This window comes from Aythya ferina (genome assembly GCF_964211825.1).
Source record: "Aythya ferina genome assembly, chromosome: 20".
NCBI lineage: Eukaryota > Metazoa > Chordata > Aves > Anseriformes > Anatidae > Aythya > Aythya ferina.
The window spans coordinates 527,869-672,047 of NC_140318.1; the positions used below are offsets into that span (position 1 = coordinate 527,869).

The following is a 144,179-nucleotide window of genomic DNA, read 5'->3' on the forward strand; positions in this document are numbered from 1 at the left end:
TGCAGAAGGCAAGACCTGCCTCACAGCAGCTCCAGCTGGAGATCGGGTTGGCAAACCATCCCTGGCAAGGCACCTCGGGCATTGGCCAGGGAAGTCCTGGTGAAACAGCAGGGGAAATCAAAGATGAAAGCCCTTCCTTGCTCTGACCATGGATTGTGCTATGGTATGTGTGTCTGTCAGCGCACACTGTCTCCTGTGTGCTTGCAACCTAAATAATGCCCTTTTCTTATGCACTTACCCAGGCTTTTAGTGGCCTTTATCTTTTAATTCTACCTGAAGCTCGTAAGTGCTTGGGTAAATAAAATATTTTCTACCTGGAAAAACTGTGGATGTTTCTTATCAGCATAAAATTATAGCTTATTTCTGAATTTGATAAGGTTAGCCACCTCTATTGCCCTTTGTAGACAAATCTTATTTTGTGAAAGATTTTGGGGTTTATTACACTCATTAAAAAGATAAATATAATATTTTAATTGTTACACACTAATTGCTATAGATACAGAGCACTGCATTATAAACACATTACATTACTCATTTGCAGAGTTATTTTACTCCAATATTTCATTGTAACCTAGTAAATCTACATAGTGTGAAATCAAGTGAAAACAGACCCATATAATAATCCACAAACCTCTGGTAGTAAAATAGGATTTTTCTGTAACTCATGCATTTCTAGTTCAGACATATTTTTTTTATTCAGTGTTCTCTTTAGGAATGTGTTTCACAGAGAGACAGTCTTCAAGCAACACAAGCCCATAAAATATGCATCAACAAAAAGTTAGCAAATGTTTTATAATGTCACACAACTAGTTGCGATAAGAAATGAACAGAGGCTGTGCTGTGCCCTCCGGGGTGCAATGGAAAGGCTTGCCTCGCTATGATGTAGCTTACCCAAGTGACTCCAAAGTACGCAGTGCATTAACATTACCTCAAAACAGCTGTTCAAATGCTGTAGGACATGCAGCGGACCTCTGACCTGCAGGTGAAGATGGAATGAATGCAAATCATAATTTCCCAATTATTTTGGGGTGAAATGTGACACTGGAGTTAGTGCTCACCAATCAGGTTAACAAGTTAGCTGAAACTTTATCTTTCTGTACTTGAATTACTGGGAAATCGTCTTGCTGCCCTGATGGAAGAGATACAGACCATCACCCCTTTACAGAAGGGCTGCAGGAGCCGACTGCCACTCCCTGGCACTGCAGCATCCCCTGGGCACTGTTGGGGTGCTGCTATCCTGTGCGAGCCTGAGGCCCTGACCATCCTCGCCTTCAGGACCAGCTGCAGCCCAGTGCTGCAACTGCACAGCATCGCGTTGTTCTGCCTCGCACACATGAAACTGGGCCAGCATGGCCATGCATCTCTGTCTTGGAGGCTCCAAAGAAGTCCTTATTGCTGGGCATTTACCTACAGACAGCAAGGGCAGCTTGTTGCAGAGCAAAGAGCAAGCAAGCAGTCCAGGAGCTCTCTGCATCTCTGGCACCTCCATGCTAGCCACAAGGTTGCAGGAAGACCTGGAGGCTGCTGCCAGGAGCATGGCTGCAAGGGGCAGGGGGAGCAGAAGGCCAAGAGACCCCCTGCCCTGCACCACAGCACATGGATGGGGCCATGCCATGCCAATGAGGACCGTAGCATCCACAGAGCAAACGCCTCTTCCTCCTGATAAATGCACAATAATTTGAGCATCCCGTTAAAGCTATAATGGTGTTCTGGGTGAAGGCTGATGCTTCTTTGAGTTTAACAGCTCATGGTAAATATGGTATATGTTGTCAGGGTAAGATTTATCCTTCCCTTTCATTCTACCAGCTGTCAAATGTGTTTGATTTTTTCTTAGGCTTTGAGTGTAGCAGGAATTTAGCCAATAAGTACAACTGATGATGATTTTCACTTCAGTCTCAAGCATCTGCCATTCATAATGAAGCCTGATTAAAAATGTAAGAAGATTATTTTTAGTTTCAGAATGTGGCAGAGCCTCACTGTAAAACATGGTGCAAGGCATGAATAATTAATTACAAAAAATTCAAGGTATATCAAGTACCATAAAGCAAGCGAGTGAATGCTCCCACAGTGCTGCCTTGGCTGTGACGTACCCTGTGTGCAGAGCACAGTGAAGCAGGCATGCCTTCTGTGCAACTGCCAACTCTTCCTTTTCCATTGAAATCTTTGCTTTTCTTTGTTGGTCTTTCTGGTTCTGAGTCTCAAATTTGTTACTCCCCGCCCTGTGAACAACTCCAGTATGGTTTAATGCCTGGTAATCACTCAGGAAGCAATGGAGGAAATGCAAGAGCAGCTCTCCAGGTGGTGGCAGGAGCAGACAGGATTGCTGAAATTCAGTTTTTCTTCCTTCAGGGTGGCTCAGTGGCTCAATGTATGTAGAGGGGCCTCCCCTTGGTACTGAACAGGGCCCATGGCAGTGCCGGGTCCCCAGAGTCTCCCTGCAGCTCCAGTGAGAGCTGCAGTCATAGCCACCTCATATAAGGGCTGAACCCACTGCTGCAGCCTGCCCACCTCCTTTGCTGTTCTCCCGGAGAAACATTAAAAAGAGCTTTGGGTAGAAACTGCAGCCAGTGGAGACTGCAGGGCTGAGCATTGACCCGAGTGCTGCTCACGCAGCAAGGTGGCAGGAGGCACTGGGATGGGCATGGGACTGTGGCACGGCTGCCATCCCCAGCTCTGGCACTGGTGGCTGCCCTGACTGTCACGCTGCTCACTCCTGAGTATTTAGTGTATGCAGATGCAATCAGTGAGGATTCGTTGTGTTAGAGATTCGCTTACTTTTAGTAACTTTATAAAACTACCCCTGGTCTCTTGGAAGAAATTGAAATTGACAGGCCTGAATTGTCTGATAATAAATTTATCAAGATGTTAATGATCATCAGCTTCTCTGTGTACTACTTGGCAAAATCACTACAGGTCTTCCTATTAGCTGGAACTGCTACCCATTTAGGACTTGCTTTGAAATTTTATCTTTCCATCTTGTTTTCTGTTTCCTCTTTTTTTTTTTTTTTTTTTTTTTTTTTTTTTTCCAGAGACCTCATCTGTTTGCCAGCATTCTCTGATCAACATCTCTCATGTGTTTCCTATTAAGGCTATGATGTGTCTAGCCATTTTACTTCTTCTGCCCTTTTAAGTGGTGTCAGTCTTTTTGCTTTGCTACTAGTTGCCTTTTATCTCTGCAGTCTCCAATTCTCAGCGCACATCATTACCTAGCTCTTGAACTATCTTTTTCTTACTCGCTGTGACAAATCTCAGAGGCCTGTGGCAAGCCCTTGCCAGGGTGTAGCTAACAGTGCCTGGCCAGCCCTCAGGAGAAGTGGTCTTCTGCGAGTAACCAGAAACTCCCTGCTTATGGGACCTCAGTTCTGGCCATGGGTGTCCGCTAGGTGTCTTTTGTGTTGGGCATCATCTGAGCACAAGTTACTCTGTCAAACTCAAGCAGATCTCTGCTGGAACTAAAGCACAGTAGCCTTGATTCCTACTGACCCCGAGCCCAGGATGGCAGCTGGGTTCACACCTGATGCTATCCATCTGTTCCCCAAATGGCAGCATGCTGGGCTCCTCTTTACCACATTGCAGGGCAAAGCACATGGCTGGCTGCAGAACCCAAGCCACAGCTGAAGGATGGTGCTGCCACTTCAAAGCTCTTGCTTAAAACAGGAGAAAAAATAATTGATTATTGTCCAGAATTTATCAGGGTATTCCTTATGGCTTTGTGTGCTATCTTTGAGTGTGAAAACTTTTTTGAGGTCTCTATTTTGGCTATCCTCTTTGCTTTTGTGATTATTTTCTTCCAGGCTCTTCTCTTTCTATTTTCCTGCAGCTTGTACTGTGTATGGTCACCTTAATGTCCAACATATTTATCTAAACTTCATGCTGTATTTAATCCAGAAGTGGGTGTCACTAATGATCCACAAAAAGCACCACAGAGCACCATGTAACCTCAATTTGTAACTCACTGTGGATAATGTTATCCTACGCTGTTACTAAGAACAGCTTCCAAATACAGCTTCCCACAACCTGGGCTCCAGGGCCTCCCTTATCTTCAGAGCAGGTAAGCTTTTCATCACAGCTGGTGCAGCCCTTCTGATGGCATTAGGCTCTGATACTCCCAGAGACCATCCTTCAGAGCTAATCCAGGTGCAACAGATGCTATCTGGTACCTGTGCAGACAAAATTATTAAAGGTCTCATTTGTGGTCAGTGAACATATGTTACCCAGCCCACTGTCTCTGCAAGTTCTTGGGGCATGCCAGAGATGTCTGACACTGGCAACCCCGGTTTGCAAAGAAATGCTAGACTTGCTAGCTGGGAAATTCAGGGGGACTGGCAGGTAGCACACAGCATTAAAGCAGGCGAGAGGCAGAACACATTGCTGCTTCTGGGGCTGCTGGTGCTGCAAATGAGAACACCTTCAGCACTGGCAGAAGGCTCAAAATCCTGACTGAGCTAGCAGAGCGGTTCTTCCCATACCCCTCATATCAGGCACTGTGAGGCAGGATGACCAGCTGCACCCATATGCATGTGCCCCATGCTGTCCCCTCTTGTGCACGAGTGCATGTCCCCTCCACCCACCCCATTGACTTCCTCTGTTTTGTTCAATAATTTGCTGCTGGGGGCCAATGGCAACGACCAGTGGCCAAACAAGACAATGAAATTTGCTGCAGCCCATGTCCGAGTAAACCTCAGGACTGGAAGAAACCAAACCTCTACTTCTCTCTGTGCCCAGTTTTTCCTATGAAAAACATGAGAAAATGAAAAATCCCCCTGTGAAAGCTTCTATAAAATAAAAAGAGTCAGATTCCATCTGATCTAGATGACTGGATTGTAAAGTCTTATTTTAATCTACTCTGGTCTGTTTAATAGCAAAGGCCCTGGATAGCACTTATTAGAATTACTCAGAATTCAATGAAAAGATTATTTTTCAATTCAAAAAGAAATAAATATTCATTTGGGGTGATTTCAGTATACAAACATTAATTTTTCTTACACCAGATTATGAATTAAAAAGACATTTTTAAATCTAAATGTAACAACAGTAAAGGTTTTAGAAGTTTTAGAAGTTTTTCTAAAGGAAATCATAAAAATCCAACCAGAAGTGACATTTTCCATAACAAAATTAGTTTCAATAACAATTTATTTTGAAAAAAATAATCAATTCTGGCATTATGCATTTCTAGTAGCTCTGTTACAAATATGGTTTCCAATTAGAGAATTCGAAGAGAAACCATTTTGTAAACAAGTCCCTTTCTGTGCTTGTGATTGTGCCCCACTGACAACAGCCAGCCCTTTCTGCAGCATCTGGGAAGCCCTGTGCAGATGGCAGCTGATAGAGATCCTCCTGCCCTTCCCACTAGGGAGGCACATGCTTCTGATTCCCATGCTCAGAGCTCATTACTGCTGCTGCCGCTGCTATTTGGAAGTTGCAAGAGAGCCTGCAGGGTAGCTGCCTGGCAATGGTGAAAAGCTCACAGAACTTTGGGTTGGTAACTAGATTTGCATGTTCCACTTTGGAAGCAAGGCCTTTCCCCTCCTTCTGTAACATGGTAATTCTGCCTCTGTAAATTTGTCACCACTGAGACTGTCACCACTTACCTTCACAGCAGCTCTGGGCCACGCTGCACCCAGGGGAGCCATTGCAGCAGTGTTAGGACTTGTAACACTCAGCAATACCCATCTGCTTCTACATGGCCTGGGGAGGGCCTTTTCCAGTGCTTCTGCCCCCTACATAGTGATGTGCAGCAGGACAAGCCTGCACACTCCACAGCTTAGGTCCTATAATGCCATGGTCACCCCATTCAGCAGTGCTTTGAAAAACTGAAAGCCTTTTGGTGGCTGAGGATCCTGAAGTAGTGCACAATGACACCTTCCAGTCTGTGGTTGTACAGGCATTCCCGTCCCCACAACAATACAATTTCACCTGGCCCTTCTCGTTAGCTTGCCAAATTTGTGCTTGAAAGATTGACAGTGAGCAAAGCAGTAACTGGAGTAAAAGTACAAAGCTGCTTTTGTCCTATCTGGAAAGAATCTATCCATTCCTCAATAAGTTAAACAAAACAAAACAAAACAAAACAAAATCACAAAGCTTTATATTTTTGTAAGAATAAGAGTAAGTGAAGCAGAAGATAGCAGGCAGTCTCTTTGCACAGATCTGTTCTTGGTGGGCAAGAGCTCTTGGCTTCACCATGCACCTGCGCATGCAAAGCCTCTGGCATTTATCACAAAATGCCACAGGAAGGGGGTGCACGGTGACACCAGCAACGCTGAGAAATCACAAGACAGTCCTCATTTTTCAAGTGCAAAGTGAGTGATAATTGTTTAAGAATTCAGCCCTGCACACTGAACCAGAAAGGTGTTCCAGCTTGGTTTTCCAGGGGGTATGAAAAGGATTTCCTGCAGTGTGGTTCATTCAACTCACTTTTCATAAGCTGGTTTTCAGCAACATCATCCAAAAGCCATTAGTTTCATTGTATGTATCATGCAGGGTTATTTAGTAGGTCAGAAGGAAAATTTAAATGGACAGGTGCTTTAAATTACAAGACGGTGGAGGTGGTTAATAAAAAAAATACTAGAAAACATTGGTAACCTTATTTCAGGCTTGAAGTGGGTTCTGTAACTGATGGGCAAATGGCTTGGAGAAACACTGCGATCTGTCAGAAGTGGTAGGTTCAGAATGCATTCAGGAAATCAAGCTGCTCCCCAGAGACCAGAGCAGAGCATACTTCCCAGACATTATGCACCTTTAAAGCTATTTATTTCCTCTTGGATATTTGCACCATGGGGACAATTAATTGTATGACACAAATGTCCTATATGTGTGATGCAGAGAGAAACCTGAAAACCCTTGTATTTCTTGCCATGACCTGAGAGGTGAGAGCCCCGATGGGCTGCACAGGTACATGGGGCTGACCTGGGCAGGGGCTGAACCTGCTTTTGCATTTCTGTGTCCTGAGCTACAGAGACGTGAGACAGGAAGCAGGGACCATCCCAAGCTTGGGATGCCTCAGGCACCTCCACCACATGCTGAGTCTTGTATCAGAATTATACAAGAGTCCCACCACCTAACAGGAATCAAGCAAGGGTCTTCTTTGAGCTGAGCAGCTCTGGTGCATGCTGATGACCAGCATTACCCAGAACCTGGTGAATTACCTCAACAATAGCTATTGGTTACTACTGAGAGTGGTGGAGAGCACAGAAACAGCACACAACACATGGATAGAGCACCAGCACAGAGTCCCTGGGTCTTTCAGCACCTGGGGAGTACTGGGGTCACAGCTCATGCTACCTCCCGGCCCCTTGCCCAGACTTTGCCAGCAGCTACACAGAGGCAGAGCTGGGTGGTGGCACCAGGACACAGGTAGGTCATGTAGGTGCAGCCAGACCCATATACACACACAAGGGACTGCAGTCACTCAGAAACCCCTACCAGCATCAGCAAGGCAGCTCAGAAAGAGAGGTACTAGCACAAAACAGATAAACACAGGGAGAAATTAACACAGAGAGATGAAGAGGATTTAATTATTTTATACATCAGGGGCTACTTATTGAAATGCCTTTTGAAAGACCGCTGCTCTTTCGGTGCTTGTAATGCAGTCATATATACAGCACGCAAGAAGGGTGAATCTGGCTCTTATAAGCATTTCCCAACATCAACGCATCTGATTTGATTCCTTTGGCTCTAAGATCAATCTAGAAATCTAATAGGAGTCAACTGCTTTCCAGGATGCTTGATATTTGCTAATTATTCCAGGTTGGAAACATGTCAACTGCTAGAGCAGAGATGCTTCACTATCTGTTAATTCCTGGCCAAATTCAGATTATGGCCCAGTTCTTGGAGCTCAGGACACAAGAGGACACATTGAGGCAATTAAGTCATAGGGAAAAGCTACTCAGTGTGGTGGGCTGTAAGAGTGAATGAGCAAACCACCAATGGAAGGGCTGGCAGCTGGACAGAAGTGCCTGGGGCTGGGCCCTGTTGCACCCTGCCCAGGACAGCTCAGGGCTACAGGGTCCCTCCTGCAGGGCTGGGGTCTTGCAGGAGCACAGGCTCCTGCCACCCACACACCTGCAGGATGCTCTCCAACTTGTAAATGCAATTCTCTTCTGAGGCTGAATCAAAATCTGTCTTTATTTGTCTACAGTTTGTCTTGCTACTTCTGCAGAAAGGTTAGCATCTTTAACTGTTTTGGTTGATGCTGTCCTAACCAGCCTGAACAGTGCCCTTTATCCATCCTAGACCTTGTTAGAATCTGGCCTTGAGGCTGGGGAGAGGGGAAATGCACACAGTCACAAGAAAAACAGGAAACAGAAGGAGCAGAAAACCCTTTTTTTTTTTTTCTGCCTCAGAAACTCTGACAATATAGCCATAGATGATGACATGCAGCCAATGTGTGGGTAAGAGTATGGGGTTACTGGCTGAGCCCCAGAAAGTGTGGCTGTGTGCTCTGTGCTTCATTAGTCCACTCATTCTGCAAGACATGCCCTGGGCAGCATGACCTGCAGTCACTGGAAATTCCAGCCTTTTTCTTTTTCCTCAGCATCTTTTCCCAGTGTGAATAGCTTGCATACTGAGGATGATGTTCTCTGCCTGAATGCTTTTCTGGTTGTTTCATTTGCAGAATGCTTGCGGACATGAGATGATTGAACAATATGCCAATGTTCTATGAAATCTGATGAACTAATTGTTGTAGAAACAGGTGGTATTTCACTTGGGTCTGGAAAACTGATGAGTATGATATGCTATCGTTTGGCATGCCTACTGTCTTCTTTCTAGCCAGAAACAATGGAAGAACCCATGAGCTGCTTTTGTTTCATGCAGCATAGCATTCATGCCACTATGCAGACAACGCGTACTCTAGAAATCAATATTGCATGCTCTCAAAACAGCAGACCCACTACATACCCAGGAAAGACACTTTTTTTTTTTTTTTATGGTAGGCCAAATTCCTCTGCTACTTGGTCATTTAGATTCTGGTGACACTAGTAATTCTGTTTGAAATCTGAACACAGAGTCTAGCTGTGGGATGCTAGATGTGGGTTGTGATACAAAGTTGCAGGGAGATGAGAAAAAAATTACTATGCCATTGAGGATTCTATGGTTTCGTGTAGTAAACACACTTTTGAAGCCAAACTTTGCTTATTTTATGCATACTAGAAACCTATTGAAAAGAATGTTGTATGAAATACGTTGTGACAGGCAGAATTTGGCCTGGAATCTGTATTTCACATCCAAAGTTTTTAAAATCAAAGAATCAGATAGAATAAAACAAGAGAAGCCTTTCTGAATGAAGGAATAACACAGAATCAAAAAAAAAAAAAAAAAAAAAAAGCTTTCTTTGACTCCTTTTAATACTGATTCATGCTTCCACTTCTGTCTCAGGAAAACTGACACTGTCAGGGACAAACTGCAACCTAATCTAGGACTACATTTGCTCATAATGAAGCTTGAAAGTAACATTTCCTTTCTAAACATTTAACTCTGTGGATGCCTTTCGCACCTTAGCATATTAAAATTCCTTAAAAAAAAATCCAACTAGTTATCTTTTCTCATCTATACGTAGGGACATATGCCAGACCCACAAAGATCATCCATTTTACACCAGTAGTTCAATTCCCCCTGTATAGCAATATTAAAAACTTTTAGCTATGCACACAAAAAACTAATCAGTAAGCTGCAGTTACAGTGCAGTTTTGCAGCATCAGATGTAAGCCAAACAGCCAATTCTGTGAACGTGTTCATGATTTCCCTCTGGGGATGCTCCATCGCCCTGCAGGGCTTTGCCAGGGCAGAGCAAGTCCAGACCTGCTGCTCACTGAGCCCCTGCAGGCACTGGGCAGGGGCTGGGGCCTGGCTTCCCCTCACAGACCACAACCACCCAGAGTTTTTGCCTCCTGCTCTGGCCTGATGGCCTCAAACTCAGTCCTTTCCTTTCCTTCCCTTCCTTTCTTTCCCCTCTCTCAGGTATCAGCTTTACTCAGTCACAAAGCTCACTGCCCCTATCCTTTTCAGTACGCCCTGTCTGTTCTCCTGATTGCAGGAAGCAAGACCACGAACGTGGCCCGTTACTACAAAATTGGCAGCATGATATGGGCACAATCCAGCAGCACAGCTGAGCTGGTGCAGGTCCAACATGCCGGGCCGTGCTGCACCTCTCATGGCTCTGCGGGCAGCTGGGAGCCAAGGCTGCAGTGCCCAGGGGCTGCAAGCCCATGCCGCAGGGCTCTGGTGGTGTGCAGCCTCCCAGCCCCGGCCTGCCGTGGCGATGGCTGGCTGGCTGCACGGCCTCACCCCGTGGCCATGCTTGCGGTGGAAGTGAGCTGGTGGCTGGGCTCTGCCCTGCCTCCGTCCTGCCTGCAGCTGTTGGGCCCCAGGACCACGAAGCAACAGGAACTGCCAGCACTGTTTCTGCCAGTGTGGTCACAGCCACAGTTAGAGGGGACAAACTGCACGGGAGGCGCTTCTCCTGCCTGTGAGTGGCCACCAGCTGCCTGCCTGGTGCTGGGGAAGCACAGAACATGAGAACCTTGGGCAGCTTCTGCTAAATTCAGCATGCAAGGGAAAAACTCAAGAAGATTACACATAGGCTCTGATACTGCCCTGAGCAGCATCCTGGCATGCTTCAAGCTGAGCCTAAATTAACACAGGATCATACATGTGTTTGAAATGTTTTTGGCATTTCTTTAGTGTGCTCACAGTGTTTGTACTACTAAACCACCACTTCCTTCTTTGGGAGAAATAAGAGAACTCAGAGGAACATCTAATAAACATGAGCAGGAAAAAAAAGTGAGACATTTCACATCCTGCTGGTATGCAACTAGAATGCTTAATCTATCATGAAAGTGAATGAGTATTAGCTTTAGTAGCTGCACTGGTGCATTTCTGTTAGCAGGAGTTCGAACACTAGCAGGGAGCCCCACACTTCTCCAGTCACTTAGCCAGCTACCCTCAGGCTGTCTACAAACAGAGTTGTCCCTGACTGCCATCACACTCCACAGGGACCACTTTGGTCCTTTGAATCCTTGGCAGCAGGTGACAACCCCATGTTACCAGCATTGCCAGAGAGAAAAGCTGAGCAGAAGCAGGGAGATGGCCCACACAGCCCCGTACAGGAGCTTCCCAGCCGTGCACAGGGTCTTTACCAGCCAAATATATCACCGGTCTGCTGTGATTTGGTGCAGAAGCCAACCCAAGGGCCGTTCAAGTCAGCAGAGCACCTTAGAACAATGCAGGTCCTCCAGGGAGGAAGAGCCCAGACCTCAAATCACCAGCTTTGAATCTGTCTCATTCTGGCAGGCCTCAAAACAGGCACGGCCTCTTTGTTTCTAGGCTACACAGATTTGTGCAACTTTGAGGTTGTATTCAGAGTCCTTAAATTTGGTTTTGTATATCAAGCTAAAAATTGACCTCAAAATTCAAAAGAAGGATCAGGTGAAATCAGGGAATTTTGTCTGGTTTCCATCCAAAACCTCAAAGCCACTCAGGTTGTACCAAAACTCACACTGGTTTACCACGCAGGTCACCTGGTTTCCAGTTTCGTTGCTAAAGTTCTGCATGGTTTCACAGGAATCCCAATTAAATCTAGAACAAATCCCTTGTGAAATGCTAGGCGTAATGCTTCTATATTCTGCCTTTTTTATGCCTGTACCCAAATCACTGCCAAATTGAAGCATCTATAACTATTGGAAACACTTCAATTATTTAAGAGTATATGCACAGCGTAGAGTCAATTAAAATTACTGACATGCTTTTTTGTGTGTGTGTCGTGTTTCCATTTGGAAGCAATTCAACTCAAATTCTAGCAAAGCCCTTCAGAGCATATTGAATTGATTTAAGGAGTTTGCATCCAAAAATTTGAAATTTAAACAATGAAAAAAGAGGTTAAAGGCGCATTAATGGTTGTTTATAAATCATGCCCTCAAATGTTAAGAAAACACACTGCCTTCCTTGCTGGCAGGAGGAAAACAAAACAAAACAAAACATGGTGTAGATGCCCAGATGTGGTCAGGGAGATAAGGTGAGGTTTCTCCAGCACTGTGGTGATCCACCACCCTGGCCTGGCTGCAAAGCCACCACTACAGTCGTGCAGCTCCAGAGGAGACAGACCTGCCACCGCTGAGCATCATCCTCTGTGCCCGTGGGGAGCAGTCCGAAGCCTGCTGTACCATTAGCCTACTGGGCCTGGCTCCTGGGGGATACATTTTGAAAAACAAAACATGTTCCTATTCTATTTTAGTATCTCACTTAAAGTAGTTGAGAGCAAGCTTCACCAAGACAGACCCTAGATCCAAGGGGAAAATATTAGCACACCTGAATGGCTATTCTTGTTTCCTTGCATGCACTTACAAAAAAATGGGGAAGGAGAGGTGGGGGGGGGGGGGGGGGGGGAAGAAGGGGTGAGGGCAGGGGGAAGAAAGGATTCTGCTTTCATCTGTCTGAAAACAACAATTTCCTATGAAATATCTTTAGCCCTGAGGGTGCTGTGGGTGTCTCTGCCCCTCCTCATCAATATTATTTTTCCTGCACAAATGGAAAAAATTGGGGCAGCCCTTAGGCTATTAATACTCCTCCAAAGGTTTCTCTCAAAATAGAACAAAAACCAAAGGCATAAAAAAACCCTAGTGACTGCTGTGGATTGTATATGGAAAATCCAGAGCCTCCTCTACTCCCAGAATTGCCCCAAAGTCAAAATTCTCTATGGAAAATGGGCCCTATTTTACAACTAGCACAGGAGCCTGTGACTCCAAAAGAGGTGAAGGTGCACACACACACAAAAGACCAAGGAAGAGATGTGGTATTGAGAGAATTCACCTGCAGGCTGCCAAGGGGAGGGAAAAAAAGCAGGGACATGGGAAATATTCACAAACCTGCTCAAGAGCATACGACAAGTGATACCTGTACATTTGCTCACACCTCTTCCCTGCTGGTCTGCATCCTCTGTGTGAGCATTGTCCCTGTGGCTCCCAAGGACTAAGCCAGTGCCCAGCTCAAGGAGCTGCTCCAAGCACCCAGCACCCGCTTTTCCTGCAGAGAGGATGGACATTGGTAGCATCTCTTGCTCTTAACACCCAAGTACCAACAGCTGTCTCTGAGCTGCTGTGTAATTGCCATTGTGCTGTTAGCATAATTAGGTTCCAAAATGAACTTCTGGATTCCCATAATGCTACATACCAAAAGTAGAGGCAGCCTGGAAAAAGCTCTTGTGGATAAATAAATTTCTACTCTAGCAGGTGGGAGTAAACTTGCTGAAGCCTCCTTCTCCCACCTCTCTCCCTTCTCGCCTATGCACAGCTTACTTCTCATGCCTAGGCTGCTGTTACGTGCTCTCCTGACATACTATTCTTTATCTTTGTGTCCTGCGGTCCTGTATAATGAGCTTTCTAACAAGAAGCACTGATGGAAACTTGAGGCTAACTCAGTGCTTGTCACATGGGCTCAGTTCTCTCTCAGTTCTTGCAAGTGCTACATTTCATTACACGTGAGGACAACTGCATGGAGAATCATTCCCGCCTTGAAAAAAGGAGCCCTGTTCCCCTTGCTCCTGCTGTCTCTCTCCCCTCTGCTTGCAGGCAGCCCTGCCTTGCTCTTGCCCCCAAGCACTGTAGCTGCCAGGGCAGGGGCAGAAGCAATTTCCAGCACAGAAGTGGCTTCACAGCTGTGGCCAGAGGGATGGAGAGCACTCAGGATCCCTGAGGCACCTGAAACCCAGAAGCAGGAGATATGTTCTGGCACATACCAAATGCTGCATAGGCAAGTGTTACATGTTAATATTGCTCCTTTCTCTCCTGCTTCACTTCTCTTTCTTTCTAGCTCAAATACATTCTAGCACCCTGCTGAAAAACACCTTGGTTTCAGTGGAGACTTGTGTTTCCAGATTTGGGTGTCATTTACAGAACTACTGAGACGCTGCTGGACATGGCCAGACAAGGTTTAACCTCCCTGTGTCTGTCCCAGACTGCAGACAGTGAGCACAGAGACAGCAGAGCTCACCAGGATGCATGTGCCATTGCTCCTGGTGGGAGAAACCTGGCGGGGAGACAAACTGTTGGCTTCAAGCACCACCAAGGTGAACATCTGCTGTTGAGAATGCTTCTCCTTCTGCCAAGCCACAGGAAAGACTAAGTTTCAGCTAGGAGGCCTGTCAGGCAAGCTGGGTTAATGCACAGAGGGAAGTTATGTAAAGCTGAGCTGGGTTCCTTTGTGCAGTTTAATAACAAAAGGAAACTTTGTAGGGAAGGAACCAAACAGAAACGGATGAAGAGCAAAACAGTGTTTGACACTTAATGCTCTCTGACATTTTTGGGAGTGTGTGAACCTAATAAGTAAGCAGCATAAACACTGCTTAAAAAAAACAACAAACAGAACTGATATGAAACCCATGAGAGGAGCATCCATGTTGCATCCACACAGACCTTCCTTGAGGACACCCAGAAGAAACTGAAGCTGCATACTCACTGCGTATAGCTTTGCTGCTCTGCTTATTTTCTCCTATTTTCTCTCCTTACACTTGCTTTTCCCTCTACTTATCAGCAAAAAAATCAGGAACATGTCTCCCTGAAATAATAAAAAATAGATCTATAAACAGTGCAAATGTAAATGCAGAAGGCTGCAGAAGGTCTTGCCAGTGGGATGTGCTAACCTTGGGATATCGCAGAACTGGGATGAATAAACAGGGATATCTGGAATAAGGATTTAGCATTCATAAAAAAAAAAGCTCCCGGTATTTTCAGTTCTTCAGGTGACCGTTTAACTTTGCATGCCAATCAACCAGCCTGGTGCACAAACACTAACAGCTCTGTTTACAAAGCAGTTGTGTCACATGCTGGATGACCAAACCACTGCAAATTCTGCAAGGGTGCTCATTTTGAGGTGGGATTTGTAGGGACAATTCCAAATCTCTGAACATCAGATGCCTAAGCTGAGCCCTGAACCCCTTTATGGTTCAGGCTGACAAATGGCAGAGTCTCACAGCCCCCATTGTCCTCCTGTGCTGGGCAATGCCTCTGCACAGGCGTGACCCTGCTGCGGCCCTGGGGCTGTCTTGCTGTGTAAGAGCAGCGAGTAAACCCCATAGCTGTGCCTATGCTTCACATGCAGCTCTTTAATCTGTTCCCTCCTCCTTTCTGTTATTTATAACTGTTCAGAGCACCTATTGAGCCCTGTCTGTAAAAGGCCTGGGTGCTTTTTGATCATGCCATGAATCTTTTCTTCACAGACTTCTCCTGGACCTACGCAGTTTTCCTGAAGAGCTGCACATACTTCTATTCTTTTTAAAGGAGGAATCCCAGGCGAGGATTACAGAGCTATAAAAGCGGAAGCAGACTGCTTGGCAGAGCATTCCTTGAGATTTGCCAGCCTAAGCACACAGATGTTTCTCAGATGGGTGAATTTGGAAATGAAGATCTACGTGGCATCTGTCAAAGGGCTAGTGTTTCTGATCTGTGACAAACACTGCACAGGATCCTGTCTGTCCTGCCAGGCTAATGCTGCACACAGCAGATCTACCCATCACTGGAGCTAATCCTGAGTAATTTATTAATCTTCTTGGGTGCACTCGTTTGTACCTCATAATTCTCTTGTCCATAATGAAAAATTACCCCTTGTTGCAGTTGTCCTTCCAGAGCCATGGATAGCTGCAGCAGAGGCTCCCAAATGCTTTTGGACAATGCACAACCCCTTAACTACATTTGCTGCAACAGCCCTCAAAAAGATGACTTCAAGTCCACCTCGAGGAGGGTGTTTCTAAATTGTAAGTGCCTTAACTTTCTTGCAATTATCTTCAAGGAGCTAATTGGAGCAGAAACAAAGAGCTGCTCTGCAAGTCCGACACTGGGCAGGATGCTGGCATGCCCTGGTGAACGCTGCTGCAGAAAGCAACTTTTCAGCCTCCAGCCAGCCCTAAAATTTTCAGTCTCCATCCAGTCCTCCTCCCAGCAGCCTGTGCCTCAGGGAGAACAGAACATTTAGCTTAAACTCAAATGAAGAGGTGGCCACACTTGAGGCTCACATCTGCCACCTCTTGGGGCGGATCTGGCATTCAGGGTGCAGTGAAGTAGCAAAATGGACACAACTGTGAAAAAAGTCATGCTGGACCCATTGCAATGCTCATCCTTTGTCTCAGCACTGCTAATATGCCCCACAAGCCTACATGCTGGCTTGCCAGAACGTGCAAGGAGCTCTCACTCACATCCAGAGCTGGCTGCTCTGGGTGCAGTGCAGCACCTCCTACTCCATGTGTGCCTGTGGCATTTCACCTCTTAAGTGCAACGGCAAAGCTGCTTCAGCACTGCTCGCTCCTATACATGGCAGAAGTTCCCTGCTTTGAGCAGGGGGTAAGCTATAGATGGGGGCAGAGAAGATGAAAAGGATGTACAAACACCAGAACACATTTGCTCATCATGAATCCTGAATCGTAATTCTTCATTTTGGAGTATGCAATAAAAATCCAACTGCAAAGTGCTTACAGTTGTAATATTCTGTAAATCATGAAAGAAAAAGAAAAGAATTAAGCTACAAGTTTCTGAAGAGTTATGAATAATGGATTGTCAGCCCCAGTTCAGACCCACACTAAAAATCATTTTAACTAATGCATTAACTCTTTCACTGCTACTGCAGATGAAAGCGTTAGGGTCACAAGATGTTACAATTCTAACATCCTGCTCCAATTCATCCAGGTACATTGTAGATGCTTGTTGGGCCCAGCTCTCCTTTCTGCAGAGTAAGTTTTCACATTCAAACCTGCTGAGTATTAATTAATCATTAGATTATTGCAGAAAACATAGGGAACTCACTTGCCTGCATAAAGCCAGACAAAAGTCAACTGAAGAAGCCACGATAAACAGAAAAGGATAACTGGTAATCTCTGATAATGATACTTGTGGCCTGCAACATGTCATTCTTGAACAGAAGTTAAAACAAAACAAACTGTAATTTTCCTTTATGAAAAAATTAGAAGTTTGCATATTTCTGGTGAAAGTTTGTTACTTCACAAAAGCCAATACAGAGCAAGTGCAGTGTCAAGTCACGTTACAGTATGTCAGAGAGCGCCATTTTATCATTTGAACAAGGGCAGAAATGGATTGCATTTTACCAAAAACCTCATGCCAGAAGCCTATAAAAAACTATCCCCATAGTCATAAGAATGGAGGAACAAGGTCCTAGGCTTGAGCTGAAAGCTGGTCTCTCCTCAGGCACGACCCCGGCTCCTTTCCCCGCATGGCCCCTTGTGCCCCCAGCTGTGCAGGTTTGCGGGTCTGGGGTCAGGTGGAGTTTGGGGTATGGGGAGCCATAAAGTTGTGTGTGTTTGTCATCTGGCAGACACAGATTGGCCCCTGCCCACCCTGTGCCCTCCAGGGTGAGCTTGGGTGATGTGCCCCCGGCAGCACTGGGCAGCGCTTGCTGGGCTGAGCCGGAGCAGCTCCCCTGCCCCAGTGGGACGAAGCACACTTTAGTTAACATGTTCATGCCGGTCTTCTACTCTGCTGCTTGGATTAAGCTCACGGGGGCTCTCTTTGCACTGACTTTTTAAGGTGACCTTGCCTGGTTCCTCACTTCTCGCTGCTGGAAACCTCATCAGAGTCACAAAATACTGTTGTCTAGCACTTGGGATCTTGCCTGTTCCCACCTGGAAGCCAATGCATGGCACAGTAGCTGTGTGAGCAAGGGGGAGCAGGCAGGCCTGCTGCCAGGCATGCATACCAGACAGCACGTCTGACCTCAGGAATATTGATTAACGTGAGGACACAACTGTCTGTAGAACGTCTAGAGAAGTGCAACACTGAATTTCATTCATAAACACTTAAAGGCACAAATCCACCTGCAAGCCTACCAAGCCTTGTGCCACCCACATCCCCTCCCTTTCTCCTCAGGGAGCAAGCCCAGGCTCTGGGCAGAGCCTGGTGGCAGAGGGGGGCTGCTTGTGCCTGACCTTGAGCACTGAAACCTCCAGCACCACCAGCCCCTCTGCACACACACACAGCTGTGCCCGCAAATACACTGTGAAATACACGAAATATTCAAGTAGCATAACGGCAACAGCAAACAACAGTGCTGTGACCTCAGCAGTCCTTGATACATGGATCACAAATATTTATGGTTCAGTGAGGAGCAGACCCTCCCCTGCTGACTGCCTTTGCTCTGCTCTAGGCTATGCTGCTTTGCAGCTGAAGAAAGCAACTAACCCTCCCACAGTATTTTTACTTCAGATGTTTGTTTGATCTGTTAAAGATAATTCTGCAAATGTTGAAATGGACTGCAGTTAAGCTTTGCAGGGCAGACGTGGCTGGCAGGGAGGAATGCTGACAGCCCAGCGCAGTGGAAGAGAGACAGCTGGGAAAGGCCACCGCAGCTGGTGGCCCACACAGTGCATTCACTTGCCACTGCAGCTGCAGGGAGCTGCACAATGAAGCAATGATTCCCAGCTGACTGTCCCAGGTGCTAATTATAAAAAAATAAATCAAATTTTTGCATAGTGCTTGCACTGCTATTGGGAAGGCAGCTTTAGCAGCAACCGCTTGGGTAACCACATAGCTGGGTAACCTCGTACTGCTCACCTGTATCTTCCAGCTGAGAGCATCATCTGTGCTGGCACAACTCACAGCAGTTCCAAAAGTGAGCAAAATTACATGGTATCTTTGCTAGAAACAGGGATCCTAGCACATGGATAAACTCATTAACTGGGCAGGATGACAAAACCTGACTTGTGCTGCAATTGCTTTCAGATGGTTTGCATCACAGCAGCATCAGCAACATGACTCTGTGCCTGATGCCAGACAAGCTCCTTGGAGTAATAAAGCAGTTCACACCAAAGTACTGAAAAGAGGAAAATGTTTTCAAACTTCTGCCTAGCGGAAATTATGGAGAGCACATTGCAGAAGAATTTGTGGATGATGGATCACCAGGGGATCTCCTGTTGTAGGCTGGGGTGCACTACATTCATTACGTGAGGCCATCACAGCAGCTGTGGTATGGCTCCTGGTCTGCAACAAGAGCATTGCTGCGGGGTTTCACCTAGCTGCACATGGGAGGTGCCTGCTTTGGTAGGTGCCCACCTCATGGCCTGGAGGTGCCAGTGGCCCCACGTGCTCCTGGCAGGGAGCCTGCCAAAGTGGGATCCCTGAGATCAGCTAAATGAAAGGGGCATCCCTTGCTGGCAGAGCAGCTTTGTTTCCATACAATCCCAAACGACCAGCCTCGGCTTGTCCGATTTTCACTGGGACCAGTGTCCAGAGTGTGCCCATGCCTGAGGGGGCTTTCTCACTCATGTTCATAACTGGGGACCTAAGGGGAACTCCCTGCAACTCCCTTCTCTGGCAGGAGCAGGGCAGCACCCAGGCTGCTGCCAACAGACACTGTATCACCTGCCAGAGACCTTTCATAGCCCCATTAGTGTCAATTTAGGCCTTGCACAAAGGTGTTGTGCCCCACAGAGGTGCAGCACTGACCTGCGTGCAGCTCCCCTTGCTGCAGAGGTGGCCCTGGCCTGCAGCATGCCCCCACCCATGCCTGGTGATGTAGGAGCAGGGTCTGCAGCCACGGGAGGGTGCAGCAAGGACAACCTGCAACCTCCTCAGCACCCTGTGCCATACTTGCTTTGCCTCAGAGGAGCAGCACCCCACTGGGCAAGCAGGACAAGGGGGGCTAGGGAGGGCACAGCATACCCCCTGCTCCTTCCTGCACTGCTGTGGTTGCTGGTCACCAGCATACATTTGTAGTAAGAACACAGCCAGAAAACTTCTGCTCCTACTGCAGTTCACAAAGGCAAAACAAAGACACTACCTCATCACCCAAAGCTTTTCTTCTGAAGATCTGACACTTGCGTGGACATTTCTCCATGCAGATGGAGCCCCAGAAGAGAGGATGAAAAGGGACCGTGAATGAGTTATGAGCAGCACAAAGTAATTATCCAGAATAAAAGAAGAAAAACTATGGTAAATCAAAGACAAATTTAAGACCACCCAAAATGAAGAAGTATAGAAAACGTTCAATTAATTTGTGTTTAAGGTAAACTTTCCTTCTCTTGCAGGTTTACACATTGTGATATACGAGCAGTATGCAGGGAGATTTATGCATGTTCAAGCCTTCCATTCATTTCCTTCCATTCATTCCTCCTCCATTCATTGTTTTTGCAGCCTCAGAAGCAGCCCTCTAATGAACTGTAAGATGCATGTTATCACACAACACGTCACCCTATATCATGTTAGGAATCAGCACACAATTTATAGTAGTGTTTAGGCTCTCCCAGGCTCCATGCTGGCCCAGCTGTGGTCAGTGCTGGGTGACTGGCTGGAGGCAGCCAATGCTCTGAGCGGCACAGGGTTCCTGGCCCATGGATGTCCTGGTGCAGGAGTTAGCATTGTGCCAGCAGCACGGAGCAGAGTGAGTTCTGCCCTGCCAAGCCAAACAGCAGGACTGCACGATGCATCCAGCACATAGACTGGGATGCACGTTGTGCTGGGTTACTCATCTGCCTCAGCACCCAGATTCGCTGCAGGGTCTTGGCCCCTGATCATGTCTCACCACAAGTGAAAATATTTCTGTCTCTATTTTTCTCGTTCCTTTGTCCATCCCAAGAAAGTGCCCTGCCACTTGTTTTGCATTTTGTACAGCAGGCAAGACCTGGATCTGTGGACATGAAGTTTCCTGAAAATCACAGAATCATTTAGGTTGGAAAAGACATCCAAGATCATCAAGTTCAACTGTTAAATGGGTGGATACAGATGGGAGTGCCAGCATCTGACTCCTGAGGTTCCTGATTCTCATCACTGCCATCTTTCCTGCCCTCCCCTGCTCTTTAAAGGCCTCCTTCCACCGGACACTTAAAGTCAGTCGTGGCAGAAGGTATTCAGGTTGGCATTCAGGTACTTGCTTATCTGCCTCAGAAGAGCTATTTGGCGCAGCAATGGGTGGACAGAGGTGGGCAAACAGAACAGAGAACTCGGGACCTGGCACATTTTTCACTGGTCTATATTTTTCCATGCTAGCTGTTAGCTTTAGTTACAATGAATAAAGTCAAATAAAAAAAAAAAGTCTCCTACTCCCTTCATCCACCAAGGCTAAATAAAGTATTTGCATTCTTCTCCAATGTGTTGATCCTAAACAACACCTTGCACCTGTCCTGCTGCTAAATGACCTAGGCCAGTTTTGGACTGGGGCACCAGTCCAATTCACACATTTAACCTTTCTCTTTCTCGGTGGCTGCAGTTCTGCAAAGTACTGCCTCTGCCAGCACAGTGACACCCACAGGGAGCACGTGTGCTCCTGGAGCTCAGAGCCCCCTGCACCGCTGTTCACCTAGGAAAGCTGCTACAAAGGGAATGCCTAAGGGCAATGTCAAAGAAAACAACTCCAGATCCTCCCAATTTTCACTTTTAAAATTATTCCAAGAGAAGGAGCTGAATCCACAAAACCTCACTAGCAGCCATGATTTTGGCTGTGATTTCCTCATGGCCCATGGACTATGGAAAGGGAAGGGGTAGAAAAGAGAGGTTACTTGCCTCTGTATGCAGTAGCATTCCTCTCCCTGCCATGGCAGGGCCAGAGCAGCAGCCTGGAGCCAGAGCTGTGGCACGGGGCAGCAGCACCAGCAACAGAAGGGACCTGCCTGAGAGGGCATCGTCCTCAAATACACTGGGGCTGAGCTGTCAGCACCTCCTCACCAAAACCTGTCTCAAGCCGTGCATGGTGTCACTGAGGTGTACAAAGCAGTCCCTCTGTTCCTCCTGGAACATGCAGCACAACAACACACAAAGTCAGGTGAAGGAAGCTCGATCCCTCCCAAATGGTGGGCTAGCAAGATGCCTGTCCGGCCTGAGTTCATCCCTGCAGCCCATCCCTGCCAGCACTGCCCCAGTGCAGGTGCCAAGCTGAGTCTGCAGAGCATGAGCAGCATGGCTGGACAGAACTGCTCAGCAGCAGCACTTGGGACTGTGTACTGCATAAAGCGGTCCAATAGGCAACGCACATCACTATTGATATGGTGTCAGAGGTGCACATACCACCTTACCAGATTAATGAAAGGAAATTCCTTGGCACTGTGATTCCTATGCGTAGAGGCTCTGCAGCGTGACTCAGTAGAAATCATGCATACTGCTGATACATGAGAAAGTAAAAACATTTGGTATCTGCAGCATACTGCGCTCCTGCTAAAATTGTATTCCTATCTCTACATATCAGTTCAGAAATGTTCTAAGCCATTAGTCCTGCAAATACATCTGTTAGTAAGTATCTATGAATGCTCATGCCTACGGTCATTCGAGTTCACTGGCATTGTGGTCCTTCTCAAACAAGACTGGCACAAATACCGATATCTGGCAATGGTTAAGACACCTCTCACTGTTTGTACAAGGCAGAGGCAGTATTTCAAGGTGGAAGTCAACAGCTAACACAAAAGTCCTAGGAACAAACTGATAAAATATTCCAAAAGAAACCCTGCCAATGTTAGTAGCCGACCATGCAGATTCTAATCCATCCACATAGTTCCTGGCTGCTAATTTCTGAGTGACACTTTGGTAATTCTTATTCATTGTGATGTTCATTGGTACCTGGGGAATTCATTATTAAACATATACAGGTTACTTGCATTGTAGCTACTGGAAGAAATAGGCACTTCTGTCCTCAGTTATATATTTTACAACTGTAATGACATCAGTAAAAAGCATTTTTAGATTAGATTTTAAACTGAAAAGTCAAGGTAAAGCTTAGATGTCACAGTTGCAAAGAACTGCTGCAAATACCTTCAGCAGAACGGGATATTGAAACCTGTGAGCTTGTTTGGTCAGAGTAAAGTAATAAACCATTATGCTCAATCACATTGGAATGCAAGTGCTGCAGCAAGTGTGGTGATGCCTCTGTGCCACCATGCCCTTTCCAACAGCTGCTTTACACAAACTTTTCAGCAAAGAAAAATGAAGGGAAAGTAACTCCTGATGCAGAGAATACACAAAAGAATATTGCAAAGAGCAGCAATGACCAAAAACTAATCATCATGACACTTCAGCATGTATGAGCGAAGAACAAGAGACCTGTTGCTGAGAGGCAAAGGGCAGCTGGGCTAAATTAGCTGAGCAAGTTTGAGTCTGGATAGTGTCATTAGGAGAAAAGCAGAACTATGCCATAAACTCTAATGAATGCATTAATGGATGGCTTGTGCCTCTCAAAAGGGGAAAAAACGGTTTAAATAAAGTTATTAACACAGCCCACCTGTGTTTGGCTCTTGGACTATGTTGTTTAAATAGCCCATTAACTCTTGGAGTAACTAATCTTGAAAGTGAATATAGCCTTTCTGAAGTAGACATTTAACTACATTCATATAATTCAATTAGATTGAGCATTCTTAGTCCAAAGCCAGTATTCTATGCTTTCATCTCTAATAATGGTGCACAGACAAACTTGGTTAATGTGGTGTTAAAAAAAAAGAAAAAAATTTGCATTTGTAATGGTAACCAAAAAAGTTGCTGGACTGAACCTTAAGATAAAACTTGCAATTTACGTGGTATGAGTTAGCATTATTTATAGCAATACAGAAATGTAAGGCTACATTTAATGCTAAAATCAGTATTAGAGTGAGCTGAGTTTTATGGCTCTGCCTTAAGCTCACAAAGGAGAATTATTATTTTTTAAACTGATGGTGAGGTGAAGATTCTTTTTTGGACAATGGAGTTCACATCAGTTTACAGACCCTGGATTGCTTCTGCTTTGCTTTTGGCAGTGGGAGGAAGGGGATAAGGAAGAAGAAAAACAAATCATGTCCTGAAAAAGTTCATCCAGTTAATAAATAGTTAAAGCAAATTCATTAGGAAACAGGAATTTTATAGATTTAGTTAAAGGTTTCTTCCTATTTATGTCACTGAGAAATGATAAAATTCCTTTTATCACTCTACAACTTGTTAATGTTTTACCCCAGGACCACTTCATCTGTAATAAACATCTTAACAAAATATGCATCCCTAGGGAGGAACCGTTAATTTCCTTAAGGCCTCACACATGTAATAGGTTTTTATTGCATGCAGGTGCTTTGTGAAATTGCATTGACTTGTAATAAACGTCCAGTAAAGAGCAGGTAGCACCTAAAAGGGGGAAGTGTTTGTGCACCTGTCTGAAGAGAGACTTAACACACCCTAATCCTCCACGGGCTTCTTCTCAACTGCACATAGAAACATCACTGCGCCTTACCTTCTAGGGCATCTGCTGCATCTAATCACAACAAGGTAAATGCTTGGATTTTTATAGTTGTGTTTAACCAGCTTAAGAAATAAATGCTAGGTGAATTTTGTATATATTCAAATATATTTGTTGCTGCTTTAGGTAAAAGTTCTGGCATAAGTTACAATCAATTAAACACTGAAATAATTGGAAAATACAGCATAGCAATTTTTCCTTTTCTTTCATATGAATTTGTGTAAGGCTTTCCATAGAATTAATATATTTTATTAACCTGTTTAGAATTAAATATAAAGAAAGTTTAACAATTCTTATTAGTAATAACATACCTTAGGTATTTCAATGAGGATAGTTTTACTTTAGGAATTCTAATCTTTAAAGCTTATTTAAAACAAACAGAAACATTTGAACAAGGATGTATCTAGAGTTTTCCATGAAAGCTTGATGAAAATTGCTATTTTGCTTATCACAGTAATTAAAGGGAATGAAAACCGCATTTCAGGACAACCCCAATCTAGCAACAATATCACGTACACATGTTGGAGATCTTTCATTATTGTTCAAATAATTACTTTGCTGATTCCTTATTCTGTTGCAATGCTTGCAATACCTGCAAGCACAGAATTGCCCCCCCCCCCCCCCCCCCCCACACACACACCTCCCCCCAGGAATGTGGTAGGTATGTCTAAAGGAAAATCCTTGCAGAAAAATAAAGAATTAATGCTCTGTATTGCCATTTGGCAATACTATGCACTTCTGTATCTCTGAGCAATTTCAAGTTAGTCCAGAATTTACAGAAGTTCTTCAGTAAAGCCTCTGCATTTTTTTCTTCCTTCTCTTTTCTTTCTAAATACAATTTCCCAGTGAAGGGATATCAAGACAGAATTGTATATAAAAGCCAAAAATGTAGTCCTGGAGATTTCAAGTAGCTCAGACTTACAGTCTTTGATATGAGACCAGATCAAATGCCTTGATCTGAATCTGCCTAGACTTCATTTACTATGGGTATCAAAAGCAGTTTTTAAAGAGGCAATGAAACAGTCACTTACGGTACCCCTTCACGAAATACAGGGCAAACTTTATCAAATGCTCCTGTGACTCTTAAAAATCCAAGTTTACTTAATATCTTTACCTACATGCTTAGGAGAGCTTTTTGACCTGCAGTAGGACTCCCTCTAGAAGACCGGAGATGTTTTTCCATTTCAGATTTGTATATTTTTGAAAACTGTAGCCATATATGAGATAAAGAACTTAAATGTTTTGACTTGTCCAGGAAGAATGATGTACATGTCATGATCCAAAGCTTCACATGAAATATTTATTAATGATGGAAACATTTAAGCTCAACAGAAGTCTGTGAGCATCTGAGAAGCCTTAGATTTAAAAAAAAAAAAAAAAAAAAAAATTTAAAAAGTCACTGAAATATTCCTGAACTGGTTACATAATATAAAAACTCATCTGTAATGCTATTGAAATCAAAAATAACAGCAAGCAAGTATCATCAAATGACTCTTGACTTATTGGGGTAGGGGGAAAAAAAACAAGTAATTCATTACTGAGTAAATAAGAAAATTGTTCCTAACACAGGCTGAAGAAAAATTTAGCCCTATGTCAGTAAATAATAACCAGTAAACAAAAATCTCTAAGCTGAACAACAACAACAACAACAAAAAAAAAAAAAAAAAACAAAGATTAAAATGGTGGATTTTGAAGAAAATCTTGCCTGAATTTGAGATGACAAAGAAGAAAGAGAACCCTCAAGTAACCCCATACCTGAGTTAAGACAGCAAAGAAATAAATAGCACTGCTGGGGGCAGGGGGCGGGGGTGGAAAGCATGGGAACACAGACGCGCCCACCAGTGCTCCATGGCAGAGCCTGCCTGCAGGAGCCAGGGAGCCTCGGGGGGGGAGTCTGGGTGCTGCCCTGTGCCGGGGCTCAGGCTGGGCGATGCATTGCCTTCACCGGGGGTCCCACGGCAGGGCTGGGCAGCACTGCTGAGGCACAGGCTCTGCAGCAAGAACCGTGCAGAGCAGCCGAGTCTCTGCTTCCAGTCTGCTGGTGAGCAGCACTGAAGGCTGCAGCACAAGACAATAAACGCTCTGTGAATACCTAGAGAAACTTGAGTTGTGCCCAGGGAGACCACAGCTTGCACGGAACACCACCCACCCAGCTGCCAGCACGGCACAGTGAGCATGGCAGGGCTGTGCCAGGCCAGGCAGGAGCACAAAGAGGGACAGTGACAGGAGGCCAGTCCCCTCGAGCGGGGTTGGAGCATGGCTGGAGCATGGCCTCATAGGCCTCCTGATCAGCACCATTCAGTTTGAACCATGCCTGCACCCAGACCTGGCAGCAAAGGGGCACGCTGAACCACAAGCAGGCCAGCTGGGCTACCTGGTGAAAGCAAGAAAGCTGTCAGTACACGGCATTTGAGCATTTTTTCCCACAAAGCGCTGTACAGGTGTTACTTCCATCCAAGCAGCCCCGGAGGCACCTCCTGGGCTGCACAGCACCAGCGTTGCCCTGGGAGGGACGGCCGCGCTCTGGAGGCAGTAGGCTGGTGCCCGCACTGCCTCCGGAGAATCCTGCCAGCTCCTGGGTCGTACGGTGGAAGCAAGGAGCTGCCACCACAAGCAGGTTCCGTGACTCTGATTGCTGCTGGCTGCCAGACCCAAAGCCGCCTCATCTCTGGTAGCTTACAGCTCCCCCCTGACACACACCCAGATCTCTTACAGAAGCGCCCACACGGGAACACAGCATGTCCCTAAGTGAACAAACACTGCCAAGGGCTCGGGCCAGCAGCAGCCCCAGCAAGCTGGCGATGCCGCAGGGACGGGCGAAAGCCGCAGCTTGCATTTCCTGCCAGCCATGAGCTGCTTTTAAAAGGGGTCAAATAGTAGGAATGATCGTCTTCAAAGAGAGAGGATTTATAGATTCTGCCAGATCTCAGGATTTGCCAGTCAAAGAATTTTAAGTAGACAGGCATGTGTCGTTTGCTCATTATCTTAACCACTTGCATTTCATATGGCTGTTTGGGTATTCATGATTTCTGTTGTTTATCTAGTTTTTTGTGCCCCCCCCCCCTCCCCCCCGATTATTCCTTCGGAAAAGCTTGACACAGCATCTTTATTTTTCAAAGTAAAGTGAAAAAAAAAAAAAAAGTAAAATAACCATCAGCCCTTTCAGTACTAAGGAAAAAAGAGACAGGAGTTGTAGAGGCAAATGTAATTAGGAAACATATGAGAAGATTCAAAAAAGTTCAAAAGAATATGAGAAAGGAAATGTATAAAAAGTAAATAAAACACATTGTTTAAAAATGTTTCATATTAGACTTCCCCTATAAACATTTTACTTTTTATTTTATAGATTTCATGCTATTCTAATCAACTTTATTTTTGTAACTTCACAACTGAAACTGCAAACCTTACAGCCTGTTTTCACATTTCTGGTGTGTCCTGTCAGTCTTTTATATCTCTCTAGATGGGGGGAAAATAAAGTCAATGAAGTGAGCCAAAAAATTCTAATTTCAAAACTTTTATAGAAATTTCTCCTGAAAAAACTCAGGCACCACATCATGGAAAGATCATAAAGGTTTGGTGAAAACAGTTCCAACTCCCAGACAAATCAAAGACTAAATAGTTTACTATTGCTTACTAAGAGTATGTAAACTTGTAAAGGATATTAATGAAGGTGTAAACTCTTACTGAGGAAAAACAAATCTTTGCTGTAGAGGACTGGGGTATTAAAATAAAGCAAACACAACACCTCATCTGCCAGACTTTTTAACTGTGCCAGAATGTTAGAATTAGTGGAGCCAGGTAATCTAAAAAAACAATTTAGAGATGCAAGACTTTGCTGGCCTGCAGTCATCTGGATGATTGTCCCATCTCATCTTTACAATCAAAGAGTTAACTCTGATGTCCCAGCACACAAATAAGTAAATGTGGGATAATTAGGAAACAAATTCTGCAAACATCTTGAAAGGGGCTGGAGACCTTTGATCTTTATAGAAAAGAAAACATTACAATACAGTCTAGCTTTTGGGGTCTGCACACATTTTATACCAAGGCAGAGGATGGTATCTTTCTTAAAAATCAAGTAACACCTAATTCCATCATACCCTAATTATCTTAACTGATTTCATATGTCTAAAGGTATTTCACCAAAAGATTAGAGTAGAAAGAGGGACTGACAAAATAATTAAATATGCAATTTGCCAAGCTTGGGCAATATGGCTTTGAAATCACCTTTTCAGGAAGTTTTACAGCTTGTTCATTGACATATATATTGCAGCCTTCAGAATCTTATTTAAGCTCTTTTGATTACTTTAATGGATTAATACCCGAGTACCATCAATGTAAAGCCTAATACTCAAACCTGTTTCTAATTTGCCAAAAGGTGCACTAGTTTCCTTTTGGTGTTATGATAAGGCGAAAATAAAGAAGTCTGTATCTTAGCATATATTTTTTTCTTGTAACATTCCTTCCAGCGTAGTTTTGTAAATACAGAAACGTGCCTGTATCTAGTGTCCTTTTTGGCTACATGAAACGCTTTTGTGTTTTCTAAGGTTTCAGTGACCTACATGGAATCATAAACAATGTGGGGTGGTAAGAGTGCAGAATTGCCAGTTTAATGCCTTTCAAATTTATTTTGGTCAAAAACTCGCAATGAATTCACATCTGGAGTCTTCACCATACCACTACTTTAACTGAATCCACAGACCTCACTCCCAAGCAGTAACAGCCCGGCCAGCACAGCAGCCCCTGCGGCTGCATCCTGCTCTTCCAGCATTGCTCACCCTCCACTCCCAGGCGGCTGCAGGAACAGCTCCGGCTGCACAGATGCAGCAGGGGTGACACAGATGGATGGAGCAGATGGCCTCAGTAGGCCTCCAGGTCTCTCCCAGCTAGGGGTGGGGAGAACTTTCCTATGCTCAGCAATAATAATATTCCTGCTTTTCTCTCCTGTCTGCAAAGTTTGCAGGAAGACTTTCCACCTAAACCCCACAACCTCCTAATGGAAACCATTAAAACAACTACAAGAGGTAAAGCAAGATTCATCCAGCCAAGGCCTCTGACATTAGCCAAGAGAAAAATGCCCGAAGAAGGTGAGAACAGAGCAGTACACATCCCACCAACATCCCTCTGAGCCTGCACTTCCCAAGAACTGGCTGGCTCTGTGTCCAGCAGCACTCAGAGAACCTCTTCCCTTCCATCTCCCCTAACAATCCATGGCAATGAGCCTCACAGCATAGCAAGGAGCTGCATGATGAGCCACTTTCTTTGGTTTGTTTTGTATAACACAACATAGATACAGCTGTATTGTGCTACATAAAAATACATCTGCATATAGCTTACTTGGCCTCTTTAGATTTAAAGAGCCAGAGCAGCTCCTTCAACCAGTTAAAACAGAAGAAACGCTGCTGATTTTGAGAGGGATGCACAAAACAAGATAAAAACATATCTAGAAAACAGATTTGACTACAGATATCCAGAAACCTCAGTTCTCAAATTAAATTCAAGCATGAACCAAACAGAAGCTACTGCATAGAGAGGAAGAAGGCAGCCAAATTCTCAAACACATTAAGCAATAAAGTTGACTTTACCTTTCCTAATTCACCTAGCAAGTTTTTTGCTCTGCCTTGTGTGGAGACCAACAACTTTTCAGCATTGCTTGGTAAAACAGCCTTGAATTTTCTCTCTAATTCAACAAACCTTCTTAGGCTATTCAGTTACTGACCAGGCAAACTGAAAATATTTATACAGCCAAGGCTCTTTCAGTCTGCAACACACAGGACAGTTCAAGCTTCATGATACCAAAAGGATAGGCAAGCTTAAAATATTTAAATGGAAAAGAAAATAAAATTTAAAAATGCACAACTATTTAAATACCAGGAAGGGGAAAGGTCTTCAGCCACTTCCCTAGAAGCTAACATACATTCTTTAATGAAAAACAGGTTTTTTGAGATTTAACAAAACAATCTAACCCAAGCCAGCACGGCCTTTGCCTCTTCCTGAAGAACTCTGGGCTAATTACGCAGTTACTTTTAAAGAGGAAAAAATAGATCTGATACTCACTGTTTGGAAGAAAATGCATCCAGCAGCTACTCTAACACAGCCATTTTGCAAATGGCTGCTAATTGGCTCTACACCTGAAAGAAATGAGGGGAAAAGAACTATTCAGCATTCCTCACAGAGGAAGGCTGTTTTTTAGGTTCTTCCTTTTACTTTTGCTTCAGGTGCCCAACTCTGCAAGCTTGCACCTGTTTGACTTTATGTGAGGTGACACTGGCTTTGGTGGGACTCCTGGGTATGATGCGTGCGAATGCCTTCATCCTCCTCCATAGGCAGACCTGGCTCTAGACTGTATGGGTGGTTTCTGCACTAGCTTTTTGTGATTTATTATTTCTCTGTTATACATTATTACTTGAAGCCATCCAAAATGGTACAGGATACGGAAAGGGCGCTTGCTGGCCATTCCTGGTTCAAAAGGTGTGGGTTACGTGGGGCGTCGCTCAGAGCAAGGAACGAAGAGATGCTGATGGGCTCCAGCCTCTGCTCTCTGCAGGGGGGGTGGCTCTAGGGGGAGCACAGAAACGGCTCCGTGCCCCCCCACATACAGGATGGGGGTCACTGGCCAAGCTGGGGGTGCCTGCAGGACCTTTGCCAGGCTTGGTGCTGCTGCTCGCACAGCCAGGAGGAGCCTGCCCGGGGCTCCGGGCTGCTCGCCTGCACCTCGCACCCGCAATGCCTGCTGTGCCTCAGGGCTGAGCTGAGCAGGGCTTCTGCCTCCCCCTGAGCAACAGAAAGGGGCAGAGGGCTGGGCAAATGGGGAAAGGGTAATGTTTCTTTGATGCTGAGCCATAGTTCAGGGTCTGTTTGTTTATTAGTGCCCATAAAGTTTCACTGAGTGACGTGAGTTTGGATTAAAAATACAGGTAATGTCCAAAATGTTCTCCTGAAGCCACAGTTCAGTAGATGCTTTTAGAAACAAGTAACTGAACCACAGCAGAAAGACACAATCCTTTCTGTCTTATAATTTCATCACACGCTATATTTCAGGGTCAATTTATCACAACATGCTCCTTCCTCAGTGGTTCACAGCGAAAGGGAGTGCACAGATGTATTTATAGCGGTTGCTGCTTATCAGATGGTATAAATATGCCTGTGCTCAAATAAATCAGGACACGAATGTGAAGCACGGTGACCCACAGTGAGAAAGAAGTGTTGATGAGCATCTGGACAGCTGAGCCTCTGCGGGCAGCGGGCAAGCTGCCTGCCCTGCTCACAAAGGTGTTTTGCTGTGCTCAGGGCACACCACAACTGCCGAACACAGTTCCACCGGATGGGAATTTGTCCATCTTCCCCCTTATTTTTTCTTTCTTTCTTATATCAGTGAGCAGATAAGGGGACTAAAGTAAGCCCTTCTCTGTATTGTCTTTGATCATTTCTCAATAGCTGTTTAATTACATTTCTGATATAATGAAACTCCCCAAGACAAGAATTTGTCTTGGCTTCTCCTCACCTTTAAATCATGGTCTTCCGCTGAACTACAGAAATAATAAATGATTTTCCTAAGCTTTTAGCTGTTACCAATTTACTCTAATTTCATTAGCACTCTCGTCTAGATTTCAAACATTCCTGCAGCTGAAAAACTCCAAAGGAGCTTCCAGATCACGTGTCAGTAAGCAAAAGACCCAACACTACAGGTTACCCATTTTCTGTTGCTTTTATCTGCTCAATAGTTCATGCATCCCCAGATACAGAAATAGTTCAGGAGTGAGTTAATGCAGAGAAGAGGTACAAGGAAACTTTTGATTCAGGGTCATTTCTTGCTTGCTCATGCATCTTGTGTCTTCTGCAGCCTTGGGAAACAAGGCTGCAGATTTAAGATTTAAGGTTTGCCAAACAGAGAATACAAATGTGTTGATAGGAAATTCAGTTTAACTTTTAAACAGCAGAACATAATAATCCACAAATCAGCAGAAGTCTCGGGGCAGAGCTGCTGTCACTGATGCACAGAGAATTCACAAAAGATTTGCAGAAACTGCAGGGAACTGGCTTGTTAAGAAGACTTAGCAAGCAAAAATGACAGTAACCGCTACCAGAAGAGAGCAGCTATGTTTCCTTCTGGGGACCACTTAAGATAACACCCACTACTGTGCCTGGACAGCGAGAGCCTTCTAAGAATAAACTGATTAAAGAACATTTTGCAACCTATAAACCTGGTGCAATTTAGAAGAAGTCTTTTAACCTTGGAGGTCTTATTTTCCTTAATAAGAAGTTGGGAAACCCCTTGCTTTCCACAGTTTGATCAGCTCATTAACGGACTGACAATATCTCAGGAGCTGTTGATACTCAATGCTTTAATAATAACATCTGCTGACTTCCTCAGGGCCCTTTTCAGAAGAAATTAGGTACAGGTTTGCATGCCAAAGAAAGCAGGGATGTCATGAATCTGCGTCCAGCTGGGAAAAGCAGACAGGCTGCAGAATCACTGCTGCCACAGTCACCTCCTGGCAAGGAGATGCAGATTTTCTTCCAGTCTCCCTCCACTTGTAGCGAGAGCATGAACTCGAATTGCTGTGCCTGCACTGAGGGGAGCCCTCACACCCCAAATGCTGCGCCAGACCTACGGGGGGTTGCCACTGAAAGAGCTGGTAACTGCTGTGGGATTTTTTTTTAACCTAGTTTCCTATGAAAACAAAGTTCCTGTGATCCATGTACGCTTGTCTGTCTGCCTGTCCTACCCAATAACTTTGAACTCCTTTTTTTTTTTTAACTGATTTAAACCAGATTTCATAGAGAGGTAGAAGTCTCAAGGATAATTAAGTTCCTAAAAGTTCCATGTAAATAGGCATTTGAGCAGAAAAAGGAATTCAAAGTTAGAACAGGCAAAAAGTTTGCATTAAGGGCTTTGAGTCCATCAGCTGGCTTCTGCCTCTGGCTGCAACAGGCCGCTGCCAGCAGACTGCAGAAAACATTTAGGTGTAGTGGAAAGAGTAGAAAATCTTCACATAATTCAGATAAAAGTCAGTCATAGGAAACCACCTCCATTCCCTTCAGTGCTCAGGAAACAGATTGATTCTTACATAGCTCTTAAGTTTGTCTTTCTCAGTTTTTGCCAGGAGCATGGCCTGACTCTGACACGAGAAATTTTTTTCCCAGTCAGGGGAAAGCTTGTTAGGCACTGTAAGATGGACAAGGCCATGCTGTTGGGCTGATTTGCTGCTTCACACACTCGCTGCGACGAACGCGTGCAGCTCCCTGCTGCAGCCCCATCCACTGCTCTGGGGGTGGCAAAATTGTGAGTGAGATTTTTTTATACAGGTGAGAAAATCGTTACTGCAGAAACAAATCCCATTTAGCAGCAAGGTTCAGCTTGCTGCCATCAGGTCCCTACATGGTGCATCTCGCCACAGCATGTGCGCAGTGCCCAGTGTCCTCCCGGCACTGGGTGAGTGGCAGCCAGGTGAAGGCTGCCTGGCTGTGGGTCGCATCCTGATGAAGCCCTCAGGTGCTTTTGCAGGACACATTATAAGGAACAGCAATAATAGGCTTCTTGCCTATTTTTTTGAAGAATGTCTGTTTTCAGACACTCCTGCTGGGAGCATTTCCCTGGCAGGGAAATGACCTAAAACGACCTCATGGCACTTCAGCTTCCCTGGCTGGCTCCCTTTTCTTGACTCTTCAGTGACTTTGTCAGTGACTCCCCCAGCTTCCAGCAAACACCCCCAAAAATAAATCCAAAATCTTTGCCAGGACTGTGGGGATTTCCCACCTGTGTGCCCACAGCAGGGGCATTTGCCTGCAGAGGGGCAGGGGACACCCCGCGCACTGCTTCACCCGACCTTCCCCAGAGCAGCCTGGCTTCACCTCTGTTGCTCCCAAAAACTGCAGCAAAGATTTAACGATGGAGGCCAATGATGGAGGCCTCCCCAGGCCATGGATGTTTTCAGCTGCAGGAAGGTTTTTTAATACCCAGTGTGGATTTTCCTTGTGACCGTTTAAACCCAGCACGTTTTGTGCTCTCTGTCCAAGGAGAGGAAAACAACAGAGAGGACTGTAGGTGTCCTTCCCTGGCCTCCTCCACAGATGCACTGATTGCTCGACTGGCTGCGGTGCACCCAGCATAGTCCTGTGGTCAGGGTGCCCCTAAACCTGTCAAAACAGTACCCACACTCGGCCGAATCTAAGACGTGACTGCTCTTGGAAACTGCTACAGCTAATGTCCCAAATCAGTTACTTTTCAAGGTTGGTACAAAGTTTTTGTTTCCTTGCCCAGCTAAAAGTGCAGCTTAATGTGGTCAAAGAAGTGCTCTAAACAATTCGTATCCTCGTTGTTCTATGCCAGATTGTCTCTGGCCTGTCTAGCTGGCTCCAGCATTAGGTCACTGGGCATTCACAGCCCCTCTTCTGCAGCAGATAATTTAGTGGGCACCGGAGTGGATCCCTGCTGGAATAGTCTTCGTTCTGTAAGAGCCATGTGTTTATTGACCTCAGTTACTAGCAGATAAATCAATTAATTTTCTTGCTTGTCTTCATTTTAGTCTTTAAGATGGGACGTGGCATTTGAGAGAATTCATTTCCATGAGCATAGCACATGCTCTCTACAACTCCTGCTGCCTGGATCTCCAGTGCACGATCCCATACACCAGTGATCTAGTTCTAACCCCATGGCTTTGAATGGGTTTTCACAAGGAGATGGAGTTACAGTAACGGGGTAATAAAGGACACATATATCATCTCTTTGGCATGTAAAGAAGTGAATGAGAATGCAGGAAATGGAATCAGCCTGGAGAAGGGGAACACACTCTCCCACAATTCTGCCATCATAAACTTTCATGCCTGCCATCTCCCAGAAACCTGTTGGGTTTCACTGGTCCCTTTGTGCAGGAGTTCAGTGGTCCCGAGTCGTCTACCTCAAGTGTTAGTTTCCAAGGAGTAACAAACTCCAGTCCTGAATTTCTAGAAATTCAGACATTCAGCATAAAGCATGAGGCAGCTGCTGTCCTTATCCTCTGGCAGTGTCCTCAAGCTTATCAAACAGATGAAAGCAACCTTTCCTTCCAGCCCCCACTCTGCCTTAGAAGAGCTGTGCATCAAACCGCGGCTGCTGCGAAGGCGGTGCCTGTACGCAAGTGGTGGGACCGCACTGGATCTGAAAGCACCAGGAAAACCCTTCTAGCGTCAGGTTACTGTGCAGTGGAGAAATCGTTACAAGGCCTGTTCCTGTGGGCAGTGCATGTACTTGCGTGGTGGTGCAGGTCTGCTCCCAGGAGATGCGGGGACGAGCAAGGAGCCACCAGGACATGCCAGCTGCCAGCAGTGGAAGGAGAAAAAGTTTAGTTCCAGCAGGAGCTCCTACCCTACATTAGTGAAGACAAACACATTTTGCAAAACATTGTTATTGTATCCAAAGCAGAACCAAAGATATTTAGTAAGAGACAGAGAACCCTTCTTTAATACACCGCATTTAATACTTCTTTGATACTTTAATACTCTGCATTTTGGTGAAGATGAAGCCCAAGCAGCTGAAACAAAGCCTAAACTATAAAACTATAAGAGGGGGTAGACTCACCTGTTTGACATAAGTATGAAAACTCTCCTAAGAGATGAACGTGCCACACCAAGGAATCAACAGCTGCAGGAACTAGCTGAGAAAGCGAGTCCTGACTCAGGCAGTCAACAGAGAAGAGGGCTTGCAGCCTAAAAAGAACGTGGCAATTTGGGGCAAAACACTCTCTCTCTCTTTCTTCCCTCCCCCTTTTTCCAAATGTCTGGAGAAATAATTGGTTTCCTCATTTTTTCAGTGAAAACCAACAGTGAATTTCTGTTTATGATTTAACATATTCTCCTTAAATATATATATATATATATATCCTCTAAATTTAAAAAAGTAGGAAAAAAAGTTATGCCAGTGAAGATGTTTCAGCGTGGGCAAAAAGGCACCACGCAGGCTCAGCTGCATGGGTTGGCAGCTCCACATCTGCCTGGGTACCAGAGGCGCTTCTCTGAGCAGCTGAAAGCACAGCACAGGAGCTGAGCCTCTAGGTACTAGTTGTTGATCTGACTTGGGTTAACCCTTCCTTGAAAGGCCTTTTTCAGATTACAAAAAGTAACTTTTTAATTTTTACTGCAAAAAAAAAAGGAAGATGTGTTTTTTTAAACTGCAGTTTCTCAAGAGGAGCAGCAAGGCATGGGGTTTCACAGCAGGTTTGTTCACACGCCAGTTTGTGGCTGCTGCGTGAATCATCAGTGCAATCCCCACGGACTCGCTTTGTACATTCCAGAATCAATTGTTCCTACTCACGCTGGTGCTCACTGCCCGCAGCCGTGCCTGGGTGCCTGCAGGCACAGCAGCATCCTCAGCCAGGGCCCCGCGAGGGCAGCGGGCACCCCTGGGGACCCCAGGGGGGGGTGCAAAGCAGTGAACGGAGCGGATGGCATCTTCAGGGGCAATCCTGTGGAAGCCCCTCTGAGGGGGTTACCTGGAGCTTGGTTGGGACTTTTGGCATTGGCAAGCGCGTTGCACTGCGCTCCTTTAATGGGTACGGGCACGTTTTTGGAAACCCATGAAATAGTACTGCCTCCGCAGGAGTTGGTGGGAAGACTATAAAATATATATGTAAATATGGCAGAGCAGCTGGATGAATACTCATTTTAATTTAAGATCTAACACTCACAAGTCAAACTACAAAGTGGTCCCACTTGGGGTGTTCTCACAGTTTTTGGTTTAATCAAGCAAAATTCTGCAGGTCAAATTTCAGCTTCAGTAGAACTACGTCACGAGACTTCCAAGATCTGGTGGAAAAACACACAACCTAGAACCTGTTTCCTCCAGAGAATTGCACCGTGATTTGATCGGGCTTTTTCTCCTTGACATGTTGCCCGTTTTATTAACTTCTGCTTTGCTTTAAAACGAGGCATCTACCGTTTTGCTTCTCTGAAGAAGCTCATAATGTTATAATTCAAGTGTCAGGACAGATTAGGTTAAATGTACTGTGTGATTCCCAAAGGAAAACAAACTTCCAAACATACTCTATTTGCCTTGTTACATGTCATGGATTGCATTAGAGCTGAACATGTAATTCTGTCGCCTAATGTGTTAAAGTTGGCATGAATTTTATTCTCTGTGCAAGGTGAGAAATTACTTAGCTAACAAAACATTTCGTTTCCCCCCTCTTTGCGTTCTTTCTTTATGAGATTCTGAATGTGACATTTTCACAAAAAATCCCTGTACTTATTTGTGAAAAATGTATATTAAAACCAAAACACATCAAATGGAAAGAAATCACAGATGGTTTTATTCACAAGCAGTAGAATTAATGGCCTTCTCTACTCTTTATAAATATTGGAAGCAGATGAGTTCATTACTATTTCACTCTAATAAAGAAAACCTGCTTTATTTTGACAAGACATCTACTTATCTAGTGTTTCTACCGAATAATAAATCTATTTTCTTTGAAAAAAATAAAAGAAAGTTTATCAATAAACAAAATCCTGCCTGAAAAATTTGTCAAAGAAATGCCAAACATCTTCATTTCTGATAATGCAGAACTGGAATTCAAGGGATTTTGAAAATGTCACTAATTTTCAGAATAGAAAGTTTTGAAATGTTTATTTTGTGGTTGTCTTAAATTTTTACATCTTTCAACAAAGCAAGCAGAAAAGTGAAAACATCTGAAAAGGCTTTTGAAAAGAAAAGAGTCAGCACAAGCTGGATAAAGCTGTGGGCTCCTTTATCTTCAGAAATCTGCACACATGGAGCAGAGTTCAGGATTTTTATTTTTTTTAACTGTGCATTCAAACACTTCCCAGTTCACAATCCAAGCTATGTCGGCTTTGCTAGACCTTCAAAGTGCTGTTGGCAGCCTTTCCTGCAGCGGAATAAAACATCTTACCCTGGGGAAGCAAAAGCTGAGTCATTTTTAACCCCAAACAACATTCACTGATGTGGTCATCTTGTTAGTCATGGAAATCCTGTGTTTTTTCTATTTATGCTTCTTTCAACACTTATTAACCAAGAAGTGAGGAGGTTTTATTTTAAACTGCAGAAGATGTTTATCCTCTCCGGGGCCATGACAATCAGTTACATGGCTTATCAATCATTGCAGAGAAAGGAAAAGGTTTTCAGAAATTCCCAGGGCAAGTTAATTTTTAAAGCTGTAGGAGGGAGAAGGGGAAAAGAAAACAAACACCAACAAAAAAGCCACAGAAACACAAAGCCCAGCACAGCTTTCTGACACCACACGCACCCTTGGCTGGCTTTTGTTCCACCCCTCGTGCCTGTTGTTTCCTCATCTTCACGAGACGAGGCCTGCCTCGCAGTAAGAATGACAAGGTGCTCACATTTTCGGACAAATGGCAGCTCCCAGTGACTGGAGCATGAAACGGAGCAGAAGGGCTGCCTTCGAAGTTCAATTAATTTATTGACTCTCCTTAGAAAACAAATTCTCTGAATGACACTCAGCACAAACCAGCTCCGGGACCACTCCACGCAGGCGCCCCAGGTCCCACAGCCCCGGAGCAAAGCGAAGGGGCCGTACCCAGCTGGCACCGGGCGCCCACGCCAGGCGGTGACACTGCCACGTCTCTGCAGGGTGGCACACACCTCCCTGGCAGGTCGCTCCCAGCCGCCCGCCCCGTCCCGTCCTGGCCCCTGTTGGGCCTGGGGCCATCACCCCTCCCAGCACGCAGCTGAGCGGTCCCCTGGGCAGCAAAAATCTCTTGGCAGACAATTTTAAATTTGTTTTGCCTGAAAGGGATGAGCACAGGAGAAGGAGCTGAAATACCAGAGAATGTTGTTTTAGCTGAGGAGGAAATGACGGCTCAATGGATTGAGACTTAGGGGTTTTCATAACAAAAGGAAATGCTGTTCAGGCACTGGCACCAAGAAACATGGCAGGTGAGGCTCTGGGTTTCTTTCTATCCGCTTTTGAACACCGTGACCTATAGCACACAGTGCAGCTGCCTCCACTGCTCCACGCGCTGGCTGTGGCCCACGTGCCAGCATCTGCAGCCCAAACATCAATCACATCGTGCCTAGCAGTGGGGGCAGGACACCACTGCTCCCCCTGGCTTTGAGCGTCGCTGTTGCTCCTGGTAGCGGTGGTGGTGACCCCCTTCCACCAGCGCCAGTCACTGCAGATCTTTCGACCATGGCTGCTTCAGAAGAAACTCCTCAGAAATGGCAGAGATATTCGGTGAAGGATCTTTTAACATTCGATAATTACAGGGGGATTCTGAGCAGCTGAATTGGGAAATACAAAGATCAGAGGCTGAGCAGAAATACTAGGGTTTTGGTGAAACCTGGAGTACTTCAACAGCAGCGCAGTCCCAGAGGCCTCCGAGCAGCTTCTCAGAGGAAGGGGCGCACAAGCCCTGCCAGGGCGGCGCTGGCTCCAACCACAAACCAAGCTGAGCTCCAGGGATGAGCCCTCGCGGCGGGTGCGGAGGCGCTGCTGCCGCCCAGCAGGAGTTGTGCAGCCCCAGCCCGCGCTGCCCCCGAGTGCAGCCCCCGGCAGAGGCAGCAGCCGACCCTGCAGGCATTGCCTGCGCAGTGACGGGTCGGCGGCCGCTCGCGCCTGAATGCTGCACGTAGCCACGGAGGTCAGGGGGTGGTGCGGGACCAGCCCCCCCTGGTTTACGTGCCCCCCGCGCCTGCCTCCTCCCCCGGCCGGGACATTCAATCAGGTGCCGGTGACGGCTCCCACAGCAACTCCACGGTGCAGTTTCTTAGTTTTTGGCAGAACCAGCGGTACTCGCTTTAAAAAGGTTATAAAAACATGTGCCTGAAGAGAATGTTGGGAACTCGGGTATTAATCTCCTTTAATTCAAAGGCCACTCTAAGTATGTGAGACAGAAATATTGGCTGGGGTGAGAGAAGATGGCAGAGGTCATAGCGTACGCCACCACTTGGGTCAAGTTCAGAAAAATAACTAAGCACAAAGAATAACAAATTTGAGTTCTAATGGGGTGATATTAGCCTCTCTGTAGCTGAGAAATCCATTTTGCCCCCAAGGGCTCTCACAAGGGTGCAACAGAAGGGCTCTGTCCACGCTGTGCGCTGCCCTCGCTGCTGCCCAACAGCCCCCGTGCCAGGTCCTTCCCCGTCCTGCCCAGTGCTGAGGCTTCTCCCCGCCGCTGCGAGGCAGCCACCAAAGGGGCTTCGCCCTCCAGCACCACACTTGACAGCAGGCGCTTGAGCTGAGGCCAGTCCCAGCAACGTCCCTCCAGTGCCGTTAAAACTCTCTGCAGCAGCACTTGACAAAGAAAGCACAAAGCAGGGCCACACAGTACAGACCCTGAGTCATAAAAGCACGGCACCTTCCCTGTAACTCACACTTCCACCCTTAACTGCCTCTCTTAAAACACGGCCGTATTTCAGAGTTGATTATAAAACCCTGTTTATTTCTGCAGAATCCCAGTTTATAATATTTGTAAAAAACAAGACCACGGAGCCCTGAGCTGGGCAGGGCTGCTCTTAGTCTACAGAAATGCTCCCACCTGGCCCACGTGCAGCCTCCATCCCTGCTGGGGCAGCCCCGAGCCGAAATGCTGCGCAGGAGAGAAGCCACTTGGGTGGCCTCCAGGCAAGAAAGCCCTGCCTCAGCGCTCTGCCTGAACGCCCTGCCCGAAAGCCCTGCCTGCTGCCGGGTCACTGCGCAACACTGCGGGCAGCAGCCAGGGAGCCAGGGAGCTGGGGACTGCAGTTGCGAGGTGCCCTGCAGCCCCACACACGCTGCACGCTGCACTCAGGCTGCACACTACTGTCACCTGCTGCATGCTGCTGTCACCTGCTGTGCTCTGCTGCAATGCCAGGAGCTCCCAGTAGAGCCCTCCCTGTTCTGGGCTGCGGCAGCGTCCCCAGCAGGGGATGCGCTGCGGTGCAGAAAGGCCGTCCGAGGGAGCGGCTGCGCACAAGCATGTGCACGGTAACAACAATTAATTCAATGAAAGACTGTGCTGAAAAGTCAAGCTCAGACGCTGGTGTTGCCAAGCTGTGATGCTGACTCCGTGACTTAAACCTGACCTCCTCATAATGACACACAATGCAAATTATATAGTTGATAATTACGGGTCACTAAAGCTGTTAATCTTTATAGAGGATAAACAAGTTGTTTCACCGACTTTGCCAGCATTTACTGTACTGAACACACTCACTGCCACCCACATTTGGGACACTGCCTGTACAGCAGCGTAGGGATCACGAGTGGTCCTTTATCCTCCAGAAAACACTTCAGCTGAGCTATTTTGACTACTGATTTTTGACTTTGCAGCATAAAGTTTAACAGAGACATTTTGGATTGATTTTCCAAGACTTCTTATATTTTATTTTCAAGGATAGAAAACAAGACAAGCAAAAGCGAATTACCTACGGTGGGGATCAAGCCATAACCTCTGACATACCTGCTTCAGTCAGTCAGGGTACCTGTCAGCACTGCGGGCAGTCACGCTGCTCCCCAGCTCCTCGTCAGGGATTCACAGCTCCTGGTCCAACTGCTCATGATTCCTCTGCTCCCATCTCTTTATTACTCCTGTGTCTGAATTCAGGTCACATCTCTTGCAGTGTCCTTCACCTTCCTGGGTACCCTGAGAGCACAGGAAAGGGTGTCTCTGGTCTCAGCCCTCATGTCCTACCAAAACTGCTCAGAAAGCCCCTGTTGGCCCCAAGCAGGAGCAGAAGGTGACCTGCACAGCTGTGACAGAGAAAAAAGCACCTTTGTAAATGAGTCTCTTGCATTAAAGCCTGCAGTACCCGTTCCTTTCTGAGACCTTCCAATCCAAGGACACATATGAGTGATGATTTATAATTCCACATGATCAAAACCAGAGACGGAAGGTAAGAAAACTCACCTCTGTAGGACACCACAAGAACCATCCACCTGTACCATTCTAGCTCCTTAACAAGTGTTCATCTTGGTACAAAGCCAATTGCTTCACTGAAGTCCAAGTCTACTGTTAGAAAGCATCACCTGTATCAAACAAACTTGTAATCTCATTTAGAAATACAAATAGTTCCAGGTGACACAGCTGAAACTGCTACAGTACAGCAGAGTTCAGACTAAGCATTAACTCATGTTTCATTCTCCTGATGTGTTTTAACTACTTGCAAAACATCCAGGTTTGAGATCTGAAGAAGTCAGCGCAACAACGATACAGAGGGAAGATGTGCAAGCTGGTCCCAAGGAACATACACATGCAAAACAGAGAATAAACTGATTAAAGCAAATTTTATTTAACAATTATATTAAGAATACAGACTAAGTTATCACACAATGAAACTTCCCTTTGTAAAATACAGGAGAGTCATCTAAAATAAATACAAAAGGTAATAACATTCATTAGATTAATGCACAGTAAATTCACTTTCAATAACCCAACAAAATGCATAGCATCTTAAAAAAACACTTTCCAACTGCATAAAAGGTTTCTCTCATGTTCGTATGATGGCATTCAAAACTGTTGCTGTTTACAAAGAATTTCACAATAAATGACCATAATATCCAACCTGTTTGGTGTCCCTGTATTGAATGAATTGAGCAGCACCTTACTGAGCCTTTTAATTAACTGAGGAACACCCTCCCTACCCGCAGCGCTGTTGGTTTATGGCTCAGAACAGCTAACTGACACCGCTCGGCTGTCCCGCTGCCGGGACACGCCGTCTGTTCGTCAAGGCTGGAGGCTGAGGTAATGCTGAAACGCAGACACGTGCTTCAGGAGGGGACTCACCCGGGCAGGGCCTGCAGGGCCCAGGGCAGCTCTGCAGCACGCCCGGCCCCTCGCACGAGGGGTGCTGCTGGGGGATGTGGCCACGCGTGGGGCTGGGCTCTGGGCGCCCTCGCCAGGCGCTCGCCCCGCCAGCAACACCCCCGTGCCGTGAGGCGGGCACAGCAGGAGTTTTACTTTTATGTTAAAAACACGGGTAAGCCGAGTGTCGTAGGCACCATTTTCCGCAGCCGTCTGTGCCGTGTGCGGTTTGAAGGATGGCGAGGCAGAGCCACAGCAGGCCGGCCCTGGCACAGGGCAGCAGGGCCGCGCGTGCCCCGCCTGGGGAGCTGCTGCTCCGCGGGCGCTGAGGGACAGGGGCTGAGGGCGGGTGTGGGCCTTGCCAGCTGCGGAGGGCGCCGCGCCCCGACCTCCCTCTGCTGAGGAGATTGTCAGGGCCAAGGGAACAGCAGGCTCCCAGGCTCCTGGACGCGCTCCCTCGCCACCAGCACCCACCGAGCCGCGCCGTGCCCAGGCAGCACCTCCTACAGGCTCTGAGGCTGCAGGTTCGGTTGGAGGAGTTCAGGAAACCAGCAGGGGCACGGGGCGGGTGTGAAACCCAACAAGCCCAAAGGAACGAACTACCAACAACGTCCTACTACACAGGAGGCTCACAAGGGATCCTTTCCTACAAACACTGAGGCAATCTCAGTGACAGTCAAAGGAACGAAGTATGACAAAGTTTATTCCTACACAACTACAGCTACGAGATGCTCCCACAGGAAGACATCTGCTAAGTCAGTCCACACTTGAATTTTACCACAAAGTTCACGCTTTACATTACTTTCTGCACTAATTTCTTGCCTTTCCGTAAGGAACATGTTAGACATTGCAGCCTGTCCTGGACGGTCCATGACTCATCTTGGTACGCTCCCTGCTGTGGGAAAGCCAGGAGGCAGCACGTCACTACTAACTCACATCAGAAGGTATATTTTACAGTAAGTAAACCCCTCACTGCTGCTCTTCTGTCTCTGTTGCAGAGATATGGATCTGTTGGATAATTTGGCAAACTAATCTCTGCATCAGCCACAAGACTAAGCTACCTGGTGTCCGGTTTTGTTCTAGAAACAGAAAGAAGGTAGCCAAACGCATCTGGTAAAGCTCTGCAAATCCACTTCTGTTGCTTCCCACTGACACATCCCCACCTCTTATGCCCCAGAAGGCTTCCCCACAGACAAACATCAATATCAGGCTCCCTGAATATTTACTGCCTGGACCAGTGGTAGCACACTTGCCTATCCGACAGGGATGCTTGTGCTGGCTCTGGCACATTGCTGTGAGGATGCAAGGACCAGCCCTGCAATGAGTTACTGAGAGTACAAAAGTTACAGAACTGCAAATAGAACCTGCCTGTGGAAATGCTGATCTGATGCCTGCGATATGCAGAATTCAGAGGTGCAGCAGGAAAGCTTCCTAGAACCAGTGGACTGTGAAGGTAAAATCAGCCACCCTGTGCTGTGCCTCGCTGTGCTTCTGAGTATTGACTCTGAGCCCTCTCGGCTTTGGAGATGTCCACAGTTTTCTAGCCTCAGGTTAGCATGTCTGAGAGCACAACTGGCTTTCAGCAGCTGTAGCTCTTTACTCAAAACATCTCTACTGCACTCATGCAGACATACCATGCTTTTGATAACAGCTATCTTTGAAGTGCCACAGTGCAAAACCCCACTGTAAAGACCAATTTATCTTCCAATTTTCTTTGCAGATGCATCCCTGAAGTAGCTTTGCTAGGCCAGTGTTAAGAGAAGAGACAGTGAGAACCAACTATACAGATATATCCCGAAGATTTCTTAGATGCTTGTCCCAGCTGGATGTCCTGGCAGCATTTTGAGCCATCCAGTGTTTCTTGTAGGTCACTGAAGAGAAAGCTGAACTTACTACCCCTAAGAAGACTGAGCAAGTGCAACTGTCACTATAAATATTAAAGCACCAGGTTTTATCTCCAGATGCTCTAAGCTAAATCTCACGGGAAGGGACTCAAAGCTATGTGCCCATTTTCCCAAGACACCCATAGGAAGTGCGTGCCTGGATGCTGAGCTTGGCAGCTACCAAAGCTGCTCCTCACTGTGGCATGGTCAGTCCTGCCTTCAGCACAGGAAGACACGGATGGAGGAGGTGCTCCTTGTAGCTGTCTCCCTATCTCCTGGCAGCAGGAACTGCCCCTGGAGCTCTGCAGACTCTGCACTGGCAGCTTAGCACTAGCCTTGCAGCCCTTGCTCGCCCACCATCAGTAACAGGGAAGGTCAGCTGTCTGCAACTCTGTTGTCCCAAAGCTACGAGGAATGCACTGCTGCAGTCAGCTTCGACCTACCTGCAGTGTCCACTAAAGGAGAAGCTATAAGTGGATGCCACAGAAAACTACAGAACAAATTACAAGCAGAAAAATAGAACGACAAAAGATGGATGAGATGGGCATACTACTACAGCATAGAGTGGATTTGAACTTCAAGTGAACCTGAGCCGAATGACCAGGCTGCCATGGTATGTTCATTTGTTGATGTCGGCATCATCAATCTAGCCTTTGTGAAGCTTGGCAGTGAGGTCTGGCTTTGCTTTCCTGCAGGATAAATAAGAACTAAAAATGGTGCTGCAACCTTCAAGTAAATGAGCACTTCCAGGGGGTCAACCAAACCTCCAGAGTTGATGCAAATGACATAGCTTTAATCCTTTTGACCAAATTATGACACACCTGCAACCAAATCTGCCTATGCTTTTAAATTGCACAGCCTTGCTTTACAGAGGCAGTTTTAGAAAATTATCACCTGATTAGAAGAAGTTGAAGCACATAACGGGAATCAGTCTATCCTGAATGTTAAGGTATATTGTGCTCATTATCCTAAGAGATATGGTATGGTGCCTTAAAACCAGAAATGAATCTTTGGACAAGAAATATTTTACATATGTACAAATAAAAAATACAAGCTGACAGTACAAAACCTACTGTTAGTTACCATTCTGTCCAACTAGAAAATACAAGATCAACCAAAAGCAGTGCAAAGCAGGTCAGGGCATATATGTGACCCAGACCGAGAGCGGCAATACTGTTACTTGTTACTATGGCAATTGCGTTTCAATAGGGTTAGGTAATCAGTATTTTACAATACAAAAAGTTGTACATTTGAACACTTAAAAATTGCCATTTTGCTGCCATGATGGAGTTTTGTTCTACAGCAGAGACTTGAAAAAGCAGCACAGAGTCAGACGGGCATTTCTAAGTAACTCATTACAACAACCGAGTTCTCCAAGACATGCATTTGACTCAGGAGTGAGCTAAGGTCACCGATCACAAGGAGGCTGAGGTCAGGGTTTAATGCATCAACTCTCATCCTGTGCTACGCCAGACTTCAGTGCTTCCTTCCGTGAGTGCAAAGGGGAACAGGCACATCTCTTTTGTTTTAGCAGCTAGCGGGGCAAAAATGAGAAAACTGTCCAAAGTAACAGACAGGTAACAGCATCCGCCTGGTCAGCAGGGCCACAGCTCAGCAGGCAGCTGCAGCGAGGGGTCAGCATGACGTTGCAGGGGTCTTGCTGGCTTGCCGTCAGCATCCAGCCCGGAAGGACACATGGGACGCTTGTCACTTGAGGTCCTGCCAGACACGCGGACACCCTGTGCAAAGCAAACGTGCTTCACCTCAGAGACCGCAGTGCCGCTCGTGATCTCTGTGCTTCTCCCCGTTGGCAGCAACTGAGGAGAGGGCCCAGAGCAGGTCTGAGCAAGTGACCCTGGCTCCACGAGCCTACAGCAAAAAAGAAGACCACAGTCTGGGGTTGAACCTGGCCACGGCAGAGTTGCTGCATGCCCAGACCTCAGCAGAGGCCAATGAAGTGTCTGCCATGGCTCGGTGCCGCCTGCTCAGCAACGTGCACGGGGTGACGAGAGCAAAGCAGCCAGCTTGGGCAGGAGGTCTGGAGTTTGCTGTTAACCGGCTGTTATCTTTTACTCTCTCTCAGGGCTCGCTGCTGAGCATTCCCGATCGTCTGTGAGCTCACAGCTTGCTGTTCACAGGGCTTCGTTACAGTCTATTGTTTTTGTGACTGTCCTGCAGCAGGGTACATGGAAATAGAAGCAACCAAGAGACTGCCAGTCAGGCTCTGAGTAACGTACTCACGTGGAGACTCGTCCGCAGCAGCGTATAAGGCCGAGGGCAGCTGCCGAAGGGTTGCACGATCCAAACGCGTGGAGCAACGTGTGCGGGAGGAGGCGGTGCAGCGCAGGGTGGGTGGCGATGGCTGGACGAGCAGAGCTCTGCTGGCAGGGCCCCAGCGCCGCATCCCGCTCAGTAGTACGCGCGCACGAGGCTGCTCCAGCGCCGGCAGCCCCTCAGGACGGCGGCACCGGCGGGCACCTGGTGGGGCTGGGCGGCAGGCGGGCCGCCGCGCTCTGCTCCGTCCTGAAGCTGTAGTCGTACTGTGGGAGAGACGGGACAGAGGGAGCGCTGGGGCACCTGTCTGGCAGCGCCTCCAGCCCCTGCCCCGCCCGGGATGCACGCAACCGGCACGAAGAGCAGCAGGACGGCCCGGCACGGGCAGCAGCCTCAGCCGCGTCCCCCTGCCCCGGGCCGAGGCCGTGCCTGCAGGGCCCGCCCGCGGCGGGGCGCGTTCGCTGCCCCCCCGCCAGACCCCGGCTTACCGGGAACGCGGCCGCGCCTCCTGCCCTCGAAGCAGCCGCCCGGGAAGCCCCCGCCCGGCGCGGGCCTCTCCAGCCGCTTCCCACCGCGGTGCCTGCGGCTGTCGGGCCGGCACCGGGAGCGCGCCCCGGCCGCCGAGCCCCCGCCGCCCGCTCCGCTTCGCCCCCCGGGGCCGGGCCGGGCTCGGCACCTGCGGGCCGGGGCCCAGGCACGCGGCGCCCGGCGCGGAGCCGCCGCCCGTGGGATGCCGCAGCAGCGCCACCTGCCGGCCGCACCGCGCCGCGCCAGGCCCACAGCACCGCGCCCACAGCACCGCACCGCCACCCGAGGCCTCGGCCCGGGCCCGGCCTCCCCCGGCCTCCCGGGGCCGGCCCCCGGCGGTGCCGCGGGCGGGGCCGGGCGGCTCCGGGCGGGCGAGGCCCCGGCGGCCGGGAGCCGGCCCCGGCCCCCTCCTTTCCCCCGCGGCAGCGCCGGGGCCGTGCAGCGACGCTTGGCGGCGCTAGGGGGTGCTCGGCGACCGGCTCCGAGCCGCCTGACGCCGGGAGCGCCTCGGGCGCTGCCCCGCCCGCAGCAGGGCCGGGAGCCTCGCCGCGGGCCGGGCTCCGCCACGGGCGCGGTGCTCGCGTCCCCCGGCCCCCGCGGGCGGCACCGGGCGGCCCCCGGCGTGAGCCGCGCGGGGAGCTCGGGTCAAGCAGCCGCTTCTGTCGAGGCTGCCTTTTAATTGGCAAAGGCGGCTTCATTAATTTTACCTCGGTGTCATGGTGTCACAGCCAGCAGAACCAGCCCCAAGCTAAATAAGCACTGAGCATCATTTTTCAACGCGCAAACACATAAAGATGTCAGCTCAAACTGTTTACTAATTAACACTTAAAAAGACACAAATTAGATATGCGTGGCTAAGAGCAATTATAATCAAGACGAATTTCTCTAGTCATTTGGGAACTGAAAAAAATGCCTAATTGCTGGAACCAATGTTTTAAAAACTGAAATCATGCCAGTTAGCAAATATGTTCATTTAAAGAACATTTCATGTGACTACACTCCGGAGAATTGACTACAAACATGAGAACAAGGAAAAATATTTCTGTATAAAATTAAAATTTTAAGCTCTTTTAGATTTACCACTTCTTCATTAAACATACTTGCAAAGAACAGCCCATGAAAACTTGTAGGAATTAAGTGGTTAAATGAGCTGCCTTCCTTGTCAGTTTAAAAAGAATAATTAATATTAGATGCTCACTTTACTAATTAGATCCTCTCCAGACTTTCAGCTCAATGCCAAGCTGAACTGGATGCTCGGTGCTCTCTGCCAGCATCCCGTGTGCGGGGCAGGCCCGCGGCAGCCCGCCCGGAGGCTGAGGGCCACGCGGCGTTAGGCAGCGACCACCTCGCCTCCCAGACGCTGACACTGGAAGTTTCCCTACCCGGTACACGAGGACCAGCCAGCACAGCCCCCCTGCAGCCCCGCAAGGAGGCTGCTGCAGGGGCTCCTGCTCCTCTCTGCCCCGTGTCCCCCAAAATGGCCTTGGGCGAACTCAGCTTAAAACCTTCTCCAGCCTCTGCTCCCACCGGGCTCCACCTCCTCACACATCCCCCTAGCGCTCGGCTGTGCGGTTCCAGTGCCTGCTGCAAGGAGACGCGGCCTGAGCACGCAGCTGCTCCCGCTGCAGGCTGGCCGTGCAGTACAGGATTTGCACCCTATTTTCACTGCTTTTCCTGAAAGGGTGGGGTCCTTCCATTTGGCTCGCTGCACAGCTTGGAGGATGGGTGCATACATCTGCAAATGTGGCGACAGAGAACAATAACTCTTGGAATTCTTTGGGAATATTTTTGAATGGCATCTAGCTCCAGGGAAAATGTTCTTGCTGCTCTGGAAATCCAGAAGATTTGTTGTAATGGTGCTATTGCTTGCAAGGGAAATAAAACCATGTGGAAATTCACAATATTTATATGCGCAGCTATCTATGTGCAGACAAGATGCTTCATCAAGGAATATAGGCTGCATAATTATACTTTTCATTACTCTGAAACACACACAGCCTGTAATGGAACAGGAGGGTGTGGGGAGAACCAGCAGGTATCCGCCACTCTTCCCACAGCCACCCCAGCCTAGCCAGTAGCGGTCCCCACGCTCTGCAGGCCCGCGAGAGGCTCAGGAGAGGGCTGCAGGCAGCACGCTGAGCTGCCCAGACCTCTCCACGCTTGGCAGGATGGAGAGGGCAGCAGCAGGAGATCTGACACCACTGCGCTTCCCCTCCAGCAAAAGGCACCTGCAGCTGACTGGCGAGAGGGGGACAGGAGGCAGAAGGGCTCGGGGCAGCTGTTCCCCGAGCACTGGGCTCCACATGCTCAGGGCAGGCTGGGGCTGCCCAAGCACACTGTGGCGGCCCCCAGCAGTAGGCAGGTGTGCCACATGGCAGGACCGCAGCGCCTGAGGCAGCTGGGTGCTTCTGCCAGCGATTTCTACGCTTGGGCAGCATGTTCAGAGCCACCATCACAGCGCTCTGCTGTGCTGGCGGATGCCTGGAAAGCTCTGGCATCCAGCCAACTTTTCTTACTCAGCCAAAATTTCAAGGCAGGAAGAGGAGACAGATTTTGTGACTCGCCGGTCACAAGTGGTGTCCCTCAGGGGTCGGTCTTGGGTCCAGTGCTCTTCAACATCTTTATCAATGACACAGACGATGGAATCGAGTGCACCCTCAGCAAGTTTGCAGATGACACCGAGCTGAGCAGTGCAGTCGATACAAGAGAGGGAAGGGACACCGTCCGGAGGGACCTGGGCAGGCTGGAGAACTGGGCCCATGAGAACCTGATGAGGTTCAACAAGGCCAAGTGCAGGGTGCTGCACTTGCGCTGGGGCAATCCCAGGCATTTATATAGACTGGGAGAAGAAGAAGTTGAGAGCAGCCCTGCGGAGAAGGACTTGGGGGTCCTGCTGGACGAGAAGCTGGACATCAGAGGGCTGGGGCACCTCTCCTGTGCAGAGAGGTTGAGGGAACTGGGCTTGTTTAGCTTGGAGAAGAGAAGGCTCTGGGGAGACCTCATTGCAGCCTTCCAGTACTTGTAGGGAGGGTATAAACAGGAGGGGGAACGCCTGTTTGTGTGTGTTGGTAGCGATAGGACATGGGGGAATGGTTTTATACTAAGACAGGGGAGATTTAGGTTAGATATAAGGAGGAAGTTGTTCACTCAGAGGGTGGTGAGGCACTGGAACAGGTTGCCCAGAGAGGTTGTGGATGCCCCATCCCTGGAGGCATTCAAGGCCAGGCTGGAAGCGGCTCTGGGCAGCCTGCTCCAGTGGCTGACAACCCTGCCCAGAGCAGCGGGGTTGAAACTAAATTATTTTTAAGGTGCTTTTCAACCCAGGCCATTCCATGATTCTATGATTTAAGAAACTGGACCCACTACTGCAACCAAAGAGCAGAGAGGCCAAGAAGAGTCTGGAAGTATTGCTATGCTACCTTCTTACGCTTTGCCGTTAACCCTGCTGGTCTGCACAACAGAGACATCTGTGACCAAGGATGCCCAAAGAAACAAATGCTGCTGAGAATCTTCCTCCTGGTCTTAGACATGCACCTGAGAAGCAGCTCTTGCAGAGCAGCTGGCTCCTCAGCACCATGCAGCCCAAGTCACACGTGTGCCAAAATGCTCCCTCAGGAACAGTCTCAGTTTGGTTCCTGCCTGTTCCCTAACCTCCTGAAAGACCCACATTTGCTAAAAATGCCAGTTGTTTTTCCTGGTAGCAAGTTACCTGTGGATTCTAATTGAAAAATTATGATGTAGTTTACTTTGTACTACTTAGCTGACTTCATTTGCTTCCTGACACAAACAGCACCTTGCTTGTAACAAACACCTTTTGTTAGTAAAAGAGAAAGGTTGAATAAGAGAGACATCTGGAATTAAATGGAGGCCAGCAGCCTTTGCCACTAGATTCTATGTCTAACACTTCTTTACCTGGCACAAATCACAGATGTCTCTAATTCTGTATTTACTGTTTGACTCAGCATTGACTTCACCTACCAGCAGTGACTTGGGAAAGACAAGACCTTTTCCACAGGGGGGAAAATCTTACAACTACATGAACACAGATCTCATGACACTTCTTAGTGCATGGGTGGGAACCTACCTCCTTCTCGATTTCTGCAAGGGTTTTGATTGTGATGCCCAAAAGATCAACTGGCTGCATCTGGTGGAATAAAAAAACAAAAACAAACAAATGCCAATTTTTGTTGTTGTTGTTGTTTTGATTTTGGTTTTGTTTAAAGTCAGCAAATACTCCATCACCAGAGATTTAGAGGCACCATCTGTAAATGCATGCATAATCCTATTTCTCAGCGCACCACAAGAGAGAAGCAGCAGAAGGCGGTTTAGGGATAACAGCTCTAATACCTTTCTCCCTAAATGGGGACAGCTGACACTCATCACAGTGTCACTTTAAACAGGTAAATCTTCAGCCATCTCCCTGCCACGGGACCGTCGTTACTGGAACACGCTTTGTAATACCCCATGGATTTTGTATGGCCACAGCACGCAGGTGTGAGTGGCACCAGCTGTGGAAAACCTCGATCATATTGACCATATGGTGGCAATGGTGTCTAAAGGATCTGAAGGGAGATTAGCATGACCTAATCTTTCTGCATTTGTCCTCGCTGCAGGGGCCTCCAGCTTTCTGGGAATGAAGTCCCATAAACAACCCTTGCAGAAAGCAGTGGTTGTGAAAAACCACATCCAGCTGCCCACACAGGTTGTGTCAGTGAGAAAAAGAATGCATGAAGCAGGAGTATGATGTGAAAAATCAGACACATCTGACAGTTCTGCGTTTGCTGCAACAGCATCTTGTAAATTATTTTAAGAAGATATTGTTTTAGGGATTGGATGGATTAGAGGACTGGTAATGGGATGCCTTTGAGCTCTGGATCACCAACTTAAGACAGTGCTGGGCCAGTGATGCTCAAAAGCAATTCTCAACTGGTACTGGGGTCGGTGCCCGTTCTGAGGTGCAAGGCTGCCCTGCCCAGGATGTCGGAGTCGCCCTCCCTCTGCAGTCACTGCCGTGCTCAGAGCCGAGGATGCGGCACCGTGCCCCGCCGCTGCGCAGCTCCTGGGCGAGCTGGGCAGGACCCCTCTCTGCAAAGAGAAGTCACTCAGAAACATGCTCTGTGCGAAAATAACCAAGCATGTTTTGCTGCTGCAATTGAGATGCCTGAGCTCAAATAATCCCCTAAACCAGAGGGCAGCAGCAATGCTAAAATCATTTTTCTATCCCCTTTTCTGTTTCCTGGCACCCCGCAGAGGTCCAGCTGCAGTGCCATGAGGACGCAGGCACCTCCTTAAACTTCCCAGGCTGGAATCAGGGAACAGGACGCCTCAGCCTCCCGCAGAACTGGGTTTCTGCCAGCGTAGCCATGGCAGCCCCGCTGCGGGGCACCACAGCCACCGGTCCACGTGTGGGATCACTGGCGTTCCTTCAGATCCGGTAGCTCTGAAGGATTTAGGTGATGCCAGTTGTGTTTGGTGTGAGCAGAGAACGCAGGGGCGTCCCGCCTCATTGGTGCTCCCCAGGCAGTTTTCCAGAGATGCTCCTGCCACCAAGGGCCTTTCGGGCACTGCATCTAGCAGCAAGGCGGTGGGACGGGGGAACCCTGGTTGGCCATGGCGCACGTGGGGCTGACCTGCTAGGGACCACAGCGCCTGTGCTCAGGCACTTTGTGTGCTGCGGCCAAGCAAGGGCAGCACAGCCTGGGCCCCGCTCGGAGGTGCCGTGCCCTCCTCGCCCCCACACTGCTCCCGGCTCTGCTCCCAGGGGTGCGCAGCACACTGGGGGAACCTTGTAGCCGCCTGCAGGGCAGCAGCCAGGGGTCAGCGCCAGCAAACACGGTGCTGTTCCTGCTGCCTTCAGCTTCTGGGGCGCAAAAGGAAACCTGTGAGGTTGACTGTACTATGCTGTCTCCACAACAGGTTAAATTCAGGAGACCTGAGTATTTGCAGCTTTCTTTAAAATCTAGACTAGGAAATTAGAAGTGTTTCCAGTGCACAGAAGGTCAAATCACTGCTCCTATTTTTAATGGCATTAAACCTTCATCTCCTGGGAGAATTCAGTTTCAGAAAAGATCTGGTAAAAGCTGCTCCCACCTACAGGAAAGTACTCTGAGGTGCAGCCATGGGCCATCTCAAGCACAAGGCATGTATTAGACCATACAGAAGAAAAGATCCCAGAAGCTGGTAATTTGTGTTAATGCTATGTGATCGTTCTCCATGAAAAGACGAATTACAGACATGGGAAGAAGAATGAAGGTAACTCACCCCTTCAGGAGCGCAGGCAAACTTCTCTGAAATCATAAAAGGTACTCCATCCATCGCTGTAAGGGACAAAACAAGCAAAAACGTCACATTTCCAGCTCACTTCTGACATGCAGCTCCACACATTCACAACAACATATCAAGTGTACATGGCATTGACATTTGATTGATACCTCATAGAAGTTATTGCCAATCTTTTCTCCCTCTAATCTCCCAGTGTTTTCTCTGTTGAAGACAGCTGGGTTAGTTCCTACCGAGTCAGGAATTCGATAAACCCTCCCTGCTCTACCCACATATCATTTCATGGTCTCGGTTTTGAGTCTGCTTCCAACTTGGTCCAGCTGCCAAAAAAGGACAGCATTTGAAACTGCAAGCAAATACGAACAGTTTAAAAGGACAGACATCTATTTATCGCTACCACACAGAACAATCTGAGCTAACTTGGTGTCCTAACCAGAGGAAAAGGGAAGCACCTCTTTCAGATAACTTTCACGTTTCCAAATACAAAGCAGTAGGTAGGCACTGCTGGGCAGAACCACAGCAAGCACCTCCCCATTCCTGACTGCCACCACTGGAAATTCAACAGCCAGCAATGGAGCTTGAACAAAATGCAAACCGCATGTGGAGGACAGAAACCAGTGAAGTAGCTGGAGAGACACAAGGACATGTCACTGTGCTAGGCACTCTCTGTAGCACCACCGTAATGATATTAAAAGGATTTTTTCTATTTATAATGTTGTATATTATTCTCAGATATTGCAACAATGTTCAGTGTTTTTGTCTTGTTATCACCACCTTGGAAACTTCACAGAAATCCTCCCACAGGACATGTCAGTACAAGTGAACCACTTATTTTTAAAGCATGCATCTCAACAATTTCCACAAAGACTGAGAAGGGCACATTTCTAAGCAGAGCGCAGCCCCAGATACACATGCTTTATTTCAGTTACACCTTTAAGTCTTTAAATTTCAGCTCTTAAAGAAATAAAAACTTCAAACTGGAGCAAGTTTAACCCCTGAAATGCCCTTAAGTAATCCTCAAATAGGGTTTTCTTTCACAGGGTGTGTGCACGAACCCTGCATTTCCCTACTTGCTTTTTTTTTTTTTTTTGCTTTTTGATTTCCCAGCTGCCATCAGCACCAGTGAGTTACCATGTTAGTGTTTTAATAACAGCTATTTAAGAATACTTAGCGTTTTACACTCACTTTGTATATTTTCAACATAAAAAAAAAAAAAAACACAAAAAATCCACTCCAGTGGAATAATTTCATTATCAAAGGTGCTATGTGGCAGCTGCAGTGTTACATGAAACAAAAGGAAACAGATGAAAAGCAGCATCACAAAATCCAGGAAGTTTTGAACCTGAAAGACCATCTGCATTTATTATCCCGACAGAAACCTGCTTTGATCAGTCACACGCCAGCTTTTGTAAAGTAATTTAAAGAATAAGCCATGGTGCGTTCGCATGTTCCCCTCTTGCCACCCCCGTTGCACTGCCTCCATCGGTCCTTCGGTCCTGACAGAGCTCAGAACTGCAGAGCAAGGCAGCAGATGAAAGCAGGGTGTGCCAAGGGCTCAGCAGCACAATTAGCACTCTCCTAAACAAACGAGCTTCAACAGAGCTGTAATTAAGCAGGCCTGTAATTAAGTATATGCCCTTTATCATAACGATCATGCTTAAAAATGGCATGATGCATGGAAGTGTGTTATTAATGCTGCAATCCCAAAGCGTGGGGAGCGTGCATTGAGCTGGCGTATCGGGCCTGTCACTAGGCTGCTTGTAAAACACATTAAAGGGAAAAATCAGAAAACAACAAGCTCATTCAACAGTCCTTTCACAGCCAGGCACCAGAGACGAGAGGATTTAAATACCCACCAACTGGGGAAACTTTACACAAATGCAGCTCCAGGCTGTCCTTGCAGGCTGCACCACCAGCCCCGTGCTATGCCAGGCAGTGGGGGCAGCCTCCTCCGGGTGCCTGCAGCACCCGTGTCACGGCCAGGCTGGGAGCAGTGGTGGTACTGGTGCCGCTGGGGAGGGCGGCTTCAGCGTGCAGCGGGCGGGAGGCAGACGGCTCTGCCAGGGGCACTGAAGCATCGGGCGGCAGCAGCTCCTATGGCCCAGGCCGAAATAGGTGCTTCAAAAGACAGCGCCCCATTCCCCATGCCTCACCCTCAAAGGAGCTGAGTGTGGTCTTATTAACGCTTGACACAAGAAGAAAGAGATTCAAAACTCCTGTTACCAAAGTAGTGTTTTTTCACATCTACAAACAACTTCAAGGATGAGGCACCTGACCTCCTTTTAGCCACATAAATCCAAATCCAAGAAGATTAATAAATGCAGTGACGATTAGTTCCACCAAAATGCTGAACTGGTATCTGTTAACGTCTCTGTCACACTACGCCTCTCCTCAGGTTTGGAGCGTGCTTGGCACGGGTCCTACACAAAGCACGAATCTGAACAGAAACCATCTGCTGGAGAGAAGAGCGCTCTCAGCAGCGGTGCTGGGGAGCGCTGGTGCTGCGCGTGGGGCTCGCGTCCTCCTGACACAGCCAGGCTGCAGCACCAAGGCCTCCCAGCGGTACGAGCACGCGGTGGCAGAGCAGGTTCCATTGCTGCCGGCGCAGCAGCGGTGCCCAGCCCTGGCAGACATCCCCCTCCGGTGCAGTACAGCCACACAGCACAGGCAGCAGCAGGGCAGCGATGGGGCTGCGTATGTGCGTGCACACGCCATGTGTCCAGCTCACCATCACCCCACAAAGAGGGCAACATCCCGCTCCAGGGAGCAGTCCCAAGGGCTGAGCACCCGATCCAGCAAGCAGGCACCATAGGAGAGAGCTCCCCTGCTGCACCGTGATCTGCTGGGGGTGTCCGGCACCAGGGCCTGGGCGTGAGTGCCATCGCTCGCCCCCACCACACACCACGAGGCAGCGTGCAACTGCACTTTACAGCAGACAGTTAATTTCATAATAAAGTTAAATGAGACCAGAACTGTAGGAGGCTTTTAATTCCTTGTCTCTTGTTCTGATGTTGTGCTGTAAATAAACATCATCAGCAGCCTATGATTCCTTTTTTTTCTCCTCCCCCTTTCCCCCCTACACCTCTCTCCACTGGTTTTCAGACACTCCTGGCAGTCTCTGATTAAAGAAATCCTGCGCTGAGATGCTGCCCGGTGTTGTTTTAAAACTGACCAGCCACGCTTTGGGCTGGAGCTACAGTTCTAGTTTTAGCCTGGCCGAGAGCCGTGCAATGCTCCTTAATGCCTGCTGGTGCCACTTTCAGGACGAGCATCCAGTAACAGAAGGGGAGAAGAGGAACTGGTGCTAACAAATGATAAAGTAAAACTCTCTTTCCAAAGGCAAAATGTACTGATTCAGAACAAAAGAGGTGGGTGAAGTCCCCTTTTTGCAGCATTGCTGCAAGTAGCATTACTCATACCATGACATGAGCGGGCTCATGTAACAACCCATACAGGTTTTGACATTTTTAAAAGGTTGTAACTTTAAAATGTTTTAAAAGATCTATAAATTGCCTTGCTCGTGTCACTTAAAAGCCTCTTTACACAGGTAGACATAGATTTTCTTGCCCTTCATTGCTTTTACACAGTTTTCAGGCTTTGTCCATCTGGCCCCCTCTGAGCTCCCACCTCACGCCTGCCTGTGAGCCTGACCAGGCGCTGTGCACAGCAGCCGCTTCCGTAGGCCAGGACAATGGCATGGGACACACCAAAGGATTTTGACTTTTCGCATGACTTACTGACAGCACCAGCCTGGCAGCGCAGCACGGGTAAGCGGAGCCAGGGCCTGAGCAGTGGCCACCGCTCCGGAGCACCCGCAGCCCCCACCTCCAGGCAGAGCACGGCGGGGGCGATGGAGGTGAAGGCGCACGGCCCCTCAACGCTGAGGCTTCGAGGGGAGCTGCAGCGGGACAGAGCCCTGGCCACACACCTCCTGCCACCTCCCTGGCACACAGGGGCCGCGTGGCCAAGAGCAGCGGGAGGGCCTGGCAGAAAGCTCCACGCTGCTCCCCTCACAGCACCGCTCCCCTCACCGCAGCCTCAGGGCCATGGACACCCCCAGCACGGGGCGCTGCAGAGGGCTGGCAGTGGAGGAGCAGCTTCTCCCCTCCCCGTAATTACAGCTACAGCATCTGCAACAGATTAGGGAGGTGCCTCCACCGCTCACTCTCCAAATGGAAAAAAATAAAAAGGGAGTTCAGAAAGAAAAATGTTTTCAGTGGCTGTTTATTGTCTCTGAGGAACAGCTCCTCCCTGAGGGTTATATCCAATTAGCTCATTCACTGGAATTAGATAAGAGCCAAAAGGAGCCAACTGCCAGAACTGCACGCCTGCAATCGAACCGAGGAGGGGAGCATCTCCCTGCAAAGCCCTGACCAAGCTGAGGGGAGACTGGGCTGCTGGCACCACGCAGGACCGCAGGAAAGCACATCCAGCTTCTGCCTGGTTGCTGCTACTTCATCATAATTTACTAAGACTTATTATCAGCCTTTAAAGGGCATGCCACAAAACTAGGCTCTATAAATACAACTTGTTAGCTCACTTAGAAATTCACTCTTTAATATGAAGAAGTACTGTCACCCTCCTCTAAGCACACGATAGATGCTGCCTTCTGTGCTGCAGACTCCAACTAAATCTCAGTTGTCAAATTAGTAATTCATCTTTCTAGAATAACTATATTTTTAGCAAAGCTACCAGATTTAAATAATCAGACCTGCCAATGCTACCCTAATTTAAACATGCTGACGAACTTTCACAGGCAGCATCAGTTAACATAATGAGTTGCTGGATGACAAAGAACTTCAGACTGTAGTTCTCTACACTACCCAGTGTAATAAGCACTTGTTCTCTTCTACAATGTACACATAAAAGAGGAATCTAAATAATAATTGCTGTAATTATCTTGAAAAATATGTGGTGATTAATGGTGATTATGAAAATCTGTATAATTGTTCATTGAAATCTCCAGTGATCAGATGCTTTCTTGAAACAGCCGTTAATGAAGAACCTAAGAACACAAAAAGCATCAAAACTCAAGCCAAGCTCCTGACTATTGTAAGTGAGGATACGATTTCACACAAACACACACACATCTCGGTTTTAACCCCTCTTGTGAACTCTCCGCAAGAGGTTTTAAGATGCCCATGATGTTATGCACATGTCATTGCAGTTCAAAGCACGAAGTTCAACCTGTTATTTATGCAAATAATTAATTACTCTTGTATCCAACTAGCAGTTTGTCATGACACATTAATGACTTGATAGACTTCTATGAACTAGTGAACACAGGACAGCAGAGCGCTTTTATCGTCATTTAATTTAAAAACGATCCTGTGTGAAATTATCTAGTCGTGAGTGATGGAAGCATAAAGAACAGACTCAGCAAAGCTTCTTTTGGATCATTGCTTTATTAATGGTAACGTCAGGGAAATGAAAAATGCTAACATTGTCATATTTAGCTCCTGGGTATAGATGAATAGCTGCCTCAGTGCTTGGCGGGTTCAGTTTGCACACTGCAGTGAGCGCTAATTCTTCACACCACTATTGTGGGGATACACAGCTGTAGAAAAGTTTATATACCTCAACTCCCAAGGAAATAACAGCTGTTTCTGCATTTAAATTCTCACCATAAGCTTTTATAGCTTTGGATTTCTTTATTGCTTTTTCTGCATGGCCTTTTACACTCAAATTTTCAACCTCTGATATTAAAAATATTTAAGTAAGTTCCTCGCAAAACATTTTCCTACATTACTATGAAAATTAAAACACTGATAACAGCCCCCTCCCCCCAAAAAAATGAAACCCCCCACAACACGGGATGTACTATTGCCACTTCTAAAATTTAAATCATCTTAGATTTTAGAAATAGCTTTCTGTAATACCGCACAAGTCTTCAGATTTTCCCCAGACCTGAAACACTGTTTCAGTGTTTGTGTTTTACCACAATGGATATCTCATAGAACAGCCTACAGTAATACCATAAAAATAGCAAAGCTCGCCTGCTTAGAGAAACTTAATTTTCAGCTAAATGACACTATAGGAAATAATATCTTCACTGCTTTCATCAGGAACTTGGAAACGTGCAAGAATTAGGGCAGGCTGGGCACAGACTGCTGGTGCTCCAGCGATCAGAGCGGGCGGCTATGTGCACAAGCCAAGAGAAACCACCGATAAATGGGATGAACGTGGAAACACCATGCTCCCAGGGCAATGCTGGAAGGTTTTGCTCTCCTTTTCCACAGAGCACAGCCTGGTGAGGGCAGCACAGCACCTGGGCAGCCCACCCTCTTCCAACAGAACTTGCACATACACAAGAGACTGCAGCCCCTGTGCCATCCTGTACTGCACGACAAGAACAAGGGACAGTTCTGGCAATCGAGGGCAATAGATTACACGTGATCAGGGTGTGACTCACTGGGGGGAATAGGGTGCAAGGCAGGCCCTGCTCTCCTGAGGGACATGTGCCTGGGGCGCGGAGGAGGCAGGGCACAGGGCAGAACCACCAGCACCTCAACAGAGCACTCGGTGCCCTTCATCCCCTACGAAGCGTGCAGGGCTCTGGAACTGCAGTGAGTGCTTGGGCGTGCCTCAGCCGTTACAGTCACACGTGGAGGACCGCAGGACACCAACATCAAACACCGAAGGAATGTTATGTGATCTCAGCGCAGAGGAAAGTCATTCACAAGTGCGGAAAAAAAACCTTTTACAACAGCCTGCAACGCATCAAGAGGAAGATGCAAGCTTTTCAAAATACACCACTCTTTTCATAATGTACAGCTAAGCCTCCTACTTCTGTATTTCTGTACACAGTAATTTAAATAGCAGCCTGAATAGTAAACATGTGTGTGTGCTACTGTGCACCGAGTCCCAGATGGAACACCACCACTCTGCATTTCCAAATCACTAATGATAGCAAAATCTCAGGGGGAAAACAAAAGCAAACTCTCCCTGCGAGCTCTTGCCAAATCCTCAGCAATCCGAACGCCTGCGATTGCCACAGGCTGCACTCCTCAGATTCAGACACCGCCCCCCCAAATGCACACTTATTTGTTTAATGAAGTGCCCGCATATCAAGCAATTGACCACTGTTTCTTCTGGCTCGCGTCCAACTCCTCTGCAGCCTACCAGGCACAGCCCCACCATCAGCAACTTCTCAGGCAAGAGCAGGGGACATGTAGCTGCTCCCCACCCCAGAGTCTGCCACGACGTGACAAATCCGCGGCAGCCTGACAGTGTCTCCAAGACATATTGTAGTTTACGTTGTCGCTCGGGCTTGCCATCTGTGCCGCTGCTGCAGAGGCTGCTGTCGCTGGCGGTGCCGAGAGGATCGGCAGGTTGGCTGGCCCCACACAGCCCCTCGTTAGTCAAGTGTGCTGATGAGAGGAGACCAGGGCAGTCTCCAAGCAAGCTCCACTCCAGCAAGTGCTGCCATGGCACGACGCAGGGTGCGCTGGGGGCTCTGCCCTGACGTCCGGACCTGCCGGTGCCAGCCCCAGCCACGACCCCTCGCTGGGCTCAGCCTGACGGGCCAAGGCCTCCGTGTTGGTCCTGCTGCACCAGCACGAGGCGAGGCGCCCTGCCCCACAGGCCGCCGTGCTGATGGGCCCCAGCACTGCCCAACTGGGGGCACCTCGTGGCCCACAGCCGTACCCAGCTGGCTATGGCAGCTCCTCCGGCACTCACAGGGCCGCCCCCGGCGCTGCCGCCAGCGAGCTGCGCGGGCAGGGCGCCGAGGAACAGGCCGCGGAGCCGGGCCCTGCCTAACACTGCCTCCCTGACCACTGAGAGGAGCCCCAGCAAGGGGAACAGTTTACAGCTTTTCTGTTCATCTTGAAATGACATTGATTAAAAAAACAGACCTGGATTAAATTTTCATTTTTGCTAATTTGATTGTCAGCCTTGATTTTCTCTATTTCCTGCACAGCTCATGACACAACATAATTAGTTCTTTACTGCTAGATCAAGCCACGAAAACACTTGAGAAAATACTCCTGGTTTTGATTATTTTCCTTTTCTTTTTTTTTTTTTTTTTTTTTTTTTTTAAATAAAGTTAAGGTTAAGTACTGCATGGTAACAGCTAAATAGTACCTTGGTACCACGGCTATATCAGCACCAGAGAACATGGATAGACTTCAAACAAGCTCTTCAAATTGCAAGTGTTTAGGAGCTCTTGATTTTATTATTTTTTAATAAAATGTCTCCTTTGAAGTCTCTGCACTATACTAAACTTCAAAGATCACACCTAAGCATGTGCTGCTTCCAAGCAACAACCCTTAATTAATTAGACCAGAGCAGATACAAAACAGGGTACTTGTGCTGGGCTGCAGAGGAATTTAAGCAGGTCTCACATAAGGACAGCGACCCTCGCGAACAGCAGCACTGAACGAGAGGTATTCCTCCAGCCCCTGCACGCAGGTCTTTGTGCTGAAGAGAAACACAGACATTTTTCAATTACTTTCAGCTCTAACTGTAACGATAGACAGACTCCGTGGAAGTCATTAAACTTGTAATGTCTGTCTGCAGTGGAGACGCAGGCATACAGAACTCGGGCTTGAGCAAACAGTTGCAAAAAGCATCTCAGGAAGCACCCACAATAGCTGCAGTGTTCCCCGGCAGGCAGCTGTAAATTTCTCCCTCTTGATGAGAGAAACATCCTGCCCAGTAATGGCTGCTTCCTTCCAGCACTTGTATTTTTTTTTTCACTTCACTAATTTTCAGTACCACAGGTTAGAAGCAGGGTATATTACAGAAACACACTTCATTTTGTTACAGTATCTGGCCCTGGAAGCTTTAATTCTCCTTTGCTGAGACACCTACAGAGGTGGGAGGTTGTCACCATGAGAGGATCTTTGGGATCCCCCTGCTCGAAAGCCTCTCTGTGCTCAGGGGGCCAGGTCCCGTGGGGCCAGAAGCACTCACAGGGGCAGCTGCGATCCTGCTCAGCACCAGCACCCCACAGCCTCCAGTTGTGCAACCAGTATATGTCCCACAGGGCTCCCTGTGTGAGATACAGGTACACTGCACCCTCTCTCAATAGGTTTCTTTTAAAGATGTTTTTATTTTTATTTTTTGTTTTTTATTTTGAACATACATGCAGCTTTTTGCTCCCAGCAAGGGCAGGGGAAAGGCACTGGATGAGCTGTCACGTAAACGGCATGCTTTCCATACCAAGGCATCCCCAAATGTGAATGGAGAGCAGAAAGGAATCACGAGCATGCTACAAAGGAAGGTGGCGGGACTTGCATCTCCCTGCCCAGTAGCTCACTACCGCCATTATCACGAATGCTTGCTTCCTCCTGAAATCACCAACTTTCGCTCCAGGGACAATACTTCTCCAGCCAAAGCAGCCTTGTCAGGGAGCTGATGCCTTCAGTGTAGGAGAGGCTGCCAGCACGGCACGGGCAATGCCTGTGCTGCACAAGGGAACGCTCAGCTGCCAGAAGCTGTAACAAGGACAAGCCCAGGAACTGAGACGGCCGGGCAATGTCTTTGTGCCCCGGGTTTCTCACAACACACCCCGCACCACCGGCTCTTCTGCAGGACGAGAGGTTTCAGCACCACTGCGTGGCAAGCCAGGATCTGGATCTCCTAATGTAATTTACTTTAAGTGCTCAGAGCCATTAGTGGAGCCACATATTTCTATCAGGTAAATTTCATTTGCATATGCAAATTATATCTAAATACATTGCACCATTAATATGATCACTAATTACATAATAATAGTCGCCAATCTCCACACAGATCAAACTTACAGTTTTGTAGCTATTAAGGAAATTGTGCTTTGTAATTAAGATAATCCTCATTTCCAGATGCTAATTAACTATATAATAATTAGCTTCTTTTGCTAATGCAAATTAAGTATTTTCATCCTTACTGGTAAAAGAGTTGCTTATCACTTAAAAAGAGACAACCTAGAAATAATCCCTCCTCCCCTTTAAAGGTGAAAAGGTAACTCCATTTTTATCAGTCTCATTTGTGAATGCAAATTAGCCCCGATTAATCAAGTCACAGATAAATGCGCCCATCTCATAGCAGGAGTGGTCGCCCAGAGCTTCCCTCCTGCCCTCCCGGGGAGAGGCACGCTCAGCGCCCACCAGCGTGCCCCGCGCGGGCGCAGCGGCTCCCAGCGGGCACGGGGCCGAGGCCAGCCCCGGGCGGGGGGTGCCTGCGCACACCGTGCCGAGCCCCCCAGCCCCGCACGGCGGCGAAGGCGAGCTGGCACGCTTGGCGGTGACTAATGAGGTCTACCTGCGCGGGAACAGACGGCTGACAGCCAGCAAGGCCTTCTTGGCAGGATTCGACTCGGGCTGCGATGCATTCATCATCTGCTAAACCAATCCACCAGCTCCACACCACCATTTGTCATTAATTATGCTAATCAGCAAACCATTACTCTCTGATGACACCACAGCACTTATTAGCTAGTTATGGCTTTTCAAAAGCACGGCTTATTGTGTATGCAAGTGCCGCGCATACATTAGCCTACAGGGAAGAAATGTCCAATTATGAAAAGAAGAAATTTGCTATTATCTCCTCCTAACAAACCAATTTAGTAATTATAAAAGTCTCTGAACTCAGAAGGATTTTTTAAGAGCTGAGTGATGAAACTGGAGCATCTTGTTTGCAATAACTTTCAGAGTTGGAACTAAAGTGAAAATATGGGAACGAACGGTTCTTATTACACATAATTACAATTGTTACATGCTAACGTGAAATGATCAAAAGCAAAGAATTTATGAAAATTAGAGCCGTACTGTCTTTTTCCTTAAAATATCTATTTATTTTAGTAAATATGCAACCAGATTTGTGTAACGTTTTACACGTTTACGCCAGCTCTGGGGTATACACACTCACAGGAGCGCCCATGACCGCCATCAACCCTTGCACGCCCAGGAGAGAACTGCTGGTAAGGCTGAATGACCTTGCAAAGCCCGTGCAAGGCATGCTGCAGGAAGGCAGGAGGCGCAGAGCTGATACTTCCAGAGTGAAACAGATTCAAGAGGGTGTCTGCAGACTCGACTGAAGAGCCTTATTGGAGCACCCAATTCATTTACAATTCCTAAGTTGTTTTGCTCACTGTGAGAGGAATACTACCAATTTTAGAAGCTTAATATGTGTTAAGAACTCATTAATATCATCAGAGTAAATGGGCCTATTAAAACATCTTTAAGCAATATCTGAACATAAATCTCCCTAAACTATATTTAATGACTGTACTTAAGATACATTATATGCAAGTCTTAATGAGACATTAGATAGCATTTTGGAGATTAAAATTAGAGAATCCATATAAAGTCTGTCCACTTAATGTAGCCTTAAGCTACACTGATGAAAAGCATTACTACCAAATTATTACTTCATTAGAACAAATATTTTCTAATCATTTCTGATTTATGCCATTAGTCGTTTCCCTATATATTATTCCTCCATATAGAAAAGTATACACAAAACAATTTTCTTGTTGCACAGGAGACGGGAGGAATTTTGAGCTTTCTAATGGCTGAGTTAATTACTTGTCTTTTTTCTACTGAGTTAAAAATAAGCACTCTTTACCAAAGTCCATTTACTGTATCCCCACTTTTCTAATTTAATTGGAGATTTTAATTCCATTAACCACAGGGTCATTTTTTAAACATTTGCTGTTTTGCTTTTCAAAGACTAATAAGACGTCTCAGACTCAGCCCTGGACCATACCTTCAGCCCCTCTCCCCACATGCATCTACGTGCAGCAGCGGAGACCTCAGGACAACGCCCGGCCCCTGAGACGGGGCCGTGCTCACGCTGCTGTCCCTGACGGCAGGGCACCCACGGCCGGGAGCCGCGAAGCCGTCTGTGGGCAGGGGCACCACCAGCCCCCGAGCTGGCCGAGGAAGGAAAAACAGAACACGTGTGACACTCAGCGCCGTCAGAGCAGCGCTCCACGCAGGCTGCAGGAGGGTGCAACAAACGCTGGGAGGCAACGAGGAAATTCGACGGAACCGGTGCTGGTGCCGGAGCAGGCGGGGCCCAGCCTGAGCACCCCATGGGCACGCAGACCCCAGGCACCTCCTCTGAAGGCAGAGTTCACACCAACCCGAACCACAACAGCCTGCTTAGTGAGGGGGCTTCACGTGTGGCTTGTTGTGTATGAACAGCATTTCATTAGACAAATGAAGCCCTGCAACCTTCACGAATGCTGTTCACTTACGGAATTATGCCATTGAGATATCCAGATTACGATGATCCGGGAAAACACCAGTGACACCTCTTGATAGGATTCAGCGCATGCTGCCTGGATGACTGCTGCTCCCAGTAAAACAGCCTAACCGCACTAGTTATTTTTAAAAAAATCCTTCTCTATTAGATGAAATCTGTACCAACAAGACTATTTTCATTTGTTCTGCCCAGATCTTCTATGCAAAAGAGAGAACATCTCATTGTAACAATTTTGCATTTTTAACTGTGCAAATTAAGCATTCTTCATAAATAACAGCCTGGTTTTCTGCACTAGAACTCCTTTTTATTAGCAGCACAGTAACGAACAATGAGCAATGTGTTCTATTATTCTTTGTCAAATCACAAAATACTACATTAGAATAACTCTGCTGGTCAATGTAATATAGTAGATTAAATTCAACTTCTGTGCAAAAACCACTGTAAAACAGCATGATAAGAAGGCTATAAAAAATTTAATTTTACTCCAAACTCCATCAGAAAAAAAAAATGGTGTGAAAAGTAATTTTGCATAATCAGTACACGCCATCTGGAACAATTAACCGATTTCTATAGAACTATGAGGATCAGTCATATCTGCTTATTAAAGATCAGAAATTATACAAGTAATAAATCCTTGAAAAAACTAAGCGTACTCCCGCCTGTCAACGCTATTTTAACTTCAAATACTGAAGAACGCCTGATAAGGCTGAAAAGAAGAGATTAATATATGCAAATTACATCCAGCATTTAAAATCCCCAACAACTGTCTCTGGTTTTCTGTCCCTTATTGCTGCCTTTATGTTTTATTCATATACCAACTCACCTGTCACTTCATAAGCTATAATATTATGGGGGTATTATTAAACAGCATAAAGCCGTGCTTTAATTGGAAAGCTTCATTGCATTTTCCAATTATTTGGAGTAAATTAAAAGCAGATGCACATAGTTTAATAAGGAGTCTAATATCAGTTCCGGGAAATCAAAATTCATTGTCATTACTATGCCGTGATAGTTTTGCAAACTGTACTCAATTTCAGAGGTTTTGAAAAGAAAATCTGTCTATGCAATCTGTTAATTGTCATTCGGTTAATAACTGTTTAAATATCCAAACCGCATAGCGGCTTCCTATTTAAAAAAAATTAAACTACGGCACTCAGAAAAGCAAAACAAATACAGTGCAGCCCACCTCGGAGGTTGTGCTCCACAAGCAACTGGTGCAAGTCCTCGGGAGCAGCCACGCGCCAGCGTCTCTCCAAGCAAGCGCAGGTCGGCAGCAGCGCCCTGATGGCACCCTGCCAGCAACACCTTCACCACCGTCCCCACGGTGGGCACGGTGCGAGCCCCTGCCCACATGCCTGCCTGCACACCTGGGGTGAGGAACCCGGCAACGCTCCGGGTGGAAATCCACAAGCACTTCCCTTGGAGGACATGCAATCTGAGTAAAACGAGTGAAGACCAAGTCTGGCACGTTACAGCGTGAAAAAAATGAAACTTTACACACCAGTACGCAGCTTCATGGGATAACAGACTAAATGCATGGCAAAGAGCAGCACCGCAGCCAAAACCTTCATACAGCTACAGAAAAATGGGATGGTGAAGACAATTTCGCTTTGGACTACACCAGGTTAAGCAGAAAAATCACATGCCTGAAAAAAATATACAGAAAGCAGAACTCGCGGCTTCATCTTTCACCGTCTGGTCTGAGCCCACCTGAGCGTAGCACTGAAAACACGGGATGTTGCACTACAGCAGCAAGCGTGCACAAAAATCTGTATACCACAGATGAGCAGAATTTAGTAGGAAATATGCTCCTTTGAATCTCATTAAATACAGTATTAAATAACACTTACATTTCCCTCTCTGAAATACGCAGCTGCAGCATCTTACATGAGCCTTCAGTCTCCCTGCACTGCTGGTTATTAATAGAACCTCTTATATTTTGAAGATTATCCAGGTCTCTAAATCCAAAGACTGGAAATTTCAATAGGGCAGAAAAACAGGATGACTTTAATCTCAGCCCAGTAGAGGTTTAGATGCAGAATAAAGCTTGTGTCACAACTTGTCTGGTGTTTTTTTGTTTGGACCATGCTGACTAAATTTTGGTGTCACAAAAATAAATTTATTCTGATTTTATTCTCAAGAAGTGCAAAGAACAAACATGTGGAAATCTGGATCAACAGTAAAATATAGCACGGGGCCTCCCCCCTTAGAGAGAAGAATGTACTAAAATACATGAAGATAGGAGGGTATTGCAAAACCACCAGAAACTATGCAGGAAGATGAAGATAAAAGCAATTCTTGTGCAGTGATCCAAAAAATAGCATCTTTCTTTTTTTCAAAATTACCTGTTTTAATAAAGCAGACACACTGTGCCAAGTGAACCATTTAATTATCTGCAAAAATGATGAAGCAAAACAATAGTTTGCAAAAATAAATGACTAACCTCTGATTAAAACGTCTGTCCTCATTACATACAGATAAAAGATACAGTATCTGCTAAAAGAAAATGTACATTGAAGAGAAGTAAGTGGCAGTTGTACCACAGATAACCTGACATTTTGCAACAAGAAAGAAGTTGACATATGGGCACTGAAATGTAACGAAATCTTTCATTTTTCTTCCATTTCTTAATCTAGGAAGACCAGGGGGGGTTATTTATTTGTTTGTCCTAATGTGGCACATGCAACAAGGCACCCTTGAGTCAATCACAGAGCACCGGAAAAACCGAGCTGCCCCCAAGCAGAGCAGCGAGCCACCCCCAAGCCCCCCGGCTCCTCAGCGATGCGCCTGCACCTTCCTTCTGATGCATTCCAGAGCACAAGGGCTTCAAGACTGAAGGCCATTCTGAATAATCCAACGAGCTCCAGAAAGGACAGAGAATCTGGAAGCAAACTGCTACCATAAGAGCAATGTGTAAAATAAATCCTTAAAAAAAAAGAAAAAAGAAGAAGCTACCCACAAAAAGTTACGAGTCTCTTTGCCAAGGTCTGCATTATCCCATACAGGAAAGCACCTCCCTTCTCACCCCAGGAACCCACTGACTGATGTTTTTCCAGATCCTTAGCAGCAGTTTCCATTCCTGGATCACAAACCAGCATTGGAACTCCATTTACCAAATCCTCCCAAACCTTCTAGAAGCACTGAATACCTGCAGCTTTCTGACCCTGGCCGCGACTCACCAGTGGCTCATCAGCGGCTCAGCGCGATGCAGCTAGATTTTTTTATGCTGTACGGAAAGTAAGGCATGTGCACTATTGTTCACTGTCCAAGCTGAGTACCCCAGGCCTGAGAAAGCCTTCTGCCATTTGTTCCTTACAGGCATTCACACCACAGATTTGCAAAGTGAGAAGCTTCATTCAGGGATGTGACATCGATGGTATCCAAGCTTCAGCCTGGAGGACAGGGTGTTTTCCTTTGAAAGAGTATGGAGACCTTCATCTTCAGTTCAATATAAGCAAAAAACTTTTAACATTTTCAGAAATTCCAGCCATAATTAGCGATACGGTCTGAATGGATAAAAGGATTTTAGAAAAATGAGAAGCCACATTTGAATGACGTACAACTAAACACGCAAGCAGAGAGCAATGCTACAGGCTGGCTGCACAAAGCGCTTCGAGCAAAGGATCTGGCAGCAGCCCCTTGGCGCCGAGCTTGGCAGCTCGTGCTCAGCTGCTGAGAGCTCAGCTGCAGGCACAGGAAACCTCTGCACGGGGCGCACTGGCTGTTGGCTCCACAAATGCTTTTTGAAGGATCCGTAACTGAATTGAAAACTTTTCAAATGCCATGAGAATCTGAACTATATTTTAAAAACCAATTCAGTTAGCTTGCATACAGTACAAATAATACGTGCTTCTGGGCGCTGTTTTATTTCCATGGATTAACATGGCTTGAGGTACCAAACATATGGATGGCATATTAATGCCAAGCTAATATCAGCTGTTCCTTTTAAAGTATTTGTACAAATGTTTTAATTGTTTTGGGCTGACAATTGGCAAGTATTATTTGAAAACAATGATCACGAACATGCAAAGTATGTTCTGCTTTTTTTTTTTTTTTCTGCAGTTTCCATATTTTAGTGTTCAAAATAAATTGAACTTGGTCATATACAAGGGTAGCTGTGATCATCTTGTTATCTCCAGGTTTCCAGTAGAGCAAAAATCCTTGGAGGTACAGAATTCTATGCCAGAAGCCAGGTTTCTGCCTTTGAAATGGAAGCTGAAGCAGTACCTGGAAGTTCACAGGTGTGTTTCCTATGCAACTGATACAAAGAGGCTGTAACTATTTTCTGCACACATTCTGACTGGACCATGCAGAAGTATCTGATGCACTTCATGCACTGCAATTTCTCCTAACAGCCCAAGAGCAACACATTTCAGAAGTTACACACAAATTTTGAACATAAGGCAGTCAATACAAGTTTGTGTTCTACAAGGGTACCAGCAAATGTGTCTATCCGCGACATGACTGAAGCTGGCTACAGTAGAATTTCAGGACCAAAAAACGACAACCCTGCCCAAGAGCATGCAGGGTCACAAACACCAAAGCCAGAGACGGCTTTGCCCGCCTGATATTAGCGGGCAAAAGCTGCACAGCATGGAAGCACCCTGCTTGAACCATCCTGTAATTCCTTGGAACTCACAGCTGAGAAAGTAAAAATCTCATTTTGCAAGCATAGCCACGAGTTTGTAATGCTAAATCCTGCCACGTGTGCTGCAAGGAACGTTAAGACTTTCTTCCATCTCTAATCCTTTTCTTGAAATAGCATGTTGGTTGCATTATGTCTGACTGGCAAGTTTAAAGCAATTCTGAAAGTTAAATCAAATGCTGGAGCTGATGCAGCTGCGGGGAAGCTCCAAGAGCTCCTGGGGCAGAGCACTGCCTTGCTGCCACGCGGGTCGTGCCTGGCTGGCCGTGTAACCTCTCCTCTGCTGGCCTTGTCCTCCAGCAGGGAGACAGCTTTTGCCTGCAGTCAGAATTTGAAAGCTTTCAATAGAAAATCCTGTAATTCTGAAGGTTTACCCATTGACACTTACACAGCAGAAAACTTACTGGAAGCAAGATTCCCAAGGGACATCAGCATCTTGGCCTGAAACACACTGTTTATGCACTTCAGAGAGTTAGTGGTATTAAAGCCCATCCTGTTAGTATTGCCTGTGAGAATATTTGCACTTCTAAATCTTTTGGTTTCTGAAAGGGTTAAGGCTTATTATTAGCATATAATTTACAGGTCCTTTCTCCCAGGAAAGAAATAATGCACAGTAAATGCCACATTCATTTTAATAATACATGTTACAGTCTGTGCCCAACATCTGCACAAAGGTAAAGCAGACAGATTTTTTTGACATGTCCCACTCTGCCATCCAAACACAGGCTTTTTGTTTCTTAAGTGACGGAAGGTTTAATCAAGAAAGCAGGCAATTCATCAATCGAAACAAGGCTGCTCACACCGCCCTGACAGCACACACATGGTTTTATACAGAAGAAACCTGGCCACCTGTCAGCAGCACCTTTTACATCAGGATATACAAATACACCGAGTGATCAATCCTCCAGCTCTTCCCATTCATTTCTTTGTTTTCTTATTATATTTTTCTTTATGCTAGATGTTGCCCTCATTCTCTGCAGGGATAGATGGGAGACAAGGCAAGCTGTGGCTGTTTATACACTATCATAAAAATTTATATACCCTTAAAGTGACTTATTTCCCTTCTATTTGAGTACCATTATTATAAATAATTTTTCACTTCATTCAGGAATTTTCCCTGCACGTTATCAACTCTGGCTGCCTGAGAGGGCTCCCTCTGTCCTTGTGGCTCTGATAAGCCAAAGCAATATGCAGCCAGAGGACGCTGAAGTCTGAAATGAAGGCAGTATGTAGTCACGACAACATCTTAATTAAGCTGAAGGCCATGAAGAAAGACTATGCTGTGAAATACCGAGCAATGTCTGTCGACAGGTCTGTCTACAGCAAGGCATTCTTCTTCCAGCAGCTGCCCATTTGAACATGCTTATTGCACCTGTCAGCTCCTCAGCACCATGCTCCCAGAGACCTTTTGCAGATCAACTTATAGGCAATTCTGTGCTTCGGCCTTGGAAGCACGGCGTGGTGTGGGAACGGGAGCCTGCTGGGTGTGGAGGAGGTGGGCGACAGCACTATGTACGGCAGCACAGGGAAGGTTCCCTTTGCAGTGCTGGGAGGACAGGGCAATAGTTTCCTATATGCAACTTGTCAAAGGCTGATTAATTAGTTTGTTGTGCAAACAGGAGGCTCCCTAACTTTCTGGTGGCACAATGTTTAATTGCCAAGACTGAAAATGACAATGAGCTGGTTAAAGACTCTAACTACTACTTTCAGAACCGTTTCTTCCAGATCTGCAGTAAGAATTACACTACATACATGGAGAAGTAACAGGACAGTTCCAGTGGGGACGTGGCAATTTCTTCCAAAATGATTTCCAAAACTCACCTCACCTACCTGAAAACCTCTGAGCGCTTCATTTTCACGATTACTGAGGAAGTGTTAGGTGTCTGAGACCACAGCGCAACTCCTCGTATCACCCTCCTTTCTACCGCTCTCTTCCTCAGCACCCCCTCCTGCTCTCACCACAAGAATTCAGACCGGGGCGATACCAGAATTAGAAAGCAAGAGACTGTTTATATATAACGGCTTTTGTTTCCCTGTGCCAGTACCAGGAGCCTTCCATTATGCCGAGAGCCAAGAGAGGGAGCCAGCAGCTTGTCCGCGCGCCAGCAGCGCCTGCTCTGCAGCACTGCACCCAGAGCCGCGGCCCTGCGCTGCCGCCCCGGGGTCACCTCCCCGGGGTCACCTCGCCCTGGTGGCCGCCCAGCACCGCAGCCCAGGGGCTCCGCGCTCCCCACAGGAGCAAGCCCACGCTCCCCACGTACCCATTGCCCCCGGAGCCGTGGGACCCCAGGGCGGCACAGCACAAGCTGGCAGAGCAGCGCGGGGCGGCGGTGCAGAGGCATTCATAAGCTTCGCGTTGCCATGGCGCTGCAGCGAGACACCAACATCGCAGCAGAGATAAAAGGGACTGGCTGCAAACTACAGCGACATAACAGGAAACTTCTGAATGGTTTCCACTGTGCGCCCTGGGGTTTGCCTGCCTTGGTAACGTTTAAGCACGCAGAGGGAACTGTCTCAGCACCTCATCACAGCTGCTGAAAAGGCTGCAGTGGTCAGGAGCTATGCCGAAGATCCCTGCCAATGCACAGGATGTTTCACACGACAAGAGCCTTCCTTCAGAAACGCCTCACAGCTGCAATAGCCATTACCACACGCGTATGCGCGACCTGTCTAACAATGTGCCTGCAGAACTGTGCCATCGGGGGTGCACAGTTATGTATTCTGAAATGGGCTTCTATGAACGCAGAGGACTAGCGCTATGCTCAGTCGTTCGAGTGTGTTTTATACTTTGCCTGTAATTATCTGGTAACACATTCAGATCTTTGCAAAATTGGTCATCTTTCCAGGCTGGTTATGCTACAAGCAGAGGCCGTCCACGGGAAGCCCTAGAAGCAGGGCCATGCCCAGCACTGCTCATGCAGAACTGCTGCCGCTGCTGGTGCGGTTGGTGCTTTATTAGGAGAGAAGCAACAGCTTCCCCATCCTCTCTGCAGGATGGTCTCATGTGAACACAAGAACATGCTTTCCCTTACATTTCTAAATCTATTAGGGCAGGAAAGTAACAAGAAAAACGAGTACTGACAAGAATTATGCCATTGTTATATTCCATCTATTTAGGAACCTGAAGCTGCAGTTTCAGTCAGAGATTACCTTTTAAATAACCCTTTGATTATGGTACATGAATTAATGCCATGTTCCCATGTTAGAAGTGTCACTCACTATTAATAGAAAGGACCTGTGAATGGCACATTTTTGCCATCTTCTCTGCTCTGATTATGCACAAGCAAGTACCTATTGTACAACCCACTGCTGCTTTTCCTGGGTTTCCAAACCATCCTGAAAATCTGCTTCAGCCAAATGAAGGGATTGTACTTCCATTAGGTTTTGCTAAGGCTAGTGTTAAAGCTAGTTTTTTTTTTTCCTCTTGCAAAAACGTCACAATGAAGAGAAAGCTGCAGCTAAGTGTGTTTCTACTACAGCTATCACAGTACTTGTGCAGGTGTAAGATTACTCTAAAATAATAATTTTGAGGAAAATATGTTGCACTCCAGCACTACTTATCTGAAGTACAGAATGAGATAATCCCGTAAGAGAACAAGCAGGTGAAATGCACTGTTGTGCCAGAGCTGCACGTAGCATTTGCCTTTAGTTTGCAGCAACAGAAGTCCTTTTGCTTCCAGACAGCCCTCCGCGTTACCAGCAGCGACAGACTCCAAGAGGTGCAATTCTGTAAAGCATCCCTGCCTCTTGCTCCCAGGCACGAGTTCATCCTGGGCCCTGAGAAACACGCCGTGTTCCTTTTCAGCGCACTCATCTTCCAAGAAATCAAGCACTCAAAGGCAAGACCTGCTCAGAAGAACAGAGCTGTCAGGGACAGCTCAGCAGGGACCCCAGTTCCAAAATGAATGCACCACGTGGTCCTGAAGCACAGAAACAGAGCACCTGTACCTGCATGGGCAGAGGCATGGGCTTGAGCCTCACCACTCTATTAAACATACATCTTCCCTACAGACTAAGTAAAAATTAAAAATAGAAAAAAATATTCACTAGCAGGTTTTTTTTGCTTTTTTTTTTGTTTTGTTTTGTTTTTTTTCCTCCTCACACTGGCACCTGGGAACACGTCAGTTCCAGCATTTGCATGCTGGCCAGGACTGGCTAACAGAGAGAAAGTCACAGCTAGAGAGAATGGGTGTGCACATTCAAGCACCTGTTTTTTAAAAGTAAAGTAGAATCCCCCACATCCTAACATCAGACTGCAAATTTACCTGTTAAAAACAGCAATGTTAGGGTATGTTGAGTGTAGCAAAGAATTGCATGTATGATAACTCATCCTTGCAATGCTAGATGAATCCTCCTGCTAAATGTTCAGAGAAGTCATCTTTTATAACCCACCAGTGAAGATCACAAAAAAGATGAGGAGCAGTTTGTGCCAGTGTTGCCTTCCACCAGATCTCTCATCTAGAGCCCACACGGGCGGCAGCATCCCTCCCTGAGGTCTGCAGTCTCCCCTGTGATGAGCAATGTATGCCACCTGTAATACTCGTGCCTGTGCATTTTCTGGCATCCCTCTGTGACCCTCATGCTCTCGACAATTAAATGGCACTGCCAGAAAAGCTGGAAGCATATTTCACAGATACCACACATCTGGCTATTTATGCAAATGGGGCTGCTTTACCTGGTTACACTTCTGAGTAGAGGTGCAGAGAAACCATTGCATGTGCCAGCTTACCTGATATAGCATACAAATTTGAGTGCTGGTGCTCCAAGTCCAGGCGAGTGCTGTGACTTTTGCCTCGAAAGCTAGCAGGAAGAGTTAGCGAGATGTGCCTGGGGAAGAGAAACGGGGAAATCAAGATGATGTTTCTACAGACCAAAAGACACTGCTGTTATCAGCTCATTCTTGCCTTACAGTTGTGCTCAGGTTAAGCCCAAACATCAGTTTTAACGTTTCTAAGAGATGGAGTGGATCCCAAATAACAGCGAGGAGACAGAGGTGGTGACTCCACCACCACAGCTCAGTGCAGTTCAGCTGCTTGCATCTGCTTCTCAGTCCAGCTGTGAGCAGGACAGGGCCGCTACCCCGGCTCAAGCTCCGTCCACCCCACTGAACATCAAACTGAGCCAACAATCAAAATACTACCGAGCAGCAGCATCTGTCTGCAAGGTGGGCTCCAGAGCAGGACACAGCCTCAAAACACCCGCGTGGTGGCTGGTGAGCACAAGCCTCCCCCTGCGAGCAAAAGGCACCTGGAGTGCACCCGGTGGGACTTGGCTGTGGTTCCTTCAAGGCAGAGGACACTATCAGTGAGTGCTTTGGATTGATCTGTATCAAAACCTAAGTACATTCATACATAAAACCTTTAAAATCTCAATGGCTGTGGTCTGCTCCAGACTTAACCAAGGCATGCTGCACGCTACCCTGCTCTCCGATGCAGAGGAGGATGCACAAATTGAGCTTCCCTCCACTTGCAGAGGAAAGGAAAGGCAAACGTCACCCCCTTGCCTCTCCCTAAATGGAACAGCAAATGTGCCCTGCCTACCAACAGCTCTCTGCACAGCCTTTCCCGCAGCAGAGACGTTTTTTACATCTTTTGTTAAATCCTCCTTGTACTAGCTATAAATAGGAAAAAAAAAACAGGAACTCATAGAAGTGAAGGTGAAACTACTTTCAGTGGCCCAGAGGTCATTAAAAGGAAAACCCAGCACACAGTGAGCCCGGACAGAGGCTTGAAGAACAGACAACCTTCCCAGAAACGACGCGGTACTGGAGAGACGGAGGTGACAGCGAGCCCTGCTCTTGGGGCCAGAAAGGCGGTCGCACCCCACGCTGCTGGAGCCTGGAGCCTTGGCACCAGCCCCCCCAGTCCTGAGGTGGATGGGACCCAACCACCCTCGGGACACGGCACAAACAGCGAACAGCAGCCCCACGCTGCTCACTAAAACTCGTGCTGGCAGGACACAACCCAGAACTGCCCAGACACCTGAGCACTCAGATCCGGGAGGACGCGACACGTTCTGCTGCTGCCCAGCCCGCCCCACAGGGCAGAGAACCCCGCTCTGCCCCCTGACACTGTGCCCCCCCCCGACTTCCCCTGGAAGTCTCCCCAAGGAAAGGCTTCTTGCTCACGTTGTTACTGGCAGCCCGCAGATTCTCATGCTTTGGTGAGAGATCCCAGCTTCTCCCTTCTAATCCAAATTCGTATTTTTTCTAATGCTGATCTCAAGTCTACTCAAATTCCTGTAGAACGTTACCATCAATCTTCTGGACCCTGTTGCCATACATAATGAAGATGCTCCCTCTCTGCAGAGGGACTTACTCTACCATGAAGACAAAGGCAACAGCTACCATTGCACAAAGGGCAAAGCTACCCGAATGTGGCGAGATGCTTGGCATGCCCTCTTGCCAGAAAACAAGGCAGCCTCTTTTGCAGCCACGGTATTTGTGATGGGCAACAAAGAGCCCTCTGTATTCTCCAGCACAGCACCAGATCCATTTTCTTAGCTAGCAGGTTTTATCTATCGAGCAGATCATCTGGAAATTATCTGCCTTTAAAAGCAGGACGCATTTTGTGAAGAGCTACGTATTTTTAGATCTTGATGCAGCTGATGGTGAACAGCATGGATAAAATAAGAAAAAGCAAACATCAGTTTGAATTTGCTTGTGCTTCCTGAAGCTATTTCTAAAAAAAAAAAAAATAAAAAAAAAAAGGTGTGAAAATATTTTCAAATTTGGCTAACAGTTTTCTGTTTAAAACCCAATCCATATGAAACTCTCTTGGCCAGCACAGGCAGGTTTGTCATGAACACACTTTTAAAACAGGAGACCACTGCCTGTAGGCATTACACACATTTCATTTGTTTTTAGCAGTATCCAAAAATACTTTGAGGCATCAAAACAGCTAACAAAGATCCCTGAATTTCTCTTACTTGCACTGCAGACTGTTTTCTTCATACCTAAACGAAACAGCAGGAAATGCTTTGGAAGTAAACAAAGCAGGTCTATTTAAAAAGCCCCATTTCTGAGCAGAGTACTTTAAACGTTTATCCCAGCTTCTGCTGTAAGAGGCTAAATCTTTTCCATATGTACAGTTCTTTCCAGCAAGCCACCACCAAGCCCAGAGACCACCGCACGCTGCTGAAGCCAGTCATGCACATCGCATCGACCTGCAGGATGGAAAGGACAGCTCCACAGGTAGCTCACAGAGGCATTGTGTAAGCAAAATTACAGAGCTGTCAGTGCCACGAACAAACACCGCAGCCTTCCAACAAAGCTCTGAAATCTTACTTTGCAAAAGACATCCCAGACCAAGTCCCCGGGCACTACCAAGTCTGCATGGCAGCTCACGGCAGCACCAGGTTTCACAAGCACCGTATGTTAAAGTGGTGCACGCATTCCACACGCGTAATTAAAATGAATCACTCGCAGTCTGACGGACTCTGACCATATACACACAAATATGGCAGCAGAAGTTCACACAGCCAGACATAATATCCTATTTGCTTCTCATTCCAGATGTATCAATGTGAAAATACATACCAAAATACTCCCCCAAGCTGGGGAGAAGTACAAGCACCACTGGTAGGTGCGTGCTTTGATGCTTGGCGGTGGTGGGCAGGCAGCCCTGCAGCTGCTCTCGCGGGGCTCCCCGTGCCACAAGCGCCCATCCCACCCGATCGCCTTCCAGCGCCGCGTCCTGAGCACTGCTGTGAAGGTGCTCGAAAGCAACATAAAACGCTGTTGTTTCTGTCTCCACTTCTTTTGCCACCTTCTGTTCTCTGAGGTAGGACAAACAGGTATTTCATCCTTTCTACCAGGCTGCACTGTGCAGAGCTAGGTCTCTCCAAGGAGAACATTTAGCTGGAAGACCACAAGACAGAGGGTAACGACTGCTAGAATGAGATCGGTTCCTCCCCTCCCCCTTTCTCTTTTAAGAGCATGACACGGTAGGGAAATATGGGAAACAAAGTCTAATTTATTTTAAATTAATGCAAACTTTAGCCAGGATCAATATAACTTATACCTAGTCAGTTGATTGCATAATGCGTTTTCCTTATGCATTGTGAAAGCCAAATCATTTTACAGTGTAGAAGACAAAAAAAAAAAAAAAAAAAAAAGAAAGAGAGGCTGCCATTGAAAAGCAAGAAAATCCCAATTACAAAGTCCCCAAGTTCCTAAACACATATCGTGAAAGTATGTGCAGCTCTGTGGCATATGGCAAATCAATTACTAGTTTAAATTTTAAAACAAAAACATGGTAAATGTGTTGCAGAAATAATCAAGAACAACGGTTTGGTTTAGATTACAGCGGCCACTAGAGTTTTGAATACAATTAATCATCATTCCAGGCAATGGGAAGCCATATTGACACTTATTCCTAATTTGAATATTTAATTAGGGTGAAGTTCTTCATCAAATTATCACAGAACTGGGAGGAAAGCCTGAAAGATTTGAACAATTACTACTTTAACCCCTCACCAACTGCTCACCTGTGGGCACAAGAATCTCTTCCCCGTTCTGCAAAGCAAGAACGTGCTGGCACAATACAAAACGACAATATTTAAAGGATGTAACAACACTGCTAGAGGTACCTGCACATTTGGCATCCCACAGGCTGCTGACTACCTGTGCTCTTTGACCTTTGTCGGAGCAGATTTTTCAGGCTGGATCCCTGTCTTACCACCAAGTGTTGTTTCTGGAGTGGTGGTTTGGTTTTTTTTTGCTGTTGTTTTTTAAATTAACTGAAGAACACGTCCAGAATCATCGCCCAGGTCTGCGTGCCGAGGGACAAAGCCCTGCTCCCAGGGGCACGGACCCCGAGCCAGCGGCCGGCGCAGGGGGAGCCCCCGGGGGTGCAGGGCCCGGCCCTGGGACTGCCCCGGAGCCGCACGCTGCCCCGCGGACACCCTCCTTCCACCCTGCCTCGGATCCTTACGTGCTGTATTAATCCATATACAAAAATCTCTTTTAATGAGGAGTGATATAGTTATGAACTCTCTAGGGCCATAATTAGAGCAAACTAATTGAAGTTGTGTTTTGACACACTTTCCAAATTCACGGGTACTGCATGACATATTCACAACACCGCTGCCGCACAGCCATGGCGACAGCAGAATCATTAGGCTAATAACGCTTATTTGCATTCTTATCATGCCAGCAGCATGCCGTTAAATACTGCTTCAACCGGTGCTGGGTTACTCTGAAAGTTTCCGCTGGAAGATATTAACAGTAATTATTAGTGCTTTAGTGGAATCTCTGATGTTAAGGAACAGCAACTCACATTAACTATCCTAATGCTTTCCTTCTGAATTGTCAGAGAAGTAGGTTTTGTCCTCCCTGCTGAATCCAAGCAACGAGGTGGGTTTGGTGCCGTCTGCCCCTCAGGGAGGAGGGATGCCTGCCCCAGCAAGGCTCACGGCAGGATTTCAGGCCTGTTCTCACCTAAGCTGAAGTGAAAAACCCATTGTTTCCGCATGGATTAAGAGAGAGAACATTACAAAAAATATTTTTCCCCAACATATTATAAATTTCCAGATAATTTAGGATGAAACAGCCACATTACCATAATTCAGGACAGGTTAGATTTAATTACTCACTTAATTTTAGTTTTTCTTTTATTCATTAAATCTATGGAATGCATCTACCTACAGCAGCAACAGAAGGACATGAGAGAGATCCTTCAGATGCTAGCAAAAGAGGTTTGAGGTCTGCACACATTATGGTCACTTTTTGACTGTTTCTAGAGAGAAACTCGCACAAAACAGGCTCAGGAATGCCCAACAGTTCCAAGTAAGTTATTAATAACTGTCTGCATGAAGGTGATGAACTGCTTTTGAAGTCAGGCAGCAAGTACTCATAAAAAGTAACAAAAGATCATAAGGGGAAACGCCAGATATCAAAGGATGCTTCATAATTCACATAAAAATATCAGCAATGCACAGCAAAAGAACAATAGTAAGGTTTTGGTTTCCAACTGGATTAGACAAACATTGTAGAGAAATCAGGCAAAACCTTAAAAGCTGCCCCACGTTGTCAAATATGTTAGAAAGCACATTGCATGCTACAGAACTGGGTCTGCTCTGTTCTTTGATGTACCACCGCCATGACTGCAATTTATTCTAAATGAAGAACAGTGCCACAGATACTGTAAAGTCTCACAGGAATATCCCGGAATAAAAAGAACCTTATCTTCCGTAATCAATGGATTATGCAAAGATCATATGCCTCACGAAAAACTGAGGCTAGAATGATTAAACACATTCTAAGCTGCAGAAAGCTAAAAACACACCTACAAGAAGTTAATGTCAGGCTGTACTTTTCAAGAAACATAATCTGACTTGAAAGCTTTGCCTACGGGCAGAGGAAAAAGCCCATTTCTAAGAAATGAGCTGCTAGTGTTTCGCTGACAGAAATCAGAGGACCTCTCCATGACCACTCACTTTACCAGAATGTATTTTCCAAACTGTAGTTTACAGAAAATGGCACAGCAGATACCTATGGCTCCAGCAGCGTCCAGAATCCCATCTACAGTATTTATTCACAGTTCTTAACTTTTACTGTGCTCAGGCATTGCTATGCCAGAACACCTACCTCATACCCAAAAGAACTGCAGTGAAAAACAAAACTGCGAGGCAAGAATCACCTCGGGTAATGGACTTCATTCCAGACAATCTATTCTAATCGTGTAAACCAAATATTTAAATACTTTCTAAAACCTTACTGACCCTTTGCCTAAAACAAGCAACATATGGGCTTTGCAAGCATTTCATCTCATTCCAAACTACTAAAATATCCTGTTTCCCAAAAAATCAATGAGTGCTCGTGGTGCCAGACTCCGATTTTATAAAAGACCAAACACATGAGAGAATGAAAAAGGGAGCAAGTGATTCTTTCCACTTTTAGATTTAAGCACTTCATTTTCCCAGCAGTAAGAAGGGAAGAAGGCCTGTCTGCAGCATCCTTACCCAACGCATCACGCAGAGCGTGCTGCTGCACGGCCCCCTCCCGAAATGACCACGCCTCGAAGACAAGGGAAGATGATGTTACGCTACCCTGTCAGAACGAAAGCACTCACCAGCTGCACGGAACGAGGCCCGATGATGCTAACAAGGGAGCATGATCTACTGCAGACCAGCAACCCAAAATGTGAGGCTTAATGCAGAACGAAGCTCCTGCGGCTCCCTCTGTACCGGGATTAATTTAGAACAGAGAATTTAAGTAACTAGGATGGAACAGCTGCCAAACAATAGAAAAAGCCCAACAAGTTTAATTTACACTGCTTGAAAGTCTGAGCTGTAGCCCATTAAATTGTTATAGGCAGAGGACTGCATCAAAGAACTAAGACCTCATACTGTAAGCATGAAGTGCTTATGAAGTGGTTGTCTGAGATGAACAGCGCAGCGTCTCTGGAGGCTGCGGTGGGATGAGAGCAGCTTTCCACATCCTTCACGAGCTGCTCTCTGGAGTCAGGAGTTTTCAGATAATGAAGCAGTAGGGAAAAATTGCCAAACAGCAGAAATACTCCAAAAAGATAAATTACACACAGCACAGGTTTCCTGGGCTGGGTTTTTAAATTCCATCAAATTACTCAGAAGGAAGCCCAAGATCACAGGCCCATGGAGAAGTGTCTCCGACCCGAGCATCGCTGCCTGCACCTGAGGCTGGCGCCACCACGGCAGAGCCCGCAGCCCCGGGGTGCTGCAGCACAGCCCCAGCACCTCCCTACAGAACCTGCTAAACAAATATTCCACATAAAGACTCATTTGGGAAGAGCACGTTGTCAGCGCTTCGCCAGTAATAAATAATGACAGTCCAAACACTTTCCTAAAAGCAATAAACTTGAGAAGTGTTTTGGAAAATGGTGAAAGTGATTGATTTAAAGACGGAAATATCTGAACACAACCACATACACTTCAGGGTGAAAGCACAGATTACAAATCAACAGTGGCAGAGATCGTATTAAATAGCAGACAACATAGATGTTTTAGGGAAAAAATGCTCAATTCCCCCACAGGGCTTATTTAACAACTAAGTACATAGCTTCTTTGAATGAATACCTCTGGCTCAGATATAACGACCCTACGCTACACCCTAAAGAAGCATGCCTTGAGGAATATTACTATACCTGGAACAGGGCTGTAAAGAAAAATGATTCATGATTCTAAGGATATTGAAGCCTCTTCAGTCAGAGCTCTCCCCAAAATTTTTCAATGCATCTTCAAATTCAGCTAAATCAAACTTTTCCTAACCACAGTTAATGTCCCCCTTTCTCAACTGATGCAAGGCATTCTTGTGCCTGGAAACCACTCATATTGTTTAAACATTTTTTCCTAATCATCGTTTTCTGCCACTAAAACATACTGGACTATGACCAATTTTTGCACGTCTTCATCCAGCTGAGTTGGATGCAAGCCATATGGTCAGTGTAGTTTCATAACAAATTCCTTATGTGAAACAGACTCCGCATAAACGTATGCCAGCACTCCTTACCCACTCAAACAAACCATCAGGTTCAGACTTGCACAGCATACACACATCACATACACTTCAGCCTGAAATGTTGCTTCTTACTGTAGGAACTGCAGTGGATGAAAGCACTATTTCCAAGGTTCAGCTCGGCGTTTCAGTCTCATTGATTGTTACCCATAGCTACTGTGAAGCCCTTGTTCCATCCCAGCCCTTGTGCAATCCTTGGCCTCTTGTAGGATAAACCGTATAAGAATTAAGAATATTTGGCTCTATTTCATGACACAAGTGTTCTAAGCATTCAAGCCACAGAATCATTAAGGTTGGAAAAGACCTCCAAGGATCATCTGGTCCAACCCCTACCACCAAATGTCACCCACTAAACCATGTCCCTCAGCACCATGTCCAACCTCTCCTCAAGGACGGTGACGCCACCACCTCCCCAGGCAGCCCGTTCCAGTGCCTGACTGCTCGTTCTGAGAAGAAATTTCTCAGAATTTCCAACCTAAGCCTCCCCAGCACAAAGAATGGTCAAGGAATCTATTTTATTAGTTGTAAATTAGTTTTACTTTAGAGCGCTTTTGATGAAACGTACTGGAAAATGAATCTCCATCAAGAACAAAGTACTTTGTAGAAAGGATCAAGCTGTCAGAGCTTTCACTGGCAGGTTTCTCAGAGTGGTTTCCAGTCAAACCAAAAAGATCCACCCCAACAGACTCCTTATTTGATAGACTTTCATTCAGATGAGAGACTTTAATGGAAACCCAACCACTCTGCTAAAGCATCCTAGCCATCAGGCTACCAGCAGTGTCTGTCTCCAGTCCACAACAACTTCACGAAGTCTTGGCTTTGCTCCTCACCAGAGGAGGAAAGTGAAGCCTCAGAACCTTCTGCTCTACAGACTCTCCATGAAATCTCTTCGAAACATCTTAAAGAAAAAGCTACGAGCTATTTCTAAATACTATCGTTGCTGCTTAAAAACCAGGAAGGTACAAGGCTTCCCACTTGCCTTCAGTCAGCGCACCGCGCAGAGCAAGCCTGGCCCATCGTCACGCCGAGCGCAGGCCTCCGACACGCGGGCTGGCCGGTGCTGCTTTATTAGCTGCCACCTATTGCACATCGTCAGCCTCCAGCAGGAAGCCACACACTGATCACGTTCCAAGCTCACACGACAAAGTCCAAACAAGTCAATCTGAAAATCAGACTTCTCTGCCCAGAAAGGAAATCCTTACATTCCTTCGCATTAAACTCCACTGGGAGCAAAGGAACGGGAGCAAATCATTTCCCTGTTCTTAGGCAAAGCAGCTAACTGTTTAAGGGGTACGTGGGAGAGCAGTAGGAACATTTACACATCCTGCTCTTATTTCAGGGGGTTATGCCGGGTAGCTATCTCCCGATCCCACGGGTTGCAGCACAGCCCCAGGTCCGTGCTCCTGCCAGATCGGTGCCGCGCAGAGCGGAGCAGCCGGCAGCAGGGAGCGGCTGCTTGCAGCACCGCCAGGGCATGCAAGGAGGGACGGGGGGGAGCTGCAAGGGGTGGGAGCTGCAGCACAACTGAGCTGCTCCCGGGGCTCATTAACTGTGCAGATAGGCAGGAATTGCAGGCACAGCAGGCATAAGCTGCGGCCCAGCGCCCAGCCCCTCTCTGTGCAAAAGCCCTGGGCACCCGAGAAGAGGCAGGGATGGGACAGGAGCACCGGAGCCTTGTCCAGCTGGACCCCATCCAGCACCAGCAGCTCAGCACCTCGCTGCCACAGGGCTTCCTCCACCAGCTGCCCCACGAGCTGCCCAGCACCCTGACCCCTGCTGCAGCCTTCCTGCTCTCCGGCCGGAGCCGACCACGCACCAGCTCGGCCGCTGCTCGTCTCCACTGCGGTGGCTCTGGGCAGGCCTGCATGGCCGGACGGGGGCACCCTGAGCGTCCAGCACGCGGGGCTGCCTGCCCTCACTGCCGCTCGGCTTTTCCATTAGAACAGGGTGGAGATGTGCCACGGGCATCCCAGGAAGGCCGGTGGAAGCGGTTGGATCTTCAAGGCGCAGGAGGACCAAGTGCCGCGAGCCCAGCCACGGTAACACACGGCGTGAGCACAAGCCAATTGCAGCGTGATCTTCCTCCTCTCTCCCTGGTACGCCATTAACCTTTCAGATGACAGCCCTGCAAACTAAATGACTGAACAGTTCCCAGGGTCAGCGCGAATCTACATTTTCAAAACCTGACATCAACAAGTAAAAGTTGTGACTGAAATCCTGGTCTCTCCGAGAGGAAGATTAAACGCCTGTGACACATCATCTGCAATCAGAGCGCTCAATTTCCCAAAGTATCTGTCACAGATTGATAACATCCATGCAAAAAGTTAAGTGCAATTATGTCTGTCACTGTAAAACACACTTCAGCAGCACTGACTGACATCTTGCTTGCAGCTGACAAATTGTGAGAGGACCATTTGAATGACGGCTGCAGAGGCTCCTGCAGCACCACGGGAAGGGATGTGAGCTGTACCCACACACCAAAAAAGCCGCATGGGCTCACAGCACTGCAACAGGAGCCATCGCATCGGCAGCTGCAGAGCAAAGTGGCTTGAGGTTGGTGCCACATGCATGTGCTGAAGCGAAGGACTTGCTCACAAAAGGCTCAAAGAGGACTTGTGATGAAGAGGAGAACACATCATAAAAACCCTCCTCTGGCTTATTCCCAGACAGAGCTTGAGCCAGTGAGGAGCTGAGCCCTAAAACACCGCTCAAATGCTTGCGACATGTATTTTTCCAGGTCCCCAACACATGCACTGGCTATCAGTAATAGGCTAGATGAAATAAAGGTATGCAGAAGAACAAATGAATTACCTGTTATTAGCACCTCTTCTTTTGGAGGAGGCTTACCTACTTGCTCCCCAAAGCGATGGCCCAATGTAGCACTACCACCAATTTTTACTGGAGAGTGCAAGCCTCAAACGCAGACGCACCGAGGGAAGTTACTCTAAATCCTCACTGGTGACTCAAGTCAACAGAAGCAGTTCTTTAGCAGCAGCCTTCTAGGATGGGAAACTAAAAATGCATTTCTCCAGGCTGCCATTAGTGCCAAGAAGCCATTGCAAAATTTGGAGAGAAAAAATAGTAAAGCAGCTTGATGCCCTGCACAACGGCACGGTTGTGTTCCACGGTACAGTGTGCAGCCCTCGCTGGGATGCGTGACGGCTGCAGTTAGAGACCATTAAGCCAGATGCCTGTAGTATTAAACACCAAGGAGAAGAAATGGCTAGAAAATAACATATGCAGTCCAGCAAGAATATCAAACAAAGCTTCCCCTTGTGCAGTTCTGATTGCGAGCCATAACCCCACGACACAGCAGAGGAAGCAGCATTGCTGACGCACAGCGAGCTGGGGAGGTCAAACGTCTGACACACAACAAAACCCTGATGTGCAGCCATCCACTGCCATCAGCGGCTTGTACCGCGGGTCAGCGGAGGGAACACGGCTGACAGAAATAAAGCTCTCAGCGAGAAGTTCTTCCCTGCTCTCCGGTATGGTTTACTTCTTTAGTTTATATCCAGTGTTGACAATTATCTCGAAGCACCCAAGCACACCATCTTAATTTAAAACTGCTTATAATGCTCGCCAGCAACTGAATAGCTTAAATACCTGACCAACCTAACAGCTGGATCTCCACAGAGCTCTGCTCTGCACTGCTCACCAGTTTTGTCTTAGCACTTGCAGTAGCAGAGCTACTCACTGCAGTTCCTGTCAAAATATATCCACACAGAGTAAAATGGCAAACTGGCGACCACTGTAATCTCCTATCTCTATGGTGATGTAAAAATAAGAGGTTACTTGTGACTACAATCTTCCACAAACATTAAACTTGAGTAACATCGCATTGCTGATATAGTATTAGAAAAGGCTTTTCAAGTAGCATGTGTTTCCCGTAATAATGAAATATTTGCAGGATGCACCTTTTTATATATTTCTATTTCTTAAAAAATATATTGGATAATAAATAATCAGAGTAAAAATCAGACATGAAAGATGCTTTGAAAGATCAGGCGGGTGGTGTAAAAGTTACCTGTAAATCATGCACCGGGCACGAAAGTGGAGCTGGCTACAGACAGGTGGTTTTTACTAGGAGGCATTAATGTAACATTCAATTATTCCACTGCATGCTGGCTGTTTTAACTCAGCCAAATTAGAATACATTTTATATTGACTATTTTGACATTTGCTTTATTTGGCAAGTAAAACAAAACTGATCCAATTTCCCTGCAGCCATTGTAAACCATAAACTGTACAACAAGAGGTTATAAAATATATAAGCCTTGTAAACACTTCTTTTCAGACTGTCGCTGATGCTCTGAGCTCTAATTTTGGCCCTGTTCCCAATAGCACTGAAGCTGTTCTACAGCCTTCCCTGCTTGGCCATAAAGTGACCCTTCCACGCTTAGTGATTAAGGACTGCCATCGATATTCTCTTGCTATGATAATTTTTCTCTTTATTTTGGAAATATGCCCAAGCAGGAATTTCTTGCAGACAGAAAACGAAGATCTGCGCTCTAATAGTCATGACATCTCTTTCCCTGATCTTGCCTACCCTTTGCCAGCATGCAACTTATGACCTACTCCTGACATGGTACAATGAGCAGTCTGCTCTGCATATTCAATGTCTACTGCAAGACTAGAGCACAGTGGTCTAAGAAAAAAAAAAAGGGGGCCAGCACTTCAAACCACGAGTGGACTGATCTTGGAGAACGAGCAAAACTTGTCTCCCTGTGCATGAGGGACTGTATGAACAGTTCTCCCTTTCCTTGGTCAAGGAGTGGGAAACCAGCTGGTTTGGAGAACAGTTCTCACCTGTTCTCCAGGGTAACCCACGTGTGCTTGGAAGCTACAAAAATTTTACACAGTACAAAACAAAGAAAAGGTGTAGTTTTCTGACTGTTTCCGTTCCGATGAAGGCTTTTTTTTCCCCCGACTTCTTTAATCGTATGCCTTTGTGCAATGACTATCACAGGAACTTCCAATTAGGCAAACACTTGAAAGAATGACTCATTCCCTCACTATCAGATCAGACTACATAATTATCTGAACAATTTGAATAAGTATTATTTTAATTTAATTATTATTTTTTGATTAAATTCTTGATTATAAAATTAATAAAATTAATTTATAATTTTTATGAATCGATTTAATCAATAATAAAATCAAATTTATAAATCAATATAAAAATGTATAAATCAATGTTTAAATTATTTATCAATTTATAAAAATATTTTAATTGTTAATTTAATTCTTTTAATTATTATTATTTGAATAATTATTATTAGGTGTGCCTTTAGTCTAGAGTCCACCATGCAGGTGCTTTGCAACAATATGCCACGCTGCGTCAAGCAGAAGATGCTGGAAAGCAGAAAACTCACCTCGGCAGGTTAGGAGCTGGTGTTGAAGACGGTACTTGGGCAGGAGCAGCAGGTTGTGAAGACTCATGGTTGCGGGGAACTCTGCCCATCCGGTACCAAATGCCCATGTTGTTCAACTCCCTGTGTAGTTGACAGAAAAGACATTAATGCTGTGAGCACATGCTGCACACATACACAATTAGGAAACAGATAAATTTCACAGACACCTTGGATAGCAAGAACTATCTTAATCATGGAAAAAAGGGTTCGTTACTTCCCACATCAAACTCAGTAACATTTGTATTTACGTAAATATTTCCAATGACGAGCTTCATCTCATAAATTACTACTTCCCAATTACAGGAAAAGAAGATGCTTGGCACAATTACAAATATGGAAGCAGTTTCTAGAGCGAGGGATACCTACCCTATGAACGTGTACTGAGGAGGGGCTTGCTTAGATCTACTCAGGATTCGAATATCACAGATTGCTGCCTCTGTAGAATCTCGAGGGATGAATTTAATGCACAGCCTCTTCTTTCTGAAAGCTACTTCTTCTGTAAAAACAAAACAAAAACAACAGAAGCTTTTTTTTTATGCAAGACAAGGGTATAAATATTATTTATTATCTCTCCAGATATTTGGCAGATAATTACAGCAGGAACCAGAGCCAAAGGACATATATGTCAGAAAACCAGACAGTGCAGTGCCATTCAACGACTGAAGAAATTTTCTATGAGCTCTCTGTACACCGTGCAGGAATTGTTACTAGGCACTGTGAGAAACCAATACCCCCTACTTCCCTTTGTAGAGAAGATAAGGCATCGTGCATGCCACAGCACACTGCACTAGGGAACAGAAGTGGCAGGTGATTTTCCCACTTCCATATGCTTCTCATATTTGCTTCCTCTTTCCAAAGCAGCGTTTGACTCACTGGCCTGGATACCTGAGTATTTCTTCTACAAGCTCTGCCTCTGGGAACATACCTGGAAGCTGCTGACACAAGTGGACAGTTTGTTCTGAGAAGTGCTTCCAACAGCCAAAGCAGGCAGAACACTGTCACAGAGCGCTGACAGGATGTGAGATTTGGAGAGGTGACTTCTGCTAAGTGCTAACAACCTCTCCTGACTCCCTCAGCAAGCACTGAAGCGATACTTCCACTACATCTGCCCTGGTGTCTTTGCAGGGTTAAAACCAGGTTTTAAAAGCAGAATTGCTGGGATCCCCAACGGGGTAACTGGGCTGTGCTGACCTGTGTTCAAAGGGCAGATGAATCTCCTGCATGGTGCCTTCTTGCTGTGTGTCACAGAGAAATTTCACTTGTTTCTGTGCTACTCATTGTAAAAAACTAAAGCCCACAATTAAGGCTTATCCGTACAATGAGTTCATGTATAAGCCTACTACCTGTCTGCATGCAGGTGCAAACTATGTTCAGTTCTGGGTCAGTTGCACAACAACATGTGGTACTGGCACACTGACACAGATTTGCTCCACCTCACCCTAAAAATCTGTGGGACTCTCAACGTGAGCAGGGTGAGGTTTCCATCTGTGAACGCAGACAACTGAAAGACACGACAGAAGCTCTTACTGATAAAGTGGAAAAATCAAAAGTGCAGACACTGCATGAAAGTCTGAAAGCAACCAACAGGTATAAACAAGCACTGGGAGAAGAATAAAAGCCCTCCGGTTTAATATGAGTAAGTATTCTCCAGTTTAAAAATATGCCCTCACTCGAACAGATGGTAAGCAGTCCTGTCTCTGTAGGCTCCTGCTGTTTCGTAATCTTTACCTTGGAGAAAGCAATTCATCCTGGCCTTTGAAGCCTGCTGTCAGACCAGCACCAACAAACATACAGGCAGTGTGAGGTGTGTCACAGTGCAGCACCCGTGCGTGCCACGTCAGATTAACAGTGACGCTTTTTAGAGATATTAAATACCTACATCCCTGAACTCTAATCCTTCTGCTTTGGGAAACTAGGGCTTCTGACATACCTAGAACAGGTCTAAGGAGTCCAGGGTTTAAGGCTTCCGCATCTGAAAATTTTGTCAAGAACCACCAAAGAATGCTATATTTAATGTATTTATTACAAGTCATGCACCATTAGAGAAGAACATAGAAAAACGTATAACCAAAATATTTGGCTTTAACCAAAATTAGCGCCTCTTACTCAACTTTCACAATATGTATAAAGCTGAGTACACTATTTGCTTTTGTCTTTGGTCTCTTTCACACTTGGATAGAGCCTGCAGTCTGTAGCAAATTTGGTTTAAGAGCTAGATCCATTAATTACTCATGCTTAACCACAGTTAATTTTAGGTAAACATATTATATACAATCAAAATGTGCTCAGTCATGCTAACGGAGACAGGGATATGCACCACTTCATTAATACAGACAGTGCCACCGCTTTAAAGATTGTACGGGTTGCAATTCAATGCATTTTAAATTAATTACAAAGTCCCTTCTCACCTCTCTACCTAGACTTCTACAAAAGCTACGCCAACAGCTGACAACTGTCCAGTTGTCCCACAGGTGTGAGTCTCCCACGCCACATGAGCTAAGGAATTCTCCAGGCAAAGGGGATGACCCGTGGGCTCAGTACTGGGCTGCAGAGCCTTTCACTTCTGGGTTACAGGTTCCAAACAGAACCAGGTCAGCAGCAACTGAAAAATGATCCTCCTCTGCTGCAGATCTGGATGAGTTACCCCCTGCAAAGCAGGCCCACACACCTCCTTTCTGTTCATAGCCAGCCTGGATTTCTTTACTGGAAAGAACTGGTACCAGCCACCTACGCTCCCGCGTGGTAACCGTGCACTCAGCGCCAGCACCCGGCGCTGCGCAGCCCTCCCAGACAGCTCCCACGGGGCTGGCCCCAGGCTGCTTTGCACCACGAGCCAAGAGCGCTCGCTGCCTGCTGCAGGCTGGGCTGTTGTGACCAGACACGGCTCCAGCTGCTGCTGCCACAAGTCTCAGAGGATTGGAAGACCCGTTCACGAGCAGTTTGCTTAAATGCTGCAGGAAAGCCATTTCTGCCCTGCAGAAACGAGGACAGTATTTCCCCTGGATGCCACACTTGTGGCTTCTCTCAGCAAGCTCAAACATAACCTCAGCACCGCCTGCCAAGTCCTGGGCTTCTGTTTGTTTGCAACGGGTGGTGAAAGTCACGTGTGAATGAGCACAGCCCCACGTGCACCCACTTCCCTTCTCGTACCTGTCTGTGAACACCCCCCCTCACAGCAGCTCTGTTCCCGTGAGGCTCAGTTTGCCCTTGGGAAGAGGAAGAATAAACTATTCCTTCCTGCGTGAGCGGGAGAGCTGGTGGCAGCCAGGCAGCAGCATTAACAAGCCTGGAGAGCACAAGAAGAGCTACCCCTGAAGATGCCCCCCAGAGCAGCACTTGGAGCATCCCGCTGCCCTGCACCACCCCACGGCGCTGCAGGAACCGACACCAACTTACGTGTATCAACGGTCTCCTGGATGGGGATGAAGCCCACAGGCAAAGTGTCCTTTATGTCAATGAGCTTCATATCAACCAAGACGTTGCCTAAATGGCTCTTTGAAGAGAGAAAAGAAACAGTCAGCGATTACGACATGATCCAGTTCAAACCCAGCTTTTATCCCCTTCTGAGTCCCAGGATGCCTTGTCATCCTATCTGGCCACTGAGAAACAGGCGAGGAGATACCACGGCAACACCTGGACCTGTCCTTCCCCAGAAACTACAGTGACCAAATAGGAAATACCAGGCAGCTTTTGGCATTCACAGATTCAGCCGTCTCATCCACAGCTGCACTCCTGGATCCTCGGAAGAGGAACCCAACTCTTCCTTTTTGAAAGCACGGCAGCTCAGTGTACCAGCTCCAAAACCCCACCCGCTACACAGGTAACTTCACTGCTCGCTGCAAGAGGAGCTCGACACTTCTGCGACAGCGATGGCAGAAAGCACTGCGGGAAGAGGATTCTTGCAGACACAGCCAGAGTCATTACATGCATTAGCTAATTAGTACTGAACAGACACAGTTCTAGCTCCAAGCTCAGGCGTGCTCCAGAAGAGCAGGCCATTTGGAAGGAAGAGCTTCATTTAGAGTCCATATGAATTCTGATCTGATGCCTTGCCCTGTTAATCAAGGCTTGAAGAGCTAAAAATACAATTCAGAACGACAGCCTCCACGATTGTTTAAAGACCAGATTTTCTTTGCAGTTCTCGTTAAATCCAACATTGTTCCCAGTAATCTGCATTCACGTGTTGAAGAAAAAGCCCTACACTTCAGATACTACACAGCCTTTACAAACAGAAACGCAACACAGAAAAATTAAGATTTCATCCTAAGCCATCACACTTGCCAGTGTGTTTTACTGTTACTTGTTTCCAGGTACCTCCCTGATAGGTATTTTTTGTCTGGCAGACAAACTATTTCATGCGTATCTCTACTCTCTGGTTATTATTCTGAGCTATCTGAAAACATATTTGAATTTGTAGCCCTTGAACTAAGGGGAGATCAGGCTGGAGTTGATTTTGAGGTTCTGCATTTCACAGTCACTCCTTGCCCCCAGGCCTGCAGCCCTGACCACCGGCACACACACGGCTTGTGTCCCCAGCTCACACCAAGCAACCGAGGCTGGGCAGCCCCCGGCTGCCTCCATCCCTCTGTCTGTGAGATGCACCATTCCAGGTCTCCTAGATGTGACATTTAAATACCCAAAACATCCTTATAAATTGCCAAATATTTTAAGCTGTTGAGAACAATTGTTCTGATAATGGGGCACTGCAGGCTGTCCCCATTGTAAACCAGGTAACCATGCTGCATTCACTCTGCTAACATGTTCTTCTAGCCGAGTCAGTTCCCACCATTCTGTAAAAAAAAAAAAACAAAAACAAGAAAAAAAAAAAACAAACCAACACAAACACCCCATGCGTAAAGCCTGCAGCCCAAAGAGCAGCAACACCTGCAGGTCCAGGTGAGCCAGTGCTCTGCTACCTGGGGGCCCCAGGCTGGGCGCAGCCCATCGCAGCCCTGCATGGCTGGGGCAGACCGAGGAGATGGAAAGCTCTGCTGGGCTGCTCTGCACCAGGAAAAAAAAAGCCGCTCATCTGCCCCCCCTCCTCCCAGGCCACACAACCTGCATTTCCAAGCTTCCTGCAGGCGGGCGACCAGGAGTGCTGGTCAGCTGCGTGCTCCTGGGGGGCTGGCAGGCTCGCTGCACCATCTACCCAGCATCTCTGCCTCACAGAGAGGCCCCAAGCACACACAAAACCTACAGCCTTGAGCAGCGTGAGCTGCACCTTCTGCTGAGTTTGGATAGAGGAGTGTCCTCAGGACAGAACCCACTCATGGGTGTGAGCAGGCTGACAAACCTCAGGAAACCCACCGCCCGAAGAGAGGGAGCTCCCTGCCACCCGTGGTCCCCCCACAGCTCAGCCCGCGGCTGCTGCCCGGAGCCCAGCAGCACCCACCCGGCACAGGCTGTGAGACAGCCCCTGCGTGGGGCACGGCCGCTTGCACCGCTCCTCGCACATGCGTCTGCTGTGCAGCTGAGACCCCTCCTCTCGATTCCCCCCCCCTTTAATTCACTTCTCATAAATATGAAGAACACATTCCCGTGCCATGCTGAGCAGATGATTCATGCCAAAGCCCAACAGGCACTGACTGGGGGGATTTACGCTGTCTCCAGTAGCCAGTAGTTGCTACTATCCCATAATTATTTCTGACAACCTTGCATTTAAGGTAGCCGCAGATAAACTTAATACCCAAATGATCACAAATCTTTCTGTTTAGTACCCTTCCTACCTATTCTGGTGCTATTATTCCTGCTGCTGCAGGTACTAAAGGCTAAAAAACCAGGTACTGTCCATCCACCCGAGGAAGCAGTATTTCCCGTGGCTCTGGAGCTTCATTTTAATCTGGAGAAAGTGGAAGGAATAAAGGGCAAATGCTGGAAATAGGCAGGCCCTTGTTTTTCCTGGCAAGATCTGCGATCAGCCTCCAAAGTCACGGCCGCTTTTCCGTTCCCATTGTTGGTAAAAGCACGAAATGGTACCGCCATACCCTTGACAATTGCGTCACTGTGAATATCCAGAATACCAAGAAAAGCAGAAATACCCACTAGATGGAGTGCATTCATTGTAGAATTAAATAGCTCCTCCAGAAAAGAGGAAGTTTTCACACTACCCTCAACTGAAAAATTAAATGAACACAGCAGAAGGCGTCAGGCTCTCACTGCACATGGTCTCCCCCCTTCCACAGGAGATGTGGGCAGACATAAGCTCATTTCTGATCACTGGCAGTTGTTTAATAGCCATACTAGAAGACTGCAAATATAGGGTGGTGTAAGCACAACGTAGACAAATTTTCAAGAATGAACACAAAAAATAAGGAAAAATGTAATCCTGCAAGAAGACAGGTGTGATTCCACTGGACTCAGAAACTAACATTTCCTTTGTCAACATTATCTGCAGCATTTATTTCTCTGCGTAATTAGAGCTAGAAATCTAACAGGATTTGGAACATGCAGCACCCATTGCTAGTGTAAGGGGGGTGCTGAAATGTAAACACTCACTCTTCTGCTGGTTTTGTTACAGATTTCACCAGTGGTTTCCTTCCATGAAGAACATAAACAAAACACAAATATCTGGCCATTGCAGTTTGCCTCTTTAGTCACCAAAACACAGTTAAATGCCTGCTTGAATTATAACTGGCTCAATAAAATGAATCACCTTGTGGGTAAGAACATAGCAGGCACAGATACAAATCATGCAGACACTCAGCAAACGGACTTACATTTTCTTTTGAAAATGATCTTGTGAAGCACAGGTATCGCGTGACCTTGGATTTAAATAAGCCATCTTTCCAGAGGTCAGCATCCAAGCCATCTGCTGTTTGTGCAACCTGGAAAGAAGAGACAGAGGGAGAGAGGAGACATGTGAGCCAAGATAAAGTTAATGTATGTGCAGGACTACTTCTTCAGACCTCTTCTAATTAACAGCAGCCTGAACTCTCACAGCATCTCATTATTTCTTCACAAGGTGCAGTGCAAAGAACTTCCAAGAGGAGGTATAAAAAAAGTTCTAAAAGCGCTGCCGCTTGGGAGTCCATTGATTAAAGATGCTCTGACAAAAGCTGTTCTAATGAGGAAACAGCAACTTGGCTGCAGTCTCCAAACAATAGTTAGGAACAGTCAGCACATGGAGGCATGCGTTACCGCCACAGGTGCAGGGGCACACTGCAAGGAGGGCTCCATCCCAACAAAGCCCACGGCCGTCTGCAGAGCGATGGCCCCGGGGCTGACCAGGAGCCACAGCCACTTCTCCTGACAAAGGCCAGAACAAGAAGTACTCCCACAAAAATCTTTAAGCCTTTCCTTGCGATTTCACACGATTTAAACTGGATTAAAAAGTCACTTCAAAGGAGTGGTGACACTACAACAGTTACAGCAGAGAGGCAACTCCAAGCCCTTGTGCCAGTCACCCCACCGCCCGACTGGGGCTGCTGCACCGGAGCACCTGCATTTTGCTCCCTTGGGAAGATGAAAAACTCGGGTACGCCGCTTTCATACCTCAATTTCCCTTCCTCTTATGAAGGCTTTGCCCTGCACACACAGCAGAGCTCTGGAGCAGACCCATCGGCACAGGGCACAGCCCCTGCTCTCGCGGCACAAGAGGGTGCATCTGCTGCCTTCCCCCGACCCACAGCTGAACGGCAGGAAGGCTCCAGCACGGGCGTGCGCAAGCTGGCACCTCTGCCTTCCCAGAGGAGGGAGCCTGGCAGTGTTATGCCCTGACTCAGCACTGAAAAAAATCCTCAAAAAGCAGTAACAGAAAAAAAATAAAAACCACATCACAAACCCTTATAGGCAACTACCCTGCAATTCTAACGCCTCAAATCTCAAAGCGGTTGAAGTTAGCTTCCCAGCCAGTCACCGCGCACAGCACTCCTCTTTGGGAAGGTGCTGGGGCTCCCTCCCTGCAGCCCTGCTCCGGCGTCCCCCCGGGAGGGCATCCCTGCAGAGCTGGGGCCTGAGCCCGAGCTCCTCCGGCACCTCCCTGCCCAGCCAACCCGCTGCCCACCACCAGCGCCACGCAGCGCACCCCGAGCCGCTCCTCCTGCACGGTGCTTAGGGCAATGCAGGCAGCAAAACAGAAAGCAGCCAGGGCTGAGACCTCACCAGCTCCCACGGGCACGCCAGGCAAAGCCATGCCTGCTGCTGCTGAAACGCAACACTTGCAGGCGCTATCCCCAGCGATTAATCTGAACGCTGTGGCTCCGCACCATCCTGCTGAAGCCTCTTTCCAAGCCTGGAGAATGTAAGCATGCATTAACTTGTCAGAAAACTCACAGGGAAAGAAAACAGAGTAATATAAACAGGAAATGTCTTACATCATCTGCTAGGCTCCTGCAGGCAAGGAGGATCCCCACCACCCCTGGAAGCAGAACCGTGCCCAAGCTGCGTGAGGGCAACGTGCCCACGGTGGGGTAACGCGAGAGAGGAAGGATGTGGAGAGACTGCAGCAGGCCTGTCCCAGCAGGACGGGTGCTGAGCAACCCCAGCCCACGTCTTCCCTGCTTCGGTAAGGTGTGAGGAACGTGCAGGATGGTGGAGATGGTGCCCAACACCCTGGCCTTACCGAGGGAGCAGCGGGGGTGGTACTCCCAGATCTGGGCTGGCTCCAGTGTGGCTGCTCCAAACTTCTTCCCACCCCCTTGTCTGCAACGACCACCAAAAGCAGGCGGGAATCCCAGCATTCACACACTGCAGACGTGTGAAGCGTAGGCACAAGCTCTTCCAGGTCACAGCCCATGCCCTGCTGTCAGGAGCTGTCTGGGCCCAGAGGACCAGGAGGGGTACGGACAGAGAACGAGAGCAGAGGGGGCAGAGATGGGCTGCAGAGGGAAAGGGAACGTGGAGCTGAACAGCCAGGTGCCTGCCCGCCTGGCACAGCGCCTTGCCAAGCACAAGGGAAGGTCGTTCTCAGAGCTGAAGATGTTCCTCAAGTGCACGCCACAACCAGCCGGACACAGAGGAGCGGCACGCGGTACAGAAGGCGTCTCCCAGCCGGCTCCTCCAGCCACGCAGAGCCCTGCACCGGCATGCTGCTACTGGCAGCCCTGGGCCAGCTCTTCTGGCAAGCAGGCTCGCTGAACTGCCTGCCCCCCGGCAGGGGCTGCCCCCACCCCTGCCCCGGCACCGCAGCCCCAGAGCAACCCGCAGCGCCGAGCTGGCCGCGAGCCTGCAGCGCGGGAACCACACCTCCCTCCTGTCCCCAGCCCTCCGCCCACCTCTCCTCCCTTTCCTCCCCACCTCTGGGCTCAGTCCTGCCAGTTTGGGCAGATTTTCAGGAATCTACATTCAGACACATTCCATGCGTGTTGGCAAAATCCGGTCCTTGGTGCTTCAGCGATTAAAAGATCTGGAGAAACCTGGAGCCTGGTACTGCTCCGGTCCACATGATGCCCACGTCTCTGAACCTGCTACAGCCTTCGCCCTCCGCATTCAGAAGAGCGCTTCTGCATGCTTGGTTTTGTGCCTTGAGATACTCCAGGCTGGGTTCCAGAGAGGTCGTGGGGAGGTAGTGCCCCCACACCCCACGTGCGGCTGACTCGTGCAGAGGAGCCCCTGCCCAGACATCCAGGCAAGAGGGGCACAGCCCCGTGTTCACCCGCCCCAGGGGCTGGGCACCAGGACGTGTCGTGACCCCTGGCACAGCCACACCACAGCAGGTGCTGTGCAGTGGAAGGACACCGAAGGCAGTTCCTGGGGGCCCAGCACAGCCCCAGGCACAGAGCCACGCTGCGGCTTCGCCACACACACGGCTGAAGGAGGAAACGTGTGGAAGCCACGCATCAGGTAAAGAAACTGCAGCCAGCAAACACCACCGCTGGCGACAGCAGGGACCACTGGCCCCAGGTCAAAAGAGCTCCTTGTAAACGCAAAGCAAAACAGAAAAATCAGAGAAAAGGCAGCCTCCGCTCTGTGCCCCCTAGGAGAGAGCAACCCACATTCACAAGCATTATTACAACACCGCTGTAATTGGATTAAGCCACAGGAAGAATCTTTTATCTTGTTTAGTTTAAACTGTGCTAGTGCTAAAGTTCCCTATTAAACCTCAGACAGGCTATCTGGGGTGAGCAGCTCTCTGCCCAGCCATTTAGGCAGAATGCAATTCTGTTATCACAACTCTCACATTGTCCCATGCTCCTTTATCAGGGCAAGCAGCTAATTACACAGCCTGGCTCACACAGGTAATCAGCACTCAGAAAAATGCAGTAAATGCAAAAACCCCTCCAGGTCTCTCAGGAGCCTTTTCTCACACATACACACACACACACACACGGACACACCGCCCCTTATTTCAGCCTGATCCCTTTTCTTCCTTCTCACACCATACAGGGCATCCTGCACAGTGATCCAGATCAGGGCATCCTGCACAGTGATCCAGCGATTGTACGTGACCCGGAGCTGTAAATGTGTGAGCAAAGCCGCAGTCCATGGGTTTCCACGCTCAGCTCCACAAGCTGTGTGACACTGAAAACCCAAGGTGTGACATAGAGCAGCTGGAGGATACACAAAAAGGGACCACGTCTTCCCTAGCAGTACTCTGCAAGGTCAGCATTTCATGATGTTTCACTGTTTGGGACGCTCACTTTATAGGCAAAAAACCAATCACGTTGGTGGCTATACAGCAACCAGTCCAGGGAACAAGCAGTCGTTACGCTGTGTCCTCCATCCACCCATTCCCATGTTCATCTCTACTGTATCCAGCTGCCTTCTCCTGCTGCCCAGCCTCCTGCCAACGCTTAATTTAGAGGTTTGCATTCTGTCCATCAAAATTGCCCTTGCAATTTCAGTTGGTTGTGAAGCTATTTGCTTCCCAATCTGGAGCTTCTCATCATTATCGTGCAGTGCTGATGTGTGGGATTAAACAGCTGATGTGGGATCCATTTATTCAGAGATGTAATTTGCGCGATACTTAGGAATCCTTCAGGATGGATGTTACTAGGATCAGTAAATTTACTTGCCACGGTGGCCAGCTGTTTCTGCAAACCTCTCCTCCAGGTAATTATGCTCCTCTTGGAGCACAGATGAAGTGGCATGACTGCACCCACAAACCTCCACTGAGCAAATGCACTGCTAAGTACCTTGGGCTGAGAGGTGGGCAGCTGGTTACCAAATTACTTCTTCAAACCCGTCTGATGGCAAGCCCTCTGTGGAAGAGATGCTGCTCCCAGCAAAGCCTCATTAATGCAGAACCAAAGCAGTAGCGACAGCAGCTGAAACAGCTCTACTTACTACATCATAACCTGTCGGTGCGCGGTTCCGGGATGCAACCACACTGACGCCCGTGATGGGATCCATCGGCAGGTCAGGCAACGCATCGGAGAGGTCTCGCACTTCAGGCATCATGGACTGATCCTGGAAGAAAGGCACAGCATTAAAGGGCTGCTGGGCAGCGCACCTCAGCGGCACAGAGAGCACCGAGAGCCTGCGTGCGTGCATGCCACAGTGCTTGTGCTGAAACACCACAGACTGCCAAGTTAAACACAGGATTAGGCCAGACACACCTTCTGCACCTTCATTTGCTTTTGATAAGAAGGTATGTTTGTGCAATGCCCAACAGGTCTGGAATTTGGGCCAGCAGCCTCTTCTGAGATTAACTTCACTGTTTCCAGGACATTTAGCATGGGCTGGTCTCCATTTACCAGTGATGGGAAAACCCAAGTTCATCCCTTCCCCCCCACATAAAGAGCAAATTTCATCCCCCAGTCAGGCTGGTTGAAGCAGCTCTGCCATTTTAAGCAGCAAGAAAACTGCTGGTAATGGCTTCGTTATGAGGTTCCCCATCCAACACAGGCATCGGGCACAGCGAGGGCTCCCCGGCGAGGCAGCAGTCTCACCGCACCCTCCTGAATGTGACCGCCTTCACGTAGCAGCACAGATGTATCTGGCACTATATGCAAATCTCTGCTTGCTGCAGGGAGCGGAGCGCCAGGGGAGCACACGAAGCAACACAGGACGGTCTGATGCAAAGCAGACAGAGGCCTGAGCATCCTCCAGGAACAAGGGAGAAGAGAATGCTTCAGGGGAAAGAGCCGCAAAGAGGGAGAGAAGCGGGTGAAACCAACCCATTTGGAGAGATGCTGCTACTGGAAGCAGGGGGAGAGGACAAGAGAGCTGCCAAAATAGCTCACTGAGGAGGAGGAGGAGGAAAGGTGCCACTGCCTCAGCAAGTGGTCTCCTGCAGAGGCCGGCAGCCAGAGCCAGACCTCTCAGGCTCTCGGGAAGGACTGCCCCAGGACACTGCCCCCATGCACCTGCAGACAGAAGGGCAGCACCGTGTGTGGAGGCACACCGCCGCGAGCAGCCAGACAAGCTGAGAACCACAGCTACCTCATCCAGTTCCCTCTTAAGAGCAATGAAACCCAGCGCTTCGAGGCCACGGAGATGGCCAGTTACTTACTGCTCCTAGAAAAGGCAGAGGTGAGTGCTGGTGCCAGTGGGACCTGGGTTTTACACTTCACAATGCCCAGTCTGAACAAACATCGTGCTGCAGGCGACAAGAAAAGAGCAAGTCTGGGCCCTGTATAAATAACAATGGCACACAAACAAGCAGACTGCCTGAAGTGACCAAAACAAAGGAAACAAGTGCTCGAAATGACGGAAATGCCACTGCCAACGACCCAAATCGAGGACAGAGCTTTGCTTCAGCGCCTGGTAAGCATCCAGCACGCAGGCAGCCAGCTGAAGCAGGCCCACTCTTACCCACATGATTTAAGCTTCCAAAGCACAACTAGAAGGGCACCCTGACCCCTACCTGCTCACCCCCGTCCGCTCACCGCAGCCTTCACGTCGTCAGGGCCAGCAGGGAACAAAGGGCTGTGCAGCTAACAAAGCCACTGGGTGCTGCTCAGACAAAGCCAGCCCTGCTGCACGTCCGCACTGTGCCCACAAGCTCCTCAAAAAACCTCGCAAATAATGCAGAAACTGCCTAAAATGAGCAGAACTCAGCAAACTTAACGTGACTGTAATAAAGAACTTGCAATGTGTTCTTCATACGAATGCACGTCTTCCCACGTCGCTCACGACAATTTGGTGACTTGCTGTTACACAGCAGGAGCTGGGGGGTGACGGGTGCCGACAGCGGCTTCTGTTGGACCGCTCGGAGCCGCGGTTCAGGTAAGCGATGGCAGTCCCCAGTGCGCCACGGAACGGCACGCAACACGCCTCAGGGCTGGGGTCTGCGCAGGGCGCTGAGGATGGGGAGGGCTCGGCCACCCCGCCCGGCCCAGCCCGGAGCTGCCCTCGGCCCAGGGAAGAAAGGCACCTCTGTCGCAGGGCCTCTCGCGGGCCGGACGCACGGCACGGCAGGGGGAGGGGAGAGGAAGCCGCATCAATCCGCACTTTGTCAGGGCTCACACAAAGCCCCTGCGCGGCGGAAACAGCGGAGGCCGCGCACGGAGGCGTGGGGCTTCCTGCCGGGGTGCGGGACGGGCAGCGGGCACGGCAGCGCGGGTTCGGCCACCGAGGGTCCCTGGGTGGTACCAAGGATGCCTCTGGAACAGACACGGAGCGGCAGCAACCGGTCTGTGCACCCAGACCAACGTTATTCTGAGCTCTACACGGGTCAAAGAGGAGCTTCTGGCTGGGCAATCACACCGACAGCAGCTACATCTCACATCTCCCTCAGGGTGCTTGCTGCAAGTTTGGTTTCTTTTCTAGCATGCCTTTGAACTTAAAAATAATAGAAAAACCAAACAGTGAAAGAACAAATTAAATCGAGGAGACGGATTCTATAAATACTCCTATCAGACAGCTTGTTATTTTAACGAAGTTCTCTTTAAACAACATAAGTTTGACCCACACGCCTGCCTAGCACCGTGGTGGCTGGGAACTCAGAGCAGCTGACCAGGGAACAGCCCGTCACATCCCACGCTCAGCTCTGCTCCTGAGCTCTCTGAGGGCCTCTGCTGCTCCTCCTGCCGCATGGTTGTGCTGGGAACAGCCCACAACAATCACAAGAGCATTCCTCCCCTCAGCTGGGAGCATGCTCCCTGGAGGTTCTCAGCTGCAGGGCCACATCCAGCTCCCAGCACCAAGGGGATGCCGGGCACGAGCCCCGGGACAGGACGTAACGCCAGCCCCGCCGGGACCGCTCACACGAAGCCTGCAGGGAGAGGCCGTGCCTGCCCCGCACCGCTGCACGCATCCCGCCAGCACCGGTCCCGCACGCAGGGCAGAGCAGGATGCCTGCAGGACGAGGCACGAGGATGCAGAGCTTTCGGCTGCAGCGCTGCCAGCTTCGCTCTGAACACCTCTGGCAGCCTCGAGCCGGCTGTGGCACAGGGGGCAGGAGGTGTGGGGGTCCTGGGCAGCCTGATCCCAGCTGCACGATGGGGCTCGCAGCAGCTACTGGGGAAGCCCTGCGCTGGCCAGCACTGCGGGAGATGGACCGGCAGAGAGGCAGGTACAGGGGTACAGGCTCTGCGCCCTGCCAGGCCAGTGGGAACAGCACCCACGCTCTCGGCAAGCTCTGCGCAGGGCTTCAGACTGCTGCAGGTCAGCAGAGCCTCATCTTCCTCGTGGCGGCCCGAGAACGCAGGCAGACTCCCTCTCCAGAGCAGCAGGCAGGAATATCAGAAACTGACCTTCCTGGAACAAATGCCAGCAAAGCCAGCCCAGCCCACCAGCAAAGCCAGCGCTCCTGCTCCAAGCCCAGCAGCAGGCGCCCTGCAGGCAGCGGGCACCGGGCAGGCTCCACGCAGAGCAGCTGACCGGGTGTCCACGAGTCTCGGTGCCGGGAAACCCTCAGCCCATGGCGCAGAGACCTCGCAGGCAAGGCAGGGGAAGCGGCCTTCTGCCTGGCCCTCCTGCCACCCAGCCGCACGGCAAACAGGCACGGCGCGGAGAGCAGAGGGGGCGCAGACAGCACAGCCCTGGGATCGCCTGTTTCCATCCTTTCTGCATTCTCTCACTCTTGCTAGCTCATCTCTGATTTTATTAGTTTATCCTAGGCACACTTTTCTACTGGCTTCACTGTCCATTTAGAGCGTTACAGGACGGTGACCTGACCACATGCACTACTGAGCTTTGGCTGGGACGCAGGCGTAACAAAGGAACACAGTTTTAGAGACAAAAGCGTTATTTTGAGTTTGTACAGCGCTCTCCCCTCTTGGTGTTTCTTTTCAACAAGTGAGGCAAGCCCAGGAGCCAGTGGCAGGTGAACAGATCTGGGGACGTATCTGCCATAGAAACTCCAGCAAAGCAGGCCAAGTCCTGAAGTTAAACCGCAGAGGACTTCCTACAGAGCAGAAAACCATAAGCTAAGGCAAAACTGAAAAAAATAAATCAACTACCCAAGTTCCTGCACTCTGCAGGAAATAATCCTATCAAACCAGAGCAGACGCTGCCGAAACACTCATCCACGTGCTCGGGTTATCGCTGCCTCATCTCGTGAAGGAGGCGGGTACCGCCAGCACAGCACGGTCTGCGCCGACGTTACCCTGGGGCTCCCCTCTGCACACCCGGTCCCCCCACCAGGGCTGCCAACCCCCGGGAACAGGACACAGCCCCTGCTGGGCTGCTATTTCTGCTGCCGAAGCACAACTGTTTGAGCCAGAACAGAAACAGGAGACCGCGGCAGGACATGCAGCTGGGACCCCCAAAGCCTCGGTGTCAGCTCTCACCAAACGGAGGCACGTCCAGGACCATCCCCACACCGACCCCCACCCCCCGCCAGCCTCCCCCTGCAGCTGGGGAAGTGCCGCAGCTCCTCACCGACCCCAGAGGAAACAGGAACCCCAGCACGGGGCGAGCTAAACCCAGCGCTCGCATTGCTTCACAGCAGATGGGCAGTCACTTGCGAGGAGTGTCCTATTTCAAACCAAAATAGATTTCCAAATGCAGATGACCTTCTACCGGGGTAGCAAAATTTAAATGACATTCAGTTTGCTTATTTCTGTCTTGGTACCTGTGCGGACAAGTCCCCGGCAGCCACAGCGCCTTAAACCTTGGGACTCACTTAGAGAAGCGGGCACTGCAGAACTGGAACATTTTGTATTTATTTTCACACCTCCAGCAGCTCAAACGAAGCCTTCTTCCCAGTACACCGACAAAATACAATAGGCAAAGCAGAGAGTTACAGGGACGACACTGAACCGCACCGCTAACCTGCCACGGGACACGACAGGCTCCACCAAGCTTTGTGTTTGCACGCTCTCACTGGGTTTAAAATAAAAACAGGATGGAGAAATGTAAATTTTAACGTGACCAGCTGAACTCCTGAAGCCCAGCTCTCCCATTGCAGCTGAGGACCCAGCTGGAGCTGTAGCGACCAGTCCGCGAGCATCCCAACTCAGGGAAGGCCGAGCAAACACTAACGCTCTGTGGATCTTTGAGAACCCTTCCAGAAACCAGTGAAAACTCCTAAGCACCGGCAGGGTAAGAGGTGAGCAAACAAAACTTGGGCAGCTCAGCCTCCCCTTTCTGGCTCGTTCAGCAAAGACACACAGCGCGTGTTCGTCACCTCCAGCTGAGCAGAAACCTCCGAGCAGGGCTGAGGGAGGAAAAAGAGCAATCGAGCACATCCACGCCACGAACACCTGCAGCAAAGACCGAGAGAAAGGCAGCACTGGGGGGGTTTTCTGTAACCAGCCCCACAACGCCCGCAGCGAGCTGTTCGCTAGGCCACGGCTCCAGGACTCGGCCAGACCCCCGGCCGCCGAGGCTGCGGCCCCCGGGAGCCCCCAGCGGCCCGGCCCTGCCGCAGGCGGCGCCCCCAGCTCGGGACACCGACACCGACACCGCCCCGCGCCCGCCGGCCCCGCGCGGGGAGCGACCCCCGGGGGCGGGCACCCGGCCCCGGCGGCACCCGGGGGCTTCGCGGCGGGCCCGGCCTCACGCGCGGAGCTCCGGGAGGGGACGGGAGGGGACGACCGGGCCCCGCCGGGCCCCGCCGCGCCGCCCCGGGCCCCGCGGGCGCTGGCAGGGCCGGGCCCGGTCCCGCAGCCCCGGCCCGGCCGCGCCGAGGCCCCGGGGACACTTAACTGTTGCCCGCGCGGCGGGCGGCGGCTCGCGGCTCCCCCGGCGCAGGCAGAAGCAGCTCCTCATCGCCCGGCGGGGCGGCGCGGGGCGGCGCGGGGCGGCCCGGCGGGAGGAGCGGCGGGGCGGGGGGGGGGAGCGGCCTGCGCGGCCGGGCGGAGCGGCGCGGGGCGGGGAGCGGCGGCGGCCGCGGCCTCGCCCGGCGGGGCTGGGGGCCGGGGGCCCGGGCCCGGGCTGCGGAGCGGCGGGGCCGCAGCACGGCGCAGCTCGGCCGCGCCCCGCTCCCCGCCGCCGCCGCCGCGCACGCCCAGGCCCCGGCCCCCGCCCCCGCGCCCCCCGGCCCCGGCAGCCCCCGGCCCGGAGGAGCCGCCCCGCACTCACCGGCGCGGCCTCCACGCAGCGCCCGACGCGAGGCCGGCACCGGAGGCAAAGCCCGGCCCGGGGCCGCGCCCGCCGCCACACCCACGGCGGGGCCGCGCGGGGACGGGGACGGGGTCCCGCGGGGAGCAGCCCCGGACCCGGCCCTCGAGCGGTGCCCCCGCCGCAGGGACCGGGGAGCGCGGGGCAAAACCCGAAACTTCGCCAAGCCAACGCCGCGCCTGGGTAGCGCTGCGGTGGAAACCTCTGAGGAGCTTCTGCCGCTCTCACCGAACCGCGAGGCTGGGCCCCTGAGCTCCTGGAAGGCAGGGGACGACCGGAGGAAAAAGAAGCGGAGAGCTGTAGCTCCTGAGCTCCTCGTCCTAAACCAAGCTGCATCTTGGACAGTGGCAGCAGCTGTTGCAGGCTAAGGAAGAGCAAACTGCACCCGACTGAGCTCATTCTCTTCTTGAGAGGACAGCTTGCGGTGGCTAGGGGACAAGCAGTTCTGGGAGCCTCCCTAGCTTCGGTGATATATTTGATTCTACCGCTCACCAAGGCCCAAAAATCAAACTAAGCAGGCGCAGTCCAGAGAGTTAAGGGTTTGACAGGGCAGCTGGACAACCAGAAGCCATCAGAGGCCCACTCACAGCACAGAAGACACCTTGAACAGAGGTGTTGTAGAGTTCTGGTTCTGTACATTATCACCACATTCCAGCGATGAAATGAGAGCACAGTTGCTAAATTAGCAGACGATGCAAATCATAGCATAACCTGGAACAGCAGTGTATCCTGCAGCTGTAATCATATAATCCTGCAGCCATCCTGCGTTCAGCTCTGAGCACCTTACTTCAAGGGAGATCATCAAAAATAACCTGAAGAACAGGAAGATGGATGTAAGGACTGACATCAATAGCCTTTGATGCAAGACTGAAAGAGTTGGAGTTGTTAAATGAAAAAAATGGGCTGAAAGATGAAGTAAAAGAGGGGAGAAAAACATTAATTTGTAGGTGCATTAAAGAGGAGGGCAATAAACTGTTATGTCCTCTGTGGCTAGATTACACAGTGGTGGGTATGAATTGCAGTAAGAAAGGTTCTGCAAAGGTATGGTGAAAAACTTTACAATGAGGCAGTGAAGCACAGCTTGGACAGTTTTTCACAGGATCACAGAATTGTAGGGGTTGGAAGGGGCCTCCAGATATCATCAGGTCCAACCCCCCTGCCAAAAAAGATTCTCTAGAGCAGTTTGTTCCCTAGAGCAGTTTGCCCAGGTAGGCATCCAGATGGGCTTTGAGTATCTCCACAACCTCCCTGGACAGCCTGTTCCAGAAATCAGATCAGTTTTGTCCCTGATCAAGTTAAAAGACCTCCTAAAAGCAGTTTTCAGACATCACTCAGCATTCCCTCAGGGCAGGCACCGGACAAGGTGATCCCCCAGGTCTGTTAAAGACAAACACTACCTGCTGCCTGCACAGAGCCAGTTTCATTTGTCCTGGAAACACGGTGCTCCTGTCCCATCTGCCATTTCCCTCCAGTAAAGCACATTCAATTTGCACTTACTGAACAGAGGTAATAGCCACCTATTCTTAACCACAGCTCTGTTCCATCACTGTTCAACCAAGGCATTCTGGCTTCAACCACATGCAGCCCTGATTGCTGGTAGTGGCTTCTGGGTCTAAAGATTAAAATACATATATAGAGAGTTAAGGAATACAATGCCTTTTTTTTTTCTCCTCTTTCTCTTTATTTGGAGAGTAATTTAGACAGAAGGAAAGATGATGCCTGGTGGAAAAGAGAAATATGTCCCATACATAATATATGCCCCAAATGCCCTATTACAAATACAACAAGATTTCCTGAAGTGGAGAAGTTGTTACACATTACAGTGTGCTAATGCTCCCCCATGGAGATGCTGATACTGAGTCTTTAGTGTAATAATATTAAAAATCCTCGAGTTTCAATAAGATTCTCCCTGCTACCACAGCAGTATGAAATGAATTGATTCCAAAGGAAGACTAATTGCTGCTTAGTATCCACAAAATATTCTAAGATACACTGCAAACATATATCCCAATGTGTCTATGGCACGATCTGCAATAACATTTTTTTTCCAAGATACAAGTCACTTTCTAGCACAGTTCAGCTGCTCCTTCCCTGCAAGGAGCTGCCCCCAGTGAGCACCACCCTGCAGCACGGCATCGGCTTCCCTGCTGGAGCTGGGGGTGGCTGGCACAGCTTGGGGTGAGGGCTCAGAGCTGCTACAAACAGAGACCTTGAAGCCTTGGCAGAGTTTTAAGTCTGAGGGAAAGGCACTATTGTGTTCTTTCACAGAGCATAAGCACAGGCTCTGAATCAGCAAATACATGTACTTGTACACTTCGTATTGGGTATGTGAATAACTATGCTGCAGTTGGTTAATCTACCACCATAAAGTTACTCAAAAGTATAAGTATTAGAATTGTTATCCACTGAATATTTTAACAGTTCTTCAAGGTGTGTTTTTTTTTGTTTTTATTCAGCCACATCTTCTCCCTTGAGTCCCGCAGTCACAAATACTGTCCAGTTCACCCCAGCATCTTGTTTTTGGGATGCTGAACAGGAGGAATTTAAGCCAATCTTGGCTATCACAGTGGAGCTGTGGCTGTACACACACACCCATCCTTCTCATCCTCCAGAACCTTGTTCTAAGTTACCACACATACTTGCCAGGGTTGTTAGCAGTGCACAGGGGCTCTACTTCTGTTACCCCACTCCAGCAGCTTGGATCACCCCCCTTCCCTTGGATCATCACCTTTCCGGCTAAACACCAGAGACAAGGCCAGCCCGCTGCTATCATTCCTCAGGGCCCAATGCTGGGGACAGCACTGGTTCACAGCAGGCTCATACAGCCACATGCACCACCCCACCCCGCTCCCCGTGCCTGCCTTCAGATAAAAGCCAGCTGCATGCTGAAACTGCTGCTGGTCCAGGCTCAGCTGCTGCCACCTGGTTTTAGGCACACAGATTTGTTTAGCCTGCTGCCTTTAAACTTTGTGCACCAGCAGAGTGTCTCCATACAGCTACTTCCCTTCTATATTCCTCATTTAAACTTTGATTATTCTGAAAGGAAATAGAAGGTCCTCGTATGTATCTCCTGTGGAGGTTTTAATTTAGGCACCTCTGCAACTGGGGAAGGCGTAGCTGTCAATGCACATCTCCCAGCCATGAGTGCATCCTGGAGAATAGCAACTGACAGGTAGAGTGAGGGAAGTGCACAAGCACAGACTGTGTCCTGAGAGGGCTCTGGGTGGCTTTTATCTCTGATTCCCAGACAGGGTTTGCCAGGAACCCTGGTGGTTACCAAACCTTCATCCTCAGAGACAGCAAGAGCCTTAGGCACTGCATTGCCCTGGCTGAAGGTCAACAGCAATAGAGCTAAAACACCACTTCTTAAAATCACAGCAAATTCTTCACTAGAGGAAACAACCCATCCAGGGCAGGTTTTTGAAGACTTGCAAGCTCTGCAGCAGACACCTGCCTTCTCCTGGGATGCATGTGGGTTGCTTTTTAATAAGGAGATCGTAAAGCATTTCAGGTAGTGACATGATCCTGAAATGCAGGAATATTTCAGGAGCTCACTGTAATAAAAAAAAAAAAAAAAAGACCACCCACCAGGTTTCACAGCATTTTTTGCATTTCATTGTACTTTGAGTTTAATCTTTTAGTCTTATTCAAGAAGGCTGTGTAGTATTTCCTGCAGAGGAGTACAGTTTACTAGAGCAGTTCCTGGTTTTGGCTGTTTGACATACCTTGGTGCACATCACTGCTGCAGGCCAGGCTGCACGTGGTGAGCAGAGCTCCTGGGCAGCCAGGCGGGCGCTCTGCAGGCCTGCAGCCCCAGCTCCTCCGAGCTGCTCCAGCAGAGCAGGAGCTTCCACTTCCCCACTGCTGCTGCACCGACACTTTCTTCTGTCTGTTTCAATTTGGTCTGGCCACAACATCGAGGAAGTGCACAACACCAGCTGAAAGACAGCACGATGTCAAGAGACATTTCTAAACTGAAACTTCCACCCTATTCTTCTGTCAGCTCTGTGCTTTGCTACCAAGGTGCTGTGGCTGTGCTCACCTACCTGCAAGGCCCATCAGGGAAAAGGCATGCCTCACCCCATATCTTTGTCTTTGGGCAAATGAAAGTAAAACCCCAAGCGACAGCCCAAGGTTTGAGCCCACAGCACAGCTCCCAGGTCTGCCTGAGCCACAGCACATCTTCAGCCCCCCCTTCCCCTCCAGCTGCAGCCAGACAGCCTGGTGGCACACAGCTTAACTTTAAGCATACCGTGACCCCAGGTCAGGGTGCAAAGGGTGATTTTTAGAAGCACCAAGTGTCTTTATGAGTACATAGCTTGCAGACAGTATTGGTATGGGACTTCAAGAGCCTGGGCAGAATGCACAGGCCTGTTTTTAAAGCACAAAGCAGCAGCAGCGCTCAGCCCACTATTTATATATTATGGATCATAATATTTAAGTGGCCTGGCTATAACCCTGTAACTAGTTTTCCTTGACAGAATGAGTATTGCTCAGAACATACTAACAGCTGTCTGTAAAACACATTTATGAATTGTTCATAAATTTCCGGACAGCACAACTGCAGCACTGATGCCTGGCCACTGATCTCCTGCAGCCCCACGCTGGCAGGTCTGGGGCGAGCTCAGGCTGTACCAAGGCACTCCCAGGGTAACTGGAGGGTAACTGGGAGAGGTGAATTTCATCAAATATCAGGACAAAGACCTGACAAGCTGTCACCCTAGCCACCTGTTGGAGAATATACAACTGGAGCAGACTGGGCCCATCATATTTTAACCTTAAAAACAGAAAGCTTCTTGTAGTGGTGTTGAATGCTGCTGCAGTGAGAAGGCAGCACCTCAGGGCCCCATGCAGCCAACAGAAAGCATCAATAAGTGAGAAAGGCATGTGAACATGCCACTTCAGCCACTGGTTGCTTCCAACGATGAGCATTAACCTTCTTAGAGCAGTACCAAAGGAGCCATGAACAAGCCAAGGGCCAAGGACACAAGCGGTAACTGTGCACTATGATGCCTGTGTACTATGGACATGAGCACACCAGGAAGGGCTCCTCAGGCCAGGACATCAGCACAGAGGTGATGCATGGAGAACAGACAGCTCTGCTCACCGATGTGAGGTGTCCTTATCTGTCCCTCAGGTCTGGCTCCTGTCCTACCTGGTGACAGAGCTGCTTGGAGGCACAAGCCCCACAGCCCCCATGCCAGGCCCTGCTGGGGGCTGGATGTCTGCTCAGAACAGCAGCGGGCAGCTCACTCCCCTCCTTCATTCATGCTGGTTTTGCAGCTCCCAAGGCAACACTGCAGCTCATGCAGGAGCCTCAATACAGAAGGAAAATACAGAAGAAAAAAAAACAACCACTATTTAGTGTTATCAGTTCCTCACTTAGCCCCAGGTCAGCAAAGCACTAAAACAGATGTTCAATTTTAAGCACATGCTTAAATAGTTCACTGAATTAAAGGAAGGGCCACAGGGTCAGTTACTCAATGGCAGCCCCACAGGGACAGCCCGAGTTTCTGCGTATCGCAGTGAGACAGCCCAAGCGAGGGCAGCCAGTCACCAGGGCATCGGGGGCTCCCCCACCCCACGTGAGGGTGCTTGGCCATGGGCTGGGCCAGCCCCTGTACTCTTGCCCCAGGTCAAGGTCCGGAGCCTGTTGGGTTTGGGGCAGGGACCAGCCGTGCAGAGCAGAGCTGTAACAGGCTGTCAGACACCCTGGGGTGAGCCAGGGGCAGGGGAGGCACAGGCAGCATCCCACCGGCACCCACAAGCACATGTGCAGGACCCCGCAGGGGAGGCAGCTCCCCCCCCACCAGCTGACTCCCTCCAGTCCCACCCCGTGCACATTTACAAAGTTGTTTGCAAGTACACTCACTACCTGGAACATCACATGAGAGAGTAATGCCTGGAAAGTTATTAAAAATATCCTTTACAGCTAATTGCACTGAACCATTGTTTGTGATCCACTTTGCAACACAGTTTATCAGGAAAATGTACTGTTTTTCAAGCTTGCATGCTTTCTTATCATATACTCACTACTAAATATCACTGGTGCTGTGTTTCCAAATACAAGCCCTGACATTGCATTATAGCCCACATCAGTTAGGAACTAAGGTACACCGACATACAACAAAATCATGATTTACAGAGCACCAAGTGACAGCCACAGCCAGGGCAACTGTTTAGCCTTGCCCTTGTGAAACAGGCTCAAGGCACTCCTCATCCAAAGGAGGTCCAGGAAAAGGGACCTCCATCAGCTCCCTCCAGGCCAAAGCAGGCCTGGGTGGCACAGCGAGCAGTTTGCCCAAGGTGCTGCTGTTTTAATGGCTCAGCACTGAAACCAGGCTCTCCAGCCCCCACGGCCAGGACCAGCCCCATTTGTTCTGCAGAGACACCCTGGGACTGAGTTGTACCTGCTCTTCCACCCAAACATCAGGGAAAAAAACACTTCTATGCAGCTTAATTACCAAGGACTGCCACACACACAGGTTTTCAGATTATGAATAATAGCTACAGTAAGATGGAGACTTTTGCTTGAATGATTTTGAATGATGAACACATTTGGGGAAATAATGTTTTCTTTGCAAACCTTCTCTGATGAAATACCTTGCTTTTTGGCTCAGGGCAGGAATTGCCAGGGCTTCCTTGAAGCAGGAGTAAAGCCTCAGGCACAAGTTGCCCTCTCCTTTAAGCAGGAGCAGGCCACTGCAGCAGCCGTTCACTGCTCAGGGCCCACCAGTGCAGGCTAGAGGCTGGCCTGGGGTGTCCCTATGGCCACTGGAGGGGCAGGAGGGAGCTGGACTCAGCACATGCTGCTCAGTGCAGTAATTAGTCCTCCATGGGGATGTGTGCAGGGAAAAGCCACGGTTAGTGGTTATTGTGGATGCAGAACTGCTGTCCCAGGTACATGCTGGCAGACAACAGCATTCAGATGACCTGGTGTTTGCATAAAGGAATGCTGGTGAATAATTTAATAGGTGAACATTTAGCAGGCAGTGACAGTAAGTCAGGCACAGTTCAGCTAATTTTGCAAGACTTTCTAAGAGCAGCCCCTTCATTTAGCCATACAGAACCTCAAAAGCATGGTTCTGATCTTTAAACTTATCAAAGCAGAGCCATAGCCAGCACCCTTCATTCTTCCTAAACAAATAATTAACGTATTGGTTACAAAGCTGCAGCCAAAGAATTTATACCCTTAGTTCCAACTCCAGTCCACCCACCAGCCTTGCTCCTTGCCACTGTGAGGTGAGCAGGAGCACAGCAGTACCAGGTGCCACCAAAGGCTCCATCCCCTCCTTTCAGAGGGCATTGGCTCCCATCATCACAATTCCCAGGCCAGCTGGCAGCATTAGCTGCTGCTGCTTGGCTCCTTGGCTACTGCAGCTTGTGCATATTAGCACCCCAGCGAGCTTCTCATCCGTCTGACAGCATTCAGCGTGCATAACGATGCCAAAGTTGGTCATAACTGGACAATTACAGTACCACTGGGAGAGCAGAAAAATTGGAAGATATCCTTACTGAACAGCCAGCAGGAACAGCAAGAGCCTCCCCAGCCCTGCTCAGGCAGTCCCCAGGCACAAGGTCACCTCCCCAAGGGCTCTCCGCACCCTCAGCTGTGGGCAGGACTTGGCCAGATTACACAGCTGAGGCTCAGAACCAGAGATGGGGGCATGAGCTCAGAAACAGGGAACCAAACAAAAAACCTAAGCACCCCCACCATGGTCCTGGCCCCACTGAGCGCTTCTGAGCATCTCCGTAACACAACTGCCTGCACAATCCACCACACAGACACTGAAGTGACAGCAGGGAAACGGCTGCATACTCAGCACCTGCTTTAATATCCTTCTATCTATACCAATACTTGAAACAATCTGTAGGATTCCTCTAGGAAAACACACTGAACAATCCTTACAAGGGGGAAGATGAATCCAAAATGAAGCACATCAGTTCCCTCAAACATTTCTGCATTGCTGAACAAGAGGATGGGTATCATGTGATAGAAGCTACAGATCCTCCAGCATTACTAACGAGAAACTGTTCTTTGAATACATGATTTGGCATCCTATTTTATTTCCTTCTAGCTTTGAGTTTATTCCTACATAAGTTTTAAGGTCTTTGTTCCACAATTACATGAACGTGATTCCCTCAAAGCACATCCGCACAGAGCCAACACTTCTGAGGCAGGACACCTCCTCTGCTGCTGGGAGCAATTTCTTGTTAACCAAAGCGAGGTTCAACACATTGTGAAAACACACTTTCCTTCCAGTGTTTATAATGTGCTCCAACAGCACAATAATGAGCTGGCATGAGAAAGAGAAGGGCTCCTCCAGTTCCTTTCTATCTGAGAAGAGCCTTGTGCCAAGCATAGCTTTTATATGGAAAGTGCTACATTTTTTTCAGTGCAAATACTTCAAGAGCAGGATTTCATAAAAAAAAAAAAAAAAAGAAAGAAAAAAAGTCTCACCTGAGTCAGGAAGGTCTACTCACAGAATTTTTTCTTTTTCTATTGAAGGTCTGATTGTAGGACACTAGTCCTCCATCTTTTGGGTAATCAGGGAGTTACTGCATCAGCTCATCTCATATTCTGTTTCTTGGCTGTTCTGTTCATCCTGTGGGTGCCACACTGCCCACAAGGGAGGGATGAATGGTTTCACCAGTGCTGTGCTGGCCTGGAAGCCCAGGGCAGCACTAGCTAGAGCCTCTGCAGGATGAGGAGCTGCCCTGGGTGCAGGGGCAGAGCTCCCAGCTGCAGCAGCACAAGCACCGCAGACGTGCACACAGAGGCACAGGAGCTGCACTGAGGGCAGAGCCTGGCCAGGAGCCCTCACAGCACCTGAGTGGGACACAGCCAAGCTCAGCCACCAGCCCATCACACACATCCATGGCACGAGGCCGGAGTTCAGGCTGGGACACCAACCTACAGTCAGGCTTAGGTCCTGCTGCTGGTCAGCTCCATGTGGATGAGGCAGGAACGAGGCCTGCAGGCCAGAACCTGGAACAACATGGTCCATGGCAGAGCACCAGCACCATACAGCATACAGCTTAAACAGGCTGTGGGGACAGAGTTGGGCTTAAATGTGCTCGTGGCCCTGGGCAGCTGCGGGGCCAGGTAGGGCTACTCAGGCCATCAGGCTCCATAGGGCTCCACACCTGCATCGTCCTCAGCTTGGGGCTGCAGGTGTTCTCGTGACAGAGCACAGAGCCGTGCTCAGGGCGCCCTGCCGCTCTCCAGAGAAAAGATAACTGGAGAACCCAACCCCATGCCCGTGAGCCACCTCTGGGCTCGGCCGGGACCCCAGCGGCGAGGTGTCCCATGGCATCTCAGCAGCCGGGCATGGCGCGGTGCTGCGGGCAGGGCCTGGAGGAGCTTGGGGCGCTGCAAGGCCGCCCCTGCCCGCCCCCCAAGGGGCTGCACAGCGCCAGCGCCGGGCCCTAGCAGCAGGGGCCTGCCTTGCCTCCCCTCACGCGCCTCGGCACCCGGCGGTGGGAAGCAGGGCTGAGAAATGAGATGCCTCATCCTGCCCTGCCCGGTGTGCTTCTGTTTTCATCTTGAAAGTGACAGTAAAACAGCGTCCACATTACGGTGACATTAGCAGAATAGCTGCCACAGGGTTGCCTCCTGCTTTATGCTTTTCAGGCAGAGGCCAACAGCAAGAGATCAAAACCTGTTTTTATGTTGCTTCAAAACTGTGTCAGCTCAATGAGCCAACAAACCCTGCAGTGACGGAGTGCGTCCTGCTAACGCTGCTTAGCACTCAGAGCATTAAATTATTGACAGGATGCTGCTTGTGAACCTGCGGCACTCCTGACCTAGATACTCGTCGTCACTAAACCTGGAAGACAGAAGTCTCCAAAATGTCAAATTTGCTGAAATATTCATGTTGTAAATACAGATGGTATAAAATCTCCAGTGAGGTTACAGCCTGCGTATTTACTTATGTCAGCTGCACTACGGAGGGCGAATGAGTCAGAGCCACTTTATTAAATTCACACGCAATAGCGAGGAAAGGCGACGCACAATGTTGGATGGGCTTTAGGTGACACAAGCTCCTTGCATGCATTACAGCTTCCGAGAGCGAACAGTCCTGTGCTCTAACTGAATGTTAACTCTGCTTTCTCCTTTGCCCTGCTGGAAGCAAGTCAAAGCTGCAGCATTATTTCTGCAACAGAAGGTCCAACAAGCACATGGGCATTAATCCTGCATAACGTGCCCAGCAGTGCCCGGAGGAGCCTCTCCTGCCCACATGGAGCGCAGCGTCCCGGCGAGGGTGAGGATGTCAGAGGAGACTTGCAGGGTCTCCGGCCAGGGCAAGGTCTCCGGGCCACGCGGAGCACTCTCCATTTCCAGAAGTCAAATTCAGCACCACTTGGCAAGAGCAGGCCACCTCCCGCAGGGGGGGCAACATGAGGGAAGCTCTCGGAAACTTGTGGGCGCTGCTCGCCGCCTGCTTTCTGCCCTGTGGCCCAGCTGGCAGCCCCGCAGAGCGCGGGCAGGGAGCGGGGACAGGCGCCAGCAGCAGCCGTGTGCAGCCACTGGGCAGGACCCCTGCGCAGCCCCGCGGTGCGGGGGACAGGGCTGCCTGGCACAGGGCACGCGGTGCCAGGCCCCCGGGGACGTGCCCGGGGCGGGTGCCATGCGGCGCGGGCCGGCTGAAGCCTCCCTCCTCCCTGAGCGTGTGGCACGAAACGAAGCGCTCCAGCTGCCTGAGCCTCACTGCCCTTGTGCAGTTGTCTGCCAGTTGTGTGTGCCGATTGCTATGAATGCCACCATCTGGTGTGCCACGTGGACATCATAATCTTTTCTTAATTACATTAGCAGTGCAATCAGTTACTGCATTACAAGGCCGGCGATGAGCTTTTAAATCTTGGTGGAAATCATAAATAATTGCACTAAGTACCAGGCGCCAGATGTGAGTGCCAACTTCAGTTGCTCTAGATAAATAGTAACCTTACAACAGTGTTAGATAACGGTCCAGTCGCTGCTTTTCATGGCTTAACAGTGGCTGCACTCACATTTTTTCCAGACAGGCTCTATCCCCAATGGTAGATTTAAAAAAAAAAAAAAAAAAAAAAAAAAAAAAGGATTTTTGAAAATGCTAAAAATAACAGGAACATGGAAGAATAATATGTTTAGGTTTAGTGTTGTGGGGAGGACTGGGGCCAAGCCCCATGCCTTGGGCTGGCAGGTGCTGCAGAGCCTCCGGGGCTCAGCCAGGGCTCGGTCTGGTGCCACGACCAGCAGAGGGGCAGCAGGGCCCTCGCCTCACCTGGCAGCCGCAGCACAAGTGTCCTGTCGTGGGCAGCGTGGCACAGCCCTGCCTGGGGCAGCTGGAGCCTGGGCTGTGCACTGAGGCGGCCTTCTCATTTCAGAAAAATCTGGGATTTCTTTTTCCTGAAAACAGAGGAAATCCATACCACTGGAAAGCTTTTGGCCATCTTCTTTGGAGTCAGAAATTCACTGAAGTGATCCTGCCTGTAATTAAGGTCACAGCTGAAGGAGCAGCCTTCGTCAGGCACGCAAAGAAGCCTTGCACAGTCCCCGTGTCCCAGCATGGGCAGCAGCCTGGGCTGCCGGCAGGGAGGAGGTTGGGGAGGCCGGACCCGCCTGGAAGCAGCTCCCGCCGGGTGATGCAGAGGCTGCAGGTCACATCACTTCCACCTCCTCTCCTGACACATCTCTCCCCTCTTTCTTTTCCTAATTTCGGTGGCTCTAGAGCATCCCTTCAGGTGCTGCTGTGCCATGATGTGCTGAGCTGTTCGGAGCCGAGCTGTGCCGAGCCATCCTGAGCCATGCTGTGCCATGCTGTGCAGAGCTGTTCTAAGCTAAGCTGTGCTGAGATTTTGTGACCCGTGCCATGCCAAGCTGTGCCAAGCTGTGCCGAGCCATTATGAGCCATGCTGTGCTGAGCTGTTCTGAGCCGAGCTGTGCTGAGCCGAGCTGTGCTGTGCCATGACTTTGATGGTGGCAGCTGTGCCGCTCCTGGTGAAGCCCACAAGTGCCGAGGTCAGGTCTCCCATGTCCCAGTGCTGCACGCTGGCAGAGACGTCCTGGCGGGCAGAGGGCTGCGGGCAGTGCTGTCCCTTGGGGCCCGGCACCCCCGGCACATCTGGCTGCGTCCTGAAGGAGAGCGGGAGCCGATACCATTGCGCTGCTTAAATAAGCAAAGTTTTTGTGCAAAGCAGAGGTTAATGTACTTTATTGTTCAATGTCATGTTTATAGTGGATTGTTGGAGGAAAAAAAATGTGATTAATTGCCCAGAAACCCACGGATCTACAATTATTTGGTTGTTGTGAACAAATAAAGGGCTACAGTATTCATCATATTCAAATGAGGCAGTAAAATAAATGATGGCATGCCGTTTATGAACAAAACCTAGCCGTGTTCCCTCACAATCTGAAAATGTACTCGAAAAATTGTAAATGAGATACAGCCATTGTCGAGGGCTCACTGGTGATTTGTCTTTGTGTAATGTTTTGCAGTGCTGACCCATCACTTGCCTGTTTTAATTTATGTCACAATATGCACCTTCATTATGCACTTTATGAAAACGAAGTGCCAATTTGTAATAAAGACTTGTTTTCAATGAAATCTCCTCTTTTTGGTAGGTGTTCTGCTTTTCATTAGCACCCATTTCACCAGGCCTAGTTAAAGAGCACAGGTACAGACTAAATATGTCCGATCATTCATCATAATTTTGCTTTCCACTTTGTCACAGCTTGGGTATTTAAGGAAGATAGATGATACAAGATGTTGTCTCCTTTTCAGACTCTTTATGCTCTGGTAAGTGTGTCCGATGCAGAATTATTTTGCCACTTTATTATTTTCTAGTGAGTGTTTGTCAAAGCCTGCTTTGCCTCTTGGTGTGGAGCTGGTTGTTTGCTGTCACTCACGGACGTCTCGCTGACTGCGGCGGGGCTCGGGGGCGATGTTGCGTGGTAGCGCTATCAGCAGCGCGAGGCAGAGCGCGGCGGGGCCCTGCCAGCCACCCAGCCGAGGCGGTGGGCAGCCCGTGGCCCTGCCCGCGGGCCAGCAGCAGCACCGACACGCCACCGCGGCTGTGCTGGACGGGGCGCTTTGCCCTGCCGTGAGCTGTGCGTTCAGCCCCCCCCCTCCTGCCCAAACTCCTTTTTCCACCCGGCCCACCCCTATAACTTCCTTCTCAACACCGCTGCAGCTGAGGCTGCCAGTGCGGGCACTGGGATTGCTTCTCGTCTCCTGCTCTCCGCAGGGGCTGGCATGGACACCACGTGCTGAGGCTCCGCAGCGTGCGCGAGGCTGCCGAGAAGGCCGGACTGGAGAAACGCAGGCTGTGGGCACCGGGCGGGGAGCAGCTGTGTGGGCACGGGCCGGCTGCCCGGGGCTGGGCACTGCCAGGGACGGGGCACGGCCGGCGCCAGCTGTGGTGCCGCTCCAGCAGCTGAGGCCAGGCCATCGCTGGCAGCAGGGGAGGCTGCTGGCATTGCCCGGGAAGTGTTCCCCGCTGGTGGTGCTGTGACAGCTAGCATCAGTGAGGAATTTAAGAGTACTCCATGTCCCTAACAATGCACACCTTTTCCCCAGGAAGGCTGCACCGTGCCTGCATATTTGGCTTCTGCCTTTTGGGTGCTGGCAGTTCGGTTTGCATCATGAGAGCAGTGCACCTCGCAGCTGCACGCACTCAGGACTAGAGAAAACTGAGTGCCAGGTCCTTCAGGAAGGGGCTCTCCTCAGGAAATGCCATGTCTTTTCTTCTTGTGCATTGTCAAAGCCTGGACCCAAATTCTGCAATCGCCCTTGGATATTTCCGGCACTTCCAGAGGAAAGAGCTGGCTGCTGGGTGGATGAGGACCACAGAGTCAGAAGGACAAGCTGGCCTCCAGCTTGCTGCACCTGGAGCACCGGCAGTGGGTGAGCGCACTGGACTGCAGGTGCCCAGCCCCGTCGTGCTCTGAGCAGCCTGTGCCAGCCTGCAAGCAGCAGTCCAGAGCTGGGAGTGCTAACGAGCTAACAAATGTCTCACAGGTTTTGATAATGAGCTTTGTGCTGGAGCCAAAGCCCCAGCTCCCTCTGCCCACACCTCTCCCCAGCTCTGGCCCACATGTGCACCTCGGCACACCCCCGCCCAAGCGCTCAGATGAGAGGCGTGCAGGCAGAGCATCTGAAAGCTCCCCGATCCTCTTAGCCTGGGAAAAGCTTCTGGCCTCAGCTGTTAGGCAGTGTGTTGTGCATAGCAGGAGCCTGGGCGGATGATGGCTGTGGATGTTGCTCGATGGCCAGGCTGGCTCTCCCCCCGGCTGGCACGCAGCGGCGGCGGCACAGATGTGCATGTGCAGATAGAGCCGGAGTGCGGAGGTGCCAGGAAGCTCGGCGGCTGTGCCAGGGCTCATTGTTCTGCCACAGAGACAGCCTGGGATGTGTCGCTGGTAATCAGCTGCAGTCTGCTTGGGGCAGCAGCACTTGCTCTTTGCTGTGCAGTCCCAGTGGCCGTGTGCAGCTCAGACGGCTTTGTGTTTCTAATCTGCTTGTAGCCACATTCCTCCTTTTGGATCGTCCCAGCTCCTGCTTCCCGGGCACATGTGCACAAGCTCATCAGGACTCATGATGTAGCACCAGGTATTTTCATCTGTTCCTGCTACCACCGGTGCCTTTATGTTCCCAGCACCCTGGCTTCACACATGCAGTGCCTCTCCCCAATCAGCAGAACCAGAAGGGGAGAGAGCTGAGGGGTCTCTGAAGGATCCTTCTCTTGTCTGGAGTCCGCCCTGGTAGTTAGACGCTCACCAGCAGCTGCGCAGGCAATGCCCCACAAGTCCTGAACGGGGACAGCTATTGTGCACTGCAGAGAGGAGGCTGAACGCTCTTTGATGCTGCCCACGCACACTCAGTCTGCAGAAATCAAGAGATTCATATCTAAACTTCTGAGACTGTCAGGGAGGAACAGAGCCCCTCCCGCCCACAGCCAGGAGATGCTCAGGGATTGCAGTGCAGGGCTGCTGCTGCAGCACCTGCAGAGGTTCCCTCCCGCGGGGCCCCGCAGCGTGGCTGGGGCGGTGAGCGAAGCGTTGAGCACTGAGCGTTGAGCGCTGCGCTCATGGTGAGCTCTGCCCCAGCTACGGCCACTGCCAAAGCTCCCTGTCTGTCTGCAAAGGCTGCTGCCCTGACTCCCAGGCGCTGGGGTGCTCAGTAGCAACGAGGCTTTTGTAGGTGGTGCTTTGAGTAAGGTAGGACAGGAGTCACACAGTGCTGGCACAAACCTCCAGGAAGGGTTGGCTCCTACAGCCCCTATGCATCCTATAGCTCCTGCAGCTCCTTCACGAGTGGCGCACAGACTGTACAAACGTGTTAATTGAATTTCTAAAAGTGTAGGGGGAGAAAAAACACCATCGGTACAGCTTCCAGTTCTGCTCTTTAAGTATCATGTAATTTAGATTAACAGATATTTTGCAGATGCCACCATACTTGACAAGATATAATTATTTTTAACAAGAAAAAGTTGGTTTTTTTTTTTTGACTGCTCTCTGAATGCAGGGCTGTTCCCAAACAGTGATCGTACAGCACATTGTGCTGGAGAGAACAACTCTTGCAGTGGAGCTGTAGAGGCTTCTTCTCTATTTGCATGCAGTATTTATGCTAATATTTGTGACTCCTGAAGATGTCCTTGAAAAGACTGTGCAATTCATTGCAGGGGCAAAATCTCTGAGTCTTTCAAACCTGTGCTTTTCTTTCTCAGCCTGCCACAGATGGGATTTACAGGGCGGTCACAATGAAACACTGGCACTAGCCCAAGCGATGGCTGGGAAGAGAGCCTTCAAATTCCCTGGAAGAAATGACCCATTAATTAATCTCAACTGAAGAAAGAAAAAGAAAGGAGAAGAAAGAGAAAGGAAGAGACAAAGGGGTGAAGAGAAAAGATGTAAAAAAAAAAAAAAAAAAAAAAAAAGACGGAACAGAACGGGAGGGAGGGAGGGAGGGAGGGAAGGAGGCAGGGGAGGAGGCGCCTCTGCCCACGGGTGCCCGACGCCCGGGCTGCCCCGGGCCCGCCGGCCCGAGCCCAAGCGCCCGCGGGGGGCTCCCCGCGTGTCCGTGCCAAGCGTGGGGGCAGCGGGCGGCGCCCCCGCGCCTGCAGCCCGGCCCCGCGTGTCCGCGGCCCCCCGGCGGCCGCCAGGCGGAGCTGCGCGGGGCGAGGCGCGGCGAGCCCGGCACCGCCGAGCCCCCGGGGCTGCTGCGCCCCGCGGCGCCCCCCGAGCCCGACCGGGGCCGTGGCGCTCAAGAGCGGCCCGCGGGCTGACGGCGTCTGTGCAGCACGGGCGGACCAGCTCCGCACCCAGCGCCGTGCGTCAGGGCCGGCTGGCTGGGCACGCGGCGTTTCATCACAGAAGTGTGAGTGGTGCTAAGGAAAGTCCGGCCGCGGGCGTTCGGCTCGTTTATAATGTTATAAAGATGCCAGGGGAAGCAGGGAGCTGCCTGTTGTGTGATGGCGAAACTTCCAGACAGGTGGGGTTGTGTTTGGTTTGTTTTGTTTTAGAGAAAACGGGGAGTTTTTTCGTAAGGACCAAGGAGAAAAGCACAAGAAGTAACACGTCTTAGAGACCAGCATGTCCTTAGCCTGCTAGCAGAGGAACTGCCAGCTCCAAGGATTTTTCATTTGCTAGAGTTGATCTGCATTATTAAAATATTTTGCAGTTAGGTCTTTCTCTGTAATACACTGTACGAGAAGATGCGAGGAAGAGGCAAAAACAGCGCTCCGAGCGCAGAGACAAAGCAAACCCTGCGATGATTAACGGTGGGGCAGAAGGGAAACCAGGCCCGTGCCACGGTCCAGGAAAGTTGAAGTAAACAGCAAACAGAAACGGTGAAATGTGACCGTACACTCGGGTCTAACACCTGCCCAGCCAAGGCATCCTTTATCACCAGGACTTGTGTCGCATCCCAGTTGACTAAGACACTAGAATGATATTAATGCTCAATTTTGTGAAAGATGAAATGTAAAAGAAGCACAGGGGGATGACGCAGGGCCACACAGACGTGCCGGGTGTCAGGGAGGTGCTGGTCCCCACCTGGCCCCATGGGGCTGTGCACAGCTCCCAGCCTGTCCCTCAGCTCTGCCTGCCCCAGGTGTCCGAGGGCAAGGCCCGCAGGTACAGGTGGCCGTGTTCAGTGCAGGTAACACGGCAAGAGCATGATTAAATAGCACTGCGCAGGCCAGATACTGAGCAAAATCACTCAGAACCCACGCTGAAAGGAGGAAAGCTTATCAGCCCGATTTTACCCTGCTGAGGATTTTGGCAGCGATGCAGAGTGTATCTTCTGTTTTTAAAGGGGAGCAGCTTTCCATCATGGAAAGCATGTTCATTGAAATGGAAATACTCCTGGGGATGTCAGTTTTGATGACACCTTTGATGGGAGAAAGATTAAACTTTTTTTTTTCCCTTTTTATATTTGGTTGAAATTTTTGATTTGATAAGGTAAAATATTAAAAAATAAATATATTCACTATTCTTATTTCAATTACTTTTGCTTAAAATTGCATATAATATGAAATATTTATTTAGCATTATAATATGTAGCATATTGTATTTGATAATATATTTTTATACATTATGAAACAATTTGATATTATTAAGAAGACAGCTCCAGTGCTTCTAAATTAAAGTGTGTTTTTTAACTCCTGTTCTACAGTGAATGTTTAAGTTTTGTTCCAAGTCAAGAGGAAATGCATTTCAGAATGCTGCTATGTTCCACAGACCAGAAATGCTGTTCCATGAACGCTTCAAATCTTAACTTTTCATTCGGTTTTCGGGGTGATGCATTTCTGAGGCCACACCAGTCCTTGCCTGGTGGGCACCAGCCGCCTTCCTCCTTACCCGGGCTGGTTCCGCCTTGTCCCGACCCCACTCCCCCCGGTTTAGCACATCCTAGGCTATGGAGTAATGTTATGTAGAATGATCTCAAGCCATTGCTTATTAATAATAGCATATTATGTGAGATGCACTGTATTGATTTAAACCCATGGGGCAGCTATGGGAAGAGAGGGTTTAATTTATAGAAACACTGATGTCTGATAGCAATAAATAATTAGGACGATTGCAAAAAAAGGGTTCATAGGCCACTGCCCTCCAACTCCAGCTGGCTGCTCTTGTCCTGCTAATAAATTGGTTAATAAAAGGAGAGAGAGAAAGCTTGGATTCTGGGTTATAAAAACAAATGACATTTTTATGTTTAGTGGACAGGCAAGAAACAGAAAGGCAAAGAAGTCAGCCGGGTGCACCAGGAATCACTTTGTGGTTCGCAGTCTGAATTCCTTAATGACATTCTCATTAAAAGTTCTTGCTGCCAAATGCTGTTTGCTTTCGCCTTCAGAACTGTCTGCATTAATAATGAGTAACTCCGCTTGGAAGTTATTTACATAAAGTATTGTTCTCATGTCACTGCCACCGACAGCAGCGCCGTGCTAGGGGAGGGAGGCAACACCAGAGGAGCCCAGCACTCCCTACCAACACTGCCATAACCAGAGCCCAGCAAAGGGAGCACAAAATGTTTCAGACATGTGGCTCCTCACCTGCTGGAGCCAGCCAAGACCTGCAGAAGCGGCTGCAGCACTGGAGAAGGACGAGCATGAGAGGGTTCTGAGCACTGCTGTGTCTCCTGGGGCGTGCAGCAGGCGGGCAGTGTGGCCCCGGGGCCAGCACCCCAGCTGGAGGAGATGGGCAGAGGCATGCTCAGGCTCACACCACCCCAAGCCCCCAGTTATGGGCATGCACGGGGGGCTTGCGCCTGGCTCTGCAGAGGTGTGACCTGGCAGCAGCACCTTCCTCCCTCTGTGCACAGATTTATGGGGGTGAAGCCTCACACAAGACCAGGAGAGATGACTTCTGCACCCCTGAGGTTCCAGCCAGGGAAACAAACACCACCTAGGATACAGTTATAAGACACTTTTCAAATGCAAACTGCTGATGTGCCGTCAGCCTCCTCAAAACATGGAGACGGCAAGCTGAGAGCAGGGATTCTGGCACTGTCCTGCTCACACACATGCTGCATGCCCCATGCTCCCGGCAGCTCCATCCCAGCCCCTGCCCTCACCACCCATCCCACCACAGCGCCTGCCCCGGCCACGCAGCGTCCCCGGCCACCAGCACAGCCCCGCTCTGTGCCCAGCAGTGCCCAGGGCAGCAGTGTCAAGCCAGCCCCGGCGAGGCTCCCACTGCACCACAGAAAACAGCCACCAGATTTAGCCCGTCCCAAGCCTTTCCTTCTGTATTTGGGGGCTGCGAGTCTGCATGCCCTTTGGGGTCTGCAGCACTGGCATGGCCCAGGGGCTTCATCCTGGGAAGGTCAGAATCAGCTCTCTGCTAAGGATAGAAACTTCCTAGATTTAGCTGAGAGTTCTGAAGGATCCTTCATTGACAGAGACGTGTAATTTGAACAGGGGTGAGAGGTGCAGAGCCTGGAGGGCTGCTGGCAGGCAGCACGTTCATACCTGTGCACCAGCAGCAGGTGCAGACCATCACCCCAGCAGTGAGTGCTCTCCTGAGTCACAGCACTGGAATAATTCACCCGAGGCAGGACATAGCACCTAATAAAGTGATTTCAGGTATTATCAGATAATAGCACTGCCCATCACTGAACAAACTGTCTTTGAACTGCCCAAACCACGTGCACATGTACATGATGTGGCACTTAAGATGCATCTTCCTTTTGCACGACTTTCTCTGCGTGCTGCAGTCACCCATGATCTCAGATGCCCACTCATTTACCCAGTGCTGCATGGCTGCTTCATGTAGCTGAGCTGAGAATACAGAGCATTTAATGTGTCCGTTTCTAGGGAAAGCATCCTATACCCTGCAATTAGAGCGGGGGGGACGGTAGTAAACAAACCTTGTTTTAAAAGGTTATGCAAATGACTATCGGCACTGCAGTACCATCAGTCTGACAAGCTGCAGACAGCTGAGTTTGAAGCACTATCCATGTTTGCATCCATCTCTCTTGGAAGCTCCTACCTGTTTTACTGTCACACGAGTGCAATGCTAACTCTGTCTCATATGTCCCTTGATAATATTGTCATGTATTATTTTAAATTTTGTTGCTTATATTTCAATAAAAATAGCAAGCCCCATGAGAAATAGAAGACCCTTTCTTCAGGCAATAAACCAGTGCAAAATAGAAAGCCAGACCTTTCCATCCAGAGAGAACAATTAAAGCTGGGCTGCAATAGTAGCTGGTTCCTAAATGCTCCATAAAAAAAAAAATAAAAAAATTGTAAAAAGCCTAATTTCAGGTCAACAGACACGGCTTGCTTCAGGAAAATTTGAACATTTAATTCTAACTTCTAGTTTTACTTACATTTTTAGTACAAAATTGAAATGAAATATCAGTCTGGAGTGGGAAATTGAAATGTTCTGTTCTGAAAAGGTTGAAGCTGAATGTTTTGACCTTATCAGGGAAACTTCCCCCCACATCCCCAATTTTTCTTTCGAAACAAATTTTTGTCAAAGGCAACACGTTCCTACAAAACATCTTGCTTCTGACAAATTGGCATTTTCCAACAGAGAAGGACTGAGCCAGGAGCAGTTGGCAGCTCTGCTTGCAGGCAGAACAGGCTGGAGGAGCGCTCGCGGCCGCGCGAGGCCGGCACATGGTGGGCTCCTGTGCACCGAGCCTGGCAGCACCCGGCCAGCGCTGAGGGACCTGCAGAGCCCAGCCACAGCTCGACAGAAGGCTCGGCCAGCTCCTCTGCTGCCGGCAGAGCTGCGGCCCCACGGCTCTCTTGGTGACAGCTATCTGCCAAACTACCCTCTGCTCCAGCAGATGTTTGGGATGTTAATTCTCAGTAAATTTTGATGCATTATGTTTACTCCAGGTTTGACTGGCAGAACCATGCCTGTCCCTCTGGGCGCCCTTGTGCATCACCCCCTGAGCCAGCTCAGTGGCTTCTGCTGGCTTGGCTGCAGCTGAGCACCCGGCGGCTGCCTCCCCAGCTGCCACAGAGAGCCAAGAAATCACCCCCTGAATCCTGCAGGTGTTTGCGCACGCGGTCCCCAGCTGCCTGGCACACCTTGCCCAATTGCCCAAGTCACTGCACGCTCCCCAGCAATTCCCGTGGCACGGCAGTAGCCCTGCAGAGCCGCTGCTACCCCCACAGCCCTGGGAGCGATCCTGGAGAGCTGTGAGAGATTTGCTCTCAGAGCTTTCTCAGTATTGCCATTGGTTTATCCATGGCATTGCAGTCACCGCCACGCTGACAAAGGTGTTGCAAACGTGTGGTGGGGCTTTCCATATAAGTCTCCTACAATAACAGCCATCAATAACCCGCAGCTCAGTTCAGGCAGGCGGGTGGGAGGTGGTGTGCCATCCACATGAAGGCTGGCGCTGCTCCACGCCTGCACAGCCTGAGCTGGCAGCCTGCGTGCACGCGCAGGAGCACCAGCAGCGCCCAGCCAGGCCAGCCGCATGTCCACGCGAGGGCGAGGGCACGTGCAGCCGGAGCGAGGGCACACTCCCCTGCGCCTGCAGGCCAGGGCACCGTGGTGGTGCCATCAGGCTCGCACAGCCCCGTGGCCGTGCAGGTACAGCGGCTCTCCCCGGCAGCCACAGAGCCGCCGCTGCCTCCCCACCGGCCACCCCGCTGCCGCTGCCGGAGCTGGCTCTGCTCTCCCTCCGCAAGTAAAGCTGTGCACAAAGGGCCGTAAGAAATGGCCCAGACGCAGTGAAAGATTTTTCATGGCAAGAAATCAAATAAAATGTTCGTCGTGATAAAGTGAAAAATAAAACATGCTTTCAGAAAACGGCCCTTTTCTTCTCCGTGCCTGGGAGGAGGGGGCCTGGGGGGGAACACAGACAAAGGTGCCGAAGGTCTCAATCATCTCACCGCTTAATTATTCCATCTCTCAGAAGGCATCTCCAGGCAATTAGAATAATCATTCATGCCTGTGCTTTACCAGGGACTCTTGCATTCTTCCTGTGAAGCATCAGAGCCAGATTGTAATTTTTTTTTTATTTTTTTTAACTTTAGCGGTGACCTGCAACTAAAGGAAAAATAAAAGTTTTTTGAAATATTAGTTTAATAAGACATGAGAATAATATTAAGGATATGAGCCTCCCTTATTTATTATTTATATGTAGAGTGTGATTTAGAGATGCACTTGAACCAAACAAGTCACTACCAAAGAGTGGATCTATCTCTCTATATATATATTAAAAAAACCTACAATATTCGCCTGGAGATTCTGTCCACATATTCGGAGATTGTGATTTAACATACACAGTTTATCAAGGCTGGTGTACTGCACAGAGAGACTGGAGTTTTATGTAAGGGTATAAATAATCAATGCACATAGCAACTTTAAATTACTGCTAATGTGTTTTACTTATGTTCCCACTAGAACGATATGTGAAATAACAGGGAGTTGCTAGGCACACACTTGACAAATAATATCCATGAGTTTCCATTTTTATTATTTTTATACATTTCTTATTAAACCAAGTGGTGTAGTTCAAACCCATGCAGCCAACCCCTACTTGTGGATTACAGCACGCGTGTGAGGTGCGAGGCTCCCAGAGCCCTGCCGAGCCCGGGCGGCTCCGCCAAGAGGAGCCCGCGAGCGCAGCGGGGCTGGGCTGCGGCGCCCCTGCGGCTGCAGTGCCCCCTCCTCTCTCCTTTGCGTTCTGAGGTTTTGCTTCCTTGGATGGCAGTGGCCTGGGCCTCCTAGGGCCCCTCAGGGCCAAGGGCCAGGTCTTTCTCTCACCTCTGCAGCACGAGCATTTGCACTTTGCTCCCCATCACCACACCACTCAGTGGCTCTAAATTAAGCTGTTAAGCCCATCCTTTGCCTCCATGTGCTGCCGTATTCAAATTGCAATTCACCTTTTCTCTTCTGCCATTTACTTGATACTGTGCCTGCGAACATCTTGCTGGACTACACACAGGAGCCAAAGGGCTGGCCCTATCAGCCCAGGCAGATACCTGGGGCCATCGGGCTGTGTAGGTGGCATGGGGACAGGCAGCACAGCACCTGGTGGCCCCGCTCCCACCCCCCTGCACAGCGCCTGGGTCACGCGTCCCCACCATGCAGAACCACTGGGGCAGAGGCCAGACCCCACCATGGCCCGGGACCCCGGAGCAGTTTCCCTGCCTGCTTTTGACCCCCACCTGGGTAACGGCACGGGGTCTGTGTCACTGGCGGGCAGCAAGCACCGAGGACAAGGGCTGAGAGGCCGGCCAGCTCTGTGGGCCGGTTCCTGCTGAAGCAGCTGGGCCAGGCTCAGCTCTCAGGAGCTGGAGTTCAGAACTCCCAGAGGCTATGCAGCTCTCACCCTGCTGGGAAGGGGTCACTTAAAGTAGCATCTCGTTACAGCAACTGACATGCATACCATTTGTAGAAGCACATCATCTCCAGGCTAGCTTGAAAGATGCTGTCCAGATATATCCAGATATTAAACATGGCACAGATAGGAAAGACACTTGCATAGACAGAAGGAAAGATTTGCTTCAAAGCATGCAATCATCTGATATTTGGGTGCTGGAGCTGTTACAAAAACCTTTTCTGAGCTCAAGTAATTGATACGTGAGAAGCAAAGAGCATGCTGTTTGAGGACTGCCCACCCTACATACACAGCGGTCCTGTACTAAACCCCAGCAGGGAGCTTCGCTGTTTTCCATTAAACCTATTTAGCAAACAGTAACTATTTCTTTGTAAACAAGTCCTTACATGTTTATTATTATGTCACTATCAAAAACATACATCTTTGAACTGTGCTTAATGGAAGAAAATTAAGAGTGCTTTAAAAAGAGGTATTTCTCCTCCACTAGAAATGCTAAAAAGGCAAATGGATTTCCTCAGGGCTGACAGGTTGAGGTTGTCCCTGGCTCTTTGGGAGTGGGCAGGTGCCTCCACTGACATTGCCACGACCCATTTCAGAGATGCAAACACCTCCTTGCTGTGCAGATAGGCAATAAAGCACAGCAGCCTTTGCACAACATGCTTACTCACAAAACAAATGTCATTCTTTGCAAGGAGTACAGAACCCAGACCCACACCGTTAATGTTAATTGAAAAACTTGTAACCTCAGAGAGAGTAGATGCAGACTCATAAATATGAGACCAAAGTTAAATGATTGTCATGTAAGGCTCGTAGATTACAGGTCCTTTTTGTAGCGGATGAAAGCAGAGCTGTCCATGAAGGGTATGGATGGGTGATGGAGCTGGGAACAAGAATGTCAATTAGGGCAATATGATTTTAAAGATTATCTTTAAAATTCATTTCCAAAGAGTGAGCAACAGTGACCATCCACAGTGGCAAAGCATTCTCCTAAATGGTGTGTGGAAGGAGGGAACGGGGCTGTGCCAGGCTGAAGCACAGCCAGCACCACCAGCTAACGCAAATCCCGCTGTCAGGCTGCAGAGGCACAGAAGCCCTGGGCAGGCAGAGGAAGCAGCAGTTATTACATGGTGCACACGCACTCATGCACACACAGAGTGGAGGGAAGTTATCCTTCAGCACAGAATTTGGTATGGGGGAAAAAAGCCCTATTCAACTGAAAAGCAGCTTTGGATCTTTAATTAAAAAACAGGGTTCACAGCACCAGGGCATTGACTTCCACTAGTTAATCTCCATCACTTCATTTCACCACCAACTTCCATACTCTACAAAACTGCTGGAGACAATTTTTATTGATTGCTCTTCAAGCCGTCAAAAGCGTCCCTGGCTGATCATATGTTACCCCCAGACACCTTGTGCATTTCAGATAATAACTTGGTGCTCTAGAGAAGAAATGAATTGGATGTGCAGTCAGTAACTGTCCAAGTGAATCATGTTACTATATGTCAGCAGCCTAGGCTCTGACTATCATTTTAACAGAGAGAAATCCGCTATTTTCATGGCTGTTTGAAATTATTTTCCAGATGAATAAGATATAACAACAACTACTTACAGTAAAGAATAATATGGGGAATCTATTTGCTACTTGGAAACAAATCTTTCAAGTTTAATAACGCTTAATATTATTTAATCTGTAACTAGAAAGATGAAATTTTGAAAGTAGATTTCAGGTAATACAAAAATCTTGTGATGCGAAGGAGTGGGAAGCTGAAGTTGGTGTAGGTGCCGGGTGGTATTTCGAATCTTGTAATTGCAAACATAACAACTCATACAGAAAATAGAACATTACTAACATACTGTCAACAAAGATGTATACTAATGCCAAACATTGGCAGTGACAGTTTATTTTGCATAAACAATTATCATGTACCAAGATTATTCCCTTTTTTCAGTTGTGTTTGCCAGTGTATGTTTCATTTGGAATCGCTACAAATAACTGCAAATGGATTTTGTGAGGTTAAAAAATAAGCAAATAATTTAGAAGCTTTTATATCTTTATCACACTGCTAACATTTTAAATATTTAAGGCTTACAGTTTTTCTGCAGCTACTGTAACGCCGTTTGCCTGGCTTTGCACTTGCACAGATCTGACAATGAGGCTGCACTGCTCAGCGTCCCTTCCCTCTCGTGACTCTTTTGTGCTCTGCTGGCAGACACTGCTGTGCCTAAGTTTTAAAAAACGTTGGGAAAAAAAATGTGCATGTTTTCAAGGATGCCATTTTGAAAATGGCTGGGTGTCTTGTGAGGACGTGCCCGTGTGTTTGCACTACCGCCAGATAGCGCGCATCAGTGCTCTGGGCGTTGACCCTCGCTTGGCGGTGCCTCTTTAAGAGCACTTTTAAGAAAGATTTGGGTTCCTGGGGTCGGCACGGAGGAAGGGCTGATAAAGCTTTGCTGCAAGCTGAGCTATACCTGAGCGTGTTCTGGAGGAATCCTTCATGTGGGAGATTCTACTGTCACTGACAAATTTGCTACAGGAAACCCCCACCCACTTCACGGCAGAAGGAGCAGCTGTCCCTTTCACTGCCTTATCTCCTGGTTTACAGAAGACTAATGAGAGGGATTATTTGACTGATACCAACCTGCTTCTCCTGTCCATCACACATGGTTTCCCTTCCAAGGGCCGCGGGCAGCTCTGCAGACCCCTCTCCAGATGCCAGTGGCCGTGTCCCCGCTGCCCAGTGGCGCAGGCAGCTGGCTGCAGGCTCCCGCTGCCCGACCCCACCCGGACCTTTCCCAGGGAAATGGCTCTTAGAAATGGCTCATGTCCCTGTGTTAAAGCAGCAAACGTGACAGAAATAAAGAAGCAGTTGTTTGGTAAATGGCAGGATGTCCTGTGTCTTGGCTAGCAGCGAGACAGAGGCCACGGTCACTTTTAATTACTTGTGTATTATCTCATCATCTCTATTACCAAATGGTTAAATACATTGTGAGATACAACTGCTTAAAAAGAGCAACCTACTCCTTCAGTGCATGAAAAAAGTTGAGGCCAAATGTATTTATTCTGATCATTGTTTAAGAGTGCATAGATCAGGCATTATTTGCAGGCAAATCCAGCACCCCAGCCGGGTACCAGGGGCCGGTTGCTGTCCCTCGCCTTGGTGGGCCCGGCACAGCCCCAGCTCCCCCGGCTGCCTGCCCTGCAGGGCGCATCGCTGTGGGGCACGAGCCTTCCCCCGGCAGCCTTCCTCTGCTGTGGCTGCTTGGTTTTCATAACTTACACCTGAGCATCTCTGCGCTGAAAATGTACTGTACGCTAACAATTAAAAGAAGGCAGCTCGGTGAGACAGGGACGAGCAGCGTAGTGCAGTGACACGAGCTGTGGGCAGTGCCCCGTCCCCCAAACGCCCAAACCTGGGGGCACGCAGCCCCCTGCCCACTGGCGGGGTGAGGCAGAGCAGAGTGCACACCAGAAGTACCTCAGGTTCGGCACAACCAAACTCCACCATCTTCCCTCCCCTCCTCAATCTGTTCTCTGGCTTTTCAGCTTCCTACCACAAGTCCCTGCTATTCTGTCACAAACTCCCGGTGGGAGATGGAAGCAGAAAATGCTCCTGCCACTCGTGACTGCTAAGTCTGCTCTTGTTCCAGCTGGTAAGTCATAAAGAAATGGTAAAACACAACCCCCTCAGGGCTGCTGGGAGCCGGATCGAGTTTTTCCATCTCTCCCCAGAGACGGCTCTTTATTCTCACACTGACAAAACTAATGGCCTTGCCTGGTATGACAATGACAAAGCATCTGATTGCATTTGCCCCAACAGTGTGCTGTCACGCGTGACGGGCCCTGACCCCCGTCCCGGTCCGGAGACACGGATCCAACCCAGGGTCTTCACAGCCAGAGCTCATGTTTCCAGATAAATATTTAATTCTTAAGAATGAAATCTTAATTACTACAGAAGGTTTCACAGTGCGACTACAATACTTGGGCCCTCTCTGGTGCTCGGGCAGGGTGCAGGTGTCTGACCCCCCTGAATGCTCCCTGCCCCCCCCCCGGCCGGCAGCACCCTGCAGCTCCTCGGGGCAGGAGGCACCCAGCAGGCACCCCACGGCTTGCAGCTTCCTGCAGCCTGCAGGTCCCTGCAGGTGCCACCGGGCAGGTGGATGCCTGCACACGGCCTGCTCCTCCATCATTTAATCTGGAGTGATGCATATAGAAATTTAGATCAGGCAGCTTGACATTCCTGACTGCTGAGGCTGTGAATCGATGGCCTCTCTACTCCCTGCTGGGGAGATCGATTCCCCAAGCACAATGGATTGGTTTCATCACTTTGGTTTCACCTTGTCAAAGTCATGTCTGATTTACTTTAGTCTGGAGGGTAGATTTTAAGTATTTCATTGCATTTTGTAATCTCGCGGCATGTCTCGCTAATTGCCTTGCCCTGTTAGAAGCAGGAAGCGACTCTGGCACCCCCGTTTGTACAAGCACCCTGCCAACGATGGAGCAAGGATCAGTACCTCTACAACAGGCAGTGTCCCCATGCTGGGGCTGCCCCTGGCCGTGGGTGCTCATTGGGACAGCGCTGACACCGGGGCTCCCAGCACTTGGCCCCTGCAGGCTGTGCCACGCAGGCGGCTCCGGGGAGGCTGGTGTTGGGCTGCAGCCTGGAGCAGAGCTGCTCCACTGGGCCAGGGTCGTGCTCTGGGCTCACGTTTCCCAGGCGAAGGAGGAGCAGGCAAGCAAGGCGCTCGGCAGAGCTGGGTTGGAGCCTCGCCGCGAGTCTCAGCCAGAACCAAGATGCTGCCAAGGCTCAGAAGCAGCCAGGAAACATCCCGAGATTTGCATGTGCTGGTGGGCGGTCCTGGGGCTGCCTGGTGTGGGAAAAGGCTCTGTCCACATGGTGCTTCCAGGCTGGTCAGAAAAAACAAGCGTTTTGCATCCTTGCACCACGGCTTCCCAAAGCAGAGCTGGCTGAGCCCCGTTGCAGGCAGGTCGGGGCAAGAGGCTGCTCTGCCCCTGCCAGCCAGAGATCAGACAGGTCTTGCAGCCTACCCCCTCTCCAGCGAGGACCGTCCCTCTTCCCCTTGCAGCAACTTCTTCCCATGAGTGTTGCAGCACTGGGCCGGGAGGCAGATGCAAACTCAGGGGAGCTGGGGAGGCTGCCTGGCACTGCTCCTGCCTCCACCCACACGTCGGACCCTGGGGCTGCCCACCCTGCCCGCACCGCCCGGCTTTGCTGGGCCAGCAGATGCATGTGCCCGCAGGGACAGCTCCGCTTCAGCACAGTGACACCAGGCTGTGCCAGGCAACCCCCCCCCCCCCATGGCAGTAACCTCAGGGGACCTCAGCATGGCCCAGCTCTGCCCCTGGAGGAGCTCCTCCCCACACCTGGAGAGCTGCAGCCGCAGAAAAAGCAGCAGGTCCCAGGGGCTCACTTTCTTCGCCAAAGGAATGAAAATAAAAATGTTACTACAGCTGCCGTGGCCATAAACTAAACCTGGGATAGATGGCGGTCAGTCCTGCAGGCTTCCTAATGGCTTGTTGTTAGCAAAATTATTTTCCCCGTGCTTGGTTTGGCCCAAATTCTGCTTTGTCCAATTATACTCCTGGGTGAGTTTCCTGAATGTAAGTATTGATCACTTTTCAGACAGGTTCTCTGTACATTACCTCTGCTCTTCTTCAGGTAATCAATTATATTTTTATAGCTTGGGGTATTAATCAATATACAGTAGCTATCTTAATTGATTTGTCTAAGGTGTTCACTCTGCAGCCCATCAGTTTCGGGGCAGCGGGGGGAGCCTGGCAGCAGGGATGTGGGGCCACACGCGGCTGCTCCGGCACGGGACGGAGCTGCGGGGACAGGGGGCACGGCACTGCGGGGGCGCCGAGCCGGGCCCCGTAAAAGCCCCTTGGCCACACTGTGTTAGGTGGCTCCACCACCACCGGCACCACCGCTCCTCGCTGCCGAGCTCTGATTCCCTCCTCGCTACTTACTGTCATTATTTATCTGTGCTACGGCTGCATCTGGAGGCCACAGGAAGGGTCAGAGAACATTCATACCGAGAATTAGCAGTAATATTTCAGGATTTCAGGGGGGAAATATATATCTCCCGTTTTAAATGGAGCTAGGAGGGGTAAGTGGGCTGGGACCCAAGCCCGGAGCTCCCCGTCCCTCCCTCCACCTGATCCATATGTCACTCCTACGGCTCCCCGAGCACCGCATTACACGAGGAAACACACATTTCACACTGCTGGTGTTTTTATTGATGCTGCTTAAATGGATGACTTAAAGTTTTGATAGTAACATGGCCAATAATAAACATTTATGATTGCGAGGGACACTCAACAGGCTCACACGCTCCCAGGGGACTTGGGAGAATTAATGTTTCATTAACGCAGGAGACCCCGACCGCGTGCGGCGGGCAGGGCTGGGAGCCTTGCCCTGGGTGCAGCAGCGTCCTCTGTCGCTCACGACAGCACGGCAGGCAGGGACATGGGAGGCGTGCTCACTTCCCATCCTCTGATGCCTTTTATCAGTCTGGGCCTTTCTCAAGCCTCATTTAAATTGAAAATTGATGAAAATGTTTTCCTCCACACTATCTCCTCACATGTCAACGCCAGGCTTTACAGCAGCAGTGCGCTGGTGTGTGCCCGGAGAGCAGGACGAGACCTCATGGCCCATGGCACATGGTGTAGCCTACCTGGTCCAGGACAAGTTCCCACAGCTTTCCTTGCAGGGCTGCTCAACCACTGTCCCTCACGCTCGCCATGTGCCTAGGTGCATTCTCTGACACGTCACAAGCTGGTGTTGGAGGGGAAAAACCTCTGTCCAGGGATGTTTCAAGGGCTTGGTTGAGACGTGATCACTCAGAGCAACCCCCAGCCTCAAAAGGTCCATGGAAAAGGTCCACCGCCATCTTTTGGGTTTGCAACTGGGGCTTTGACAAGATGGGAGAGTGGGGACCAGGCCAGAAAGATGGGAGTGGGTATCAGCTCCTGCTACGGCCAGACATGAGACCTGAGTCCCACCTTGGTGCTCATCGGGTGTTAAGGGGTTAATTTGGGAAGATCTGTGTTGATAATAAAGCTGCTTTTTTTTTTTTTTTTTCCCTTTTTTTTTTTTTTTTCCCTGGTGATGATCTGATCGCAGTACAGTTGCTATGGAAACAGTGGCTCTAGAAAACCCCGCCCGATGGAGAAGCAGCGGTGGGGATGGACGGGGCTGTCCCCGCAGCAGCGGTGCCTCTAGCTCCATCGCTGGGACACAGGGGGATGCTCAGGGACAGGCATCCTCGTGCCGCCCCTTTCCGCCCACCCTGCCCCACCGCCTCCTGGCATGGCCATGCCCAGGTTCTCCGTCCCTATTATCACACCCCCATCCCCATCCCCATTCCATCTCCATCCCCATCCCCATCCCCATCCCCATCCCCATCCCATCCTCATCCCATGGGGTGACACCCGCTGCCCAGATGCTGCTCGTGGGGTGCCCGCAGTGGTGGTCTCAGTGGGCAGGAGCTGTGCAGGAGGCCCCAGCACGGTGCAGCCTGGTGCCTCCACATGTGGCGGACAGCAGCGTGAGGCCACGGCCGGGGAGGTGCCGTGGGTCTGTGCCCCGTGCCCGGGGGGACTGGCACAGCCCCACAGCCCTCGGGGCAGCGCCCATGCCCGGCTGTTGCTAACGCTGGCCCAGCACGTGACACGCTGCTCACTAAATCACGCGCCCTCCTCCCTTCTTCCCTTCCCCTCCCTTGCCCATTAATGAAATGAAATAAATTTTCCGTTTTTAAACATGAAGTTAAAAAAAAAAAAAAAAAGCTCCAGTTCTGCGCACAAGCAAATCCCACAGGGAGGGGAGAGCGAGGAATGCAGGGCCTGTGTGCTAAATACAGAACAAAGCCTTCTGTCTGAAAATACCTAAGAGGAGCTAACAAATGCTAATGACAAAATAATGTATGGGGGGTTTAACGCTGGATGCTTTTTATCAGCAAATTAGCACAGTTATTATGCTGTAAATGCATTTAACAATAATTTGTTTCAATAACTGTAGAACTGGTATTTTAAAAAATATACACCATATTTAGAGCACTTCATCCATGAAGGACCATTATTGTTTTTTTCCTCCCAAGAGAGTTATAAAGGTCTCTCTTACAAGTGAAAGAAATACAATCATCACCCTTCACAGTTCAGTTATTCTCTTTTATTTTATTCAGAGCCACTTAAAGTTTGTGTTTTTAAAGGAAAAAGAGAGATCGTCTTTAAAGGGTCAGGGCTAGCGAGGGCTCAGGGACCGGTGCTGACGTGGCCGGGAGCGCACGGTGATGGCAGCCGGCGCGGGGCCGGTCCCTGATGCACCGCGTGCCTGAGGTCACGTCCTGCAGCCCCAAAACCTGGGGGTGCGCCCCTTGAAGCACTATGTGATGGAGCAGAGCAGCTCAGTTGCAGTCATGAGTTTTTCTTAACTGTTTGCTATAAACAGCATTAAATGGCAACACCAGCCCACTGATCCCTCATTCCGTGTGCTCTGCAGACGGTCAAGTCACCGGCACTTGCTGCCCATGAACAACCTTCTGTACCGAACGGCTGGGTCTGCACCAGTAGCTGCAGGAGCGCTCCTTTTGTGTTTGCAATGCGGCTTCTTGGCTTCGGGAGAGCCGCCCAGCAGGTGGAGGTGGGCGCAGCCCTGCGGTGGCCTCCACCACCCATGGGGGACGCAGGCCCTGCCCCGCCGCACCCCTGCCGCGGCCGGGCCGTGGTGCCCAGGACGAGGGGACAGGGCCGCGGCCACGGCTGGGGCAGTCGGGCGGCCACAGGCAGGGCTCCTCCGCCAGGGAACCTCCTGTGTGCAGCACGGCTCTGCAGTCACAAGCCATTAAGGAAGAGAAACAGCTACATAGGCACTTGCAGAGAAATGGATTCATGTGTAAATCAGCTGCTTTTAAAATTTCACTGAGCATGAAAGTTCACCTTTAAAATCTACATAAACCACAGCTGTTCCCGGGGCATCTGAAGCATAATCCTATGCAGGAGAAGGAAACATTTACATGTTTAACAGAAGTACAAGATTGTCAGAAAGCCAAGCCTCTTACTTCATTTCACACCTCCGAGACTCCCTTTTCCGGAGGGAGGGGTTCGGGAGCACGTGCTGGCGGCTGCTGCAGCGCTGTGCTGTGGGCACCAGGCAGTGGGCATTGATCGGTCTGCGGGCATTGATCGGGCTGTGGGCATTGATCAGGCTGTGGGCATTGATCAGGCTGTGGGCACCGTGCTGCAGGCATCATGCAGCCGCTGCAGGTGCTGCTCCTGCTGCACCAGCACCAGCACAGCAGTCATACCAGCTTGCCACACGCTGCGCTAACACATGAGGAAGCTGCACGTTAATGAGGAAGGCAATCAGAAAAGGTTACATGGTCTGAGTTTCTTGGGAGACAGAAACATAATCCTCACCCCAGCCAGGTGCTGCCACCGGAGGAGAACAGCCCTGCTCCGTGCTGGTGGTCCTCCGTTCGGTGAGGGCCGTACTGGTCGTTCCTGAGCAACATTATCAGCAATGTGTGGGCCTTTCTCAGGCCTCAGGATGGGTTTTAGCTCATGTTTTGGATGGAGATCCAGGTCTGTTCCTATTTCACCCTCGCAAGCACTACTGATTTTATTAAATCAAACAATAACTTTCAGGACAGTCTGCTCACACCATAAACATCTGAAAGAAAATCCATCTCTTCTCCATGCAAAACCACTGATGAGTTCATGAACTGTGCTGTGCAATAAATCAGTTTTGCTTGTGCAGGAGAGCTGAGGTTTTTTAGGTTCCTAATAGGCACTCTGACAATGTGATTGCTCCATATTTCTTTGTAGCTGTCACCTTTGCAGGCCTGTCAATGCTCCTAATCTTTTTTCATTGCGATGTCAAGTTTTGGTAAGTGAGGAGGTGGGAGGCGGATATGAGCGATGCTGGGATGGGGTTTGTGCATAACTCCCAGGCACTGTGCCCCTCCCAGAGGGCACAGCCCACCTGGGGCTGCCTGGGGCATTTTGCTGGCACACTTTGTGTTTGCTTTTGGGAGGAATGTTCCAGTGCTCGTCCTGAGCTGTGCACAGCAGGGCTCCCAGGGCTCCCAGGCAGCACCATGCTCTGTGGGGCACTCAAAACACTGGGGCAAGACAGCACTGCTGTGCACGGCCCTCACCTGGGGCCCCAGCACAGCCCCCAGCCCCAGGATGCTCCCTGCTCTCTTCCCGGTCCCTCCTGCATCCCTCCACTCCTGCACCGTGGTCTCAAAGCTGCCCTGCACCTTCTCCCTGCTCCCCTCACACACACGGATGCAGCAGTGCTGTTCCCATGACAAGGCATCCAGCTCTGAGCTACTAATGTACACAAGAAAACATACTTTTAATATTCAGCATCTGGATAGACAATAAAAACTGGGACAAATAATCGAGTTGAGGCAATTACCTTAGCATAAATGTATATATTATTTATAAATGGCTTTGAATATATAAATAATATTGATAAAATTTGCATGAATAAAAAGAGACATAATTACCAAATGATGCCTCAGAGCAGCGGATCCTGCTGGCTGCTTACTGCCCCGCTTCTGATCCTGAGGGACCCTGCCCTGGTCTTCTTTCGGTGCTAAAAATATTGCATGCACATTAAATAGAGCTAAAAAATAAAGCACAAACCTGGTAAACCAGTTTAGAAAAGTGAGCGCTGCCCACGTGGCCACCCAGAAGAGGTTAGCTGAAGCTGGAGTGGTATTTCTGGGGAGTTGGTTTTCCCCCAGTTGTCCTTCCCAACAGCAGCCACAGGAGCCCTGGGAGCAGCCGGAGTGTGGGGGTGTCCCGGGCACGGTCACTGGGGGCAGCAGGGGCGCGGGGGCACTGAGGGTGCCGGGGGCACAGGGGGCTCTCACCCCCCGGCCGCACGCCTGCTGCTCCCCTGCCTCCGCTGGTGGCTGCGGTGCAGGAAGGGTTTCCAGCCGCCCTCAGCAGGCCAGGTCTGACCGAGCCTGCATGGGCAGGGCGTGTGGCAGCATTTCCCTCGGCACTAACTGCGGGGAGATTTACTGCCCCGGCCGGCTGGGGCAGACCGCAACGGCAGCGTTTTGCGTTTCTCACCAGCCACCGCTTACTCATTGCCAGACCTTATTACCCTGAAACAGGGACCTGCCTCCTCCCTCGCAGTTCTTAATAAAAGGGCCAGGAAATGTTGAGGGGCTTTACCGCTCTCCATCCTTCACTGAAACACACAACGAGTTTTTTAAAGTTAAATTTGCCAGCAAAGTGAAAACATGAATGAGAAGAAAATCAGCCAAGCACTTGCCTGATTTCTGAGCCATCTATAAATGAAGTTGTCTCTAACTGGCATGTTCCACACACCACACACGGCTCTTTAATAAAATTGGCTTAGATTTGTTGATAAGCCTGAAGCAAAGTCAATGTGAAGTGTCAATCCTGCCGTATGCGAGAACCTTCAGGGGTCAAGCTGCTTCCTCTGTATGATCATTGTATCAAAGATATGTCAGCTGCGTGTTAACTGTTTTCTTATGAATCACACGAAAGATCAGACACGAGACACAGATAAAACAAAACAAAGGGGCTGAAGTTTGGTTTGTGCTTTTCCAGCCACAGCTCACATTAGCCTATTGGGCCTTTATAATCTTAAGCCTCCAGCCGACGTCCCAGCAAGCCCAAGATGACAAAAGCCAGCAGATGAGCGGGGACCGTTCACAGGAGATAAGCAGGGGTGGCCGCAGACATTAAATCCTATTTAGCCCCGCGCGTGTGCTGTGCGTGCCAGGCTATTCTTTGCAGGATGAGCATCTAATAGTTGTACAGTCCACACTAAGCGAAGCTGAAAGAGAAGAAATCAAAAGAAGTGGGGTTTAATTAAGTATCAACTAAGATTTATGCAACTTTCTCTCCCCATCATAAATATTAATAAGGAGAGAGCTGTGGTTCAGTGCGGCAGGCACTGTCGAGCCATGAAGAGATGTTAATTCCTGGCTCTTTGAGATGGACTGAGCGTGACACAGAGCCTCTTTGATTTGGAATATTCCTTAGGTTTAAAAGTTAAATAACATGAAGGGGATTTAGTGGGTAGTAAACCATTAGTGAGCCCAGGATTTAAACTCCAGTACGCATGTAGTGTATTTCACGATTGCCAAACTGATTAATGGGAGCGCTGCTGGCGGAGCTCCCTCGCCAGGCGCTGGGCGGGTGGCACGGTGGGGCTGGCAGCAGCGGGCGTGGGGAGCGGGGCCACCATGGGACCTGCCAGGGAGGGGAACTGCACGCTCAGTGTCCCCATGACCCCATCCCATACACACAGCCAGTGGCTCGGAGCTGTGGGGCTGTGTCTGGCAGTTGTTGGAGGTGACACCGACAGCCAAAGTAGGGACGAGCAGAGCCTACTAAATCTCTAGCCATCCCTTAAATAAAACTTTATGCTGGCTAATAAATTTTAATGCCACTTGTCAGTGCTTGATAACTGCAGTCACTTGATGCAGAAGGAGCAGCCCCAGCTCTGTGTGCCGTGGCTGTGCCATGCATGGTGCAGGGGGTGCCCACGTGCTGTCCCTCTGGGGGGCTGTGACCCTCACCCCAGCTCGGGGCATCCTCCTGGGGAACGAGCCAAACCTGGCAGCCTCCCCCCAGCCTCCAGCCAGCTGAGGAGCAGCCACCTCACCTCAGGCTGGAAGGCAGCTGCTGCCAGGGAGGGAAGCAAAGGGCTCTGCAGGCAACATTCGCACTGAAACTTAATGATAGGACTGCCAGGGTGACTGCCCACTGTTCCACGGCACCGCGTCTGCTCAGCTGAAGTCTTGACTCTCTCGTCCTCAAACTGTGTAACCTGGTGCAGCTATAAGTCTGCTAGCAGGCCTGACCCTTACCCAGCACAAAACTGCTATTTCCATGCTGCATTTGCATCCAGCTCTGGCTGTGCAGTGTATCTGTGAGGGCAAGGTCTGTCCTCCAACACAACGCGCACAGTGGGGCTCTGGCCCTTGGCTGCAGCTGCTAAGCCACACTGCAATAATCAATAATGATAATAATTATTACAGGAGCAGCATGAATTTCCTATCAAATTAAATCACACAATGAATAATTTTCATGTTTTATTAAACAAAAGCCTCTCTCTGTAAAGGTTTGATGGTGCCGCAGTGTCTTTGCTTTGCCACAGCAGGGCATCACGGCAGACCAGAGCTGGAGCTGCAGTGGAGGGACGGGGGGGCAATGGATGCTCGATGCTCCCCTGCTGGCTGTTCTCCCACGCTGTGCTCAGGAGCAAGCACGAGGACAATGCTGGACTCCTTGGGCAGAGGCAGGTGCTGGTTACTCTCCAGGGAGCAAGGAGAGTAAAGATCCATTTATGTTATCTCAAACCAGACGCTTGCAGTGTGGTTGGGGACAGGAAATAAATGCATTTGCTTTTGGGAGAATGAAATGTGTTTGGGATTTGGGGAGGTATCGTAAAGAAAAATCAAAAAAGTTTTCAATTTTCAGCAAACTGCTTCTTAGGCAAACATCTGATGGATTTCACAAAACATCCGGGAAGCACATTTTTCACCACTAATTCAAAACGCCTTCCCAGCTTTACTCAGGAGGCTGAACCCTGGTCAGTACCAGAGGTCCTCCAACTGCCTTGTCTCTCAGCTTCTTCCCATGGATCCGAGAGGTGGCTGGGAACTGACTGCCCAGCCAAGGCAGTGACTGCTGCTGGTAATGAGAATCTCACCAAGTCCCATTTGCAACCTCGCTGATGGATGTTCTCGCTCAGGGGTTTTTAATTTTTGTCTGCATTACACCAGGCGGTAATAGCCATGCCTGGGTGGCTGCAGGGCCTGCCCAGCACAACCGCGTGTGAGGCATCAGCCGGGACGGTGGCGTGTGGGAACAGACTCGGTTTCAGTTGCCGGACAGGGAAGCATCTCGCGGGTGGGAGATACGCGTGGAAGGGATCAGCTCGCATGGCATAACAGCATTTCCTTCCTCCGCGCCTCACACGCTGCCTTGCAGCACGGCTGCACACTGAGATTTCATGTAATTTTGTTTTAGTGCAGAATTTAATGTTAAGTTTAAATATGTAATTATCTTTAATTGAAATTACATCCATGCTTTTCATTAACAAGACGCAGAGAGCGAGCAGCGCGAGGCGGAGATGTGCGAGCACCGCGCTCCGGACCCGGCCGCGCCTCCGCCCCCCCGAGCGCGGCGGTGCCGGGGCCGCAGGACGGCCCGGGGGGGGCGGGGTGGTGGGCAGGAGCGGGGGCGACCCCGCGGAGCCGAGCCCGGCGGGGACCCCCCGAGGTCGCGGCACAGGGGCCGCCGCCGCCTCCCCGTCGGCTCCGCTGCGGGGCGGGCGCGGTGCGGCGGGGGGGGGCGGCCGGGCCCGCCCGGCAGCGGGGGGCGGGCGGCTCCGGGGGACCCCGCTCCGGGCGGCCCCGCACGGCCCCGCACGGCCCCGCCCCGCAGCCCGGCAGCGGCTCCCCCGGCGCCGCGCTGCACCGAGCCCGAGCCGTCACTTGTGGTCACAAGGGGGTAGCATTGGTACGGCGCTGCCGCGCCGCCAGCCGATGTCACCGCCGCGCTGCACAATGGCTTTAAAATAATTGAGGTCTAACCCCTTTCAAGAGAACATATATTGGTTTCTTTTTTAAAGTAGCCGAGGAACAATGCATTTCCATAAGTGAACGTAAAATTGCATTTAGAAGCGACCACAGCCCCTCTGTCATGTTGCATGGAAAAAATCATCCGTTTCTAGATTTAGTCCTTTTCAGACCTTAAGGTCAGTGATTCAAGTGGACATTAAACTAATACAGCAAGACAACGTTGTTACAATTGTCTGGTGGCTCTTCTGCAAACCCATTGGTCGTCTCAAATTCTCATAC

The 144,179-nt window shown here is 49.1% G+C and overlaps 1 protein-coding gene and 1 long non-coding RNA gene across 6 annotated transcripts; both read right to left on the reverse strand.

Annotated features, from left to right (window-relative positions):
- Window positions 1-650: 650 nt before the first annotated feature.
- Window positions 651-30,281, reverse strand: LOC311421828. Its single transcript, XR_014685072.1, has 4 exons — window positions 30,229-30,281; window positions 14,449-14,547; window positions 3,957-4,160; window positions 651-976 (listed from the first exon to the last, which is right to left on the reverse strand). It is a non-coding gene; the product is annotated as an uncharacterized lncRNA (long non-coding RNA).
- A 12,086-nt stretch (window positions 30,282-42,367) lies between these two features.
- On the reverse strand, window positions 42,368-107,055 carry MVB12B (multivesicular body subunit 12B). 5 transcript variants are annotated; one of them, XM_084494278.1, is made up of 11 exons: window positions 105,961-105,979; window positions 101,003-101,089; window positions 99,835-99,957; window positions 95,328-95,435; window positions 92,008-92,104; window positions 88,978-89,107; window positions 88,573-88,692; window positions 75,434-75,531; window positions 53,850-53,905; window positions 51,673-51,732; window positions 48,919-49,416 (listed from the first exon to the last, which is right to left on the reverse strand). In XM_084494278.1, the coding sequence occupies exons 3-11, from the start codon at window positions 99,946-99,948 to the stop codon at window positions 49,087-49,089; spliced, it is 1,113 nt and encodes a 370-aa protein (XP_084350404.1). In that variant the 5' UTR covers window positions 99,949-99,957; window positions 101,003-101,089; window positions 105,961-105,979; the 3' UTR covers window positions 48,919-49,086. The 5 variants fall into 5 exon arrangements, with proteins under 5 accessions (XP_084350405.1, XP_084350401.1, XP_084350402.1 ...); XM_084494277.1 differs by lacking the exon at window positions 105,961-105,979 and adding an exon at window positions 105,586-105,637; XM_084494279.1 differs by lacking the exons at window positions 48,919-49,416; window positions 101,003-101,089; window positions 105,961-105,979 and adding exons at window positions 42,368-47,326; window positions 105,586-105,818.
- Window positions 107,056-144,179: the final 37,124 nt, after the last annotated feature.

Coding starts and splice junctions, on each gene's coding strand:
- MVB12B (XM_084494275.1), bottom strand. CDS start 106,398: ATGAGCTCAGTCGGGTGCAGTTTGCTCTTCCTTAGCCTGCAACAGCTG. Junction 75,532..88,572: donor CCAGCTCCTAACCTGCCGAG/GTGAGTTTTCTG, acceptor TCTCTTCCCCAG/GCACATCTCGCTAACTCTTC. Junction 53,906..75,433: donor AAATTTGTATGCTATATCAG/GTAAGCTGGCAC, acceptor TGTCCCTTACAG/CGATGGATGGAGTACCTTTT.